We start from the raw sequence: 144,179 nt of genomic DNA, 5'->3' as shown, positions 1-144,179 counted from the left end.
GTCAAAATTGCTCATGTAATGTCACTTCTGCAATATTGAAGGTAGCAATTTTATATTTCAAATGCGTGTGTATCTCAATGAGCTGCACATTTTGAGTGGTGAAGGGTCAAGGTCAAGGCCATCCTTCAAGGTCAAACGTCATATAGGGGGACATTGTGTTTCACAAACACATCTTGTTAAATAATGTATTTATACTACATATTTTGTGTGCATTTTAATTCCGAATAGTTTGACAGTTGTTTTGATATGATAATTTTTCATATTTTGTGTGTGCATTGACTTCTATATTTTAACTGTGAGAAAGATTAAGTGTCAGATGTTTGGTAATTAAAATGAAGATCAATGTTGAATGTCTAGTAGATATTCTCATACTCATTTACTTCCTTACAACTGACTTTGATATATGATAACAATTCAACATATTGTATTCAATTATGCAAAAACTATTTCATAAACACTCAATATATTGAATAAATACAGTTGTTTTCGGTATCTAAAGCTGTTCTTGCAAAAACCAGTTGTAACTTGTCATCCCGTAAAACATCTAAAGATGCTGAGATGCTCATCTCGTGATCTCAAAGCTTGACTACAATTTGTGAAAAAAAAGTATTCCTATCTTCTTTTGCTGATTATGCTAATTTTAAAATTTCTGTCCTCATATCACTTTTATCCAAAATACACCTTTGTCACAATGGGAAACAAATGTCTATTTAAAAAAAACATAAACAAACACAAAAACCCTACTTAAAACACATGTATTTATATGTCTGCCAAAACAACCAACCCTTTCTTTTGACAAAACAACATTAACAAGCCTTGCATATCTTGACCTCTACATAGGTAAGCGACCGAGGGCCACCATGACCCTCTTGTATACAAAATTTAGAAAAGTACCAACATACCTTAGTCATTTAAACCACACTGCCAACTGCTTTGATATTTGGTATAAGACATCAGATAGTGGTACTATACAAAGATCTTTTAAATCATGCTCCTGGGGTCAATACACTATTTTTATGCGAATTTGCAACACTATTTTTCATTTTTGTCATATCAATCAGTATATTATGGGTCACATTTAAGTAATGTCCATATAGCCAGATTAAATTTTTATATCATAGACACTGAATAAACAAGATTTATTTACAACTCTTTTGAAAGGTAGACATTGATGCATAAACAACTGTTATTTTAACTTTAAAAAATCATATGATCTGTGTTACAGGAATTAATCTGGAAAAATACTGGAAGCCATATCTTCAAAAAGCCACTATCCTGAATTTGTTTAGTCAACTGATAAGTGGATTGAAATATCTCCATGGAAATGGCTACCGACATCTGGATATAAAACGTAAGTGGTTTGTGTTGCTGTCCTATTTTTAAATTCTGGTTAAATAAATTATTGGGCATATTGTGGGAAAACCTGTGGCGGGCAGGCCATTGGGCTTTTTGGCGGGTAATGCCTGGAGGAACTACATATGCTCAATAACTAAAACTGTTTAAATCCGATCATTATGAAACTTGGTAATGATGTTTATGGGCATAATATATTTGCCAAAGTAGATAACCAACCAGATCACATCAAGCACATTTCAATTTATTATGACCATTTAACTATAAAAAAAATGGCCAAACTCACATTGAAACTTCATAGTAATGTTTGAGTGCATATAATCTCTACTAAGTTTGATAACAAGCCAAATTGCATGAAGCACTTCACAATGATAGCCCTTTAAATATCCCAATATTCAAATTGTCTGTTTCTTGTAGGTGGTTTTCAGTCAATAACTTCAGTTTATATAAAACAATCTTACTGCCACTTTCAATTTAGCAAGTTTAAATGGAGATCTTGCGTGGGATTGTATATGGGTCAAGATCACTGTTACTAGAAATAAATCAATAAGTTCCTCACAATTCTAGATTGGAAGAAGGCTATGCACACGGAAATAGTGTTTATTTAGCAGACATGCATAATTTAGCTTGTAATTGCATTTGGTGCTAGCCAGGTTAAGTCAAGATCACTGTTAAAAATGAGAAAACAGTTTGGGCCAGATAACTTGAGTTTTAATGGAGGTATTGCTATGATATTGTGTAGTTGCTATAGACTAACATTTGGATTGCATTTTAAGCTACTTGGATAAAGGTCAATCTCTATGTTGCTTAAAATAGAAAAACATGGTTTCTGCTCAAATACTTGAGTTTGGATGGAGGTATTATTCTGAAAGTTTGTGTGTAGTTACCTGCTTACATGCAGACCTAACATGATATTGCACATTATTTTAATTTTATTAGATTAATATGCTGAACATTGAAGAACTGGTTTTTATAAAATTTAAATGATTTTTGTATTGATTATTATGCCCCCCTTCGAAGAAGAGGGGGTATATTGCTTTGCTCATGTCGGTCCGTCCACCAGGTGGTTGTCATACGATAACTCAAGAACGCTTGGGCCTAGGATCATGAAACTTCATAGGTACATTGATCATGACTCGCAGATGACCCCTATTGATTTTGAGGTCACTAGGTCAAAGGTCAAGGTCACGGTGACTCGAAATAGAAAAATGGTTTTTTGAATGATAATTTAAGAATGCATACGCGGCCAACAGGGCACACTCTGAAAAATGTTACTGAAGCAACTGGTCTGTAATCCTAAATCTATAATTATCAGTCCAATGAAACATCATCCTTTTAGTAAAATACAGTGGATCAGTAAAAATATTATCAGAATATGAGATTTTTTGTATATTTTGCATATTAAATATTACTACTACTACTACTACTACTACTACTACTACTACTTCTACTACTACTACTACTATTTCTTCTGCTACCACCACCACCACCTACTACTACTACTACTCTACTACTACTACTACTACTACTACTACTACTACTACTACTACTACTACTACTACTACTACTACTACTACTACTACTACTATTTCTTCTTCTTCTGCCACCACCACCACCACCACCACCACCACCACCACCACCACCACCACCACCACCACCACCACGTATTCACACAATGGCTGCTACTACAACTTATAGCCCATATAGGGGGGCATGCATGTTTTACAAACAGCCCTTGTTTACTATAGCCATCAATTTGGTTTGCATATCAATATAACCCAAAACTTGAAATGGGCATATTTGATGACAAGTTGGCACTCTAGTTTAAATTAAGTTATTATGTATGTACAACATTGTAAAATGCCATTAACAAAATACAGCATTTATAAATGATACAAATTCTTGCCCCTAGTTCTTCTTAATGTTTATGATATTTTAACTGAGTTATTTACATTGTCTTTTTTTGAGGCCATTTGCAGATTTCTCAATAAAGCTGTCACAATGGTTTAGTCTATGTGTGTATGTGTGTGCATGAAAACAGAATGCATGTGTTAGTCACAAGTGCAACGTTTGCCCATCTGAGCTTGTCCAGAATAAAAATCATCACCCATCTTGCAATTTTAAATAAATTGCCACAAATGTGCTCCACAAGGAGATGGCGAGTGGGGTGTAACACATGTCTCCCAGATCAAGGTCACATTTTCATGTCAAACATCATATTTGAGCATGCTAAAATTTGTCCTGACTGTAATATGATCATTCATCACAAAATTTCAAAATTACTCACAATGAGTGTGTCGCCTGTAAGACCTATATCCCTGGCACAAAGGTCAAGGTCACACGTAGAGGGCATTGGGCGAGTAAAAACTGTACCTACATAATTCATCGTGCAATTTTTACAAAAAATGACTTACCAAGCGTGCTTACCATTATAGAAGGCAGCAGTTGTAAGACCAGGGCCCGGTTGCTCAAAACTTTAACGGCCAGTTAAGGTAACAGTCTGTTAACTTCAGAACCAAATAAAATTAATTTTAAAAGCAATGCTATTATCAAACATTTTCAAATTATTCGAGCAAGCAAATATGTTTACAATTAACATAATATATTTAAGGGTTAACAGTTAAGTCACATAAATAACTTGATCCAAAAATTAACGCCTGTAAATTGCTTAACTGGCCGTTAAAGTTTTGAGCAACCGGGCCCTGTTTTCCCACCCTCAAAGGTCAAGTTCACATGAAGAGGCCAAAGGTCAAAGTTGGACAGTATTCTGTTTGTCCAGACTGCAAATTCATTATTGATTATGCAATTGTAAATAACTTGCCAGATATGTTGACATTGTAAAGACAGCATGTCATCTGTAAGGCCTTTGGTACCTCAAAAATCAAGGTCACACTTTGATGTCAAAAGTCAAATTTTAGCATAATACAGCTTTTCCAAACTGCAACTTATTCATCATGTAATTGAAACCCCTCATGGATGTTCACCATGTGGAGATAGAAATTCACCTGTAAGACCTGTCTCCCATGGTTTCGTTTTCCAGGCATCTTATTGTCAAGTTATTTTGAACAAAAGCAGTAGTGTGAGTATGACTGTTGTCTGTCAGATACCAGGCAGTAATAAAATATATTTTTTCTGCTCCATAACTTAGATTATTTAACCTAAATGTTGCAGCAGAATGCACAAATTAACATGTGTAAAAGTGGTATATGTGAGGACATAATTTTTTTCTAACATTCATCGCATGCCTAGTATATTCTGTCAATAATAATTATTTAGGGGAGATATTGTATAAAATCTTATTGTTAATAACTGTTAAACTATGTTTCACTGAAAGAAACAATGTTCATGTTTTGGGCCAGTAATTACTTGGCACAAGCACCCATTATCAATGAATATTGATGATAGTTATCACAGTTGTTCGCATATTTTTCCTATATTTTTTAGTAGTCAAATGCATATTTTGTAAAAAACAACAACATTGAGAAATGCAGTAAATTTTCTGATTTACAGCCATTTCATAAATGTTAGCTATCATTAACATTGATAACTTATTTCGGAATTTGTTTTCTTCATATAAGTGGATTTGGGTCATTGATAAAACACAAAATTGTAAACGTAGCTTATGAACTTTTGTAGCTGGCAACTTGTGTGTGAGTACTGGTACAGATGGTAGCGTTTTACTCAAGATCATTGATTTTGGGTCGGCCAAAATGAAATTGGAAGCAAACGACTTCAAAGGCATGACAAGATTATACCTAGCGCCTGAAATTCGGAGATATTTTGTTGAAATGTGAGTAATTAAATAAGTATCTTTTAAGTCCCTGTCTGCCAAAAATAATTTAATGCTTGCTAAATGGCAACAATTGTTACAAGAATGATATTTATTAGTCCCCTACCTGTGAAACCGGAGAGGGACTTATGGTTTGCGCTCTGTCTGTCAGTCCGTCACAGTTTTCTGGATCCTGCAATAACTTTAAAAGTTCTTCATATTTTTTCATGAAACTTGAAACATGGACAGATGGCAATATGGTGATTATGCACGTCATTTCATTTTGTTCCTACGTCAAGAATTCTGATTGCTATGGCAACAAATATATATACACAAAATCTAAAAATGGTGGAGTTTCACCGGTAGGGACTTTTATTGCTTGGCGATGGTCTTGTTTCAAAATGAGCTATTTGTATAACTTGCCGCAGTTTTGTGTTTCAAGATTTTGAGATAAAAATGTAGAGAAAATATAAATATATAATCATAGTCATATTATGTTTGAAAACATTGTTGCAACAATTCAATTTAAATAAGATATTTCCAATATTGACAAAATGCCACAACATGTGCATAATTTTTGTCCCCTACCGGTGAAACCGGAGGGGACTTATGGTTTGCGCTCTGTCAGTCTGTCTGTCAGACAGTCACACTTTTCTGGATTCTGCGATAACTTTAAAAGTTCTTCATATTTATTCATGAAACTTGAAGCATGAATAGATGGCAATATGGAGATTATGCACGTCATTTCATTTTAATCCTACGTCAAGAACTCTGGTTGCTATGGCGACAAATATATATAAAAAACAACAACTGACAATGGTGGAGTTTTACAGGTAGGGGACCGTATTGCTTGGCAATCTCTTGTTAATAACAGACACACCTAGATTATTCAAAATGATGTTCAATTTGGTATTCATAAGGTCCAGGAAGAACGAAAAGATTTCTGAATTAGCCGACATGTTCTCAGCTGGACTTGTGTTGATGTATATGCTTACTGGAAAGCATGTCCTAAAAGAAGATGGAATGTATGGATGGCAAATGCAGCTAAGTGGAAAGGTAATTTACAGTCTTATTATACAGGATAAAGACCAGTTGACGAGTGACGTCACGCTCACCTGCAAATATTAGACTCCGCCCAATGGTTGGCAAAAAGAGGTGAAATTCATATAAGCGCATATAGAGAAGGTTGAAATAATCATCGTTTTTATTGATAATCATGCACTATATCAAATATAATTTTACTAACTATGTCTGAATAAAACATAAGCTTGCAAGGAAATGCATTTTTGGAATAAAATATTGTTGTTATTATTATGCCCCCCTTCGAAGAAGAGGGGGTATATTGCTTTGCACATGTCGGTCTGTCGGTCGGTCGGTCGGTCCGTCTACCAGGTGGTTTCCGGATGATAACTCAAAAACGCTTGGGCCTAGGATCAAGAAACTTCATAGGTACATTGATCATGACTCGCAGATGACCCCTATTGATTTTGAGGTCACTAGGTCAAAGGTCAAGGTCATGGTGACCCGAAATAGTAAAATGGTTTTTGGATGATAACTCAAGAATGCATACGCGGCCAACAGGGCGAACTCTGAACAATATAACTGAAGCAACTGGTCTGTAATCCTAAATCTATAATTATCAGTCCAATGAAACATCATCATTTAAGTTAAATAAAGTGGATCAGTAAAAATATTATCAGAAAATGAGATATTTTGTATATTTTGTATATTAAATATTGTGTTAATGTTTAATTTTGTTGATTAATATAAATATAAGCAGGACAGGGGAGGTAATACACTATTATATCTTTCTTATATACAGGGGAAACAAATGCAATAAGTCTAAATTTCATGTTTAATAAATAGAGGATATTTGTTCATGTTAGTGTGAGATCATTTGTTATTTTTTATGATCACATTTTATTATTATATTGAGAAAACAACACTTACCTGAATACCACAATGGATTCCAACAAAAACAATACCCCACGCCCCTACCAGAATCTCTTCCCCCCCCCCCAACCTCACCCCCCTTTTTTAAACATCATCTAATAAATTACCCCACCCCACATTATAACCCCCTCTCACCCACCACCCTCCTACCCCCCAACCCCCCCCCCATTTTTTTTTTTAAAACATTACTAAATTACCACTTCCCACATAATACCCCACTCTCACTCCCCCCTACCCCCCGAACTTCACACACCCCCCCCAATTTTTTTTTTAAAACATCTAATAAATTACCACAACCCCACATTATACCCTCCTCTCATGCCCCACCCCCTTACCCCCCCCACCCCCCCAAATTTTATTTTTATTTTATTTTAAACATTAATAAATTACAAAACCCCACATTATACCCCCCTCTCACCCCCACCCCCCCCCCCTACACCCCCCACCCCCAAATTTTTTTTTCTAAACATGTAATAAATTGCCACACCCCACATTGCACCCCCCTCTCACCCCCATCCCCTTAACCCCCCCCCACCCCCCCCTAAAATTTTTTACCCCCCTCTCACCCCCACCCCCTCTACACCCCCCACCCCCCAAATTTTTTATCTCCCGCCAGAGACGGAGGGATATTGTTTTGGCGTTGTCCGTCCGTCCATCCGGCTGTCCGTCCGGCACTTTTGTGTCCGGAGCCATATCTTGGAAGTGCTTTGGCGGATTTCATTGAAACTTCGTATGAGTATATATATGCATAAGAGGATGATGCACGCCAAATGGCATTGTACACCATCTGTTAAAAACAGAGTTATGGCCCTTTGTATCTTGAAAAAATGCTTTTTACTATAGGCACTTTTGTGTCCGGAGCCATATCTTGGAAGTGCTTTGGCGGATTTCATTGAAACTTGGTATGAGTATATATATGCATAAGAGGATGATTACTTCTAAATGGCATTGTACACCATCTGTTAAAAAAAGAGTTATGGCCCTTTGTATCTTGAAAAAATGCTTTTTACTATAGGCACTTTTGTGTCCAGAGCCATATCTTGGAAGTGCTTTGGAGGATTTCATTGAAACTTGGTATGAGTATATATATGCATAAGAGGATGATGCATGCCAAATGTTATTGTATACCATCTGTTAAAAAAAGAGTTATGGCCCTTTGTATCTTGAAAAAATGCTTTTTACTATAGAAACTTTTGTGTCCGGAGCCATATCTTGGAAGTGCTTTGGTGGATTTAATTGAAACTTGGTATGAGTAAATATCCCCTGCCAGAGGCGGAGGGATATTGTTTTGGCGCTGTCCGTCCATCCGTCACTTTTGTGTTCGGAGCCATATCTTGGAAGTGCTTTGGCATATTTCATTGAAACTTCGTATGAGTATATATAAGCATAAGAGGATGATTCACGCCAAATGGCATTGTACACCATCTGTTAAAACCAGAGTTATGGCCCTTTGTATCTTGAAAAAATGCTTTTTACTATAGGCACTTTTGTGTCCGGAGCAATATCTTTTTTAACATAACAGATGTTGTGTTCACTCTGCAACACTCTGAAAATTGAGTGTATATAAACATTGAATGTTTTTGTGGAAAACGCACGACTTATTAATTCACCTAAATAAATTTTGAAGGCTCAAGAACCGTCCTCTGTCTTAGTTTTGAGTTATTGTCCTCCGTCCGTCCATCTGTCAGTATGTTCATCCGTCCGATTTGCACCCATCCTCAAACAAAGCATATGTTGCGGGGGATATCAAATCTACAAATTTGCTTGTTTTTTCTCAACATCTATTAAATTACCACACCCCACATTATACCCCCCTCTCACCCCCCCCCCCCACCCCCCCAAATTTTTTATTTTTTGAAACATCTAATAAATTACCACACCCCACATTATACCCCCCTCTCACTCCCCCCTACCCCCAACCCCCCCCCCCCCCATCCCCCCAAAAAAAAAGGATTTTTTTTAAATATCTAATAACTTACCACACCCCACATTATACCCCCCTCTCACCCCCACCCCCCCTACCCCCCCCCCCACCCACCCCCCAATTTTTTTTTTAAAACATCTTATAAATTACCACACCCCACATTATACCCCCCTCTCACCCCCACCCCCCTACAACCCCCTATCAATTTTTTATATTTTTTATTTAAACATCTAATAAATTACCACACCCCACATTATACTCCCCTCTTACTCCCCTCAACCCCCCCCCCCAATTTTTTTTTTAAAACATCTAATAAATAACCACACCCCACATTATACCCCCCTCTCAACCCCCTACCCCCCCCCCCCCCCCCCCCCAAAAAAAAAAAACTTTTTTTTTTCCTTTTTTTATTTTTGAAAGATCGTCTAATAAATTATTTAATATGAACAAGTTCCCCATGATGGCTTATGTTATACTGTCAAGCACTCAAATAGTCGAGCGCGCTGTCCTCTGACAGCTCTTGTTTGTTTTTGCTATAAACGAACTCGGGAGTGGACCACAATATATGAGCACGGTATGTGGTTACCATAAAAATCTCTACTTGGCACATCTTCGCGACCATTTTTTAAATAAAAAATTCTCAGATATTGAAATTTTTTCAGAATAAATCAAATTTAATGAACGAACACAAATAAGGATGTAAACAAACAGCAAATAGATCGACTTTATGTACGCAACATATAGCATGGACTCTAGATGAGAATATACGCTCCGTGCATATAGTAACTGGTTTGAACATTTATGCCTGTAAAAACTTACCTTGTTACACATTAAATAAATTTTCTTGATAAATGTAATTCTTTTTATTTAATTATTCACACCAATTTCGACACTCTATGTTTCAGCGTTTTTAACCCGGTGTTTTATTGCACCTTTGTTCATCATAAACCGATTTTTTTTTTATCTCGTTATGATCGGATACTGTCCAAATAATTACAAAGAACACATGGTGTCATAAATCCAGGGACCTATTCTTGGGTCCCTGCATAAACCACATGTGGCATACAAGTGTCTGGTCATTAAACAAAATTTATGATACCTCCATGTCATCTCTTGGCATATTGAGCGATCATCTAAGCAAAATTGTAAAGCCAAAATACGAAACAGTTGCTTTTATAAATATTTAAACATATTTAAAAAAAATGAAGATATTTGTCCGAAATAGATTAACAGGAACTAGTGTATATATATACTAGCCAGTTTAATCATAATAATACAATGTTTAATAACTATAAATTAAAAATATTGTGCAATTTCACTGCTACACAATTAATGTTTTTAACAAGTACCAGCAAATGTCGGCTATTAAGATACGTGTTAAGATTGTATGTTACTGTAGTGTACGAAACGACATCATGAAAACAAGCAAACAACAAAAGGGTAAAAAATACTTGTGTAAAATAAATTAATATATAGATTTATTTATCATAAAATGCTAGATTGTTATCACTCCTTATCACCAGTAAAGAGAGTGCACGCAAAGACAGTTCAATTTGCATAATATGCAGTTCTTGTATTTCATATGTATGCTAAACTTTATGATATTGTCATTCGATGGAAACGAAACGATAATTCATTCAATGGAAAATAAAATTACTACAATGTTTAAAATTTGTAATGTATTCCGCTTTTAGGGCTTCGTTTTATAATTGATTAAATGCACCTCTTACACTTTCGTTAGCTTATGAACAATAACAATATCTACATCACTTATAATTATTATCAAATTAATGTATGTGTTATTATCTTTGAAATATAATTTATCAAAATCTTCGATCACACAGAATACGCAAGTATAATTGTTGTTTTGTTTTGTGGGATTTCCAGTTTTTAGTTAATAACTAATTCGTATTTTCATACAGAGGAAATTATATTTATGAATATACATTTATTGGTACTAAATGTTATATATTTGCACTATTATTTAAGAGTTTTAATGTTTATTTAGGATTTTTGTAGCGTATTATTGACTAAACACGTTACTGTAACCAGTGTTTTTTGCCAACCAGTCAGTGCGCATGAGCAGAAAATCCCGAATGTAAACAATAACATTCAACTGGTCTATAACTTAATTTTCAGATCTGAATTTTAATCTTTATCTGAAACTTAAGATTTATGAAAAAAGTCATTTTCTTATGAAGTAAATGGGTTTACTTCGATTATTAATCCAATTATTCATGACATACTTCTCACATGTTTGTCATCATTGATGTTGGCATCAACGCCATGCTCATGTAAACATTTGTATGTAACATCTCCATATCACTGTTTTTTTATTAAAACTTTAAACATGTGGTAAGGATAGTTGGGTTATGTCAATGACAAAGTTCAACAATTCTGAACAGCAGAATTATGCCCCAAAGAGACCAGGGCTGAAAGGCAATTCAGCAGAATTATTACTCTTTGAACCAAAGAAATGAGGTAATTGGTTACGTGAAACAATTCCATATTACTATATTTAATCCATATATTCACTTACATGTTGTTCTTACTAAGAGGGCTTTAGTGAAACCTAATGAGCGCTTTTCAAGTCACAATTTAGTTCAATGTCCATGATATTCATATCTCAGCTGAGTTCCAAAATGGTTTCGGTATTGAAAAACATGGTGGCTCAAATACTGTTTCTATTGCTAAAGTTAGATATTGTGAACACTCTAGAAACCACATGTTTAGTCCAATATTCATGAAACATTGTCGGATAATTTGTTAAAATGATATCTTGGCTGTGTTAAAATATTGTTAAAATCCATTAAATCAAAGTACTTACAGTACTGGTGTGACGATGCTTTTGAAGAGGATGGATATATAAGCATCCATTTAAGTTAATCTTCATCACCACAATTGTGTAATTTTTAACCAGGTTTTCCGAAGAAAAAAAACTGGTTATTAGATTGGCGAATGCGGGCGGGCTGGCGGGCGGGCGGAACAAGCTTGTCCGGGCCATAACTATGTCGTTCATTGCCAGATTTTAAAATCATTTGGCACATTTGTTCACCATCAATTGACGGTGTGTCGCGCGAAATAATTACGTCGATATCTCCAAGGTCAAGGTCACACTTTGAGTTCAAAGGTCAAAAATGGCCATAAATGAGCTTGTCCTGGCCATAACTATGTCATTCATTGTGAGATTTTAAAATCATTTGGCACATTTGTTCACCATCATGGGACGGTGTGTCCCACGAAAGAATCACGTCAATATCTCCAATGTCAAGGTCGCCATGACTAAAAATAGATTTTTTTTAAAAACAAACTTACAAAGGGGGTTAATTTTGTTTGTTCATTTCAAAAGTTCAGTTTGAGTTTTCTCCCTTTATCAGATTTTTTTTCACAATGAAAACCTGGTTTTGTGACAATTTTGTCCCTTGTTATTGCTTGTCATTTATCCGCAAGTCAATAGTTTAATGGTTGTGGTGCAATAGTTTTCGTTTTTGAACACTGAACTCTCCTTCAATGAGATTTATTTACCTGAAAGTTGCATATTTGAACCTACAATTATTCTTTTGGGAGTAATGGTCTAGACAACCAATGGATAAAACATCAACAATATGCTAACCCATAATTTTTCTAGGAACATAATAATTCAGGATGCGACGCTAAGAGAATTCCTGTGCTAGCCCCGAATAACAGTATGTTGGGGTATAATAATAGTCAATTTTGTTTTTCTTCTCAAAACATTGTCATAGATTATAAGCTGAGGAATATATCATCCAACACTACTACTTTTAGAAAGCCATTTTTTTCATTTATTTTTATTGATAAACAAGGTTTTGTAACAAACTATACTATACATAGATGGCTTTAACAGCCCAATGTGGCTCACCTGAAACTAATTGTTTCCTGATGATGTTAACTAATTTTTCATGAAGATCTGGAAAAAAAAATGGCATTGTGAGTATGAACAAACTATTTGCTTCGATCCGATCTTGTTGAGCCTTGTTACAGAGTTCCTACTTTTATTTATTTGAACATTCTGATGAACTGTCATGAAGATCAGGCAAAAAAAGAAGTGTTAACATAGATTTTTAATAATTTTAGTTATTGATCAAATGCTTGGCAGCATATGACCCACTTTGGAACGTGACCTGTTTATCACTGAAACTAGACCTTGTGACCTAGATTTTGAATATGCCACTTTCAAGCTTGACTTTGAAATCATTAAAAATAATGTTCTAACCAATTTACAAGTAGAGCAGAGAATGTGACCACTAAAGTTTTAACAGACCTTTTCTTATATTTGACCTAGTGCCCTAATTTTCGACAGAATATGAAACCCAAAATTACATCAAGGTGACTAAGTTTCATAAGAATCTGGCAAAGAGGTGACACCCGAATGTAAATATTGTAAAATTATATCATCTTATGTGTTCACAATAAACTTTGGATAAAATACAACAGACAAAGAGTGATAACAAAAGCTCACCTCGTCACGTCGTGACAAGTGAGCAAAATAAACAAAACTATGACATCATAAAATTGCTCAGTAACTTCCAATAACAATAAAATGTTACTTTTGAAACAAATACAATACTTTCCCTTTCTTACTACAGGCTGTTCTAAAACAAGAAAGCCCTGTATCGCTCACCCAAAACTCCTTCTAGAGTGTCAAAAACTTGTGTAACAGTATGATTTGACTAAGTTGTAACCTAGCTTTAGCCTGCACATGACCATCTTCCAAACTCAGCTTTTGATTTGATTAAGATGGACATTGTAACCAATTTTCATGAAAATAAGGAAGATAATGTGACCTGTAGAAAGCTAAAAAAAATTTTCTATAATTTGACCTAATGACCTAGTTGTTGACAAACTACCAACTTTCAAACTTAACCTTTATTTCATCAAGATAACATTCTGTCCAATTTTCATGAAGATCTGGAAGAAAATGTGACCTCTGGAGTGTTCACCAACCTTTTCTGTGATTTGGTCTGTTTGGACTACATATGACCTACTTTCAAACTTAACCTAGAATTGACCGAGATGAACATTTACCAACATAAGACAAACAAGAGCACCGCATAACGGGTGCAACGCTCAGCTGCGAAAGCTTGTCAGATTATTTTTTTTAGAGGTCCTAGTGACCTTGACCTTTACCCTAATGACCCAACAAGAAATGTGTTCGTCAGAAACACAATGCCCCCTACTGCGCAGCTTTGAAATAAAATTTCTATTTATCATTTGGCAGGTATAGAAATCATCTTCCTTTAAAGCTTATTACTTCCCTTGGATTTTGTCCAATCCAACCATGGGGAGGGGGGGGGGGGGGTCTGTAGACAGTCAAAAATGACCAAGTCAGACATCACTGACAACCAAGGCCTGTGGTTTATCAAATAGCTCATAGCCAGAGTTCATCATGTATCTATGGACATAAGTCCACTGGTATTTAATGAAAACTAGCATTCACAAATTATACCTCAGGTCGGACCTCAAAGAGGTCAGTAGGACCTGTAAATAAACTCTGATACACACACACAAATTAGAACAGGTAAGAAATGATAATAATATTATTTAAAAAAAATCACAAATCAATCATTTGAGTTATAAATAATCAAAATAATAAATCTGTACAGTAACTGTGAAAAGAACTTAAATTCTTGGTAAGGAAAAATATAATATGAGATTTATAATTATATAAATTACTTCCCTTTAAAGTAATTGTTTCTAACAAATCTCAATTTTAAGTAGCAAATAATTAAAAGCCACTACCGTGACTGTAGATTCACCACTCAAAATGTGCAGCTCCATGAGATACACATGCATGCCAAATATCAAGTTGCTATGTTCAATATTGAATAATTATCTCCCTTTAAAGATTATTACTTCCCTTCCATTTGTATTTTTGACCTTAGACCTTAAAGGATGACCTTTACCTTGACCTTTTACCACGATGTGTTTGTCAGAAACACAATGCCGCCTACTGCGCCGCTTTGATTTATTTAACAAATATATATACGTTGGCAGGTCAGATAATTATGTCCATTGAAAGCTTATTACTTCCCTTGGATTTGTTTTTTCGACCCTAGACCATGAAGGATGATGTTCAACTTGAAATTTTATTACTCAAAATGTGCAGCTCCATGAGTTACACATGCATGCCAAATATCAAGTTGCTATCTTCAATATTTAAAAAGTTATGGCCAATGTTAAGGTTTTAGCACGATGCCTACAGCGGACGACGAGCTGGCTTTGACAATAGCTCAGGTTTTCTCCGAAAACAGCCGAGCTAAAAATGAGACCTCTACAGAATAACAGGTGCCACTCTTGGCTGCGGGTGCAGTTTTGAATAAATAAAAGCTTGTCTTTTTTTAGAGGTCACAGTGACCCTGACCTGTGATTTGATTTATATGATTTGACCTAGTGACCTAGTTTTTGACTGCACCATGACCTTGACCTTTGACCTATTGACCTGAAAATAAGAAGGGGTTATCTGCCAGTCATGATCAATGTACCTATGAAGTTTCATGATCCTAGGCCTAAGCATTCTTGAGTTATCATCTGGAAACCATTTTACTGTTTCGAGTCACTGTGACCTTGACCTTTGACCTAGTGACTTGAAAATCACTAGGGGTTATCTTCCAGTCATGATCAATGTACCTTATAAGTTTAATGATCCTAGGCGTAAGCATTCTTGAGTAATTATCCAGAAACCATTTTACTGTTCGAGTCACTGTGACCTTGACCTTTGACCTAGTGACCAAAAGTCAATAGGGGACATCTGCCAGTCATGATCAATGTACCTATGAAGTTTCATGATCCTAGGCGTAAGCATTCTTGAGTTATAATTCAGAAATCATACTGTTTCGAGTCACTGTGACCTTGACCTTTGACCTAGTGACCTGAAAATCAATAGGGTTCATCTGCCATTCATGATCAATGTACCTATGAAGCTTCATGATCCTAGGCCTAAGCATTCTTGAGTTATCATCCGGAAACAGTTTGGTGGACGAACCGATCGACGGACTGACCGACATGTGCAAAACAATATTTGAAGGGGGGCATAAAAATGTGAATCAGACTTTTCATATTTTTAGATTGGTAAGCATTATGTGGCTGTACATGTTGCAATTTTCAAGACATGAACAGCATCAACATTCTTCATTTTATTGTCATTAATCACAAAATGTGAAACATTTGTTCCACAAAGTTTAAAAGTGTAATGAATGTGCTTAATGTGCCAATGATAGTGCATTATTTGTTTCCAGTTGGATAAACTACCCTGTAACAAGGGTAGCTAAAGAAACTTCAGAGTACAGTTTATATAGTATTGACAGACCTGTCGCGCCAGTCAAAAATCATAAAAAGCGACATTTAAAGTTATGGTAGCCAGAACTATAACAAGGGCTGTTTGTCAACCATGAATGCCTCCCATATGGGCTGTCAGTTGTAGTGGTAGCCATCGTGTGAATACGTTTTTTGTCACTGTGAACTTGATCTTTGACCTAGTGACCTGAAAATCAATGGGGGTCATCTGCCGGTCATGATCAATCTACCAATGAAGTTTCATGATCCCAGACCTTAGCGGTCTTGAGTTATCATCCGGAAACCATTTTACGTTTTCGAGTCACCTTGACCTTTGACCTAGTGACCTGAAAATCAATAGGGGTCATCTGCCAGTCATGATCAATCTACCTATGAAGTTTCATGATCCTAGGCCTAAGCGTTCTTGAGTTATCATCCGGAAACCATTTTACTATTTCGAGTCACTGTGACCTTGACCTTTGACCTAGTGACCTGAAAATCAATAGGGGTCATCTGCCAATCATGACCAATCTATCTATGAAGTTTCATGATTCTAGGCCTAAGCATTCTTGAGTTATCATCCGGAAACCATCTGGTGGACGGACCGACCGACGGACGGACCAACCGACTGACCAACATGAGCAAAACAATTTACCCCCTCTTCTTCGAAGGGGGGCATAAAAAGTCTATGGAAATCAAGCAAGTCAGGGAATTATTTTCACATGGCTGTGAAAGTGAAATTTCCATGTGAAAAGGATGTCTATTTTTTTCTGAAGTACTTTATTCAACCATTGCATATAATGAACTGTTCTGCATATAATTTGCCATTTTGAAAGGAGATGACCAGGGTGACAGAGAATAGGGATATACATTTGAGATCTGGTCAGGGCTCCATATAAAAGTGGTAAAAATGTTAAAATACCGCTTGACTAAGGTTCTTTATTCATCTAGTATGGACATTTGAACTATATCTTTTTAAAACTAACAAATAATATTTGATGTACAACTTTAATCTACCAATGTGTACAGATAATACTTAACATATATTTGACTGTATTGAATGTAGGAACTAGCTAACATATCCATTAGAAAAAGAGATAAGGAGATGAATTATTCATTGCCTGAAGCACCGACCCTGGAGCTATGTTTATATATCTTTAAACACACTGATTAAAGAAGTAAAACAATACATTGATAAAACAGAGGATAAATCATCCCCTCTAAACAATATGATACACAATCATGTATCATATTTTTTTATCTGGATCTGGATAGGTACACAGCAGGATATTTAGGGGTGCGCGCTGCGGGAGAGATATGGGAGTGACTTATATTTTAGATTTAATTTAATTCACTGAAATTCATTACTGAAGTTACAGTATGATCTCATTTGATATAGATGTACATGATTGTATCAAGCAACATATATTAAATAATTTATCAGTATTAATTCAATGTCATGATTTCAGTATCATTTCAATGATTTCATTCTAGTCTATCAGTATCATTCATATGCATCAATTTTGTAAATATCAATTTAAGTTCATTGTATACTAGATGCAAACATATTTGAAATAATACAGTTTGATATGCTGTATATAATGTAACTACACATCCAAGCAGTGAGTCCATCAAACCATTGCAACCGAAACAGATGGTGTGCCAAGGCACCAGCAGAAAAGTCAAATGCCTTCTGACTTAGTGCATTTTACTATTTATAACATCTACATTAGTTACAGATACATGTTTACATTTGTATGTGTTTGAAAAAAATGTATAATCTTAAATGACATCTTCTGACCATGCATTTCCTAGATTTCAAAATCAAGGCCCTGGTCTGACACATTGGTAACATTAACGTTAAACTGTTACCAGGCTTCTGAATTTAATTTTTATTGAACTATGCAAGGAAATCTTAATTGGGGTGTAGCATATCTGGATTTAGTTGATCTTCAATGGTACATTTCCACTTTAGCTCTGTCACAAGAGTTCTGGTAAAGTCAAGTCACATATTTTAATCTAGGCAATGTCAAACTCAAAGTGTCAAAGACAAATGAAAGATGCGTTCATTAATTATTGTCCCATTGTTTACTACTGCTGTAAGGTTTTATATAATATAACTGATGACTATCATGTGAGAGAAAATTTACATTATCTTAGTATATTAGGTTAAGCAGCCATTTAGATAACAAAGTTGGCTAGTTTTCAATGTCGCTTCTGGGGATCAAACCCGCAGCGTAACCTCCTGCAATCAAAGTCGACACTGTACCACTAGGCTTTTAGGAAGATTCTGAAACTGTTCGATCCCTTGAGAGCAACCATACCAAAAATTAAGTCAAATATTGCCGACTGGGTTTTAATGAGTTGGTTCATGAAAGATAATTGAAGGTGCAACATCTCTCACGCCCCATATCATCGCCTTAAGTAATATTAAATTCTCAACACGAAAGTGCTGGAGTCATTGATCCCGAGGGACCAGATCTAATCAGTATCCAATTAAACTATTTGTTATTGTCAGAAAACCGCTCTTAAGCAAACAGCTTTCAAGCAACTGCAGGCTGATCTGGATCCAAACTGGCCAAAATCGCCTAAATGTCTCTTTTACTGTGATACAGTTCATTAAACTTTAACATGATATCTACTCCTATAAATATGAGGTCGATATACATGGACTAAACGGTAGATAACGTCTAATTATTTGGACTAACATGATATCAAGTACTTAAAAAGAAAGAAGAAAGAATACAAACCAGTAATTTGAGTAAAGTGTTTGTAATCACTGTTGAATTTCAGGACAACTTGGTGATCTGCAAATCCCATATGATATGTTGATATCGGGTATCATAGCCATTCAATAAGTCGCAAAATGCTCGAACAAAATTTATAAAGCAAAATGTGACTTAAATTGATAACTAAAAATACCAGTGTCATCAGTATGCCAGTTTTGCCTTGTCAAGCTGTCAAGATCCAGAAAGTGCTTCATTCACATCGAATATATCCTTCAAATTCCATCCATTGTTGCATTAGCGGAGATTTAGTGAATAAATAACTTATATATCCTAAATGACAGTTTCTAAATAACGAAACAAGCCGATTTATGCTGTAAGAAAGTTGCGACACGAGTGTCATTATTCTCTCATGGGCGCGGCTATTGTTGTAGAAAGCACTTCATTCACATCGAATATACAGGGATTTCAATAGCTTTTATAAACCAGGAGTCAATGACCCCTGGACTGACATTTTGAGGAGTCACATTGAAAAATGCTGGGGTCAATTTTGAAGCGCGTTGTGTTTTTGTCTGTATTATTCAATTTTTAGATAAAATATGCTTTAAGAGCAACACAATATCTTAAAACGTTATACTGCTTTATTAAATAACAATACCATGATACATAACACAACATATTTATAATTCAATGAATTGGTACATTAAAATCTACTTCCTTATAACACATTTAAGTCTTTTAACACATTTAAGTAATTTAAGATATGTACCGGAAGCACCTTTTCATCACATATTTATCGTCATGATATTATCATCATCTCTATGATAGCTCTTCTAACAAAACACAATCTAAATGCATGGAACATCTATATCTATAATTGTTTATCCGAATTCTATACATGTCCGAAATATGTACACTTAAGAATGCCTTACCTATAGTAGTTTTACTTTAATAATCCAAATTTTTCTTGTTATCTGGTATAACAAACCTTATCAAATGTTTGTTAAATCCAGTTGATGCTTTCTCCATTATTGAATCACCATTACTTGAAATTTGAATCGCCAGCTTTGAATTGAACGCGGGTTGAATGTTGCGTTCCATCCATTGTTGTCATTAGCGGAGATTTAGTGAATAAATAACTCATTTATCCTAAATGACAGCTTCTAAATAGCGAAACAAGCCGATTTAGGCTGTAAGAAAGTTTTGAAACAAGAGTCATCATTCTCTCATGGACGCGGCCATCTTTGTATGTTGAAACACGAACGACAACTCTGCTAGGAGAATGTTATCAACGAAAATCAGCGAGGTCGAAGTATTCCGATTAGAAAAACTGCGTTATCTCAATTGGACTGGCTCGGTCTTTTACATAGGTTGCCATTGTGAAGATTTTTTTGATGGTATAATACCTTAGATGATGCTGAAGCAGCATCGTCAAAAACATGGTTTAGGGGGAGGGGGGCAGGGGGAGGGGGTCTTGAGTGACCACCTAAGGACAGTTTTTAGTTTTAAGAAGCAAAAATACTTCTACCTTTTCTAGAAGAAATTGTATGCATGATATGTTCTAATTTTGTATAAAAGACAGAATATTAGTGAGGTGTTCAAAATACTTATTTACTTTATACATTCATTAATGATAGTATATTAGTTTGTAATTTTTGGCATAATTCTATGTAGATGTTATTTTCTTTTGTGCTGGTGCTAACAACAATGGTTTATGTTGTATCCATTTCATATGTGCCAGATCGTCCTTGGAAGTTCCATCGAAGAGCAGTTTCGAGAGTTAATTACTAAGCTGCGTCAAAATCTCTTGAAGGATGATCCATCTAAAAGATGGACTTCGTCGCAGGCGTGGGATGCGCTACAAGATTATGGTATTGCATATCAATTTGTTATTTAAGGACAAGAAAATATCAATGTTAGAGGTTAATATAAAGAGGTGTTAGACCTAAGTCATGCTTGTCCATTATTATTTACATTTTCTATATGTGTTTATAATGCTTGTGCAGTCATTTAGCTTGTACTGGTGTATTGATATTTGAGTAGATTTAGGGTCTTAAAAGAAAGTTATTTCAAAATGCAAATTATGTACACACAATTTTTTTTTTTTTTATTATTTGCTTTTAACACTCATTTAACTTAAACACTTTATTATGCCCCCCTTCGAAGAAGAGGGGGTGTATTGTTTTGCAAATGTCGGTCCGACGGTCCGTCAACCAGATGGTTTCCGGATGATAACTCAAGAACGCTTAAGCCTAGAATCATGAAACTTCATAGGTACATTGATCATGACTGGCAGATGACCCCTGGTGATTTTCAGGTCACTAGTTCAAAGGTCAAGGTCACAGTGACTCGAAATAGTAAAATGGTTTCCGGATGATAACTCAACAATGCTTAGGCCTAGGATCATGAAACTTCATAGGTACATTGATCATGACTGGCAGATGACCCCTATTGATTTTTAGGTCACTAGGTTAAATGTCAAGGTCACAGTGACTCGAAACAGTAAAATGGTTTCCGGATGATAGCTCAAGAATGCTTACGCCTAGGATCATGAAACTTCATAGGAACATTGATCATGACTGGCAGATGACCCCTATTGATTTTCAGGTCACTAGGTTAAAGGTCAAGGTCACAGTGACTTGAAACAGTTAAATGGTTTCCAGATGATAACTCAAGAATGCTTTGGCCTAGGATCATGAAACTTCATAGGTACATTGATAATGACTGGCAGATGACCCCTATTGATTTTCAGGTCACTAGGTCAAAGGTCAAGGTCACAGTGACTTAAAATAGTTACCGGATGATCACTCAAGAATGCTAACACCTAGGATCATGAAACTTCATAGGTACATTGATCATGACTGGCAGATGACCCCTAATAATTTTCAGGTCACTAGGTCAAAGGTCAAGGTCACAGTGACTCGAAACAGTAAAATGGTTTCCTGATGATAACTCAATAATAATAAGGCCTAGGATCATGACACTTCATAGGTACTTTGATCATGACTGGCAGATGACCCTTATTGATTTTCACTAGGTCAAAGGTCAAGGTCACAGTGACAAAAACGTATTCACACAATGGCTGCCACTACAACTGACAGCCCATATGGGGGGCATGCATCTTTTACAAACAGCCCTTGTTTCAGACTGTATTATGATGCTATGTTGTATTAATTTATGAAGATGCTAAAAATGCAGTTAGAAGCCCAGAACACTGTGAAGGGATTCAAGAAGGGTTTCTTAAAAGAAAAGCTGAGAATCAAACAGCCAGCAGAACATCCACAGATAGCAGTGTTGCTATGGATACAGCTATTGGCATCAAGGTATGACAACAAAGCATTTCTGCTGTTTCTTTCTTTTCTTTTTGTTTTTTTCGCTATTGGTATCTGATGCTTAACATATGTAACAATATATCAGTCATATCACATTATTACATGTCAAATTTGAAAATTGCACAGTTAAAACCATGTCTTTATGCATAGTAACTGAAAATTTCCCTTTGAAATACGCATTTGTCTAATGCCCAAAATATGTTATATAGCCATGTTTCTATTCAAACTGAAGATCCCCATATTGAAAGTTCTGGGCTGTACAGACTATAATACTGGGCTCAGGTTACTTTGTTGTCAAAAAACGTTTTCAGCAAAAGTCCGCCAAACTCAGAAAAGCCAGAAAATTGCATGGGGTCCAGAATTCCTGACTGATACAATTTAAGGCCAAGAACTGCAGTGCACTTGACTGGAAAGTTAATGAGAAGTTGAGCCAGTAGTAGTTACCCGGCCAACTACCAGACATTTTGACTAGTAATATTTTGCAGACTGCAGCAACTTAATAAACATTCAAATTGACTGATTATGACCATTTGAACGGATCTGTGGCATTGTGCAGAGTGTAGAAAATTAAATATTTCATTTAGTTTTGTTGGAGGTTTTGCTCTGAAAGTTTGCATGAAAGTAGCTCACATGCAGACCTTGATTTAGGTATCATTTGGGTAGATTGTACAATTTTGAAAACCTGATTTCTTGGCATTTGTTTACTTGTAGAAGAAAATCAGTCCAAGAGGCAAGGCTGCCACCAACTTTGAAGAATGTGACACAGTACCCTGTTTCAAGAAGCCCAGACTGGACCCAGAGAATAGAACAAAAAGGTCAATGGGCAAGGTAAGATCATGTTATAAAGTGCTATCTATAATTTATTAACTGTAGAGTACGGTTAGTTATTTAACATGTGAAAATTTCAGTTAAAGCTTGCTGCGTGACAATGTAGTCATTTAGAGTGTTTACTCCCTTATATGTATTGTATTCTAAGCTCAGAGATCTCAACTATCTTTAAAGATTTTCTGATATACTATTTATCTTTATTGTGAGTATGATTTAACTTATTTCAAACTCATAACCACTTTTTAAACAGTCATAACTAGATTTACCTCCTGTTATACTTACTTTCAAGGAACAAAATTCCCATTTAAAATTTAATCAAAACAGTTAAAACGCTTTTTGAATTGTGAAGATTCATTTCAACCAAATTCATATCTATAAATATTTAAGTTTTATTGGTTAAGAAATTGGTGTTTTTTCAAACATAAACATTTATTGCTTGATATCTTTCTTCTACTGTTTTCATAGGTTGCCAATGCTGAAGGCTGGAAACCGACCAACAAGGTGGTGATACCCAGTCATAAAGCTCAGGTCATGGATGATGAACCAGCGGTGTTGGACCAGGACCAAGCAGGGGATCAACATGCAGGACAAGAAAGGCATGAACGTGGTCTATCATCTGGAGATACATCGGGTGTTACAGATGAAGGAGAAGTACATCAACCTACCACAGATGCTAACATAGCAGCCGATGCTGCTAGAGATTGGAGTATGGGGGACCCACCTGATGATCACCACAAAAATCAACAAAACGTTCTGCTAAGGAAAATGAATAATTTAACAGTATGAAAAAAAAGTAATTTTGAATATGCCTGAACTTAAAATAGTTGAGATCAAAAGTATGAACTTCTTAGCACGCAAGCATTCTGTATGCTTACTGTCATTGATATTTATCAAAATGTCATTTCTGTTTTGGAATAGATATGCATCAATCTTTGTCTGGAATTTTCACTTTTTTAAAAACAATTCTTAATTAAATCATCTGCAAGTGATGTTTCTACAGTGCAACAATTTTATTTGAAGTCAAAGTTATTAAAATATAATTATACATACTTGTCACTAATGGCAGTGTTCAGATGTATATGTATGGCTATTGGCACAACAAGTGTTATCTTTTGTGTAGAAATTTTATTTGAATTGTAATGAAATATGTTCAATTCTGTAACATTTTTTCAACTAAAATATATCTCTGGTGCCATTCTGAAAAAAATTATGTTTCATTACCAGGATCAATTTTATGACATATAAACAAGAGCAGACAACTCTATCAAGCATTTTGTCTTAATTATTGCCCCTTTTATACTTAGAATATGCATATTATTGATAAATCTATGTTAAAGTTTGCGTACTACCCCAAATATTTCCTATATCCTTTGACATATTGCTTTAATATGTTGCATACTTGTTTACCAACATGACCCCAACCTTGAAACAAGAGCAGACCACTGTATCAAGCATTTTGACATAATTATGGCCCCTTTTACACTTAGATAATTGAACATTTTGCTTTAATTGCCATACTTTTTTATGTATGATCACATTTTATTATAACTTTGACAAAACAACACTTACCTGAATACCACAATGGATTCCACCCAAACAATACCCCACACCCCTACCCAGACTCCCTTACCCCCCAACCTCCCCCCCCCCCCCATTTTTTTTAATTATTAATTATTGAATATGAACAATTTTCCCATGATGGCTTACGTTATACTGTCGAGCACTCCAATAGTCGAGCGCGCTGTCCTCGGACAGCTCTTGTTTATTTTGACTTAAATTGAACATCTAGCATTTTTTGTATACACATGGTTACATTGTGATTTTGAGTTGTTATTTGAGATGTTTGTCTACCGATTGTGGTTGGGACTTTAAGTTGTTATTTTAGCGTTTTGTATAGGCAGTGTGGTTTAGACATTAACTTGTTGTATACATAATTCATTTCGATTATTCTTGTTCATCCTGGTACGAAGGTCTGAATAAACTCCAAATTGCACAGAACAAGATGATCAGATTTATCAAAGGTTACTCTCCAAGACATTCTATTACATGGCAGGACTATGTTCATCTGAATATGTTAAAAGTTAGCTATAGAGTGAAACAACTAAGGCTAAATTGCATGCATAAAGTCTATAATTAAACATGTTCTTCATTCCTTAGGGTAAACTTTGTGAATAGCTCTAGAGCAATCAAGCCATTTAATTTTATTTTAGCTAGCGTCCACAATACTTCTTGTAAACAGACTTTCTTATATACTGGACCAAGAGACTGGAACTCTCTCCCTGACACTGTTAAAGGTGTAAAAAATATTGCTAGGTTCAAACAATTAATGAACAAGCACCTTCTTGAACAACAAGTATCTGAAAGTAAATGTGACTTTTTATTTTACTAATACTATGTTGCAACAACCATCTGTGATAACCATGCTAAATTGTGATATTGTGCATAATAAGATGAATGCATACTCTTAATAATCCCGTTTGGTTTTGTACCAAAATCTTAATTGTTAATTGTAAATGTTTGTTTGGCCATATGATAATGTATCTTTGAATCACTTTGCTTTTTCAGTGTGTGTTTTATGGACCCCATTGGAAATAAGCTTTCAGCTTAATGGGTTATCCATAGGTCCTCAGCATTCATGCTCATATGAACATACTGCAGTATTGTTAAAAGTATGCTTACAGTAATGTTCAGCGTTTTATTTGATGCTCTTAAATTATGATAATTTTTTTAGCTCACCTGTCACGAAGTGACATGATGAGCTTATGTGACCGTGTGATGTCCAGCGTCCGTATGTGCGTGTGTGCGTGCGTGTGTGTGTGTGCGTGCGTCCGTCAACAATTTGCTTGTGTAGACAGTAGAGGTCACAGTTTTCATCCAATCTTTATGAAATTCGGTCAGAATGTTTATCTTGATGAAATCTGGGTTGGGATTGTATTTGGGTCATCTGGGGTCAAAAACTAGGTCACTAGGTCAAATAATAGAAAAACCTTGTGTAGACAATAGAGGTCACAGTTTCCATCCAATCTTTATGAAATGTGGTCAGAATGTTTATCTTGATGAAATCTGTGTTGGGAATGTATTTGGGTCATCTGGGGTGAAAAACTAGGTCACTAGGTCAAATAATAGAAAAACCTTGTAAAAACCTTGTGTAGACAATAGAGGTCACAGTTTTCATCCAATCTTTTTGAAATTTGGTCAGAATATTTATCTTGATGAAATCTGGGTTGGGATTGTATTTGGGTCATCTGGGGTCAAAAACTAGGTCACTAGGTCAAATCATAGAAAAACTTTGTGAAGACAATAGAGGTCATAGTTTTCATATGATCTTAATGAAATATGGGCAGAATGTTTATCTTGATAATATCTGATTATGGATCGTATATGGGTTACTGGGGTCAAAAATTAGGTCACGGGGCCAATTCTAGTAAAACCTTGTGTAGATGAAAGAGGTCACAGTTTTCATCACGTCTTAATGAAATTCTGTCAGAATGTATTAATTAATGAAATTTGGCTTGGGATTGTATATGGGTCTTATAAAATTTAAGTTCATGAAGCAAGGTTAGTCAGGTGAGCGATTCAGGGCCATCATGGCCCTCTTGTTTTAATCAGCATAGTCTTAATTCCTTGAAATCTGTGATATACTCTATGTCTTATGTGTTATATATGTGTATGTGCTATTGACCTTAAATGTAAATTATTGCATAAACTCTACCTATAATGCCCTCTGGCGGGGTGCAGAAGGAGGGCTTTAACGGGAGAAATCATGTATTAACAAGACGATTCACGTGCCGTTCAAGCCCTGTTATTTGTTTTTCATATCCATAAACATCCACGCGCAGTTACTTCCCATTTGCATTGGATTCAATGAAGTTTTTATGAACTTTGTTAATAACTCCAGCCTTCAACCACTTTTCCAAGCATAAATGGGGAACTGAATAAGCACCAGTTTCCTCATGCATGTGGGGATAAACTTCATAAAGGCAATAAATGTTTCAATCCCCTTTTCAAATTATACCATCTGCACTCTTTTGACAACAGCTTTATTTATTGGCCTTCGTCAATGAAGTTAATCATTTATTTACTCAACACTTTAAACAGACTATGATGTAAATGTAAGTGCTAATGAACCTTCAACGTTCCTGCTGCATGCTTGAAAAACTTCAGTGACATTATGTTGGCAGCATTTATTTTTAGAAAATTTAGTTGGAACAAAAGACCTGTAGGCTGTACGAAAGAAACATCTATGAAAACATTGACTTACCCTGACGATATATTTATCCGTCACGACCAATAAACTCCAAAATAATTCCTCATTTCATACTGTGCGCAGCTGCATGTCAACTTTGCACTAATCCACTGTTTAAACACATTTTAAATCGAAAATTGCCTATCCCAAGGTCAAGCCTAGTCATTTCTGGTGATGACCGAGTGAGGCACATGTAAAACACATTCTTGAACAGTATGACGTCATATAAAAATAATCAAATTATTTTGTCGATGTCGAATGAACAAGACATTGTTTTCAATGTAATTTTAATTTATTTTGGTATGTGTGATTTGTTTATGCAATAATATCGAAAATACATATTTTTTTGGAGATGATCATCTGCGGGCGCTCTCAAAATCCGTTTTCTGCCCTTGTGAGCGCCGGCAGATGATCATGTCCTCGAAAACGTGTATTATCCCTATATAAATAAATAAGTAAAAGTTGTAGTCATTCGGTAATATATAACACATATAGATTTGTAACAAAAAGCTACCATGTATATTCTAATTAAAAATGTTTCACATGTATGCATGTATGTCTTCTTTCTATAAATAATATGCACATACGAAAGAATCATTAATTGCTGAATTGCATAATGTATACATGTATTACAATCATTTTGCAGACTAAGTAAAATACAGATGTGATAAACAATTTTTATATTAGGTGTTTGGGTTAATAAAGTTGTAAGGAATGTCTGAAAAGTGACCAATTTTTCAATTCTTCTTCCGTTTCTAATGTAGTTTTGTATAATTCAAAGGTTTGCTTCATGATTTTTTGAAGGACTTCTTTTTTTCTTCTGATAAAATATATCGTTCAATTTCAGGCACACACTGTTTATATCAATCATATTTGAATGTGTAATTCACAGTATAAGAACCTGACATATATTTGTTGAAATATTTGTTGATAATAACATGGTTTTGTTTGGACACTACAGGAACTACAGGAACCCTATAATACCTAGTGTCCGACTTGAAATTGATTAGAAATGATTTATATACAATGAATGGGAAAGTGTATATGAATTGATAATTGTAAATGAATTGTATACAACGGTTCTCTTACGGTAGGAAGCTATATATGGACATTGTGATGGGGAATGTATGCATAGAATCTGATAAGAAATATATGTATGGTTGCTGCAATCGGGAATTTATCAAATATGTGTAAAAAAGTGTCCATTTATGATTGGGATGAATGCATGAACGCTGATTGGAAGTGTGTATATTTTAATTTCAACCATATTATTATGCCCCCCTTCGAAGAAGAGGGGGTATATTGCTTTGTTGGATGTCGTTCTGTCGGTAGATCAGTTTCCAATCAATAACTCATCAACAAATCGACCGATGGGCTTGATACTTAACATGTGCATTTGCGTTTGAAGTAGATGACCCCAATTGAAATTGGGGTCACTAGGTCAAAGGTCAAGGTCACTGTCACAATAAGTGTGAAAATTGTTTCCGATCAATAACTCACCAACGAATTGACCGATTTTCTTGATACTTCACATGTGCATTGGTCTTGGACAGTAGATGACCCCTTTTGAAATTGGGGTAACTTGGTCAAAGGTCAAGGTCACTGTAACAGTAAGTGAAAACCGTTTCCGATCAATAAGTCATTAACGAATTGACCGATATGCTTGATACTTAACATGTGCATTGAACAGTAGATTAGAATTTGGGTTCATTAGGTCGAAGGTCAAGGTCAGTGTCATAATAAGTGAAAATTGTTTCCGTTTAATAACTCGCCAAGAAATTGACCTATTGGCTTGATACTTTCCATGTGCACTGGACTTGGCAAGTAGATGACACCTATTGAAATTGGGTTCACTAGGTCAAAGGTCATGGTCACTGTCACAATGAGTGGGAAAATCTTTCTGATCAATAACTCATCAACGAATCAACCGATTGGCTTGATACTTCCCATTTGCATTGACCTTGGGCAGTAGATGAACCCTATTGAAATTGGGGGTCACTAGGTCAAAAGTGAAGGTCAATGTCACAATAAGTATGAAAATTGTTTCCGATCAATAACTCATCAACAAATTGAACGATTTGCTTGATACTCTACATGTGCATTGGCCTTAGACAGTAATGACCCTTATTGAAATTTGGGTCACTAGTTCAATGCCTTGTTTGAAGGACATATGTCTCCGACTGCAAAACTCTTGTTATAAGTTGAATCCAATAGACAAATGTTTGCAATTTTTACATCAACATATTTTTATCCAGGTATTTTTAAACTGCTTATTTACTGTAAAACAACTATTTTAATGCAGTTGCAGTTAACCACATACTTTTTAATTTCTGTATTTGCTGTTAACCAGGTATTATAGTGCTGATGTTTTTTTTTTTTTGCTGTTTACCAAATATTCTATACCTGTAGCTGTTTATTGTCTCGTAACTAAATACCGGTGTTGTATATCTGTTTATTGAGTGTTAATTTGATTGGAAGCCACCTGAATCATGTGTTTTCATCGTTAACTGATTGATTGATCTTGTAATTTTCTCCGAAGGAAAATCCTTCGCCAGACATGAAATAGTATATTTTATGGTTTTACGATTAAAACTTTATTGAAGATCTAATATTCAGAAAGTATTGAATAAACTTTTAATTTTCATTCTTGTTGAAGAAAATTATTTAAAAATCATGTTGATATCTTAATATGAAATACTAAAGAACTACTGTACTGAAATTGTAAGAATATGATTTTGGTAAGGGATTTGATACCATGTACCGGTATGTATAAATTGTTATTGTATGAGCATTGTGTGAGTGTGAAATAAAATGTCTTTGGAACTTTCACTTCTACTGTTAGTTTTACTTTGGATTTGTAAGGCTTTACAAGGCAAATATTGGATTGCGCATATCTAATAACTTACAACATTTGTTTAATCTCGGACTTGTGTTAAAAGGAAAATTAAAATCATTAAATTAATTATTTTGAAAAAGACTAAGCATTCAGACTAATTGTTTTTACTGAACAACTGAAAGAGCAGGTGTTAGACTCATTGTATCCAATACAACTTGAACACTAAAAATTGAACTTATTCTATTTAATATACATCTTAAAGACTCATGATTGGATTTATTGTTTTCAATACAAACTTAAAGACTAAAGTTAAATATATTGTATCCAATAAACATCTTAAAGACAAAGTGTTTGATGTATTCTTCTCAATATAAAATTTAAAGACTTCAAGTTGGAGTGATTGTATTCAATAAACAACTTAAAGACCAAGAAATAGACTTACCGTATCACATGTAAAAACTCCCAATAAAAAGAATCGGACTTATCGTACAGAATTATCATCTTGAAAAGAAATCATTCGACTTCGCAAATCAAATAAGCAAATTAAAGACTAAGTTTTGTTATGACTGTTTTCAATTTACAACTTGAAGACTAGTTATTGACACATTGTTTCCAATAAATAACTTACATATTAGGCATACCACTTATTATTGTACTTCATAAAAAACTTTGGAATAATTGTATACAATAAACAATAATAACACAAATCATTTGACTTTTTGTATGTGATACACTACGTATTGGACATACTGCATTCCATGAACAACAAAGATATTAAGTATTGAAGCTATTGTGTCAAAAACCACTTATAAAGACTAGGCATTTTGGCTTTCACGTCAAAATAACATCAGAAACACTTAGCAAGACCAGATACGTAGATATCTACGTCTTTGGCAAGACTAATTACACTTGCAATACCAATCTTTTATGTATACCACCGATGCATTTTTTAAACTGCAACATCATATTATACAATTTTATACCCGATACACGTGAGCATGTTGATATTATTAATCAACGTAATGGCATAGTAATATATTTCAAGTAAATACATGTGTTATAAATGTGTGTATTGTGTTGTGAAGGTACTTAACAATTAAGTGAGAAATAGTGTTTCGATATGCTATGCATATACATATATATATATGATGCAAGTGTATTGATTTGCTATCAGAAAATAAAACGCTGCAATACAAACCAATCTTCGACTTCACTGTAGAGCCTATTAGGATGTTGCCTTCAAAGAGTCGTTCAATCATTCTGTATTTTAGTTCACTCATGCATGGGCCATATGTCCCTAGTGGCACTGCAGTATCAAGTTTCAAAATATACATAATTTACAGAATATTTTTAATTTATTTCGAGAACATAGCGATTTTTCAATATAATTCAAAGACTATTTAAGAACTTTATTGGCAAATTTCATTATAAAGACAATTCAGTATGATACTTTATTGTCCGTGCAAACACGCAACACCATCATTGGCGATGACATGCAAATATATGACGTATCATTTGGGTCAAAAGTCAATAAGACCTACTAGGTGAAAAGAGAAATGTACGTAGACGTACAATATGAACGTCGACGTACATTATTTTGTACGTCGACGTACAATTTTTACCGACCCTTGAGTGTAAGCCAATCAGAAGACGCATTACATCTGATCCGTTTGTGAAACATTCACTGCGGAATTGTAAACAAATGGCGGTCTCCATAATATAAATAGGTTCTGGAAAAACAACTGTTTGCTAACAATTATAGTCCAATAAACTAATGTCAGTCAAAGAGAACATGAGCAATTATTCTATATATCGGGCTCCTTTACTTATCGGTAATGTCATAGTGGGTTTCAATTGAAATAATGCTATATTTAACGAAATTCCCCTTCGTCCAAAAATTCCCTATCCGAAATCGTATACTCGAGTACTGTAAAGTCAGATGTGTAATAGGGACCTTCTATGATGACGAACGTTACATAATGATCATACTTTGTAATTATTGTATCCTCGATTACCGTAAATTCGCGACCTTAACATTTAATGTCGATATTTCAACAATAACAAATAAATAACAACGAAAACAAACACTAACCTTTTAAAATACATTCATCCCTCGCCGATCTGTTCCATAATAAATTCCATACCATGTTTTTAAATGCATTGAATGTCAATATTGCTGAGACAAGTGTCAAGCGTCAGCCATTTTGTTTTACTACCATTGATTCGCGGGTATGACGTCATACAACAATTCATTGCATTGTAGAGTAATTAGGCCGAGCAAACTTATTTTGAACAGTTTAAATTGGTTTCTGGTGCAAATGAAACTTAAAAAAAAAGTCAAACACGAAATAACAATAAAATATTAACATATGGACAGTGTAAATTGCATTGAAAAATCCACTACTCTTCAATACAATGTGGGCAGAAGAATTTCTCCTGTCTCCTGACCACTCTGACATTGGAACAGTAGCTTAAATGGGTCCGATGCAGACATGATCTCCCATTTCGTACACCATCACACTGAGCCCATTTAGTAAAGATGAGTGAAGTTGCACCGGACACCTCCTGTGGTGTAAACAAATTGCACACGCAGCATTTTTCCTCATCATCAGAGCTGCAGACTCCAGTTTCGCGAGAGGGGCCAGCTAGAGGTTCTTGGTTTGTTTTCTTCATATTTGTTTTGGGTGTTTTTAGTTTTTTTCCTTTTCCACTTGAGTGTTTAGACTTTGATTGCTCATTTTCATACGCAGTTAATTTGTCATATACAACTGAGTCAGTGACATCCTTACCTGCAATGATTTTACTGATGTCTCTTCTGTTTGCTTTCTTATTTAAAGATTTAGTTTTGATTTCTTTTAATTCTTTTTCTTTGCAGGCAAACATGTCACAAGCTTCTGCCAGTGTGCGTAACCCACCTTCAATAGTTGCATCACTGTCACTGTCCATGCAGTCATATAGTTCAGCGGGAATGAAATTCTCTTTTGGAATTATGTCCCGGTTGAGAGGGTAAATTCCAGCTCGCTTGAATCCAGCCTGGAGATTGTCAGCTCTTAGAGCCTGATAGTAAACCTTGCAGGTCAATCCACAAATGTTATGCTTTGTAATTACAGCAGCAGTTTGGCGCATTAGTTTATGACATGCCGAATTATACAGACGCTGAAAAGGTCCATAACATAATAAGTCAAGGGGCTGCAGAATATGACTTGTATGGGCTGGAAGAATGAAAATCACAATGTTGTTTGCTTTTTCCCAGTCAACTAGACCCACTGATACATGTGAGCGGTGTCCATCGAGAATTAGGAGAACCTTCTCCTCAGAGCGACCAGGTATATACTTAATGAAATGGTTTTCCAAAAAGTCCTTGAAGACCAATGCATTAGACCAACCAGTTTCAGTCATGATATCAGCCGTACCAGGTGAACAACCCACCAACAACTCTGGCATGAGCCGTTTTCCAGGGAAAACAAAATATGGTGGTAGAGCCTGGCCCGCAGCGCTTCCGCAACCGATAAGTGTCACCGTTTTGCCTTTACCGGAGGTCACTGCAGATGGACAATGGTCAGCGCTTGCGATAATACTTGGCGGTTTGTGTTCACAAGTGATGCCCTTTTCATCCACGTTAAACACTAAATGTGGTTTGTCGAGAAGGTTGTGCTTGGAAAGGCACGACTCCAGGTTACCAAAATAGTCCATAACAACTGACTCTTTTGTCATCTTTGCTCGGGCCAACTCCAAAGACCTGGGGTTAAATTTCTTTATTTCAGGCCATCTGCTTCTGAAACCCTCTAACCAATGAAAGGACAATGGCTTGTCTGGGATTCTCTTACCAATACTAATAGCATACTCAGTAGCTACATCGATGCTTTCCTGACATGAATAGCCATACCCGTAGTTGGCCATGGTTTGAAAATGTTTTACCAAGTTGGCCTCTTCAAGTTGTGAGAAAATGGGAGCAGCTCCCATAACAACTGTGTCTGGGTGGATTTTCCCCAAGACATCCCAAATGTCATATTCGCTATATTCCAGTAACCCATAATTCATTTCGGCATAACCAACTGGTGACTTCCGGTTAAACGTAAACATTTATTCTTCTTTCGCAATAACGAAAATAATCAACTTTGGTGAATACAGTATGTAGCAAAATGTCTTTTTTGTCAGATAATGTAGGATATGTTACCTAAATTATATTGAATTTGGTGTATATGCACTCAAGTAATTGTCTTTCGATGGGTTGTCAGAAAAATTTGATTTTTTAGTGGTACAGTAGTGGGTGGGGTTGAAATAACACATTTTCATTATTCGTTTAACATTTCAGAACAACGATTGATGCACAAATGTTTTGTTTCAGATTCCATTTTGGCATCCTTCAAATATGCCTAATTGTCATGGACGAATAGCACGATGGTCCTGTTAACCAAGACTTTGTGTGTGCCTGAAATATATAAATGTCCAAGGCAAGTGTATACCTAAACTAAATCCAGCAATTAATCTGAACACCTTATTATAAGATTCTAGAACGTATACCTCTATACTGATAATCAATAAAATTAACCAAATACTACATTTTGGAATACTGAATTCAGTGTGCATTGTTCAAAATAATTTATTTTGAACTGAACCAGGGACATAATTATTATGTTGTATATGTCCCTGACTGAACATAAAATATAAACCCAATGATGCTTGTTTGTGGTCTTTTAATTTAAGTTTCTTTAGTTTCCAATAACATGCTCACATGGGGTTCTTTAATATATCAAAATAAACACTACATAAATAATTTCATTACATAATAGTAAGCATACACATTTCACATGTTAAATACAATAGTAATTCAGTATCAACTTCATAAAGAAGTACAGCAGTATTCACAAAGTAAGTTTAACTTGTCAATTTTTGAATTTGCAAATCTTGCTTTACATACATATAAAAGCATCAATTAACCCTTAACAAGTTATCATACAAATGTCTTTAATTTGGGGTTTACTATGCCAAAAAAACATATTAAATTGTACTACCGGTAATACATGAATAAATTTCAAATGAAACCTGAATATCTGAAAATACTTAAAGATGCTTAATGAAAATACTCAACAGCCTCAGTCATAAAAGGGGGAGCCCTGCAAGATCTTATTACCACTGCACCAAGTAATAAACATGACATGTTGTTCGATTTGTTGAATTGTCAAAATGTTTGATGATATTTTTATTTTTTTATTCAATCTTTACTTTGATTTTTTTCTTTCACTGCAATACTTGAACAATCATGTAATTCCACAGAACAGTAGCACATGTAGCCAGTTAAGGCAATTGATAAAACGCTTTAACATTGTCATTGAGTGTGAGCGAGGTGAAGTGTTTTTAGATGTAGTTTGTCAAGGCTGGTCCATTAAAAAGAGTTAAAAGAACATTACAACAACATTTTCTATTTCTGTAAACTGTTGATTTTATATCAAGATATCACTTCAAGTCTGCTTTCAGATACTTTCATCTCCTCCCTGAAAATAAAAAAATATAGATAGTAAATTATATGCAGGCAAAACATTTAAATAATATTAATAAGTAAATACACATAACACACACCACATTAATACTGACAACCAAGTAAGTCATTTTTTTAATTGAAAAATCATGTACATAGTTACAACTATAAAATTATTTGATGAAAAATAACTCATTTTCAATTTGAATGACTTGAATACTATGTCTGGTTTTAAATGGTTTTGCTTGTTGCACAGATAATTTGCATGATCACATATATATTAAAATAGAATTTGTTAAAAAAATATATGATTATGAATTTATGATAGAGATGAACATGTGTATACAAACAAATAGAGAAAATGAGCAAGTACCTCAAACAAAATATGCTGAGCAGCCTCGCAAACTAAGCTTTGGAAGGAAAGGCGCAGTCATTCTAAGCTTGCATATCACATCATATAAAATTATGTCCAGCAAACGATGTTTTCTAGGCTACGCATCTCTTCGAAGTAAATGTAAATTCGCTGTTCTATGTTGTGGTGCGCAAGAGAATGTCTGTCTGATTTGTTGAATCTTCTTAGATGTAATAGTAGTTTGCACACATCCATGGTCCATGTGGCATCCGATATCTTAAAATAGACAATATATTATATATTAAAATAAAAATCAAGTATTATGGTTAAGTCATATGAATTTTAATATTTGGTATTATAATTTTACTACACAAGTGTCCTTAAGTAAATAGAAATAACATGTTAAGCTGCACAGTGACAATAATAACATTTTATTTCCAGTAGCTATATGTCAACTGTTGTTTACCATACAATATATTATAACCAAGAATGTTAAATGTAATAAAAAAATCATCAGATACGTATTTATGTGTTTTACAGCCGTATTGCTGAAGTGGTTATAGTGGTTAAATTCTCCACACAGTTCTATTATTCAATAAATCAACAATAATATACTTTACCTCACCCAACATAAACATCTATTATTGTGTATTCAAACAAGTTATATATACGGCTAACAACACATCAAAATCAATATTATACATACTAAAAATAGTTATCAAACACATCCAACGATTATTTCTAGTTTTATTTTAAATGATAATTGATTTTGTTACCTAAAACGATGGATTGACAATTTGCTTTTACAACGGCAGTAACGGAATATCCGAATTACGTTGAAACCGGAAGTCACCAGTCTACAACGGCATTTTGGTCTATTGGAAAGTGGAGAATAGGCTATGCAGTTTCTAAGGTATGTTGATGGAGCTAAGCCTGGTAAAGCACTTCCAAGAAATTGATTTGCCAAGAAGTTGCTATCTTCAATATTGCAAAAGGTATTGCAAAAGTTTAACCAATACTACAGTTTTCCTGAGAATTTTTGTCTTTTACCTTGACGGATGACCTAGATCTTTCACCACTCGAAATATGCCGGTCCATGAGATACACATGCATGCCGAATATCAAGTTGCTATCTTCAATATTGCAACCCAAGGTTACAGTTTTCCACAGACAGACAGACAGACAGGCCAAAAGCAATTTACCCCGGATTATTTAATCCAGGGGCATAGCAAGTTTGTGCTTTTAAAAAATATGTTGAGCATGTGAAATTTTTTTAAGTAACCGGCCCAACTGGCATGTATCTTTTTTTAAGCAAATTTTGAAGACTGATGAATGCATGAAATTCTTACTTTTGTATTGAAACATAACAAACTGTTACAAATTAAGACCACATAATGTATGAATTTACGGGTGTCAATCTTTTGATGTGTACCAAAAAAATTACACTTCACCGATGTAATTTAAATTGAAATATTATTAGTGAATAGTGAAATAGTTAAAATCAAATATGCAAATATTTCCTTGGTGAAGTGAACATTTGAATATTTCATTGGTGATCGAAGTGTACATTTTTTGTGAAGATCGAAAAGTTGGCATAACTTCATAAAATATGTGGACTCAATTTTTTGCAGTTTCTTGTTTTTAATTAAAAAGTAACATTTTCATGCATTCATGCATCATTTAGCAGTTTTATAAAGCTGTCACACAGATCCAGATGGGTAAGGGAGAATACGGTCAAAACCCCTCACGGACAAACAACCTCCCTTTATTTTCATAGGGGGCGGACAAAAACCCTCCCATGAAAAAACTGGGTAGGACAAAAACCCTCCCGCGAAGTCAATTAAACACAGACACATTTAATTGTTTCAAACAGTGTGCATTCATTAATCCTAAAACCCATTGTGTTGTGTGTATTTAGCTGTGTGAAATTTTTTCTTGAGAGGGTTTTTGTCCGGTCCCTTTACAACTCATGGGATGGTTTTTGTCCAGAAGGTTTTTTGTCCGGCATGTAATTTTATATGTATACCATGAGATAAAAGTAGTGTACTGGAACTTGGCACCAAATAAGGAGTCTGACAGTCAAAATCGGTTATATAAGATACCCAACAGGGGTCATTATCCTCATACACAGGGAGCGGAATCAGAATGCCAAGTTTTTAAACAAAAGTCTAGATAATTATAAAGATGGTGCAGATGAAATTGTGAAAAGAGATTCTGATTGAATATTGTATTGTAGAGGGCAAATCAAATATTGCAGAAGAGGTCCGAGCAATATGTCACAAGGTAGGTTTTGTATTTAAACGGGAGACTCATTCGGCCTCCTCTTTTTCGTAAAGGGGGGATGGGGGGTCTTATTATTTAGGGGAAGGCGATATGTGGTTATCATTCCACATTTCTGAATGGAATTCACCCATGTATCAAAATGTTCATCTCTATGATCTCAAGGTCAAGTTTGATTCTGGGTTATATGGGGTCAAAAACAAGGTCACTAAGTCAAATGATAGAAAAGGCTTGTAAACACTCACATATCAATGCCAAAACACTCATTGCTGTGACTTTGCATTTTACAAATGCAGTCTTGTTGAATAAAGCACCCAGTCATTACATTTTCGGTTTTATATTGTCTGAAAAATATTAAATTTGACTTACAGACCGTGACCAATTTTATTTTGTAAATAGTTTAGTTGCATGTACATATGATAACTCAGTTTTCTAGCAGTTTTTTCAGTCTGTGGATCAATAGCTTTCAAGCAATACATAACCTTTTTAATTACAGGATATGATGAATTGATCGAAAATAGGTGCCTTGAAATGCTTGCTGTGTCACCAACAGAACAAATGGATTACCATTGCATTTTGACAATTTTATTATGGGGTAAGTGTGATGGTGTTAGTTAGCTCTTTATAAATGCTGCTGGCAAGCTGAAATCATTTGCATACTTAAGGCCTCATCAAAGTTTCAGCATAGTAACATAATTTTTGTTTTATTACATCATCGTAGTTAGTCTGGGCAAATTTGCTAAACCTATTTTATTGCTATGATAATTGTTGGTCGCTGGTATGCAGCCTGACAGCATCGGGTCCTGCTGTTGATTACCTAGACGGTTCCTTCATGTCAGCAATTGGTGGATTTAAGAACAAAAGAGACTGTGAAAATTAGTGTTACTTTAGCTGATGAAATGTCGGCAAGGTTGTTCCCTGATCATCATGAACATTTTTCAGAATGTTTATCTCAATGAAATGTAGGTCGAGTTTGAAAGTGGGTCATATTCTGTCAAAAAAATAGGTCACCATGTCAAATCATAGAAAAGGCCTGTTAACACTCTGGAGGTTGACGTTAGTCCACCATCTACATTTCTCAGTGTCTTAAGGATGTTCGATCGTTTCCACTTTACGTTAATTGATTCACTATATCGTAACAATTAAAAACCTTTATATATTTTCACGGTTTTAAAAGATAAGGTTTAAATAAACGAGTGAAAATTATACGGGCAAAAGCCCGCGAAGCGGGCGTTGACCGTTCATACATATGGGAATTTAGACATAAAATTACATAATAATACCACATATGGATACGTCTCAAAAAAAATTTGCCACGCGACATATATTTTCGCGATGCTATTTATGACCTTGAACAAATCAACAACACTTTGACATATGCTAAATCACATGTAAATACATACCTCAGGAAAAGTTATATCAATGACATCATAATTGTGTAGCGAATCGCACTAAATATTCTCGCATTATTTGTTTTTCTTCGCAACCGTTCCAGAATTAAGTCATTACTCAATTATCTCCCCTGAATGCTCTTCTTCAGTGGGTATAAGCCGAAGACTGGTTCACTACATATAGTGACAGTCTTTACCAAACACGATTTAAGTGAACATAACCCGTCTTTAATATATTGCCGAATCTCAGATTTCTGTCGAATTTATTTGCTTTGATCTTTTCGATATCTTATTGTTATTATTATCCTGACAAATCACAAACGCTTGTTAAAAAATTATTTGTTTTAAACATTATAGTTGGCATCTCTATTCTTCCAGTATTCTCGCGGTATTTCAATAACGACACCCTACTGTTTATTTGTAAGAATATGTGACGCATTTTCCATTCGCTCTCAGAAAGCATTCTATACATAGATGGTGACGTCACTTCGTTATTGTCAGTAAGACCGGTGTGTACACAATGTCTCAGAAAGAAATTGTACGTGTGATCATGAGCAATATTCTGGTAAGTTGTCGTTGTTATCCACCAGGAACACATTTATTCACAAAATTTAAAGATATTCCGATCTAACTTTTTAGTCTTTTAGCTTTTACTTTTAACGTATTTACACCTCGTCTGCTCGCACTTTACCGATATCCCGAAAGGTTACATATCACTATAATTAGTTTAGGCCTAAAACCACAAAATCCGATACCGTTGGATTTTCGTACCACAATCTTACGTAAAAAATCTTCCAGATTCGAAATCAACAAAAAAACAAGACATTTATAAATTGTCTGCATTAATGCCATTATTGACCAAATTTTAAGATATTTGTTGGTTTTCCGTTTTTAGAAGCTGTTCTGCGAAGGCAAGAGCTGGGCATCATACAAGCCATTCTATCAATCAAAACTGACAGTTTTGGTTTACAGAAATCAACAAAGGGGGATTCATGAACTATCAAATTTCCAAGCTATACACACAGTTATTATCTGTGGTGATCTTTATTGGTTCTGTTTGTTTACTTGGATGGAACATGTGTGAACTTTTATAGAACTTTGAAAAGTCTATATATGTCTATCTATAAACAAAAATCAGCTATTCTATAATAAGATCAGATGTGCAAACAATGTCAAAGGGTTGTTAAATTAACAATTTGAAGGCAATTATGCTGAAAAAATATGAAAGTTCCCATGCAAATTTTGTCTGTATATCACCAAGTGTCTGCCGATAATTGTCAAACAACTAGTAATACAAAACTTACCACAAGTATGTAAAAGCACTAAGTACCTGTGATAATTTTTAGTAAGATAGTGTAATTCTAAACAGTAGCAAATAGCTTGTTTAGTAAATGCATAATGCAATTAATATGATTTCCGTTCTATTGTGTAATTAATAAATTGGTTGTTACTTGTTAATCCATGATAAATGTTTTATGGCTAGTACAAAACCAGCAATGTTAATTTTGTAAAAGGTAATACAATAACACCACTTTGTAATTTCATATACGTAAATATTCTTGAAATGTAGGTTGATGACAGTGTTTTAGTTTTACTTATTTTGTAACTATTTTTTTATGTGCAAATAAATGATGTGAAGTGTTTTGTATCTCCACACAATACCACATACCTTTTTATATATGTTCTGTGTTATGTGTTATTTGAATGTTTAAATAAAAAAATATGGATGATATAACATGATGCATTCTAATATTTGCATTCAAATTGTAACTATAGAGTTAAGTGTATGCAGTTTAGACTGTGATTTTAGAATTGCTACAAAATGGCTAGTTTTTTAGTGGCGACAAAATTTAAACTATTCAACAATAGTTTGCAAAAGAAAATTAGAAACCTGCAAGATACCTGTATTTATTAAATATTTTAATTGCGAATCAAGTATGTTGTTATGCTGTTACACATAATTATACATTGATAATAAATAAGAAGACAATTAGTGGTGTTAACGTTTCCCAACAGTAGAAATCATTCTTCTGATGAAGTCAGTGATATACAGACGAAAGCTCCAGGTATGTCTTTCAATACGTAGTGTGTGTTATTTGACAGTCTAAAACTTATTGGATTAAAAAAAAATCCTGTCAAATTTGTCAATCAAAATTGATTTGACACATCACATGATTTTGATTATGTTAAATCAATGTACTGTATGCTAAATGCAACTGCTTTAGCAAGCTGTCAAGTTGAATTGAGACATTTGATGAAGCAAACTGTTTCCTGGGTAGGGCCAGTATTTAGTGTCTATATGACGTACCATGACGTCGAAAGTCTACAAGACCTACTAAGTAGAACGAGAAATGTACTTCGACGTACAATTTTCACCGACCCTTGAGTATTAGCCAATCAGAAGACACCTTACGTCTGTTGCTTTTAGAGATTTTTGATATTGAACATTATTATTATTATTATTTATACTGAATTATGCGATTATCGACCGCTTTTTCATAGATATTGTGCGTATTTATTAAACATTATTATTATTATAATTTATACCAAATTATGCGACTATCGACCGCTAGCTCATAGATATTGTGCGTATTTATTGACCTGGCGTGACGGAATTAACCTCTGACTTATGCAAGTTATGGTTATCACAAAATACGACCAACGGGGAGTTTATAATACATTATTTATCCCATTAATGCTTGGTAACTGGTTACCGTTAAGAATTTCCTACACAGTAATGCGCTGGACGGTCGTGATACTCCGCCCCGCATGATCATTTCATACACACAATATCCTAAATAATTTTAATTTTAAAAAGGTAACAATTGAATCTTCTTCAAATTTGTATATAATCTATTTCAATGCAATAAATACTTGAAACTTCTATGTGTTGTTTTTTTGCCATTCTGATATTTTTATTCATTTTGTCCTCAACTAAAAAAGAGATTTTAAACATTTATTATGAATAAATCTAAAGGAAAAGCGGCTCAAGAGACTAGTGTTTTGATTGGCTGTTCAGAAAATGTGTACGTAGAAGTACAAACATGTATGTCAAAGTACAAATTGTACGTTGACGTACAAATATATTCTTCGAAGTGTATTTTATATTCATGTCGACGTACAATTATTGTACTTCGACGTACATTTCTCTTTTTAACGTGTAGGTCTTCTTGACTTTCAACCCAAATGGTACGCCATAGTATGTCTTTAGGGTTATCTAAAGAATGCTTCCACTTTAAGGATCAATACAGAGACCTCCCAGTGACTAAGCCAGTTAGCAGACACCCCATCCACTATACCACAGACACCGAACCAGCTATAAATTCCTGTGGCTAGAAAACAAACAAAAAATAAGATGCTAGATCTTTAAGCTTGGAACATGTAACTCGTTTTAAGATTGATTTTTTGGATGCATTACTTAATTATTGCAACAATTATCATATTTTGAACACAATCATATATCCGTATATTTATTAAAAATACATGGTTATCAAAAAAACTTAAAAAGCTTTTGCCCGTAAATTAGGTAGCACCTATAATCATATTAGTTTGACTGTTCTGATTATGCGCCTATACAATTTCGGCATTTACAAATTTTCGAGATTTACTGCAATGAAACCAAGCATTCGATTGCTTGACGTCACTTTGTGATCTACATCGATGAAACGCTTGCTACAGCATTCTATACATAGATGGTGACGTCACTACGTTATTGTCAGTAAGACCGGTGTGACACAATGCTTGCTACAGCTTGAGGTTACAATATACTAAATACTCGTTTCACGTAGGGCTGTACTCTCTAAGACACTGTTACATTCTACATTTAATAATCTTGTTTAAATGATTGTGGTTGTCCTTAGTTTTATTTGAAAGTGACATACGTTCATTTTCTTCTTGCAGCCCTGTTTATTAATAATATATATGAAATTTTACAAACCATTAATTTTCTCAATTTATCTTATATGTATTGTTTTTGAAAATAAAGGGCTTTAGCTATTTGTGTGTGTGTAGATCCCTAGGCCTTTTTAACATTTATGTTCATTTTTGTAGATGGAATAGTATAATGAATTAATTGTTTTTTTTATAAATAATTGTTATTTAATTTTTTTTTTTATGTGTTCTAATTGTGTCCCTTATATTCCACTTCACTTCACTCATCATACAACATAATTAACGCTAGTAAACCTCCAGAAATTTCATTGTTTTTATGTTCATTTAAATGAAATTAATCTTTTTAGCCATGGTTCATGCTGGTGTCGGGGTCAGACAAATAAACAGTATTTTGTCTACCATAAACATACCCGCTGTCAACCACACCATGCTCATTAGAAGGTATGTCTATTTGATGAATATCTAAATTTTATGATCAATGCTTATTATTTCACAAATAATACTGCTTGTTTTCTAAATTAAAATATTTACACAATTTTTTTGTTTAAATTTGCTTTGTGTGTCAGCTAATGCAAGTTGAACATGCATTTCTCTTTATTGTTACCATTAGACAAAACGAGGCTGGACAAGCTGTCGAAGAGGTGGCAAAGTCAAGTGCCGATACATTCTTGCAAGAAGAAGTGCATTTGAATGTTGGTTTGTATCATGTTCACTTTAAAATTTCATTTAACTTCTACATGTATCTATTATTTAATTTGTAAGTTAAGTTATGTACTTAAGAAGTGAAACACTCTTTTTTTCGCTTCATTGATCATGTATGAAGGGAAGGTTTTTGCATTTTATTTGCATAAAGCGGAAGGCTTTATGAATAAATTAGATGCCAACAACTTATGGAATTAATTCGCGTATGAATTTAGTAAGCGCCTCCTTTTTCAATACGCAATATCCATCATGTACATGTCTTACATGGCATAATATATCCAAGTAGTCCCACGCTCGGTTTCCTCGTGCGCCTCGTGGAGGCAACTCGCTTCATCGAAAAACAAACCCCAGTCAGGTGATATACTCTAGCCAATCAGAATAATGTAATCTAGTGAAACCAACGGCAATTGTAATTATATTATGCAAATTACTTTTACTGTTTTTAATTTAGATGAATGAAGATGAACAGCTGTCAGTAATGTTTGTATGACTCACTGTTTAACACTTTACTGTGTAAATGTTTGGTTTGGAAATTTGTATTATGATTTTAATATATCTTCACAGGCCTAACAATGAGATTGATGTCAGTGTGGATGCAGGATGGCAGAAAAGAGGCAGTGGAAGGGCGTATGATAGTTTATCAGGTGAAAAATATTTTAACAAACTGCTAACATGTACATGTACTAACCATACTTCTTGTTTGTTTAATTATAATGTAAGGCTATATAAAACAATTAAATACATGTACAATTGAACTGCATGAAATCAATTTTATAAATTTATGGTGACATTATTAACTACTGTTGTGTAATGACCAAAATGTTAATATTATCTGCATTAAATAAATATTAAATAATTGAAGACTGACATACTTTCATGATAAGTAAATGTTTGTATCTCTATGAATAGAATGCTTCGAGATGCCCATATTGTTAGCTTATATCATTCAAGGACACTGCTCAATGGTCGGCACGAAGACTGGCAAGGTCTTTGCATATGCAGTCCGTACCAAAACCTGCAGAGTATGCAGTCAGCATAAGAAAAAAGGTAATGACCCATGCAAGCTACACGATTGTAGAATAAATTGGAGTGGTTCAGCAAAGGCCATGGAACCAGACATGGTCACTGAAATGATCATTGAAACTGCCAAAAAAGGTGTTAAGGCTACAGGGATAGTGGGTGATGATGACACCACAACAGCAGCAAGACTGAAAACCAATGTTCCCCATATGGTAGAGAAAAGATCTGACAAAAATCATGTGAAAAAAAATCTGGCCAATTGTCTGTATGGCATGCAAAAGAACTTTCCAACTTTAAGCACAAAAAATATCAACTATTTACTTAAATTATTCAACTACAATATATCACAGAATAAACAAAACCCTGTCGGCATTTCACGTGGTATGGATGCTGTTGTTGGACACGCGTTTGATGATCATTCTTTCTGTGATGACACATGGTGCAGGTTTATTCATAACAGCTCTGCTAAATATTCCTCCTTTCCCTATGGAAGACCACTGACCAAACCTTCACTGAAGGCGGCATTGTTTGATGTTTTTGGTGCTTATAAAAAAATAGCCCCCAAATTGAGCATGTTGAGCAGTACTCAAGCCAACGAGAGTCTAAACAAGTCCATAGCCAGCAAAGCTCCCAAACAGCTTCATCTTTCTGGGTCAGCTAATTTGAATTTTAGGATTGCTGCTGGTGTAGCACAGAAAAACCTTGGAAGCTGTTATCTCACAAATGTAATATAATATATATATTTTGGATGTTATATTATACTTTACAAGTTCTGCATGCTGTCATGAAATGACATTTGATTTGTTTTTAGCTTGACTACTATATATGAAATATATATAGTGGAGCTAGCCTACTCACCCCGGCGTCGGCAAGAGCGTTGGAATGTTAAAGTTTGCGTACCACCTCAAATATTTTCTTTGTTCCTTGACATATTGCTTTCAAATTTTGCAAACTTCTTTACCAACATGACCCTAATCTATAAACAAGAGCAGACAACTGTACCAAGCATTTTATAAGAATTATGACCCTTTTTATGTCCCCCACCACTATAGTGGGGGACAAATTGTGTTTGCCCTGTCTGTTGGTTTGTTTGTTTGTGTGTTTATGTAAAACTTTAACATTTGCCATAACTTTTGCAATATTGAAGATAGCAACTTCATATTTGACATGCATGTGTATCTCATGGAGCTTCACATTTTGAATGGTGGAAGGTCAAGGTCATCCTTTAAAGTCTAAGGTCAAATATATGGGTCAAGATCGCTTATTAAATGTACACTTTTGCAACATTGAAGATAGCAACTTGATATTTGGCATGCATGTGTATCTCATGGAGCTGCACACTTTAAGTGGTGAAAGGTGAAGGTCAAGGTCATCCTTCAAGGTCAAATGTCAAATATATGGGACATAGTGTTTCACATACATATCGCTTGTTCTACTTAGTATATGCATATTATTGATAAATCTATGTTAATATTTGTGTACCACCTCAAGTATTTTCTATGTCCCTTGACATATTGCTTGCATATTTTTTATACTTCTTTAGCAACATGACCCAATCTATAAACAAGAGCAGACAGCTGAATCAAGCATTTTATAAGAATTATGTTCCCTTTTTATACTTAGAAAATTAAAAATTAAGTTAAGTTTTGTATTAAGGTCCACTTTATTCCTTAAGTATCAAAGCTATTGCTTTCATACTTGCAACACTTACTTACCATAATAAGGGGACTGTGCAGGCAAAGTTATGTAACTCTGACTGGCATTTTGACAGAATTATGGCCCTATTATATTTAGAAAATTGAAAATTTGGTGTTTTGGTCCACTTTACACCTAAAGTATCATAGCTATTGCTTTAAGAATTGGAACACTCCCTAACTATCATAAGGGGACAGTACAGGAACAGTTGTACAGTTGTGTATTCTGGTTTGCAAATTTATGGGATTATGGTCCTTTTTTGACTAAGTAACTTTAATATTTTGTTAAATTTTGTGTTTAGATCCACTATACTTCTAAAGTAGCAAGGCTATTGCTTTCAAACTTCAAATACTTTCTTATTATCATGAGGGTACTGTACCTGGCAAGTTGAATTTGACATTGACCTTTGAAATACCTTGACTCTCAAGGTCAAATTATTAAATTGTGCTAAAATTGCCATAACTTCTTTATTTGTGATCAGATTTGAAGGACTTTACCAAAATCATAACTAACTAAAGGGGTCATATATTGATCGGACCGTCCGTCCGTCTGTCTCTCCGTCACACTTTGCGTTTAGGTTACGAAAAAAGGCTCATAACTTCTATGCCACTTCAGATGTAACCTTCATATTTGGTATGCATGTATGTGTATATGGACAAGGCCTTTCCATACACACACAAATGTGGACCCCTTTGACATTGACCTTGAACTTAGGGTCCTCGTTTAGGTTTCGAAATGTGCCTTTAGGTTTCGAAAAATGCAAATAACTTCTACGTCGCTCCAGATGTAACCTTCATATTTGGTATGCATGTGTATATGGACAAGGCCTTTCCATACGCACAAAAATGTGTATAGTTTAGCTTGTTTAAACATGTAATTTTTACAAGAATTATCACCTTAACTGACTCCTTTATTTTGCGTAAGTTATACATTGTGATTATGAATTAAAATTCCTTTTTTTCTTTTTATTAGTTATTGTGATTATACAATCAAATAATTGTTACAAATTTTACAAAATTATCACCTGTTGCAATTTGGGAATAATATTTAAGTGCATATTAATATTGCAATAGGTAAACTGATAATGGTATAGTCATTACAAGAAAGATCTGTTTCGCTAGCTATACAATTTTTATACGCCCGTTTTTAAAAACGGGACATATTATAGTTTCACCCTTGGCGGGCGGGCGGCGTCCACAGCAGTGTCCGCTCTCTAATTCAAATAGTTTTCATCAAATTTTCACCAAACTTGGTCAGAAGTTGTGTCTAGACAATATCTAGGTCAAGTTCGAATATGGGTCATGCTTGATCAAAAACTAGGTCACGGGGTCACTTAGTGCATTTCAAATTAAGCATGGTGTCCGCTCTCTAATTGAAGTAGTTTTCACCCGATCTTCACCAAATTTGGTCAGAAGTTGTGTCTAGATGATATGTAGATCAAGTTTAAATATGGGTCATGCCGGGTCAAAAACTAGGTCACGAGGTCACTTAGTGCATTTCAAGCATTTAGCATGGTGTCCGCTCTCTAATTGAAGTAGTTTTCATCCGATCTTCACCTAATTTGGTCAGAAGTTGTGTCTAGATGATATGTAGGTCAAGTTCAAATATGGGTCATGCAGGGTCAAAAACCAGGTCATGAGGTCACTTAGTGCATTTCAAGCATTTAGCATGGTGTTCGCTCTCTAATTGAAGTAGTTTTCATCCGATCTTCACCTAATTTGGTCAGAAGTTGTGTCTAGATGATATGTAGGTCAAGTTCGAATATGGGTCATGCAGGGTCAAAAACGAAGTCACGAGTTTACTTAGTGCATTTCAAGCATTTAGCATGGTGTACGCTCTCTAATTGAAGTAGTTTTCACCCGATCTTCAACTAATTTGGTCAGAAGTTGTGTCTAGATGATATGTAGGTCAAGTTCAAATATGGATCATGCAGGGTCAAAAACGAGGTCACGAGGTCACTTAGTGCATTTCAAGCATTTAGCATGGTGTCCGCTCTCTAATTGAAGTTTTTTTCATCCGATCTTCACCTAATTTTGGTCAGAAGTTGTGTCTATATGATATGTAGGTCAAGTGAAAATATGGTTCATGCCGGGTCAAAAACGAGGTCAGGATGTCATTTAGTGCTTTTCAAGCATTTAGCATGGTGTCCGCTCTCTAATTGAAGTAGTTTTCTTCTGGTCTTCACCGAATTTAGTCTGATGTTACGTCTAAATGATATCTAGGTCAAGCTCAAATATGGGTCATGCCGGGTCGATAACTAGGTCTCGAGGTCACTTAGTGCATTTCAAGCATTGAGCATGGTGTCCAAAACCTTCGAACGGGCGTATCTTGTGACAGTTTGGAAGTCTTGTTAAAAAATGAGAAGTTTCTGTCTTATTACTTAATGTGATTAATATTGTGTCTTATTACTTATTATTAATGCATTGTGATAATTATACAGTCATATACATATATTTGTCCATTGTTGCAATTTTAATATACATAGTTAATTATGTAAACATAACATTATTTATAAATATTAAGTTATATATATATAGTCTTAAATAATGACGACCGACTGTTGGTGACTCAAGTTATATTTCTTTTTTTGTATTTTGATTATTTAGAATGCAAAAAATATAATGCTATATATCATATAGTTGACTGACTCTGTTACATATTTACTCATGTTTGTCACATATTCAGTGCAAATGTGTAGTACATGCACAATGTTGATATGTAAATTTTACATTAATTATAGCTTGAAAGCAATGTATTTGTATTGTATTTATCTTATGGTGTAAAATGTAATGTGTGTACATGGCTCTTAGTCGAATTTGATAACAGCTCAGTTATGTACACAAGCGATGGTTTGTGTTAATCATACCGTTGTTTAATGAAGTATTGTATTATTCCATAGTTTTATATTGTAATTACAAGGTGATCATTATACAACCATTCACTTTTATCTGTTACAGGTTTACACACATTTGTTATACATTATGAAACTAATGAATAAACCCCATTGATTCTATGTCAATCTTATATTTGAAACCTTACTTATGATAAAAGTGTGTCTCCTATATCAAACACGTATGCAATAGTCAACAGTAATTTGAATGCTATCCCAATTTCAATTTATCCGAATACTAGTACAGTTTACCATCATTAATCGCGTGTGTGTGATCTCATTTAAAATATTTTTGTGATAAAGTAATTTAATATCATAAAACCAGAATAAAAAATGATTAAGGGACCTTTTTAGCACTTAAACTGGTAATAGAAGTATTTCGAAACTGTTGCTATGGCAACCAAACACAATTACACAATACAAAAAACGTACCATCACGCGGCACGTCCACCCAAAATTTTCTGACACTTCAGACATTTACCTAAAAATTGATATATAAATTAGCTTTCACTCTTTTTTGCACACGGGAGGTGCCCACGGACTGTACTTAACATGGGTAACAGGTGGGTGGGGTTATTGAAGATGTTTATTTGAACATCAACATGTTTTTTTCATGTGTTACATCTGAAATATTTCCATAAGTATGTATATAATAAATATTTCTACGTGTATCAAATTTCAGTTGATAATTTTATTTGTTATGGAGCAGATATTATATAGATTTGTTTTAATTACTATTACAATGTGAGTAATTATATTTTTGAAATTAAGTCCATATTAAAAGGTCTGTAGCCAAAAAAATCCACGGTGACCTATCAATTTCTTTACTTCATTTTTATGCTAAGCTAGTTTACTTTAATTATTGAGAACTTCAAATGAATATGAAAATTACATCAACAGAAATTTGTATCTGTATTGTATGTCATCGATTTTTTAACTGTGCAATAAAAAGTTCAAAACAAACAAAAAACTAGTCATACTTATGTCTCATTACTTTTTACGATTTCCAATATTTTTGGTTTTAAATGTGTTCAGTATGATAATACATAGGTTACAGTTGCTGATGTAATACAATCTCAATATTACTAGTCCATTTAAAATGTTTTACACACAAACGTTTTACCGTACCCCCAATTTTATGCCCCGCAAAAATGACCTTTTCTCAAACGCACATGGCATTTAAAAACCGTCAATATCTCAAAATTATTCACGGTGACCCTCCTTTTTTATTTGATATTTATTTCAGATACATATCCATTAATCACCCTACAAAAAATTATAGTATTCTGGATATTTTTTTAAAAAATCACGAAACAATCGAACATCCTTAATATAACCATATTTTATGGCAGTTCTTATTATAAGAAAGGACGAGGCTGTCCAGTTACCTGGGATTGTTGGCTGCATTGCACCCCCTCTCTTCCCCTTTGACACCCCACCCTTTCCCCTTCAAACTCGAAGAGGCATGTCGGACTTGAGTGCACGGTGCAGGGACTTATACCTTGCAAAACCCTTATTTAGCCCTATTCAGGGTAATACCAATTCCTTGGTATTATTGTAGGTTTTGTTAATATTGCTATTTTTCCATCATAGCAATTTTTAGCTCATCTATTTTTGGAAAAAAAAAAGAGCTATTGTCATCACCTTGGCGTCTGCGTTGGCGTCCAGTTAAGTTTTGAGTTTAGGTCCACTTTTCTCAGAAAGTATCAATGCTTTAGCATGCAAACTTGGTATACTTACTTACTATCATGAGGGGACTGGGCAGGCAAAGTTAGATAACTCTGGCGTGCATTTTGACAGCATTATGTTCCCTTTTTATACTTAGAAAATTGAAAAGTTTGGTAAAGTTTTGTGTTTAGGTCCATTTTATTCTTTAAGTATCAAAGCTATTGCTTTCATACTTGCAACACTTACTAACTATCATAAGGTGACTGTGCAGGCAAAGTTATGTAATTCTGACTGGCATTTTGACAGAATTATGTGCCCTTTTTATACTTAGAAAATTGAAAATATGGTTAAGTTTTGTGTTTAGGTCCACTTTATTCCTACAGTATCAAAGCTATTGCTTTCATACTTGCAACACTTATTAACTATCATAAGGGGACTGTGCAGGCAAAGTTATGTAACTCTGACTGGCATTTGGACGGAATTATGGGCCCTTAATACTTAAAAAATTGAAAATTTGGTTAAGTTTTGTGTTTTGGTCCACTTTACCCCTAAAGTAACATAGATTGCTTTCATACTTGGAACACTCGCAAACTAGCATAAGGGTACAGTAAAAGGACAAGTTGTCATTTTTACGTTATTATGGCCCTTTTTGACTTAGTAACTTTGAATATATGGTTAAATTTTGTGTTAAGATCCACTTTACTTCTAAAGTATCAAGGCTATTGCTTTCAAACTTCAAATACTTTCATGCTATCATGAGGTTACTGTACCTGGCAAGTTGAATTTTACCTTGACCTTTGAATGACCTTGACTCTCAAGATCAACTTATTAAATTTTGCTTAAATTGCCATAACTTCATTATTTATGATTAGATTTGATTGATACTTTGACAAAACTACTCTTACATGACATACCACAATAGACTCCACCCAAACCATCCCCCGTGCCATCCCCCCCACCCCACTCCCACCCAACCCCCACCCACCCCCCCCCCCCCATTTTTTTTGAAACGGTTAAAAAACACAAATATTTATTTTTATTATTTTATTTTTGAAATACCGTCCAACCATCGCATCCAAGAATCCCCCACCCCCACCCCCCCATTTTTTTTTTGCATTTTTTTCCCGCATTTTTGGAAGATAATGTAATAAATGTCCACACCCCCACACTATACACCCCTCTTCACTCCACCCCTCCCTCGGATCCTTTGTGATTGAAATTGAGAGTCCCTTCACCTTTAAAAAGAAAATAGATGAGCGGTCTGCACCCGCAAGGCGGTGCTCTTGTTGTACCTTGTAATACATTAAATCTTGTTAAAATTGCTATTTTGTATAGCAAATTTCCTTATTTTTGTGTGAAACTGCTATTTTATATAGAAAATTGCTTTTACATTTTCTTTATATTGCTATTTCTACATCATAGCACTTTAACTTTGTACCTTGTATTACATTTATTCTTGTTAAAATTGCTATTTTATAAAGCAAATTCCTTATTTTATATTAAATTGCTAATTTTAAGTAGCAAATTGCCTCGGTTCTGTGTTTAATTGCTATTTTACATAGCAGATAAGGTTCTTCAATACTATTTCTTCTATTGTTATCCCCAATTTATAAATATTGGTTGGATAAGAGCTTTGTGTGGGTTTTTTCCTGCATTTATGTAATATCTGGTCTTTTTACCAATTTTATATCACGCTTTTTTTATTTCCTTCAATTGTATTCAAACTATTTTTCATTTACCGTGCACTCCCTCGGGTCCTGGGAAAACAACTGTTGTAGACCCCATCCCCACAATTACCTTCTTAAGTTCAACCTAGGGGCATCGCCCCTGCTGGCTATTCCCCTATTCACTCCAGCCTACACTTCCAAATCTCTTCTTCTTTCAACCCTCCAGGGTGGCAACTTGTATTTTTTATATATATATAAATGCATATAGTACTGTACATATTGTAAATAATGTACTTTTTGTACAAATTTAGTTGTTTTGTCTCCTTTTTAACTGTAAAGCACATTGTTTTACTCATGATTCATATGTGGCCCTATAAAGGTGACCAGTTGGCGACACGTAAGTTATTACCCTTATTATATAAGGGTTTTTACAAATTTCACTTTTAAATATTGTTTTAACGCCACTCTGGGGGGACTTTCTTCTCCATAGCCCAATCCTCTTTAAGTTCCATACAGACAGGGTCTTATGTTGGAGCATTACGGATATATTCCCTGTCTGCAAGTGTTTAATATTGAGCCACATACATAATCATATACACAATTACAATTACAATTTTCCATATAACTGCATGACTACATGCAAATTCTCTTTTCATATGAGAGCTATTCAACCAGGCTCTAACTTTCCTACTAATTGATGTTGTAAATAGTCACATTTTCCCACTGCCTAGATCTTGTTGTATGACATTAAATTTAAACCTTAAATATACACCTAATTTTGATACTTTATTATTTATGTAAATACATAGTGGCAATGTTAAACCACTTTGTGATCTGAAAAATCCTTAAATATTATTATTTGTTTTTGTTTTACAAACATATTACACATCCGTGTATTCCTTTTCTTTTCTATAAACATTATATAAAAAGTAATCCTATTTGGATTTTGACATTTAAAACACAGATCACAAAGTTTCAAGACTCAAACAACCCATTGCAGTAAATACCGAACAATGGGTCTAGTAATGATGATACCACATATAATAAATAGTATGTGTTTTCACCATCAATACTTATAAAAATTGGGCTATTCCTCTCCTTGTCTCTCTTTTCAACTCAAACAACATACATAATATAGTAATAATAATAATAACAATAATATTAATATAACATCTTCATAGTGGTTTTATAATATATACCAATCATATTAAATTCAAATCGATTCAAGTATTAATGGATGTAATTATTCCTTCTTGTTTCATAAATTTCTTAATGAAATTCTGCTTTGTTTACATTTTAAAAGTGCAAAAGAGCAGACGCCATACAATATGATTGGTTGTCTCTTTTACGTCCGTGCATGAGCGGACGCCATTTCAATGCGTTCTTTGTAAGAATTTTACATCTCAAAACGGATTGACCTACTTGCTTTTGCGCGGACGTGAAAGAGATAACCAATCAGAGCCAGGCTTTTAAATACTTTCAACCAATGAAAACGCCGCTTTTGAACGGCTTTGGACAAGACATTGTCCATTAAGTTGATCGAATACGGCGTTTTTAACGCTTTTTTAAATAGAAAAGTACAGATATTTTTAAACCAATAGATTTTTATTGAAGCTGCGCATCAACACTGCAATCTATTGTTGTATTATAAATGGTACAGCCCAGTAAAGTCAGGCTGACCATATTATAGCCGTGTTCGGATTCTTAAACGTAGAGTTTTATGTTAAGCAGTGTGCTCGGGCAATGGTTTCTAACCGAAGTCCTGAGGGTAAACAACCCAAACTCTGGAGGTATCATTTTCTTTCTGATCTTCATGAAAATAGAACAGAATGTTCTTCTGAATGAAATCTTGGGCAAGTTTGAAAGTTGGCCATGTGAGGTAACAAACTAGGTCACAAGGTCAAAACATAGAAAAAGTCTGTTAACACTATAGAGGTCACATTTTCTTTCTGATCTTCATGAACATTGTTCAGAATGTTCATCACTATGAATATAAGGCTAAGTTAGAAAGTGGGTCATATGCAATTTAAAACAAGGTCAACAGGACACATCACAGGAACAAATAAGTTTACACTCTAGGGGTCACACTTTCGTCCTGATCTTCATGAAAATTGGTCAGAATGTTCTTCTCAGTGAAATCTAGATAGAGTTTGAAAGAATGTGATAGGTTATCAAAAACTAGGTCTCTAGGTCCAATAATACAAAAAGTCTGTTGACTGTCTAGAAGGTCAACTTGGAACAATGAATTTTAGGTGAGCGATACAGGGTCCTCTTTTTTAGCTCACATGTCAAGCAGTGACACGATAAGCTTTAAGGTATCCAGACAATCGCTCCCACAGACAATCGCTCCTATGCTAATTTTGACACGGCGGACGTTCGCTCCTATGCTGTTTTGTAAACCTGGACAGTTGCATTATTTTTACAAACCCGGCAATCGTTCATACAATATTTTATTATTTTGACTACCCGGACAGTCACTCATACATTATTTTGACAACCTGGACAGTCGTTCCCACAGTATTTTAACGCCACGGCAATTGGTTCATACAATTAGATCCGAGTGTTGGGCATCGAATTTGTCTTGGCACTAGGATGCGTGGTGAATAATCATTATTGACTTGTACACATCCAGCTGTGTGTATAAATAAACATCAGTGTTTCTTTTCATTGTTATGTGTTTTGTTTTTCATATTGCATTGTGGATAAATGTATATAAATGTAAATATGTGCATATCTCCTTTCTGTACATCAGTGTGCATGTTATCGCATACAAGTGTAGGGTTTAACACCGTATAAAAAGATATATTTCTGTGACTGATCGAAATTAGGTGGTTCTTGAAAAAAGTGGTGGGGTATACATTTTATATCATATTCATGTCGCTAAGTCAATGAGTATGGTAAATGAAAGTGCAATTTCATATAAAATGCTCTATAACTTCAGTCTCTAAATACAGTTAAAAAGTGACCAGTATGCAGGAGCTTACATTTCATTTTCAAAATTGTCTATTGGTAGGACCTCCAAAGCCCCCGATACCATGAGGAACTTCCCCTCCCGCACATACCCCCTTCGCCACTTTGTTACTCAATACCAATCGTCGATGACAAAAATTCGCACCCCCTTTTCAAAATCCTGGCTACGGGCCTGAACTTTAATTTAAGAAAGATTGTCCCTGATAGGAATTACATAGGAACAATTGTCCAGATTGTCAAAATAATGTAGGAGCGATTGTCCGATTGTCAAAATAATATAGGAGGGAATGTCCATCTTGTTAAAATAATGTTGGAGCTATTGTCCAGGTTGTCAAAAAATGTAGGAGCGATTGTCCGCGTTGTCAAATTAGCGTAGGATTTAATGTCTGTGGGAGCGATTGTCCGCGTTGTCAAATTAGCATAGGATTTATTGTCCGTGGGAGCGATTGTCTGCGTTGTCAAATTAGCGTAGGATTTATTGTCCATGAGAGCGATTGTCCGCGTTTTCAAATTAGCGTAGGATTTATTGTCCATGAGAGCGATTGTCCGCGTTGTCAAATTAGCGTAGGATTTATTGTCCATGAGAGCGATTGTCCGCGTTGTCAAATTAGCGTAGGATTTATTGTCCGTGGGAGGGATTGTCTGGGATTCAAGCTTTAAGGATCCTGCGGCTTTCGTCATCAACAATTTCTTTTAAACAACATCTCCTCACATACTACTGGGTGGATTTTGATAAAACTTTACCAGAATGGACCTTGGGTGGTTCTCTACAAAAATTATATAAATCATTCTGGCCATTCATGCATAAGAAGTTAACAGCTGCAGCTAAAAATAGATTTTCATAGTAAAAACTTCAAAATCTTCTTGTCAGAATCTATATAAGTCCCAGAGCTTAGATATTTGGTATGTAGCATTGGCTAGTTGTCCTCTACAAAAGTTATATAAATAATGCCCCTGGGGTCCAAAAAGGCCCCGGCCCGGGGTCACTGTTTCTCTTACAAAGACTTATATAGGAAAAAATTAAAAAATATGCTTTTCAGTGAAAAATTTCCATAATTTCACTTTAGGTGTAGTATATATTCAAATGTTGCAAAATCATAATGAAGTGCTTATATATAATGGTAAACATTAACTTTATGAGCTCAAGTTTATCTGTTAATAATTCATATATATAATTGAGAAAGAAATTGTTTTTTTTATTTATTAAGCATTTTGTGCCAAAATTACTGTTTGTTTTCAGTAACCTTGGATGCTTAAATTAAAATAAAAAGGAAGCAAAATCTTTTTGGAATATATTGGTATGAATGGGAACCTTTGAACAATTCATGTTTTTTTGTGTGATGATATGCATGGAATAAGGGGTAAAGTGTCAGAGTTTGAAGAGGCACTAATTATCAATATAATAAGGGCAATATTAACAAATGTTCAACAATGATTTTTCCATGTGTTGCTTTAATGCATATCTTAAATATTGTTAATGCTTATATGCTTTTGAAGATTTTTTAATGTCACTTTGACCTGATCATGTATTAGCACCTTTGAAATGTGCTAGATTCTAAGCAAAAAGGGTTTCCAAACATGAAATGTTTTGATAACATGAGTTTGTGTTTTGTGTCAACACTTTCCTGTGTACTGCAACTGTCACACATGCAAAGGTCCTTCTTGGGTGTTGACAGATTCAATTTGGTCTTGTATATTGTCAAAGGAACCCATTTAGTGGTGAATATATTATGAAAAGTCATTCTATTGGTCCAAATTACTCACAAACTTTATTTCAATGGTTCTAATTGGCTGAAGTATTGCTTAAATTATTATGTGTGAACGGGAAAGGTCATTCAAACAGAAAACAGAAATAAGTTTTGATTGTTAATATTTTTTGTTTTCATTTTGTGCATTACTAATTGCACAACTTTTTATGTCGGAGGAGATGCAACTTTAATTTAATATGTATATATATTCTTTCTTGATTTGTAAAATGGATATGAGACCAATTATAGTGATCGTAGCTATGAATTACATACTGTATTTATATCATACATCCATATAAATTGTAAGATATTATTATGCTAGGTAGCTTATAAATGTATTTTTTGTTAATCTACTTTCTTTTCAAAGTGACTTCAGCTAGATTTCACAACCCCTCTGTTTTATCGTTATAATAATTATAATGTCTTTAAATTAAATAAAAATGTAATTACTTCATTTCTATGAATATTTGTTGATATGTGAGCAAATGTTTCTGATGCTAATTTATCCCTTAAAAATGAGTTGATTTATTTAATAGTGATGGTTTTATGATTTCTTAAAATATTAAATACGTTCATTTGGAGATAATTGACCTTTTTGCCATTCCATAAATCGTACACTAAATGCCTTTTCACTGTCCGTATATTTACACAACGGTTGGCAAAAAGTATGATTTATATCTGATAATAAAGCTAATTAACATAAACATCTGTTGCAATTAATTTTATTATTGTTTTCGGAATGTCAGACACTTCGACCCCTTGACACTTAGACCCCTTTGGTTCTATAAAAAAAAATAACAATTCAACCCCTTTTAGACACATAGACCCCTATTTTTGAGACACTTGGACCCCTGTTGTGTTTTTTAGACACTTTGACCCCTGCTTAATTTTTTATATATTTAACATAATTATTCTTATTTGAGTTGATTTGTGTGATGAATAAAGGATATGCATTATGTGATCATATGAAAATACTTTTTCAAATGAGAGAGAATAGGTATGAAATATTACCGTTATTTACTTATTATGATCATTAATTGAGAAAATTACCAAAACAAAAACAATTTCTTAAAAGAATCTATAAGTAGACAGTAAACCTGAAATCTGGTATCAAAGAAATAAAGATGTCTAAAAAGTCGTTTGTTTGTCTCTTGCTGCTTATCTTATTAGGGTTCCACTAAGAAGCACAAAGTAATTAATATAACTATACATTGCAAATTTTAGTGTTGATAAATATCTAATTTCTCATGTACTTTCTAAGTTCATGTATTGCTGAATTTAAAAAAGAATAATCACAGCCCAAAAGTACAAAATTAATTGCTAATGTAGTGTTTGGATTCAGGGTCCAAGAGTCTTGATTAAAATAAACAGGAGTCTATGTGTCTTCAACAAAAATATTGAAAATAGGGGTAGAAGTGTCAAGGGGTCGAAGAGTCTTCTAAAATGGGTAGGGGTCAAAGTGTCAAGGGGTTGAAGTGTCTTGCTACCTTGTTTATCAACTAAACTGACACCAAAAATAAAATGAAATCATGATTACAATTTATTAATTTCATATTTTTATTTCAAGCATGTACAATTTTAGATAATCAGAAGCGCTACAATCAATGAACATGTTGGGAGTGTACCTGTTGGTTAATGCTTTATAGGTTTTTGAATAGACATTTCATATGAATGAACCTTTATGATAATTCTGGGTATTTATATGAAAATGAAAAGTTTAAGATTTTAGTGCACATTCATAATCAATTTAATGTATAGATACTAATTTAAAAGGAACCCCTCAGAAGAACTTTTATATAACATCTTATTGTAATCTTCAATTTGATGTTTTCAAAATATGTCTCACTTTAAAAAATATAGATCTACAATCATGAGTTAGCAGTTTTAGAGATAACTAACATTGAACATAATTATGATTATCATTTTTACCAAATTATGAGAATATTGACTGCTAACACATAGATATTGTGCGTATTTATTGACCTGGTGTGGTGGTATTAACCTCTGGCTTATGCAAATAATAATTATCACAAAATACAACAAAACTCACCAAATATATGGGCATAAGAAGTTGTATTGATGTCATATGTTTTCTAATAATTATTATGTTTTGAAAAAGTGATTTTTCAAATTTGGAAAAAATAATATTTTAACATTATACCGGGTATTTTACAGATCATGTCAGAGACTACACAGAATGTTACAGACAACGCCACAGAGCAAGTCCGGGATGTCCTAACAGATACAGCAGCCGGTTAGTAATCCAAATAATTTGAATTCTATAGACTTGAGCACGAAAATAGATTATTAACTAACCTGGCTTTATATTCCGCCGCAGCATCTGCGATGCGGTGGCATATAGTGTTTGTCTTGTGTGTCCATCTGTTTGTTTGTCCGTCCCACATTAAAAAAAATCTTTTCAAAAACCACTTCGCCAATGTAAACCAAACTTGACAGGAATTTTCCTTGTGTGGCCCTCTACCAAAATTGTCCAAATAAATCCAATCTGATGACCAAGATGGCAACCAGAGCTAAAAATAAAAAAAACTTTGTAAATACTTCTGTGATCATTGTTTCAATCTTCAGGATATTTGGTCACAATGTTTATTTTGATGATCTTAAGGTCAAGTTAGAATCTTGGTCATGTTGGGTTAAAAACATGGTCACTTGATCAAATAATAGAAAAACCTTGTTCACACTCTAGTTGCCATATTTTGGCTTAAATCAACATGTTCTTTGGCCAACATGTTTATATGGGTGATCTGAAGGTCAACTGTGAATTTGGGTCATTAGGTCAAATAATTGGAAAACCTTATAAAGACCCTTGTGGCCACAGTTTTGCTTCAATCTCCATGATCTCTATGATATTGGGTAAAAAAATAAATTTCTAAGTAAAGTTCGAACATTGGGTCAATAACTAGGTCATATGTCAAATACTAAATAAATGTTGTGAACATTATAGTGGCTGTATTTTTGCTTCAATCTTCATGATCTTTGGTCGAATTGTTTATCCCTCACATTTCAATGCCAAATAAATGCAGTCTTGTTGAAACTGAAACAAGGTTGGCTATTAAGTGCATTGTATGCTGTCTGTGCATGTGTCAGCATTTTGATGTAAGCTTTCTGCAAGGCACAATTTTTGTAAAACTAGGTATATAAGTTAAATTGTACAAATACGTTGTAAACACTAAATAGGTATATATTTTTAGCTTATCTAGTTGGAGAATACGAAGGGCTACTGTACTTGTGTGCCGTTGGCATTACACTCAGGTGTAGCGCAACTTTTTCAAGTATACCTTATATCTTCAATACTGCTTAATATATTGTGTTGACAATTTTTGTCAACCGTTTTCCCTGATTATATGAAAGTTAGTCAGAATGTTTATCTCAGTGAAATGTAGGTCAAATTTGAAAGTGGGTCATGTTCTGTCAAAAAACTTGGTCACCAGGTCATTTTCTCAAATCCTAGAAAAAAGTCTGTTGATGTAGGAGCATAAATTTTCTGAGCATGTCTTCATACTTGGAAGTTTGTTTGGCAAATTTTTAATATCTAAGACATAATAATATTAGTGTGTTTTTTTCAATATTGCTGATTTATCTAAGACACTATTTGGAAAATTGTGACTGTCCAGTTTTTTTTCCTTCTTTGTGACCCGCCGAAAATCGGCCCTTTCCCCTCGGATTTTTTCCCTTCAGCTGGTAAATTTTCCTCTAGATTGCATTTTCCCCTCACAATTTTTTTTATTTTTTAACCTCAAAATATATAAGTTTACCTGATTCAGTGTAGACAATAGGAAAAATATTGTATACTGAAATTATCTGTTGCCTTGTATTTGTTTTAAAAACAGAAAAATATGTTAAATTGACTTTCCTTATTTTCCCATAACTCCGGCGTTTCGCGCAATTAGTTTCCCCAAAATCCGGCGTTTCGCAAGGTTTTTTTCCCCTCAAAAAAGGCCAGGCACTTTCCCCAAAATTAGATAAAAAAACATACTTTTAGTAAAATTGATTAAAATAGGGTATGTAAATTGTATTTAAAGTGATACTATGGACACTTTTAGCTCGACTATTATATAAGAAATAAATATAGTGGACCTATCCTACTCACCCCGGCGTCGGCGTTAGCGTGCACTTGTTAAAGTTTGCGTACTACCCCAAAAATTTGTATGTCCATTGACATTTTGCTTAAATATTTTGCATACTTGTTAACCAACATGACCCCAACCTATAAACAAGACTGACAAGCATTTTGACAGAATTATTGCCCCTTTTTACTTAGAATATGCGTATTGATTAATCTATGTTAAAGTTTGCGTACTACCCCAAATATTACCTATGTCCTTTGACATATTGCTTTTATATTTTGCACACTTGTTAACCAACATGACCTCAACCTATAAACTAGAGCAGACAACATTTTGCTTACATTGCCATAACTGCTTTATTTATGATCAGATATTATTAATACTTTGACAAAACAACACTTACCTGAATACCACAATGGATCCCACCCAAACAATTTCCCACGCCCCAACCCAGAGTCCCTGCTCCCCCCCCTCCTCCCACCTCCCCCCTCCCATTTTTTTATATATTTTTTTATTTTTGATAGATCATCTATTAAATGACCACACCCCACATTATACCCCCGTTTCACCCCCCTACCCCCCAAAAATATTTTTTTCCTTTTTTTTTTTGAAAGATCGTCTAATAAATGACCACACCCCCCATTATATTCCCTTCATAACCCCCTACACCCACTTTTTTCTTTTTTTTTGAAAGATCGTCTAATAAATTATTAAATATTAACAATTTCCCCATGATGGCTTACGTTATACTGTCAAGTACTTGAATAGTCGAGCGCGCTGTCCTCTGACAGCTCTTGCTCCCTGTTGAATTTGGCTAAAAAGAATCGACCGGTGAAAATAGTTAGTTAAAATGTGCTTACTGACCAATTATCTGCAACTCATCTTGCTACCAGTTGTTTGTAAAAAATATATATAATATTTGATATTTTACATGCCTGGTGAGTCATCTAAGCCGAAATGATCCGTAAAACAAAATAGTGTATTTGTGTCGTATGAACAAATCTGCACTAAAATTACATTTTGATTCACATTGTGTATCATATAATTTCTGTCGTCAGTTTTCAAAACGAAAGTACGGTTGATATTCAAATGCATTATTTTCATCTTTACAGGATATTGCTTTAGTAGTTAACTATTGTTTAGTAGGTTGAAGCTGCGTGAACAAATATAAGTGTATAGGTAGTGAAATCACTAAAAATAAACAACGGTTGCGATTGGCACCTATTAACTGTTATATGCCCATAATATCACTTTAAACACAGTGTAACTTCATTACAACACTGTATAAGGGAACATGTATATCGCATGAAATAAAGTGAATGTGTAATAAAGTCACAGGAGAGATGAACATTTAATCGGTGACCCCTTTTTTTCTTCTGATGTATAAGTATTTACGCATCTCAATTAATATTTAAAAAATTTGAAAAGTTTCATTGGAAGAAACATTTTTTGTGTTTTTTACCTCACCTGTCACGTAGCCACAAGGTGGGCTTTTAATCCCTTGTGTCCGTCGTCCGTCGTCATCAACAATTTCTCCTCCTAAACTAAATACACGGCCCAAAGCTTAGATATTTTGTGTGAAGTATTTCCTAGTAGTCCCTTACAAACCTCTTTAAGAAGGTGAGGGCTTGAAAGATCTATGGTCAGTCCTATTAAAGGACTCATGGCTTTTGCTATTTTTGACAATTAAGAATATACAAAAAAAATCTTTTAGGTACTTTCAATACTTGTTTGTTCATATATTAGTTTAATTAAGGAATTGTTCCTATAATTTCTAGTAATTTATATTTCAGCCGATCTGTTCAGAAGACACCTGAGTACCGCCATGAGTCAGGTGTCTGACTTCAGCCGTCAGACCTTGGTTCAGCATGGACAAGAGCTGATATCTGCGCTTCCCACAATAGCGAGACCTCAAAGATATGTGACACCCGCACGGCCAAGGAGGGCCCCGATCCGCCGACAACCCACAGGTGACAGACGAAGATCCACCATCGTAAGGTTCAAGACCTGTGCGCTCGACCACCCGCTCTACACATCAACAACAACAGTGAATCACACAGAGTTGTTAACCAAAGGTCTGGGTCGGCGACCAGACACCACCTTCTCCCTTCCGTCTACTGGGACACAGTCTGACCTGAGAAACAAGATCATTGAGTTGTATCCTTTTCTCCACACTATACCTTTTGATTGATGGTGGGTCAGGCACGATGCAAGTTGGAGTTGATTCCAAGGGAAAAGTCTCTTCAAGAGCTGAAAGCAGATACCAAATCGTGTGGCTTTGTGAGACTCTGGGTCCTACCAGACTACTGTATTGGTCCCCAGATAACTGCTCCTACATCATCCGCCTCAATGCCAACCGTAAAGCTTACACCAGCCATCCTGTCAACACCAGCAGTCAGGACTACGCCAGCCATCCCGTAAACGCCAGCCATCATGACTACGCCAGACATCCCATCAATGCCAGCTGTCACGACTATGCCAGACATCCTGTCAACACCAGCCGACACGACTTCGCAAGCCATCCCGTCAATGCCAGCCATCATGTCAACGCCAGCCATCCTGTCAACGCCAGCCCTCACGACTACACCAGCTGTTGAGATTGACTATGATTTACAGATTGACGTTCCAGAAATTCAGGTTAGTTTGAAGCACAAACTGATCCAAGCTAACATCTGGCGTAATAATAATAAATATTACACTAGAGGTTACATTTACTTCCTGATTTTAATGAAAATTGGTCGTTTATCAATCAATTCTAGGCTGATTTTGTAAATGGATCATATTTGATTAAAAAATAAATAAATTAGGTCACTAGGTCCAATCATATCAGTCACTAGTTCAGATCATAAAAGTCTGTTTGCATTTTGCTCATATCTTCCTTTGATCCTGTTTGATAGTTGTTTTAGGATAGCGATGCAATGCCTTCGTTATCTATGAATGCTGCTTTGATAATCTCTTGCATTTAGTGTAAAATAGGCATGATTGTGTATAACAACAACAAAACTATGGCTTACACATCATCAATATATTCCTTCTTTGCACAATTATATGAATAACAGGGGGCCATAAATCAGCATAGTACCAAGCACTGTTTAAGTAAAGCGTATCGTTGATGGCACTGCACATGTGTTAACAAAAATTGATATCTCCATACAAAATCTGTAAATTTACAAATAAGTTGCACAAAAATAAGATGGGGTATAATATAAGAAATAGGATACACCACTTCAGACCTAGCCCTTTAAGTGACCTCCCAGTCAGCCCAAACATATAGCAGACCTGAGTGTTTTGGATTGGTCCCTTATAAGTATGGGCAGACTGGTCCGTCACTATAAGGTCATAACACTTTAAGTATAGAGTATTTCTTAACAAACATATTTCTTTTACAGAATGCACAGAGTGATTCCCTATATGAGCCTGCTGGGACACCCACGGTTCTCTTTCGACGTCAACAGACTGTCTTTGACATAGCCAGGTAAGTGATCAGTACTAAAGTGTTTTGAAAAGTGGCTCATTTGTTTATAAAGATCCTTTTTCTTAAGTTACAATTACAGTTACTGTAAGTTACGCATTGGTCATTAGGTAATAATGTTTAATAACCAACAGTGGTCAGATGGCATGTGATCTTACTCTTTGCTTTTATGTCAAGAATCAGCATCACAAGCTTCCATGTAATACTTTAAGTATTAAAAAATTGACCTTTCCCTTACAGAGACAAGGACCAGCCTGATGACCAGACAGCCAACCAGTCATCAGCCGTTCTGAATGAGTTCATCCCTGCTGTTCAAACAGCACAAGCCATTCTGTAAGAGCATATGAGTTTTGATGTGCATGATATATTATGCATTATATCTTAAATAATCTTTCTGTTTGAAATGAAGTGTTTTGATAAAAGACATTGTTTTAAAATTCATGATTTTTCTATGAGGCTTCTGCTTTTTTTCATATCCTTGTGGTAGAATAAACACTAGGCGGCAATCAATTTTAAAAGAAAGCAGATTAATTATATTTATGTACGAGCTGCTACGCAAATGGACAAAACAAGCCAGAATTTAAACTAGGGATGGCAAAATTATACCATTATTCTAATATGCGATTGAATGGTCAGTATTCTAATAACAGAACTGATATGAGCATATTCGCAATTAGGTCAAACGTTATTGCCCTAATATGTAATGACCTGCAAGCGGCTTACTAATTGGCAACCTAAAAGATTTGGGATTAACGTGTTTGCTGTGAAGTTCTTCGTGTCAAACTGATAACACGGCCCGTATCAGCATTGGTTGCACAATGCAATATACACACACTAAGAAAGGCCCCGAATTGTTGTTTGTTAATTGGGTGCCAATTAACGGCTTTAATTGACTGGTGAATAATAATTAAATTTTTGTGATCACAGTATGAACAGCCATTAAAATGTGTGAATTACTCAAATTACGCAATGCATTACACTCTTACTCTAAGAAAGGGCACAAACTGTTGTTTGTCAATTAGGTGCCAATTGAGGGTTTCAATTTACTAGCGAATAATATTTTAGCATCTATGATAACAGATTGAACAGACATTAAAATATGTCAATTACTCGAATTTCTCAAATGATATAATTTTTTGTTAGAAAACTTCAGAACAATTATTTTGTGATAAGGGTTATAATTTAAGTCTGAAAATGCCACCAGCCGGTTCGGAAGTATGGAAATACTTTACACGGTCTGTCGATAAGAAGACCGCCACTTGTTATGTGTGTACAGTTAGTTTTACATATCCCCTGTCTACTACACATCTGTGGAACCATGTCACTGTTAATCCTTCTATTCTTGCCCATTTACAGTATCGTTCATAGCCGATAGCGAAACAATTATTTGATAGCAGCGTGAATAAACAGATGGGGGCAGTTTCATTAATGGTCAATCGATTGAATATCTGATTTGTTGTATTTTGAAATTTACCAGATCCTTGTAAAAATAGAAATTGCTATTTTGATTAAAATGTAACGTTATTTGAGAATTTGAATATTATTTAAGTAAAAAGTATGTTTCTGCAGACCTAGCGGTATAACAGATAATGCTAGAGAGCGGCTCCAACAACTAGCCAGTACGTGCATCACCGGTCCCATTACAATCCCTATGCTCCTGGAGGTAAGACGAAACCATGTCATGAAAGACGCCCTAGGCACCATACGGTACTCACAAGATGACCTCAGCAGCAAACTCCAGATCAAGTTCATCGGTGAGGCGGGTGTTGATCTCGGTGGTCTCCGTCGCGAATTCTTTTCCCTCCTTGTATACCAGTTCAGCCATTCAGCGCTGACATCAGGTAAAGCTTATCATCTAGATTAGGAACCTTATAGTGTCTGCCAAATGAACAAGTAATTTTTATTGTAGTATTCTTTGTATATATCCTATAGACGAGTTTTGTTGTTGGCATGTAAATAATGCATAAAATATCAAGCTGTCATTGAAAGTCAAAAGTTAAAAATCCATAAAAGTGTAATGCAAGAAATACTGAACTCAAATTCAGTTTACAAATTAAAGTTTGTGTCACATTATTAATGAAATTATATTGCTTGGCCTGTTGATTTAGTTGGTTTTTTTTCAGGTCATATGGAATTAAATAATGTACACATTATTGTTAATGTAGAATAGCTTGTAAACCGGTGCTTACGGGCGTGAGTGGTGATGCATTCTCCATAACCACACATGAACAGACCCAATCGAACTGGGTCTGTTATTAATTCTATTTCTTGGATGCATTTTGTGCTACCAAAGGGGACATTTTCAGAAATTATAGATAACTATGATGAGTAAATGCCCTTATTTGTATTCAAATTTATTATTCGTTTTTGGTGTTTCAGGTTCTCCTGGGCGCCTCACATTCAGGAAGAACTATGTGGAGCGTGAGAAAAACACCTTGTTCCACCTTGGCCAGCTGGTGGCTCTGTCCATTCTCCAAGATGGTCCAGGTCTGCCTGTGTTTGCTGACTGTGTGGTCAAGAAGATCCTCGACATCAGAACCAATGGTGTGAATCCAAATGACCTCAATCCAGAGATGGTAGAAACACTTGAAAAGGTAAATATTATAATATGTGTTAAAGACCTATGATTCTTGCATATCTGACTGAGAATTCCACTGCCTTCATTCATGCTGGGAAAACCTGTCTGGCACAGGGGGATGGAGGTTGACTCGTAAGCAATTAAAACATTTAAATTACATCAGAACATTGTTCTCGACATTAATGTCATGGTGTTTTGTCACTTTCTATTAATGATGTCATAATACCACGCTTCTAAGAATATGTGTCCATAATAAAAGCTATTTAAAATATTCCATTTCAGCTGTAAATCATTCCATTTTACTACTTGTTAAATATTAATGCAAGAAAAAATATCATTAGTTGTAGGCTCAGACAAGAATTTCCAGGCCTCGAGTATCTGTTTTGGCGGGAACTCAGCAAGCATTTGTACCGACCAAAACAAATACTTTCTGGAAATTCTGATTCTGAACTACAGCCAGTTACAGAAATGTATTAAATGTAATGAAAAACCCTGAGCAATGTTACACAGTTTACTTACCTCACACACCCTAGCCAAATAGCAAATATTATTTGCATGAGTAAAAGCAATATAGCTGAACATAATTTGATAAATAGAGGATAACAATTTGAAGTAGTCAATTCTTGATGCAAATTTATTTGTTTGAGCTGAAATGAGTTAAATGCAGTCCATCTGAGTCAAGATATTTGTAAAATAGATCATATAATAAAGACGTATAATTTAAGATGATACATGCCTCATCAGACAGAGAGTTACAAGAGCTGTATTTCAGCATTTACGACCAGCGAGAGGCAGCAGGCTTCATCCTCCCGTGTAACTCATTAAAAAAAGACCACATCCCCCTCCTGCAGTCCGCCCTTGTGAGCAACATGGTCCTGGATTGCAGAGATGAACTGGACCAGTTCATTGAAGGTAATGAGATATAATTATTATATTAAGTAATAAAGCTCCTCCAAATGTAATAAGCCCTTTTGTAAGCTGGCTAGTCAATAGATGATTGATTTTAATTCAAATTAAACACACATTTGTACAAGTGAATTTCAATTAAACATAAAAAATACTGAAATTGGTGCTGGTAAAAACCTAAAAGCTTTCATGTATTAATCAAACATTTTTAATCAAACATTTTGATTAAACTGCCTTTAGTGCCAATATATAAGATGTGTGGTTGATTGATTTAATAAATTGCATAATATTCATTACTGGGTCGTTTTAAAGTACATGCTTTTTATGAATCAACTGCATATGTCTAGACACTATGTGTTATAAAACTGTGATATGTAACTGTGTGATTGACAGCTCTATAAAATGACTGTTAGTAGCATTAAATCAATTTGATATTATCATTCAAGGTCTACAAACTCACAATGTGATGACATTGGTGAGGGAGGAGAAGCTGTGCTGTCTCTTCAGCGTTGGGAAGCCTCCAGTCACCGTTGTTGATGTCAGAGGTTTGCTTAACTTCAAGTACCGTCAGGATATAAACCGGGAGGCTGACCGTGAAACTGGCCTGCAGTTTGTAAGATTTATTCAGGCGACGAAGGGTGATTGGGGCCACCGTCAACGGGATTACCCTGAAGCCACATGATGTCCTCATGTGGATGACGGGATCATCAGAAATCCCGGCTGTGGGTTTCCACAAGCTCATTGACATAGAGTTTGGGTTGGAGGAAAGGGTTAACACATGTGCACTTTGTGTAACTCTCAAGCATCCGACGCCGATGGTTGAGGACCCTGTGTTGTATTTCACTGAGCGTGTAATTAACTCATCATTATTTGGTGCTATGTGACATGTCTATATGTTATGGAGACTGTCAACTGTGTTGTATTTTTAGCTATCCTAAAAAGGAGAGTTCGAAACTGGGTCATGCCGGGTCAAAAACTTGGTCTCAAGGTCAAAGAAAAGAAAACCTTGTTAACACTGTAGAAGTCACATTTGATTCCCAATCATCGTGTAACTTTGTGAAATTGTTTGTCTAGTGATATGTTGGTTGAATTCAAAAATGGTCCCAGTCCCTTGAAAATATGGCGGCCAGGGGGCGGGGCAGTATTCCTAATATGGCTATTGAGAAACCTTGTGGACACTCTTGAAGTCACATTTTTTACCTAATCATCATGAAACTTGGTCAAAAATTGGTTTCATTGATATCTTGAACGAGATCAAAAATGGTCTAGATCAGTAAAAAAACATGGCTGCCATGGGGCGGGGCAGTTTTTTCTATATGTATACAGTGAAAACATGTTAACACTGTAGAAGTCTTTATTTGGTCCAATCTAGATGCAATTTGGTCAGAACATTTGTAACGACGGTTGTGTTCGAAAAAAGTTCAGATCAGTAAAAAAACATGGCCACTGGGGGGGGGGGGGTCCTTATATTTATATATTTAAAAAAGTAGTGAACACTCTTGAAGACACATTTTTGTCTAATCATCATGAAATTTTGTCTAAACATAGATTAAAAAAGTTGTTTCAAATACGCGCAAGAATTACGTTGATATCTCCAACATCAAGGTCACACTGTGAGTTCAAAGGTCAATAATGGCCATAAATGATCTTGTCCGGGCAATATAACTATGACATTCCTTGTGAGATTTTAAAATTACTCGGAACATTTGTTCTCAATCGTTGGACCGTGTGTCATGCTCAAGAATAGCGTCGATATCTCCAAAGTCACGGTCACACTTGCAGTTCCAAAGTCACAAATGGCCATATATGAGTTTGTGCATGCCATAACTATGTCATTCATTGTGATATTTTTAAATAACTCTGTACATAAATATTTATCACAGTAAATGGACGGCGTGTCATGCCAAAGAAATCAAGAGTTCAAAGGTCAAAATGGCCATAAATGATAATTGATTAATAATTCTTAAAAATCGCCATAAATAAGCTTTTATTGTTTTGTGAAGACAGCATGAAACATATTCTGTGTCAAAGCCGCATGTGGGGTTATACGTCACGTCTGTGACAAAGCTCTCTAGTTATAATAATTTTTTGAAAACCCGGTTTTGTGACAATTTTGTCCATTGTTTTTTTTTTTTTTTTTTTTTTTTTTTTTACTGGAGCATTTGGGATCCAATTTTTACATTTATCAATATAAACCATTTAATGGCAAACTTCAATACATGCCAAAATCTGTAAACAGGCCCCCATTCTATTTATTGTGTTAGACAGAAATACAAATATGTTTGTGTGTATATTTTTATTTGTTATGCAAAAACTTTATATAAACGGGAGGAAATAATATCTACCCTTATTTTTTATTATTTTGTAATAATTATTTAGTTATGTTAACTGGAGCTTAAAAAATCTTCTGTTAAAGCTTAAGACTTCTCAGCCATCATTTATCAATATGTTTTAAAAGTTACTATTTTCCTCAAATGTTTAGTATTTAAAAGTGATGTAATAAATTGTATTGAACTTTTTTAATGGAATATGGTAATACATACATGCATTGCCCCAAAAATGTGCAAGTTATTTTAAAAAATATTTTTTTTTAGATCATATGCCTTAACAAATTGTTAGGTTACTTATTTCAACACTAGGATTTTCGGGTCACCGGCTACAATAGTAGCTGCGACAAAAGTCACAAATATGGATAACTTCTCCATCATCTGTGTGTATGTTTCTGTCCATCAAACTGACCGAAGCATACATTTAAAGATATCAACTTCATACAAACATATATCATTTTGTTTGAAAGAACTATAGTATTAAGTGTGAAATGTTTAACGGACAGACAACATGTTTAAGAAGAGTTTCTTTTTACAATTATATATTTGATTATGTTTTCATTTTAAAAGGTTTAACACTTTCTGTGTTGAAAATTTCAGATTAATCGGCCGACTTGCTTGGAAATTAGGAAACTTAAAAGTTGCCAAAACTTGCAAAAATGCCATTTTTGTGTGACATTTATTTTTTGGTAAATAAGAAGTGCTTGTAAAAAAAAGTATAGTATCATATTAAATTATGTTTGTATTTATACTGTAGCAAGACTATCTGTCTTTCTCAGAAAGTCATTTTCAAGAGAAAAAATTGCTTATTTTAGGTGTTTTTAGCTCACCTGAGCACAACGTGCTCATGGTGAGCTTTTGTGATCGCCTTTTGTCCGTCGTGCGTCGGCAACATTTTGCCTTGTGAACACTCTAGAGGCCACATTTATTGTCTGATCATCATAAAATTCGGTCAGAACATTTGTCCCATTCATACCTTGACTGAGTTCGAAACTGGGTCATGCTGGGTAAAAAATTAGATCACTAGGTAAAAAAAAAAGAAAAACCTTGTGAACTCTGTAAAAGTCACATCTGATGCCCAATATTCATGTAACTTTGTCAAAATGTTTGTCAAAATGATATGTTGGTTGAGTTTAAAAATGGTTCCGGTCCATTGAAAAACATGGCCGCCAGGGGGCGGGGCAGTATTCCTTATATGGCTATAGAGAAAACTTGTGAACACTCTAGAAGTCACAATTTTTCCCAATCATCATGAAACTTTGTCAAAACATTGGTTTCAATGATATCTCGGATGAGTTCGAAAATGGTCCAGATCGGTGATTAAAAAACATGGCCGCCAGGGGGCGGGGCAGTTTTCCTTATATGTCTATAGTAAAACCTTGTTAACACTCAAGAGGCCACATTTATTGTCCAATCTTCATGAAATTTGGTCAGAAGATTGGTCTCAATGATATCTTGGATGAGTTTGAAAATACTTACGTTTTCTTGAAAAACATGGCTGCCAAGGGGCGGGGCATTTTTCCTAATATGGCTATATAGGGCTATAGTAAAACATTGTGAACACTTTAGAGGCCACATTTATTTCCAATCTTCATGAAATTTGGTCAGAAGATTGGTCTTAATGATATCTTGTATGAGTTTGAAAATGGTTACGTTTGCTTGAAAAACATGGCTGCCAAGGGGCGGGGCATTTTTCCTTATATGGCTCTATATGTCTATAGTAAAATCTTGTTAACACTCTAGAGGCCACATCTATTGTCCGATCTTCATGAAACTTGGTCAGAAGATTCCTTCCAATAATATCATGGACAAGTTCAAAAATGATGCTTGTTGGTTGAAAAACATGGCCGCCAGGGGGCGGGGCATTTTTCCTTAAATCGCTATAGTCAAACCTTGTTAACACTCTAGAGGCCACATTTATTTTCCTATCTTCATGAAACTTGGTCAGAAGATTTGTCCTAATGATATCTTGGATGAGTTCGAAAATGGTTTCGGTTGCTTAAAAAACATGGCCACCAGGGGACAGGGCATTTTTGCTAAAATGGCTATATATCATGCTTTAGTAAAACCTTGTTAACACTCTAGAGGCCACAGTTATTGTCCGATCATCATGAAACTTGGTCAGATGATTTGTCCCAATGATATCTTGGATGAGTTCGAAAATGGTTCCGGTTGGTGGAAAAACATGGCCGCCAAGGGGGCGTGGCATTTTTCCTTATATGGCTATAGTAAAACCCTGTTAACACTATAGAAGCAATATTTATTGTACGATCGTCATGAAACTTTGTCAGAAGATTTGTCCCAATGATATTTTGAAGTTCGAAATTGGTTCCAGTTGCTTGAAAACCATGACCACCAGTGAGCGGGGCATTTTTCCTGATATGGACTTATGAATCTTCATGAAACTTTGTCAGTATATTTGTTGAAATGATATCTCGGATGTGTATGAAAATGGTTCTGGTCTGTTGAAAAACGTGGCTGCCAGGATGTTCACTAGTCAAGAAAGTTGATAAGAACATGTTCTAATGACATATTGGGCTTCACAGAACAGGTCAGTTCCTTTTAATCTCAGGTGAGCGACTTTGGGCCTTTCAGGTCCTCTTTTTTAAAATGTACTCAATTGAGTCTTAAAGAGCATTTTCATACCTTCATTACATATTGCATGAAATTAACAATAAGGGCGGTCTTAAAATGTATGTAACCTATCTATTTCACTAGACGTTAAGCACCATTGTCTTACACAGTCACAGCTTGATGGTGTGTCTCTTCTAATTCTCACTGTTTGATGATATCAGATTTGTATGAAAAGCTATCTTCACTTATTCTCAAGACCCTAGCACAGGTATACATTTTTTAGTCAAATATGCTGACAAGTAACAACTGTACATTGCATGGAATATGTGTCCCAGCAGTCACGGTTTTTGTCCCAACAGTGACGGCTGTTTAAAGTGCCTCTTTGTCTGCTTTAACATCACCCTAAACATAAGTATGCATGACATTGTGTTCATTGAACAGCCATTGAGAGAATAAGACTGGTCTTTGACCTTTCAGGTTTATAAATTCATCATACTAACTCTAGAAACTTTTTGTCGCAACAGTCACGGCTGATGTACTATACACAGATCACAAACTTTTAGTGGGTCCAAAAATTATTACTTTGTGGTCCAAATAATTCCCAAACCTCTGTTATTTTAATTTTATAACATTGTAGTGTAAAATATGCATAAATACACACAAAATGATGGTCTTAATGCAATTGAACATGTCCCAACAGTCACATTTATGTATTTATTAATTCTTAACAATATCTACAATAAACTGTTAAATATTTCAACTGAAATTATTTTTCTTCCTACTTTGGTTTTCATCGTGCATAAAATAATGAAAAATATAGATCTACTAGGTACTTTTGAGTAAAAAATACTGAATTATCAAATGGCAATACATTATGTAGAAAGTGCAACATAATATTACGTTTTTATACTAAGTCTTAGTTTTCAGAATGTAATGTACAAGATTACTGTCATTTCCTGCCATATAGAACAGTATATATGATGCTATAAAAGATAAGAATTCCATTACACTAATAAATGATACTTCATATGTAACTTTGTCCCACCAGTCACAGTTTTAGTGATTAAATTCAGGACATCATATCTCAAAAACTATGCAAGATAAGTTGGTCAAACTTTGAACATTGATTTTAAAGCCATGGTATGCATTGACAAACATGTTTGTGTACATACATATAATCGTCCTTGAATCTTCTTAAAATAAAACTGACCATGTTCGAGACTCTTTACGCTACCTTTTGACACTTACTTTATCAATTATTTTCATAAAAGGATGTTTAATATGCATACATGTATCTATATCCCAACTAACTCATAAAATGGACAGATAATTATATCTAGTTCTCTTTTATTCCTATATTTTGTTATATTTTTTTGTACATTTTTTTACATTTTTAACAAATTTTCTGTCAGCCATGGTTATTTTTTTTCCTACTGATTGATAAGATTTCCTTGAAACATAAACTATTTCAAAAATGTGAAGTTTCGGGAAATAGACACATCTATATAATTTCCACTTTTAAGAACTTTAATTTTGTACAAAATTTTAAGCTTATTATGAAAGTTATTTTGCTTTAGGCCACGATAGCTGAAACACGACATGAGTATATAAACATCTTTATCTGACATGCATGTACACAGTTTCATGTTTATCATATCTTGGTCACAACACAGAATTTCAGAAGTCCACACATGCCAAGAAACAATCCACACCCTGGTGATCACTTTCAATGTTCACAGTTTGTTCTAGTCTTGTGAAGCCCTGCTCGTTCAGAGGACAGTCTACATTTGACACATTGATGATCATGTCTTCTCGGGGAGCTACCTCGACCTCATCGTCAATGCCATATTCGTCATGGTCTTGGATGGCCTCCTCCGGAGCACGGAACACCATGTCGTCGATGCCCTTATGACCCTGTCCAGCTTGGCGCATCATGCCCTCAATGTAGAGCTGTGTGAGGGTTCTACCTCTTTCACCACTCAACCTTTGAAAGTTCCAGCCCTCACGAAATATGTCTAATGCTCGCTGGACACGAGGCACAAACACGTGATGAAGGCACCACATGTGCACTGGATTTGCCAAATCATCCAACTGTCCAGACTCCTCAAGATACGTAAACAAGCTGTGAAACACGCTTGTTGCACTGGCAAACAGGTCACGCCAAATGCGTTCAATCCGCTGATTGTGAAAGCTCCTTCCTGTGATGAAAGAACCCCGACGAGGTCCACGATGCGCTATCATAAACGTCCCAACCCCGGTATTCTCCAGTCCATGATCGCTCCGGACTCTTGATGGGACACCATAGCGCTGGGTGCCTGTCATGAAGGTTTTTGTCATCGTGGTAGCCTTGTTGTTGGTCGTAGCGTGGAGGAAAACACACATCCGCGGGGAGCCATCGATGCCTCCGTGTATGAAAAAACCCCATCTGAAAAAAAGGAATACAAATTGTACATACTCGTATAGATATTACAATGCACATGTACTAAAACAGCAAAGTATTTTGTTTAATTTGGTGTGAGTATATATGGCCATGCACATTATGGGCAAATAAAGCAATATTTAAATGCCCCCCCCCCCCCTCCCTAAATCTACAAACAACACCAAAATTGCACAAAATATGTTTTAGATAACGTTTAAAATGCACTCTGTACACAGTTAACTACTGCAGTACAAAATAGAAACGCTTAAACAAGACTGTATTTGTAAAATGCTATGCCATAGGAATAAGTGTTTTGGCATAGAAATGTGAGGGTTTACAAGCTTTTCAATCCTTGGACCTAGTGAACTAATGTTTGTTCCAACATGACCCAAATTCAAACTTGACCACATAAATAAAAATAAAAATTGTAAAAACCAATTGTGATGAAGATTGAAGCAAAATTGTGGCCTCTTGAGTGTTTAAAATGTTTTTTTTCCATTATTTGACCAACTGACATAGCTATTGACCCCACATGACTCAGATTTGAACTTGACAATATCATTAAGATAAATATTTTGACAAAAGATAATGAAGATTAAAGCAAAAAAAGCGGCAACTGTAATCTTTACAAGGTTTTTCTATCATTTGACCTAGCAGACTAAGTAATTTTGTACCTTATCAATTTGTGGTTTCCATCTATGTGCCACAATGAGTTTGGACCAGCAACATTGTACACCCACCGTCGAATCGAGTTACACCATCGCATGGCTACGGCTGCTTCGTCGACCCGGATCACACTGTCAGCAACACGTTGTCTTTGAACCCGATGTCCTAGACTCTGAAGTTGTCCCTGAACCATTCGTTGCCCAAGTGTCTGATTGCCATTTGTTATCTCTCGGACCAGATTGTCAAGTTCCTCGTCGGAGATGCTCGAGTACCTTCCCCTGATGATACCATATGTCCTGAAAATATATAATAGAGAATATATGTTTATTTTGAGGGGATATGAAAAATATTTATCTCACTGAGAAGGGAGAAAATATGTTTTTTCAGGTATGTTTGTGCCTTTGCAGCAATCAAGATGCGGTGTTGCTCCCATTGAAGTGCAATCTGACTGTAGTACTCGATCTTCCCTTCGTCCAGATCTGGAGTTGAGATTGTTTCTATTTTAAACAATCAGAGTTACCGAATCGATATAATCATTTAAATACATGTAACATGTCTCATCTTCACGTCGGTAAGATAAGCACTTAAGTCTGAAAAATAAAAGTTTTTTTCCACGTTAAATATACTGTTAGATTCAAATCATTTACACAGGATTCATTAACAAAGGCACTGATTGGCAGAGATGGACTTGTTCAGCGTGTCATCGGATCCTCACAGCGTAGAGATGGACTTGTTCAGCGCGTCATCGGATCCTCATAGCGTAGAGGTTTTGAGGATATGATTTTAATCACATTGACTGCCAGGGCCCTCTTTTGCAGCCAGGGGAAGCCACCCACATCCCTCATGAGGGGGAATTTTGCATCGTTTTGGGCGAAAAGGGGAATTTTAGAAGATCTTTTCACCAACCATTCAACACTAAAATGGCTTTATTATAATGTGATTTACATAAATATACATTTAAACAAAGGTTAGCAACATGATACCAGCTGGCAACATAGATATAAAAGTAAAAAAATAAAAAAAAATTTTTAGCTGCAAAAGTATGTTTTTCATGGGGGAAGCCGCCGATATTCGGTTGTAAAAAGTGCAAAACGAGGGCCCTGACAATATGGTCACCTATGTCATTCAAACTGTCAAGGATAGGCCCGAAATGTTAACCAGACATAGAAATGTCCTGTGGATTAAAAGCACTTTTGGGAATGTCTGTTGTTCAATATGAATTTAGGTTGATTTTAATTTGTAAAAGAAGTACTAAATGACTCATTTTACAAAAAATGAAACCACTATCTACAAATTGCCACTAAAGGTAACAAACCAATACCCATTTGAAATTCAATAATAATGTGTTAAAAGGGCATACCTGTGCCTATTTTAGTTAAGAAAAAATAAACATTTTACAGTGGCTTTGTTTTTTGGGACACCCTGTATACACACTGTTATTCAATTGACTGGATAACATACCTGAGGCCAATCTCCACGCAGAGTTGTCGTTCCTTGCTCTCACATACAACTCTGCATAAGGCTCAGCACGCCATTTTGTCTACCAAATAGCTAAAACCGAACAAACGCATAAAATGTATAGTTGTGTGGATATTTAGGATCGCATGCATTTAATTAAGAAATATGACTTTTAAATGTTCGATTAATCGTGCAAAAGCTTGTGAGTTTTAATGCAACTCTTTGGAACTATTTTATTGCCCATCTACACAGATGTAATCATTCCACGCACTTCACAAATGTAACCAATTGTACATATTTTTTATTGAGTGACGTTAGGCATTGTTTCGACGTATTTATGTATGTTGGTTTCTTAACATAAAAAGCATATCAATTTTAAAATAATTAATTAAGACTGATATAAGATATCATGGTATGAGATGGTTTTCTTTAATGCAGTTAATGCAATGTAACCGTCGTGCAAGAGATTGTTTAGTATACTGTAACCTCAATGATGAACGCTTAAAATGATCATGACATGAATGAGACGCTTTCATAACAATAGTCCGTTCTGAGCCCAACACAGAGGTGAATGTAATGTGACCGTCGTGCAAGAGATTGACCTGAGGCGGCGCTTAATAACCGAATCTGGCACATGAAGCCGACTAACAGTAGCTCGTCGTTTGAAGCCCGCTTCAACAAGATACTCCAGCTGCTCTCGACTAATGACGTAAAGTGGTCTGCCTCGGGTTGTTGTCTGTTTTGCGGCGAAGAAACCAACGAGAGGCTGCAGCGTTCTGAAAAGATTAAATCAACAAAAGTTATCACACAAATCAAATTATAGTAATATCAAGAGCACCACCTCCGAAAATTTCAATACGTTTCTCGTTAATGTCCAGAGGTGGGTAATCATTATTGGCTTATCAAGTCTGGACAAGTGTTTTATAGGCAATAATATCACCTGTAAATAATATCCGAAAGGGGAGTTAGAAAGTATGTATAGATAGATAGGCTTTTTATAGGTATATAGCAGTCTGCCCGTCCTGTGTTTAGTCAATGGCCTTGAATGTGTCTCATTGTTATTTGCCAGTGCCAGTGGGTAACCATGTAAGGGCGGGGAGGTGACATTTCTAAACTGAACAGTATATACTCTAAGTCGGCCAATATAAACAAATGGTCCGCAAGTAATGGGATCGAAAATTATTTAAATGGTCAGGGAAAATACTAACCTCTTCGATCTTCAATTGTTGACATCAACGAGTCGAGAATCTCACACAACCTATCTATATATTATATAATATCATATACGATTTTTTTGTCCCTATGACACAGCCGTTCAAAAATGGGAAAACGGGTACACATACGTCGTGCATTCCGGCTTAACGCTGTCAAAGTGTTCAGACTAGCTTCACATATATTTGCATCTGTATCTTGCGTCATTAAACTTCTACATAAAGAGTGAACAAATCGAGTTGCTTCTTCTCGAAAACCTTCGACGACCGCCATATTTTTCAGAAACCGGAAATGGACTAGACCGGTCTCAGCAGTTACTAGATAATATTCATTACATAAAACGATTTTAGAATAAATACCGTCAAGTAGATACTTATTTTTAATTATTTTCTGTTTCAAATTGAATGCAATTTTTTCCTCAATTTAAAAAGAGATTTTGAAAATTTATTATGAATAAATCTGAAGGAAAAGCGGTTCAAGACACGAGTGATTTGATTGACTGCTCAGAAAAATTGTACGTTGACGTACAAAATTGTACGTCGACGTACAAGTTGTACGTCGACGTACAAATATATACGTCGAAGTGTATTTCATATGTGTACGTCGACGTACAATTTTTGTACGTCGACGTACATATTGTACGTCGACGTACATTTCTCTTTTCACCTAGTAGGTCTTGTTGACTTTCGATCCAAATCGTACGCCATACAAATAACACCGACATCTTGTTCAATGTTTGGTTAGGAGAATCCTTAGTACGTTCGACGGTAAAACGACGAAATTCGTGATAATAATGTAAAAAGAAAAGGAATAATAGCCGATGACCAACATCTACATTTGCGGTAGGCATGTTTATTGCGTTTAACTGCGTTGGCAACTTCTACATCCTGTTTGTCTTATGCAAGATGATCCAATCGGTTTTTAAGGCATGTTCGAAATTCGGATATATATTTTTATGCTTTGTTATCTTTAAAAACAAATGTTGGCATACTATATCACATTAACACAAGTCGTCTTGCTGCTAGTAAAATTTGATAGAAAATTCGCTTTTGTACAAGAAGAATATTAATCTACACCAAACCATGTTGACATTTAGATTAACACATTTAAAGGCTGATACTATTATTTTGTGAGTTCTATGTTTAAGGTACCTTTATATTAGAATCTGGAGGGCTGTGTTTCCTTACCACTTGCACTATTAAACTCGTACAAGTGCATGTCCGACCACTCTTTTCCAATTAATTGTTAATTGTTTTTCAAAACAGTGTATACTTTTTTAAATATTTTTTGTTTTGGATAACCCGACCAAAAACCTAAATTTGTACAATCCAAAAGTATTGAGAAGTTTGGATAACAAACTTTGATGAGCGCAGTGCACATGACACATTATTACGGTTACACTCAAGGGCAATTTTCTCAATAACACTATTTAAAGATAACATTAGCTCCTCTTAAACCAGCTGTCAAAAACCTTTTTTCCGCTCTGATTGTAGTTGCTTCTCAAAGTATAAGGGTCGCTGGTATTTGGATGGGTTCACCCTTTACACATATTTTTATTGTTATCAAAATATACATTATATATCAATCTAGATGCGGAAAAATCATTCACCTGCCTACCTACTCACCTGCTACGGATTTCGTTATTCCAAATTATGTTTCAGGATGTAATAGTAAGCATATTCTCTATTTTAGACTAACAATAATACTGTATTTGTTTGTGGTGCGTTATTCCAAACAATCTAAATTTCTGCCATATTGTTATCGCATGTTAGCACGTTTGACGTTCACCAATACAACAGCACTCCATCCAGAACAATAAATCTTCCCACAGAAACAACAAATTAGATCACCTTTTATTGTAACGTTATCTTGTTTGTACGCGAGAACATCAAATCAAAAGCGCTAAGAAGACAAGTTTGTACCCATCAAAAAGGAAACACTCATTCTTACACCTAACACACTGGAACAAAACAAGAGAAATACGCCACCATGGGTTTCATTTTTTACAGTGACACAAGCACTTTAAGTAATCTTTAGCAGGGGACTTAAATCCATACTGGACATAACGCCCCAGTTATTCACAAATGTTACTGACTCGCAGTGTTGAAATAAAGTGTATTGAAGAAAATATAAATGTGTTATAACAAGTTGTGAAGAAAATTGCTTGAAATCTGCTAGAATTGAATGCAGTGAACGTCTATTTTATTTTCAGGGCAACTTCTTCACTGTTAGAGGTATCATACAGAAGTGCAATCACGAAAATGACTTGCAATCTGTTAGAATTAAATGCAGTTAAAATCTATTTTACTTTCATTGCAACTTCTTAATTGATAGAGGTATCCTCCAGAAGTGCAATGGGGACACAGTCTTCATTAACAATTGTCTTGTATGCGTGAAAAATTATTCAAACAATCTATAACAACTCAATATCTTCAATGATCCTGAGGGTGTCGGCTGTATTTAAGATTATATGAATGATTAGCATAATTTCTGGTGTTTAATAGGTCGATAATTGCGCCAATAATAATGAATCTTGACGTCATAACAATTAATCGCGATGTTATATGAGACGCACTAGAAATACTTATATAATTAACAACAGCGTTAACAATCATAAAAGTAACAACAGCAGCAGCAACTAACACTATTTCTATTTAAAAAAAATAATAAAAATAATTATAGAGAACTTTATAATTGGGCGATAAAATATGTACGTATTTATTTATATTTGAAAACATAAATTGTTGAAACATGACTGAGTAAAAATTAAAAGGAATCTATTATATTGAAGTTTTTTTTCTAGAAGATGCAACAGTCTTTGCCAGTTCTTTCTACAGCATTATATTTTCTGGTAGGTACACTATTCGTTTCTTTTTTAATCTAACCCTTCCATGAGCGTTTGAAGAAATAGGCATTCAAAGACAAGATCTATTTCTTCCATGCCATGTTGCTTTCTGTGAGCGTTACTTCAGCCGCATGCACTGTTGCCCAACGGATGTCTCTACACACATGTGGCCTGGGGCACAGGTACAGGCGGGGAAGGCAGGACTCTGTGGACAGAAAATGCTATTTAGCCCGTGAACAACCATGTCAAGTGAAAGTTCTTACGCTTCAAAGTATTTGCTTATATTATATGATCTATCAGATAAGATAGGTCGTAAACTTGTGTACAAATGTTATTTGAAAGAACGGCAAAGACCTAGTTTTCAAAGTCGCTTTACTTTTTGCTTAAGAAACCTGTATGTTTCCTGGGGTTTATATTTTATATGTTACCTTGGTCACCCATATAAAATAAAAAACACAAATATGATAAAATAAAAAAAACGAATGTCAAGTTATTATTTCTATTCAATCACGTTCGTTTGAACTTGCATTTTAAAGTCCTAATAGCCTGACAGAATCATTAACAAGTTGTTTAAATGATTATCATAATAATATCTTTACTGACCATTAATGCAATTCTCCGTCAGATGCGACATATGACTGGTTTTGAGCCTTATGGTAATAAACCTTATGTTATTATAAGGGTAACTTGAACTATAGCGTGTCACAGAAGCAACGAATAATCTCCGACGCTGGTTGAATGTGGCAAAAGAAGAAATCGGTAGCAATAAAAATGAGACCCCGTAGGAGTGCCAGTTTCGACCCCAGGGGCCTTATTAGAACACGTTTTGCAGAGGATCACAATACACGTTTTAAACAAATAATAATGAACGACCCTTTTGGCCTTGCGGTTTCTGGGGAAAAGATTACTAGTTTGCTATATATATTCTATAACAACTCTAAGACCTTAAAGGCGGTCAGTTATGACCTTATAGTAACAATTTAATTAAACGTGGTGAACCACTATTCGATGTTAAATGATAAATCTAGTAGTCTAGTACCTTGTAGGTACATATATGTAAAACATGTTATTTGCTAATTACGTCTTCAAAACTTTTACTCATAATCATATTTAACAAGTTTGATTGTGAAAAAGGGGCTTTACTTTCGTATTTCTTATCGTAGGATGATATAAAGTTGAAGAACTTCATATTGCAAGAAACAAAGTATGCACGTTTAAATATTGCAGTTTAAAGGTGTAAATGAACTTAGCTTGTTTGGCGCATAATGACAGATGGACAATGAGACTTACTCACGAATAGATTAGTAAGAACTTCGTTATTTAGCCTAACTCCATTATAGTATCTTTGATACACTTTTTTAGCCTCTCAAAAGATTTGTTTTCTTTAAAATGCATAATTATGTGACAGTTTGAGACACCTATGTATCTTTTTTTCAGACATACGGACATAAGACAAAATGGCAGAGAGATATAACGACGGACAGTAATTCTAGTATATTTATTGTAACAAGTTTCGCTTAAAAGCATAAACATGAAGCAGAATTGTCGAATCCAATACACATAAAGTGAAACATCAGCTGCACCAGCAGGAGATGAAACGCTTATTATACGCTGCAGTCCTATATTAATGGCCAGGGACTTACTGCCGAGCAGACCCAAACAAAATGCACTAGATAACACACACACACACGCACATAACAAACGCACAAACATAAACACAACTGGGTCCCCTTCTTGGAATGTACAATTAAAAAGCACTGGGTGTTTAAACCGGTGTAAAGGATGTACAAGTTTTACATGGTTATATATCGACCAGAGCACAAGAACAGTAACTCTTTGGAGCACTATTAAATGAAATCAAAACGAGTCTGACCAGAGCAATTGACCAGTAGCTCTTTAGGGCGCTATGAAATAAAATCAAAACAAGTATCAACTACATGTGGCCTTTATAAAAAAAACTCAAGAGACGTTGCATCATATAGTTTTTACATTCAAATCATCGTGATTCAATACAGGAAGAAGCCGCAATAACGTTGTCAAAGGCCAAATCACAAAGCTTGGTTGTGCATGTCTATCTCTACCAGCATAAAATAGGTCCAGTAAAATACATTTAGTTTCAAACAGATCAATAAAATTGCATTATTGCTACTAGATTAAACGTATTGGTTATTGAGATTTGTATAAATGAAATATGATTGCATATGGCCATATAAGGTAACATATCTCAACGTATTGGTTACATATTTGAAATGAGTCGAATACAAATAAAGTATTTTTCTTTTTCGGAATATAAGATGAAACAACATTATGTATTTTGAAATGTAATGCTTCTATGACCTTTCTTTGTTTACCATTTGACTATTGGTAACTTCTCAAAAGGGTATTAAACAACAAGTTATATTATCTTTAATGGTTGAGACTTATTACGATTATTATTAGTGCAACATTTCTCAAAGCTATTGACTTAATATTATTACCATTTAATGTGTAGATCTATTTTCATTCCAATTTAAAATGTATATGGGTCTAATACAATTGTAAACGTTTCTATTCTGATGGATTGAAAACCGGTATTACATAACACGAGACAAAACAAATGTCGTTTTCAGGTATTATAAGAAAAGTTTCAACTGCTTTTAAATTATAATATGCGTATTTTGAAATGAACTGTATTCCCAAAAAAGCAACTTTGACATACATTTTAATCATGAGCATTAATTGAAGGAATTCCAGCTCTTATTAAAATATAAAAACTACTTACAAAGTCTGTCATGGACACTATCTGCCTGGTCCCTGCCCCCGGCGTTGGGAGGGTCTGTGTGTACAGCTGACAAAGAGACGTGTTTTCGTCGTACTGCATGAACGTGCACCTGATCATAGGAACATATGGAAATATAACCGGAGTAATTTATAGACTCGCGTAACTTAATTATTCTGCGACTATTCTTTACAAATTCAGCAAATCATGAAATATTATGAATGTGAATTATTTTTAATTTAAATGCTGACTTTTTGGACGCTGCTAACTATGATATTCAGGTACATGACAACCAAAGAAATAAAGAAAAACAAAAGACATGGTTAAACTATTTTGATAAGACAAAAGAAGTCCACTTACATCGCCACAAAAATAGGGTTGGTAGTTCATTTTCGTAATAACTCTTACGATTCTCAATTTACCATTTTGTTGTTGGTTATTTTGGGTTAAATCAAAGTTGATTGTTATCACGTACTTCATCGTTTTTAAAGTAATGCAGCAAGTATGATTTAGCACTTAAAATGAAATACCCAATTCAAGTCAACGACTGGCAACAAATATAAGAATCGGTCGGATTAGTTCAAACAAACAACTATTGAAAGAAAAAACAAAACGAATAAAATATTTTACACACTACAAATTAAAAATCCTACAGAAAACTCCAAAATCCAAAATAAATGGCAAGTCCTTTTTGGAGAACATGAACTTAATTGGAAACACATATTTACCATGCCATATAAAGCAACTATTGAAAGCACACTGAGAAATTTTCAATATAAATACATCCATAGAACTATAGCTACAAATAAATATCTCTTTAAATGTAAATTATCTAACTCAAATCAGTGTGACTTCTGCAGTGAAAACATTGAAACTATAGAACATCTTTTTTGGGAGTGCAAACACATCCAGCCTATTTGGAATCAATTAATATCTTTTCTTGAACAACAGCAACTAAACGTTAAGCTATCTTTCTTAAATGTAAGTTTCGGAATTAACTCATTGAAATCAATATACTGTAATAATATTGTGAATTTTATTGTTATATTGATGAAATATTTTATCTTTAACATGAAGTACAAAAAACAAGTACCAAATTTTAATTGTTTTGTCCATAGTCTTAAACTAAAAATCCAGATTGAGAAAGAGATAGCCCTCAGTAATGACACATTACAAATCTTTGAACAAAAATGGAATCGGATTAAATTCTCATAATGTTTTGTCCACTTATATACATTTCACTCTAGTGTCAGTTTATCTTTCTAAAATAATTTTGTTTATTTTTTTATTTTTTTTTCAATCTGACAAGATCATTGTGGATATACAATAAAACACACAATTCCAGTATGCTTTCTTTCGACTTTATACAACTCATCTTCATAACTTTAGTTTTTTATAACTATTACTCTGTTGTTCTTTTCTTTTCTCTCTAAAAAAATATATATTAGCATATCTTGTATAACATGTCTGAACTTTATTGCTTTGTACAATCACTATGCTGTATGATCATATACATGTTTACATTGTATGTATGGTATTGAATAAAAAAAAAATAAAAAAATAAAACTTTTGTTTACGCTCATTTTTATTCGTGTATGCTTATTATTTTAGCGATTTGGTCACATGCCATAGTAAAGGACATATGTCGCCTTGAAACATGATGGGAAAGTTCGAGTTTGAAAAGTGATTATACATGAAGTTTACGATGCCTTGTACGACATTTTACAAAGAATAAATTTAACGTTAAACGTTTTAAGCGCATGAACAAATTGTAATGCCGCAATACAAAGACGGATATTTTAGTCGCAGCGTCTGAGAACAAATAAATAATTACCAATAAAAATAAAAATAACCAAGAACACAGCATGCGACAAAATAAAAATAAAAACGCATGTGTACAAATATGAAGACAACACATGTCTTTATTAAACTTTCATGTGTGAATAAAGAAATAAAGAAGCTGATAACCAAGGAAACTTGCTTACGATGAGGTTCTCCAACACCGTTCAATACATTGAGCGTGCGGTAGAGTAATCGTATGCTGAAATTGTGAAAAATAGTAACATATTTTTTTATCTGCTCACCTGCATAAAATCATAAGAATCATGAATCAAAATTAACCGATTTCATGTACTGCTTGCTGGTTGCACAGAAATTTATTGGTATTTGTTGAATACAATTTGTTTAAATCATAAAACCATTTTGGTATAGAAACTTTTAATTTACACCGCCTTACACGAATCGATGTTACACAATCACTGTTGATATTTTATATCAATTCATTCTTGTTAATTGATGTTAATTTAAAAGTGATTTTAAAAGTACTTACAAAGGGTACAGTAGTGTTCGCTATTAAACCCCTCGTTGATTTAACATTTGTATGAACCTTCTGACAAATTGCTAGCACTCCCGACACTGACCAGATCCCAAACAGAAAGGACAAGGCAAATCTCGCAACTCCAGACATCTTGCACAATATTTCTTTTATTTTTTTAAATACGGTCAACGGTCTTTGAGATTTTCGAAATTATTTTCAGTCCGATATTATCTTACGTGCGAAACGTATATGAGTAAATCTACCTTATGAAGCCACCTATTGGTAAAACAGAATTTATAAAGCGATCTATTGATGCGATGCCATGTTTTATTATTCATGACAAACGACAAACGGTTTCGATTGATTCTCAGTGCATTCAGTGTTCCGTTTTGTGGCTTCTGAAACACGAATAGTTTGTCTCGCTAGAACTGTTAGTTGAATATAACTATTGAATAAAATATTAACTACGGTCTTTGTTAACTTGTGAAACGAGGTTATGGCTGTGTTTGTACAGAACTTCAGAATAAATCGTTAATACCGAGAGGATTATTCCATTGATTCATCTAGATTAAAGTTACAATTGTTTTAGAAATGTTTCACCATACAAACGTAAAAAAAAACAAAAACTTAACAACGAAGTAGTCGCTAATGTGTATTGCGCATTTTAAAATTGCTGATGTCATTATTATGAAAAGCTTCAATCTATGTTACCATCTTATGCAATTGTATTTTTGCAATTATTTGATACTTAAAATAATTGACTGTTAAGATCAATGTACAAATAATTATATTTTTTATGCTTAATGACATTTACATAATAACTCAGTTATTGAGTTTTGAAACCATGCACTTTATAGTAAAAACGTTTTAGTCCATTTCGTGACTGTATATATTAATAGAAAAAATAATTGAATTAATAAATGGATATATGCAATAAAAAGAATTCTACTATTTGGTGTATTTAAGAAATACTAAAACTTATTGAGTAAACGTTTCAAACTCACGACATGGAAGCGTCGCCACCATTTTTTCTATCAATGTTAGGGAGTGGTCCTAGTTGATCAAACCTTGCTGTGTTTGACTGAACAATTAACAATGAGAAAATCGGCATGTATATTGTATACCTTTACATCAATATATAATGCAAACTTCTATACGATCTGCTGATCATGTAAGCACCGGCAAGTTAGGAATATTTGTCATTTATGCGTTACAATATTTACTTATATTAATCGATCAAATTGATTATAGATAATTATACATATCACGCGTCAACATGGTAATTTTCGCAACAAATAGTTTGAATGATTGAGGAGTCAACTCGACTTCGTTTTCGACATCTCACTCTCATTGCAAAATCCAAAACAGATTTTATAGATGCCACACTGTCACTAGTATTGATAAGTAGGGTCCTCCCAAACACTACGATGCATGAATACTACTACCACATTTAAACTCAATATTGGTTTAAAATGGTTCTTTTCGTTTATTAATCTTTTACGAAAACGACAACCACCGGCATGTTTTCTAATGTTATTGTGTATGACGTTGTTGCTTCCAATGGTATTCAAAACTCAGATGCACATACCGGTATGTTTTTAACAAGTAATAAAAAATAAATAAATAAAATAAATAAATGAAATGTGATATTGCTTTGGCTAAAACCTCAAAGCGGTTTGAACCGCAATTAATTGCATTGCCCGTTCAAAGGCGGTGATCCATGTCATAATCATTGTTTATAGGTAATGTTCTGTTTTTAAAGACGTGGATAAAAAAGTTCTTTTTTGATAGTTTTTAGAGTTTAGTTGTTCGCTATTTTAATTAACTATTGGCGTCCATGCTAACTAGTTACTTGTCAATTCACTTGCGTCGCAGAAATGATGAGTTGCTGAGGTTATGTGAATTTGTGGCTAACAAGATTAAATCTACAAAATATACTGTTATTAATATATAATTGTTGGATACAAGGATAAAAGCAACACAATTAAATCAGTAATACAGGCAAAATTTCTCGAAGAAAACAATGTATTACCTATATCTTGATTACAAGTACTTTTTGCGAAAACGTAAAATGTGAAGAACAGTATCAAATGTTCAGTTTACTTAAAGATAAAATCATGTTCTCTGTTTTAACGATGCTATTTTGTGTTAATTAAACACATTCTTTGTCGAAGGGTCGCTATTATTTTAGGTTTCAGCTTCCAGGAGCCTGCTTCGTTAGCCTTAAAGTAGCAAAATTGCTTCCAAGTGACCTGTTTGAATACCAACACCGAATGATCTCGAGATAAAGTAATGTAAATTCTCTAAATAGTGTATTAAAATAAAATGTATACGTGTTATCCCACACGAGCCAATGTCTGAGTACGCCAAACGATATAATTATTTAACGAGTCTTTGAGGAAATGCCGCATAAGGCTGAATAGTGAAGTCAATCATTAATTTCGTTTCATTGCCAGAGAGAATTAATCAATATACAATGGGTATTGCTATAAAATAGGTCTAACTCTCGTCGCTGTTTTTCTAAATCATTGTTAAAAAGCATATGGTACACATTTTCACAATTAATTATTGCACGACACTTGATATTGTGTATGATGTTTATGCAAATAGGTACCTACCCCAACCTTTCATTTGTCTCTGAAGTTTCGATCATCATGTATAATGTATACATTTATAACGAATCAATAACCATAGTAAACTATGTCAATATTTAAGTATTGCATTAAGTTATTTGAAAGAAAATATAATTATGTTTCCCTGAACTATAATGATAATGATGACATTATACTGAAGAAATGTATAGGTAGCTATGTTGAATATCAATATATATGCATTATTTGTACCTCCAAGTAAACCATATGATGCCTTATGCTCATACATAGGAATATATTAATGCAGCGATGCACTTAAATTTATATCTGGTATAATAATTAAAATGAGCTTCTATGGCAAATGGTTCAAGTTTTCATGGTGCTTAAATAACTTCCTTTTACTCGACACTTTCCTTATCGGTTATTCAATTTCTCCCATTTTTGAGCTATTAACTGTTAACATTAAAAGAGTCTATGCTTGATAAAGCTTGATAACGTAACTGCGTTTTGTTGTGAACCAACCTATTTAAAAAAAGCGTTCGTTCTCCATTTTCACAAAAACTCATATTTAATATTTGTCATAAATATCCACTTTCTAAACCTGAGATAAAAACATAGAGACACACACCAAATAGATACCTATTCAACTTGCGAAAAGTATTATATCGATAAAAATCGTTATTATTATACAAGTTTTAGTATTAAGTATACTAAGAAGGATACTAAGTAGTAGCAGAAGAAGAAGTTGTAGTAGGAAAAGGTAATGGATGATGAGGACGAAAATGAAGAGCAGTTGTAGGAGCAGCAGTGGGAGAAGGTAATGGAGGATGAGGAAGAGTTGTAGTAGGAGAAGGTAATGGAGGACGAGGAAGAGAATGAAGAGCATTTGTAGTAGCAGCAGTAATAGCAATGTAGTAGACATTGATTTTTTTTCAACAGATGTCAATATTGCTCGCAAAAGAAAAAGGTCTGTTCTGCTTATTGCAGTTTTGAAACACATTGAGTTGCCTCCATTAAATCCATTAAAAACCGATTCAATGAAAACAAGTCAGCGGAAATTCCAATACAAACATATGCAAACAATAACTTTCGTTTTCCGTTCTTTTGTTTTTTTCGGACGACAGAAACGAAAGTTCTGGTTTGAAATAAATTGTTGTTATTTATATTTAAATGAAAACAGATATTTCTATGTAAATACTTTAATGGTGAAATTTAATACAAATGTCTTCTCGTCGTCATCATAGAAATTGCGAGTTATTACTTATACTCGTGATAAGTATGTACGGCAATGCTGGTCATTGCAAATTTGGACATTAGTTTACTATCAATATATGGGTTTTGATATGTTTAGATAAGAACGCATGTTATACATAAACATACTTTATCTTATTTTTAACAGCGTGTAACTGATTATTGCACATAAAACAAATTGCACAATGATGAAACAAATTAAGTTGATGTCATTATTATAATGATTATAAAAGGGTATTTTATTATTAGAAATATCTAACAGATTTCACGAATATGCTACCTCAGTTTAACCGATGAAAAGTGTGTTTTAGACCGCGAACGTGGAGCTTTTCTTCATTGCAATAAATATAATGAAAGACGATTTAGATACTTATCCTGTTCGTATTAAACCTGTAACTTGATACGTGATTTTTTTAATTTAATGGGTTCAATTGACACAGCAACAATAAAATATTTAACTATCTAGCTATTAGCTATCGGTGGTGAAAATAATTATAACAACTTTAGTGTCGTTTTTATGCGTGGATATTTAACATTATTGTTGACTCCAAATCGTTACTCTTTAACCGTTTTACAAATTAAAGTAGATCATACGTCTTAAATACATGCCATGATTGAAAATAAACATTGCTAAATGGTTTTGTTTGACGTTACTGAAGCCGAAAAAAATATTGAAACCATTAATATAAAATATATGTTTTGTTTATGAAGCTTTGGTTAGTAGGTCTATACTTCTAAATACACGTGTTTTGTATTCTCTGTACTTTGTATTGAAAAGTTGTGGTGTACACTATTTAAGAAATTATCCGTATTCAAATATAAATGTTTTAGTATGGTAGTAAATTCCTCAATAAAACCAAGTAGAACACATTTACGCAATTATTAAAATTTAGATGGCTATTTGCAAATATTTGTTTATTTGTTAATATCATATTAAAACCTACAAATAAGTTAAGTTGAAAAATTCGTATTGTTTTTACTCAATTTAAATACATCGGACTTGTGTTACTGTTTAAACCTTCACAATGCTTATTTTTAACACTGTGCCTTAACAATAAATTCATTCAGAATACGTAATCAACTTTCATTTTCACTGAACAGCGATGAGAACATTCTTCGAATTCCCACTCAACTGAAATACTTCCGCGTTGACTATTTTGAACGAAGGCAATGCAATTAAGGTACTTTTTAAAATATAATTTATGTTATTGAATAAATGTAGCTTTTATTTACCTGTTCATATTGTTAAACCGCCATTATCACCATTATAAAATAATTAAAATTATTTAACAGCGGTTTGAACTGCAATTCATTGTTCAATGATACTATAATGCGTCCGTAATGTTTTATTTGTATTGTATTAAAGAAGATATCACATGGCAATGCACACTTACTATAGAATATGTATATAAAAGCAAAAAAAAAGCTTAAAATAACATTTAAATGGTTTCATTTAAAATGTGTCAAGCATTAACAGCGTCTGTCACTACACACAAAAAACAATGCAATCACAATTAGATTGAAAGTGGCTGGACATTATGTGAGTAGAAAAACAACAGTTTTAGAGAAATTATAAAGAAATCACTAATGTCATTTCAAAAATAGTTTCTTTATGTTAAAGACGGAACTGAATGAACAGTTAATGTCAATTTGTATTTAATCCTCTTAAATTCGATTTCAAAAATAAACGATGTATTTATCGTATCGTATCGGATCGTATTTGTATTTTAAAAATCATAACAAAAATATATTGTTGCAGACATATAAGTTATACTGTGTTTTCATTGATTTTGTCAAGGAATTTGATAGAGTAATCACGAAGAAAAAAGCATTACAATTGATTGATTCTGTCAAAATGATAACTATGATAAAAATTATAAAAGCAAATTATTAATCATGTATATAAACACTTAGGATACGTCATATTCCGACTTTTTGATGTTTCCTTTGGTGTAAGACGACTGTTATCTGGCTTATAAATAATATTAGGCATGCTATAAATGTTAGTAATATTTTTAAACTTACATTTGCTATTGGTTTGTATGCTATAATTTGCGAATTATATATGGTTTATTTATTACTTAATCAGTAAGTCGTACGAATAAACTCAACGAAATAAACCTATAAACTTTTAATTTGGCATCTTAAAATAATTTTTAATAAAACGAGATATGGATGTTTGAAACAGCTGTAGCATTTAATCATTGTCAGTAAATAAAGAGCGTATTTAAACGGTCAATTCTTTTGAGTACCTGAGAGTAAAATTCCACGACATTAGATATATTTCCAATACTGTTCAAGTAATAAAGGCACACGCATTAAGAGAAAACAATAACCTCTCATAACTTTTTAGCCGTGTCAAAAATGATGTCGAAACCGACAAGCTATATTTGATTGTTAAGTAACGCCAGATATGCTGTATGGTCCTTAAGTATCGAGCACTGATAACAACCCTAAAATCGATACATCACATGATAACTTCTGTAAAAAAAACTTATTTTGTGTAAAACGGTCCAGTTCTAACTATGTTGTTCAAGTTGAATTGGTAAGCTACCCTTGAATGTCAGCTGTACATAACCTTAGGCCTAATTTTCATGGACATTAATGCATTATAAATAAGTTTTTATGGAACAGATTAATATATTAAAAAATTTAAATGGCGCGTACAATTGTCCATGGTGCAAATCGTTAAAATTTACTTTAGACAGTATTGGTTTTGGTAGGATGCATAATACAACAGATATCACAGGTAACATTACACTCATGTTAAACCAAATACCAAGCCGGGTATGCGGATATTTTGATTACGGATGGCACTTCGATAACAGAGAACAACAAACGCCACGCGCGAGGGGTGAGTTCTTTAGCTTTTTTGAATTTATGTTCCGTTCATTTGGTTTTCAGACATGGATCATTGTTGGTCGGTTAATGGTATAGCACGTCGTATTGCGAAGAAAAGATTTCGCGGAAAAACGGTATATAATATAGATATCGATACAAGTCCATAGAAAATCAACATGAATCGGATTATCGGTACATAGTTTAACAAAATAATATCACTTGCAAATAAATCAAGAACGTGCTTACTATTCGAAATAAAATATCAATATGTCCTTTAATATCACAATATGAGGCATTTTGGTTTTACTATCGTTTTCGAGGAAATTTATATGTTTAAAAAGTCGGATGTCTAATTTTCATGGACAGGATCATGGACATGATAATCTCAATTACAATGACATTTCTATTCCCGATTACTCGACACTTTTTACCAGATAAAACACCCTCTTTTTAGTAAATCTTAAATGCAGATTTCGCTGTGGAAAACTGTAATATTGGCGTCGCATTGAAGTGCGGCGACTAGTATGTAATACGTTTTTTTCGCTTATGGGAGGAGAAGTTATTTTACGGATCAATGTATATATTTTTGTTGTCAGATTATTTTGCATAGTGGTGATTTTTTTGTGTAAATTAGTGTGAATAAGTACTGCATTTGCGCCTATTACATTTACTACAACATTTATTGCCAATAATGCAAAGCTATTTCTTTTAATTAATAACTGATCACAGGGACTGGGCAATAATAAAAGATCACAGGGACTGGGCAAATACGCGAACCGGTGAAACTTTCTGGTTTTGTATAAAAACAAAACTTCTTTGTCCCACTATCCTAGCAACCACCTAGTTACTAATAAAGGCGCTATAGAGCGCGAAGCGCGACACGTATTATTAATTGTAATAATGAGACTTGATAAAGGAAGCAGCCGCTTATCAATGAGGATCACCATCACAGCACCCCAGTCTCATTACTATCAAGTCTTCCTACAGGTTTTTTTAAGAACCACAAATAGAAGGCCGCAGGCCTGACCCGTATCTTGCCAGTGATATGGACCCTTTGGTATGGACCTCTAACCCCGCTCACTATCCAGCGTTTAAACTTCCGGGTTTACATTTAAACCGACTATTAATAGCTTATTAATATCTTAGTTAGAAGGTGATTTTTTAAGCGGTTCCGTAGTGAAGTGGTTACACGCTCGCTTCACAAGTGAGAGGCCCAAGGTTCGAGCCCCAGTAGAATCAAATTATTTTATTTGTGTTCTATGTTAACTTTTTGTTTTGATGTAGACATTTTAGTTTAAATAAATATGCTGTTTTATTGTAACCATTTTTTGTTTTTATTATGCCCATGAAATATATGTGTGAGAGGGTGGGTGGTTCGTAAACACATTAAAACTTTTACAGTGTTTTCATATCAATGAGTACTCAACCCCTATCGTTAATGAGCAACGTAAGAATAAGTTCAGAATCATCTCCCCTTGAAGTTGAGAAAAATATGAAATATCGCTTACAAGATGAAGCAGATTTTTTAAAATCTACACAGTTCTGTTCCATTAATGAAAACTGCACACGGATGCCAGTAAAAAAGGAAACCAATGTAAATAAAATGAACTATGAAATATTTGAGGGCTACAACACAAAATCATAGATAATGGTTATTTGGGGGTTATGACACAACATCACAGATAATGGTTATTTGGGAGTTATAACACAAAATCATAGATAATGGTTATGCCAGTATCTTTTTCTATTTTGTTTAAAATAATTGGCCAATATATGAATATTTACAATAGGAAAAAAATCGTTCCATGAAACTTCATTGAGTGCCTTTTACACTGAAATTCCCGACCCCCTTTGATGCTTTGCATCAATACTTATATTGTAGTAATCAGGCAATAAATAAAAATGTATGTACTGACGTTAATTAGAAACGGTGTAACTTAGTCCGATGGGGTTACAATTCATACACAAGTCCGATGAAATGTTCATTGATATTTTATTCTATTAATTACCAAGTTTACACAATTTTCTTATTAATAAGATACATTCAGTAACTTTTGAGAACGTAAAATATAATTAAAATGAATCCGATGTATATGATAGTTTTACTCGAGCTGGACTCTTTTTGTACATACAACATTTCTATCTTTTATATAAAAAAAACATAACAACAACAAACCTACAAAATAATACAATTCAGAACATTAAAAAAAGTCCAATTTAATACTGTTAAATAATACTAACTATAAGATTCTATTGAATTTTCATACAATGTTTCGAAATAATATAATTTTGAAGTCCTAAACAACAATTGTCAGTTTCAATTTTATGAATTCGGTAGTAAGTCTAAATGTTCTGCTACAAGCTAATTTTCAAAATGAGCTGAACTAAAATATATCAGAAAAGGCCTTATTTATATTCAAAACCACAAACCTACGTTGCTATTTAATATAATACATTGGGATTATTATTATAACATGAAATGTGTCGCCACTTGTTAATGACGCAATGTTTCGGTGGCTTTAACAGATGGTTTTAACATTTGATCAATAAATGTAATTCTGTTATTTAATCAAAGTCAAAACCAACACAACTGTGACGTTATATATCTACCATGAGAGGCTTATGTATACAACATTGAAGGCTTGTTGTTGTAGGTCTTGTGCAGTTGCATTTCCCAATGAAAGCGTTCTGCTGACTTTAACATATGGATATTCGATACTGTCCTACATATCTTAAATTCCTATTAGTACGTTACAACGGATAACCGAAACATGTTTTTATCCCTTTGGAATAGGATTTTGATTTTGTATAAATGTATGTCATGTTTAATACGTCAGTATTTTCATGTATGACATCTCCGTGTTTTCATGTATGACATATCAGTGTTGGCATGTATGACACGTCAGTGTTGTCATATATGACACGTTATTTTTGTCATGTATGACATGTCAGTGATGTTATTTGTGAAAAGTCAGTGTTGTCAGTTATGCCATGTCCATGTTGTCATGTATAACATATCAGTCTTGTCATGTATGGCATGTCAGTGTTGCCATGTATGACCTGTGAGTGTTATTATTCGTGACATGTCAGTGTTGTTATTTGTTACACGTAAGTGCTGCCTTGTATGACATGGAAGAGTTGTCATGTTTGACAAATTAGTGTTGTCAAGTTTGACATGTCAGTTATGTCATGTATGAGCTGTTATTGTTACTATGCGACGAGTCAGTGTTGTCATGTATGACATGTCAGTGTTGTTATATATGACATGTCAGTGATTTCATGCATGACAAGTCAGTGCTGCAGTCATTTATGACAAAACAGTGTTGCCATGTATGGCAAATTAGTGCTGTCATGCATGATCTGTCAGTTTTGTCATGTTGGACAATATGGTGATATCATGACATGTAAGTGTTGTCATGTATGACATTTCAGTTTTGTTATGTGTTACATGTCAGTGTTGTTATGTGTGACATGTCAGTGTTGCCATTAATGATATGTCGTTGTTGTCATGTATGACAAGTCAGTGATGCCATGCATGACATATCATTGTTGTCATGTGTGACATGTCTGTGTTATCATGTTTGACAAGTCAATGTTGTCATGTATGACATGTCAGTGTTGTCATGTATTACCTGTCAGTGTTGTCATGTATCACTTATCAGTGTTGTCATGTGGCATGTCCGTGTTGTTCTGTATGACATATGGGGTATTTTATTATGAAATATAAGTGTTGTCAAGTATGACATGTCAGTGTTGTCATGTGTGACAAGTCAGTGCTTAAGGTATGTTTATATATTGGTGCATGAGATACTCGATGATTTCAATGTCAAATCATATGTTTTGCATGATTTAAACATTTTTTATGCACGGAACGCATGTTGATCTATCAGTTTCCTTTTACAACCGACGTAATTAATACGTTTCTTTGACCGTTGATTGGCTGTCATTATAAGATTCATATTATTTTCAAGCATTATTCACAATTATGAATTCTTTGATTTTAACAAGTTGTTGCACTTTAAAAGCCTACAAACTATTAAATAACTCCCCAATATCCCCGTGTGAATTATAAAATGGTTATTTTCCAGGGTGAGCGAACGAGTTTTATTTCACTAATAATTTCAACTTTCACAACAAATCATGTAAAGTTAAACATGAAAGAACTTGAACGCTTTTACGTGCAATTTTATCTATGTTAATAAAGATAGACACATGCCAAAAACTCGTGAATGTAATTTTATAATCGCCAGCAAGCCAGCCAGATCTTATCATTCCTCGAGCAAACTTTTCAATTTCCAGGAAAACACGTAAGTAAACAGCTGCCGTTTCGATAAGAAATGAAGAAACATTTCATTATGTAATCTCTGTTTGCTGGCTTAATGTTCTAGGAATACTTGAAAATGTGAAAAGCAGCGCAATTGATAGTGTTGGTGAGTACTTGTAGTTATTGTTCGAAATATTACATGCTTTTGAACAACAAATAAACATAAAATACGAAATCAGAAAAGTATGCAATTTACAAATACATGTTATTCGCTGATATTTAATAATTTAAATTGTATAGCTTATCTTTTTTGAAATACGATTTGAAACAATATAAGAGAAAACAACAGTAACCTATTTGGATGAGTTTGTCGTTTACAACAACGACTCGCTTTTGTTTTTCGTGAACCTTTTAAGTTAAACGCTGAATAAAACAGTAATTGACATGAGATGTTTTATATATGGCTGATAAATATCTTGCTGTGCACCTCGCCAAATGGAGGATTCCTTTGAAAGAGTATTATAATATATATTTTAAACACAAAATGTAACACAAACAGCAAAAAACATGTTTTACAAATATTAAGCGCGCGTGCTCATGACGTAAATATGAACACGTCAAACGACAATAGTCATATTCTTTCCCGGTAAAACTGCAGCGTTTTAGCGATATTTTTCAGTATTTCTTTAAAATCGGGGACGCTGAGGTATGTTAAACAGAAAAACAGGTTACTGCCTGATCTTCTTTTATAATATATCAGGCTTGGCACGAATAAAATAATATATTATTCAAAGCTTCGCCTGATATTTTATAAAAACATCAGGCAGTGACCTGTTATTTTCTATGTGTCAGAGGCTTTGAGGATCACACACTATATAAACAATAAGCTGGATGTCTTTAAAAATCGGTGTCATAAAGGAATAGCTCCAATCTGCGTAACAGATACTATTACATTAAGTATATTTTAGAAAGTACTAGTCGCATTATAACAGTTGCTTAAGTTATTTTTACAATTTTTATCACACAGGTGATGAAAAGGAGTACTGTGTTTTAGGCTCTGGTATTGGGTAAGGGGCAATCAGCAATTGACGATGTGTTCCGACAAGTTAAGGAGAAAAATGACGGTAAAATATATGCAGGTACACAATCATATAAATTATAAACACAAACATATTGTTCATTTAAGTAGTATTGGACAATTTGTCAATAATTTACATGATTGTTATAGATTTTGAACTGCGATCACATGTACTATTTCCTTTTAAATGTATCTACTTGTTCTTGTCATATCAACTTTTTGTATATGAATAATTGCAATAGTTATGGTCTTAAACTTTGTAAAATAAATAAATACTATTGATAAATGTTCACTAATATCAATATGTTGATGATGCGACTGAAATATTAAGACCCGCTAGCAACATACACAGTGTTATTAGTACACTGATTGATAACACAAATATACTCATCACAGTTTCTGTAATTTCCCATAATACATTACGATTAATGTGAAAATGAAAACAGAAATGAATGGGAACATTTCATCATTAAAATACAAAAATAATACCTCGAATCCTTGTAAATAATTAATATTGTTTTAAAATCAAGCAGTTTATGTTCTAACGCGCTTAGAAATGAAATGTAAGGCTGGAGTTTATTACCGATGCACTACCTTCAGTGCTTGGCCTATCTTTATGAAAATGTGCACAGATGGTCATTGAGCGGTTGTCTACCAAACGAGTGAACACCGTTCAGCATACTATAGCTGCAATAGCTGAAAACAGAAATATGTATTGATTCAATTTCTTTCTTAATAAACATTTCAAAATTTAGTATGATAGTCCCTGGCAAAAATACATCACAATTCCTGCCCTTAACACAAAATTTAAGCTAAAGCTAAAACCGAAGTTGGGTAACACATACTTTTCTGCAAAATATTCAAATAATTTTATCCATATGTTCATGATGTCAACCTCTGCAAATAAATTGGTTCTTCTGAACAAGATGATTGTATAAGCTTAAGACACTATTCGTTCCTTTCATAAACTAAATATATCAAACTCCCATTCTGTATTCTGATTAGAAACATACACATCCGACTTTTATTCGATTGTCTTATTGTTCTCCTGTTTTGTTACCTTACCTTAAGTTACCTTAAGTCTGCAATTGTCTTAAATAGATCTTAAGACATTTGTAAATATGCCATGCTTTGCTTCAGCCTAACTGGTTAAAGAGGCGATACGAATTGATATTTCATTACAAACAATATTTTAAAATGGTACTATATATTCACAGACAAGATAAAGAGTGAATCATCTAGGAATCAAGCAAATCGTCATTCAGGTGTATTGAAGTCAGGTAACACGATATAAAAATGATTTTCCCTTTTTAAATGCCCCGTAACTTTATATTCTAAAGTTTGCGGACACTTAACTAGAATAGCGAGTAGTTGATTAATGATACGGTTTTAAGCGATCTTACTTGTTCTGGATGAATACAGGGAACACTTATGTTTGTGATTAATGATCAAATCAGTGTGAGATTATGATAGCCTTTAAATCTTTAAACACCACATGTTGCTCATTCGCCGCTCCAAAGCAATGACTCCAGCTTTATCATCGTTATAGGTCGTGTTGTGTTTTACACGTGTATATTGTCGTGTATTGTTTAGGCAATAGCCAATTTGCCGTAAACAAAACACTATCGGGTAGTAACAATACTTTCTCTTCTGCTTATGTTTCCGGAATTTTCTTATTTCAATACTAGCATTTTATGGTTGTGTAAGCGAATTTTCATTTTAGACTAGTGTCAGTATAAAATGAAGGGCAGCAACAGAACGCTGGTTCAGCTGCATTACGATATGGTGATTGACGAGAGAACATACAAGGATGGTTTCAGGTAACCTATCGAGTTTTCTATTAGAAAACAGAAACACTTGGTTTGATTAAATGCACGATTAAGCAAATCATTATTTATTATTTTTTGGTTGTTTAACTATTTTGTTAGAAAGGATGTCAAGCACAAGGGTGTATCCTGCGAGACACATAGCGTTGTAAGTCAGACTGCAAATCGTCGAAGAAGAATCGCATCAAAAAGTGAGGATAACCGCTGGCCCCTCGAAATACCGTATCAGACAGACACAGGATTTGGCAAGTAGTTATTGAAAGTTATTAGATAATGCAATGTTTCATACGTTTGATTTAATTTAAACCTAATTATGCATCGAACGTCTAAGTTTTATTAAAAAGCTCTCGTGTCCGTTTCCTGTGTAGAAGCGATACTTGATGTCTTTCATTGAGATCTAAACTGGCAGATATGCATTGAACAACATTCCACGAAATAAACCTTATTGTTTATGTTGTAATGACACTGATTTAGAAGACAAGTATCGTTTCATATGTTTATGCCAAGGTCGCCGTGGTGAACATTTTGTATTAACCCATCTGTGTATAAATTCCACAAATTATTAGTTTCTTGTCAAAGTTAAGTAATTTCCAATGTATGCAAATAAATAAAAATAAGCTCTAGTTATACGAAGTACGATCCTAAATCATACTGTTTATAAGATCATTTTTAGTATATGTTGTCATTCTCATGGTATTGCACAAGCTATTCTAGGACGACACTTTACGCGCATACATTAAGCCCAGTTTTCCCAGAGCGAGGATAATTTATGCCTATAACTTCGCCTATTTTTTCCACCAAGGAGCTGCGAGTCGTTTGTAGGGAGATTGAAAGGTCCCCAATACATCTTCCTGCATAAGAGAAATTGTATGACGGTAAATATCGATTTAATTGGCGTCACTTTTGCAGTTAAGTGCTTATTGTAAGCCAGGTACCTGATCTAGAGGTCGCATACTACCAATATTTGTTCCTTCAAAATGACTGGTCTGCCTTGGGACACATTCACGTATAACAATGCATTTCTTCATTCATTTTTGTAGCTTTCGTGTTTGTTTTACTGTTCTCATTATCGGAAATAAACGTCTAACGGAAGCGAACACGGTAAATATATGATTGTTGTATACTTAATGTTTATGGGGAATGGCAACTGAATCTGCAACCGTGCGTAAATTTTAATGCAGCTGCAAAAAATTAAATCATATATATTTATACTGCTTGTGTGTTGTCCCCTACCACATACAGTTTTGCTTATATTTAATACGATATATGAATATGTATTGAACTAAGCATAAATATAATATTTTTACACTCAATTGCCCATTTCGAACACGAAAATAACGTATATATTGCATTCATCATAATGTTTTGGAATGCAGTTTCACATTTATTTACCAGATATTTGCATCATCTAATGCCAATATGAGATACACGCTAATCATTTCACACCGTAATTGCTATGCGAAATAAAAACGTCAGTTTCAGATTGATGCATCCAATAATGCTCTAAGACATTTGATAAGCAAATGGACTCAATTATTTTCTCATTAATGAGCTGACATTTCACATTGCAGTTGCCGATCATTTTACACGAGATTGTGCACGCCATTGTGGTCTATACCATGAGCACATGAGGGAAGACCGGGACAATTACCTCACTGTAAATTATAAAAACATTAACCGGGCATGCTACGACCAATTTAATACATTTGCAGCGGACCAATATCTCGATTTCAACAAGACATATGACTATCACAGCATAATGCATTACGGCAAACGTGTACATGTATGTATCCACTTTAGATAGAAAATCAACTGCATCTTCTTCAGTTTAAACCTTTTTATTTTAGCTGGATTGCATCGAAAGCCTAAGGCTTATTGAAACGCTATCGAGTCCGTTTCCTGGGCCTAAAACCAGTAGTTTGTGTCTTTGGGGAGATCTAAAGAACGCTCCTACAGTTGGGGTCGAACCCGTGATCTCCCTGTCGCTAAGCGGACACCATAACCATTGCATAACGGCGATTTTACTTCTTTTTTCGTCCGACGTGTTCAAGTGTGTGCTTTTCCGTTCTAACAATGTTTATCGAACGTCGTTTTCTTCACAAATTATTTAAAGAACATCTCTGAACTATTTGGCATATTTTAAACAAACAAAGCACGAATTACCCTGTAACAAATATCCTCCAATATTTTGAATATCACATGAACATTATAAACATCATCGTAGCATTAACCAATGGTTATATTTTAAAATATTTTCACACCAATTTACATTGAATGAACAACGTACACTTGTTTAAACATTAATCAGCAGGAATATGCTGTCGATGATTCTTGATTTTCGTTGATTTCATGAAGAAAATATACACATATTATCAGGTCTTTGACGAAAGCTTATTCATGAAATATATTTACAGCAGATCTATTTTTTCAGTTTTTCGCCGACCCAAGCAATGCTATTTCAATGGAACCGACTTACAAATATTACTCGGATATAATTGGAGAAGCACAACACCTCAGCTTCCATGATGTACACACTGTGAACGCCATGTATAAATGCTCAGGTTTGACTTAATTATCTTCACGAGGAAATTTAGCTCCTAGCATTTCCAAGGAAGTCGTGTTTGTAATCATGACTCATGACCCTACTTAGATAACTTTTTATATGAAGGTTAGATCAATTGGCCATTACAAACGAACCTCTGAGCTCTAAATAGACATGTAAATGATCGGTTCATATAATCCATATTGACATATATATATTAGAAATTGCATTTTTAAGTAAATATGCTTACCTTTCCAGAAGTGTTTTTAGTTAAAAACGAAAAACAACTCCATTTGATAATACAGAGTGCATGCTACATATTCATTATAATTATTGTAAGCAAAATTAGCAGCACCATAATTTAATATTTCATTCATTTCGTATTATAATAATACTTTATGAATAATGTTTACACCGTGTATTAAACCAATGGAACGTCGAACAACGTTGTATGAAATTTCCTGACATTCTGTGTATACCTTCTATTGTAGAAAAGTGTGCTCACGTAGAATGCCCGAAGGGTGCATTTGTGGGGAAAACCTGCGAATGCTTCTGTCAAGGACCTCTAAAAGATCCTGTCGAACGATGTAACAACTCAAACGGGAGGGGCTTACCAGTCAAAAACATATACATAAATTGACAAAAAATCGCAGTTAACAACCTTAGTTGACAATTCTTTTGATTTTCAAAGATTGTGAGTTACTGAAATAAATTTGAAATCTTCTCCATTCCCATCAGTAAATACATAACTATCAAATTAATCTGTAAATATTAGTAAATGGCTTCATTAACATTTGTTCATTTGCCAATTTTTCCCTATGCATGTTAACTGTGAGACAGATGTGTGGTGTTGGCAGCAACAATTAAGTGTTGAGCAAGTGTAAATAATCCAAACTTCACATACCTATGAGAAACCCATTCTACACATAGCCACAGAGTGAGTGTTAAGTTGATATTTTCTTTAAAGATTATTAATATAAATAACATTGTTTACAAAATATTCTTTCCAGGACGCTCGCATTGTGGCTAAAACCTTACATTAATTGTGTAAAAGTGTACACCCGTGTTGTTTTTATCTTACAAACGACACGTTTGTAGCCTTTGATCACATGTAAATATGTTACGGTTTACATATTTGTTTGTTTCTCTCTTGGAAATGCCATCAGTGTTCCGTGAAGCCCCGGATATTGATTAGTCCAAAATCTGGGTTTACGCAATCGAAAAGGTAAAACTTGGGTATGTGCCTGGTACTCGGTACCCGGACGGAACTGTTCTCAAAGTGGAGAATCCCCGTTGCTCCGAAAATGGGACCGGCACATATACCTGTCAAAGCGGCCAATGGGTTGTGAATGTTAACTGCAAACCAGGTAATGCCCGATTAAGAGAATCTTCGCGCTGAATACTGCACAGGTTAACAACCAAAATAAAGTAATTACAAAATATGATACGTATGGGAAGAATAATTATATATAAATGACCGTAGCAGGCCGTCGTTCATACTATATTAGTTGAAGGTAAACGTATGTTAGACAGGCACATAACGTCAGGTGACGATGGCTGACATGGGCTTGTTTATTTAAAAGCACGTTAATCATTAGGAAATAATGTATGGCGAGAAGATGAAACGAACTATGTGCAGTACTGATGCTCCCGCACTGTACTCGCACGATCATGAGGTCAAGTTTTTCTGCCGACTTGCTTAAGTACCAATGTGTTTAAATAAGCACACGTTCTGTTTCTATCTAGATCGCTGTGTGTACAACACGTCCCGTTAGGACTTCAAACCGAACATTACTGCGAACGGAAAAGACCAAACCACGGATTACGTAAACTCGGGAACATTCGTAAGCGTTACGTCGGTGTTCGAGTTTTTCCGAACCCCCATTGAGTACCTATGATCCAGTACCTACACAAATTTAGAGTCCCAAACAGATTTTGTTGAGTACCAATGTTTGGATTCAGATATATTCTAATTTATTTAAGTAATTTAAACATTTCTATACGCAATATAATTATTCATTTTATGAAATAAATATCAATAGTCATTTTGACAATAAATGTAATCACTTCATGTTAACTGTGTTAATCACTTAAATAAAATGACAAGTTCAACTGTTATATACCATAATTAGATGCTAAAATGTTATCACTTACATGTCTCCATTTCTATTTCTCTTTTCTTGGACATAATACTTGCTGCTTCAAGAAAAATCGCATGTTGATATAGCAGTTTTAGCCGCGTTTCATGGCCGCAACAAGTCATGCTTGTGTGCGTCCCTAGCAAAATGATTGCGGACATATATATCTTTATATACTTCAATAGAGGAACTTACGTTGTGTGTAACGTTATTGCTTAATATCAGAAACCATGTATTTCTGAATATATACAAGTTAGCTCGACATGCATAGCATACGTATTGATAAGGAAAACGTGTGCATTTGGAGGGCCCATCCATATATATATATATATATATTTGATATCAACTTGTTAAAAATCTTCACAAATGCAATTGGGGCAGATTTCACAAATGATACATTAATGAAGTGTCATATTGACTTGCGTTAAGACCTATATAGTAAGTGAACAGGAATCGCCTAATCACCTTTTCATTTTCCTTTCCTAGGTGCACGTAGAGTGCATTGCACCAAAAGGTTTCCCAGGTTATGTTCCTAATGCACAGATGCCATTTGGGTTCCAGAATTGCCGAATTGCGACAAAGGTAAAGAAATGAAGTCATGTCAGTAAAAATATCAAGTAACATCATCCATGTATTTTCAATAATCATTCCGCCACAATATAAAGAAGTGAAACTCCAGTTGCTGGAGCAGTATTGAATTATTATCATAAACAATCAGTTGGTATTTTATTTAAGGCAAGTGACCAATTGCCCAAACAGTACAAAACAGCACAATACAAAACAACATAAACACAAATAAGAATAAAGCTGGGGTAACCACCTTGAAACGGTCAATGCAAAGCATTGGGGGTTTAAACCGGTTTTAGAGCGCTCAACCTCACACTTGGCCCAGCAATATTCATGTCCACTATAGGTTGTAGATTGTAGAATAGCAAATACCAACAAAAATAAGTAAAAAAAAAATCAACGATATATTTGTGCCATTCACAATAAAGGGTACCAACAGAAATGATAATGCCTATGTAATCCAAACTTTTTTTCAGTTTTGGATTGAAGCCCACCAAACGTATTCCCCTTAATAATTACCTGGCTAATCTAAACCTTTTTTCAGCGGACGATTGAACGTTTGAGTAGTGACTAAAAAAGATCAGTAATAGCTACTATCTGCAAGGACCAAACATTTTTTAAAGCGGAAGATTAAATAATGCCCAAACATAAACAAATAACTATATGACTGAAATCTAAATTTCCAATTTTGTGGAATTTTGAACGATTGAGATTTTTTAATTCCTAGTAAAAAGTTCTACAGTCTTAACCTTTTAAGCGACAAAAAGTTAGATTGAGAACTTGCCACAACATGGACAATCTTTTCAAAGCAAGGGTTAACTCGGACGGTGATGTTGTAAACATGATCTGGCATTCAGTATGTTAAAGATATTATTAAAGACAATGGGCATTCTTTGTCACTTCATTATCAGTCATATTCATCAGTTAAAACTTTCGAGGTGGGTTTGTTTTTTAAACTAAGGAATCCATTATAGTCATTATCTAATCTTATAGGTATGGTTTGTTTAGAAAAATCATAAGAATTTGGAAAAAAATATAAATATCACTAACTTGCAGATAACGCAATAATGAAACCTCCCTCTTACAATAAATGATCTCGTCGATAACGACTACAACAAAAAACAACAACTGAGGAAGCGCCTTGTAATTGTCAATGTATTCCAGGTTATTCCAAAATTGGCTTACAATTATGCATTTCTTCATATTCAGACTGTGGGGAAGACATGTTCGAATGCGAAGGCGGAGAATGTCATAATAAGACAATGCTGTGACACTTTTATCCCGACTGTCTCGATGGTAATGACGAGGCGGCCGAAACAATCCTATTGCATCATATTTAAACTTTATCATATTTCAGAACAATACTAACAGTGTCGGGACATTGTCACCAAATACATTCTTTTTATCACTCAAATATCATTTTTGGGATGCTTGAGGCCGATTTACCTCGGCTAACTTTTTTTAACGTCCTAATGCCGGGCTAAGCCTTTATTTGTCAGTCAGCATTCCGCCGAAACATGACTGGCATGTATGTGCCCCGTGCCGGGATCGAACCCAGGACCGCTGGATTTCAACGCAAGCGCCTTATCCACTGAGCTGCGGAGGCTTAAAACCCGAAACCAGAACAATTATTAATCGGTAAAAACGACACAAAACATAAACAAGAGGACCATATTTGGCGTGAAACGCTTACCTGAGTTTAAGGTACTGCAATTGTCGAATACCTGACAGTTCGTGTCTGATTCTAACTTGGCTAAAGGGTTTTCAAGTTAAACATTCCGAAACCCTTTGATAAGATTAAGTAATAAATGTTGTCTCCATAATGTTAATACGTTTTTTCTAAAAGTTTACCAAGTGATGTAGTTTCTAACATGTGAAGATCGAACCGAGTCTAGATATTGACATGTTTACTTATTTATTCCAATATTATGTATATTATGATAAACATTCTTACAAACTTCCATAAAGATTGAATCATACGTCTTTTCTATAGAGAGATTGGATCAAACATATGGCCTATAGAGTAATAAAAAGCTTAATGTTGATGACGTACACCGCCGTAGGATGCACTAGTAGGGACGCCTGCCATAGGGTGACTTCAATTGCTAACTTTGAGCAGTAAGTGCTTGGGTGAGTTAAACATGAAAACAAAAGGAGTAACCATCGAACGGTCAATGCAAACCATAAGATATCTAACCGGTTTGACACGAGCCAAATCTCAGTCAGCCAATGATTACTCACACAAATACAAATAAAAAAGTATTTTTAGACAGATTAACCTCAAGCATTATTTCTCTAATTCTTGCTCTGAAGTAAACGCCATGAATTAAAAGTTATTGTTTATCTTCTCGCGTGGTCAGGTAGCTCTGAACAGCTTACATATAAAAAATGTTGTTGATTTTCTCCATAAAACAAGTGTATTTTTTGGCGAAAAATAAAACAGGCACGTGTATAACGAACTGATTTGTTTTATCTCGCATAATATACTGCAGAATTTGAGTTCCGATGTGACAGTGGAGCTTGCATTAAAGGGCAGAGGATTTGACTTGTTAACGTCTGTCTAACAAATAGTAAACTCACGATGCTCTGTCAGGAAAGAAATTCGTATATCTATTCACCATTTGTATAAGAGAACTACAGTTATAAACATACAATGAATGAATCTGGGATCATCAACCCGGAACTGAAAAGTGTAAGCAGTGTGTATTACACTCACTCACACTTAGCCCTGAATTAATCACAAAACAACGGCACTTTTAAAACGATTTGCAGTTTAGATTGTTTTATATTAAATAAAATGTGTTGAAATGAGCCATTACTGTCATTGATGATGAACCTTTCAATCGTAACAAAAAAACATTAACCAATAGATGAATGGCGTCTCTTTCGTTAATCCCAAAGAAGGAACAATAATTCATTATTGGCAATAGCAAGTTGTCCTCTTAAAGGACATAGTAAAACAGGTTCACCTCATCACCTGAACCTGAATCTCAACAAGAACCTCAACCTCAACCTAAACCTGAACCGTGTAAGTAATCGAACGAGTTCAACTGCAGTGACTCAGGTACACGTTTGTAAACTTCCTGGCAAAGGTGTGAAGTTTTCCGAAAATTGCCTGATATGTTTGCAAACATTTCACTTGTTCGAAGCTTGGTAAACCTCTAAAAAGTGATTTGATCAGTTGCGGGATAACCTTTTAATTCGGATGTGTATTTAGATGGCCACAAAATCATGTACAAAACAAATCAGTGCTACGATATAAATCGCGACGGTCCTCTTATTTCTGTATCATTAAGACAGTTGTATGCAGTTTTATTATCGATGTTGTTGGCCTTGTTTATGGTTGACTGAATTGTTATTAGAACGTTTTTATTATGCAGTATTGCTATTTTGCATGAACCTTCCACATCCGGCAATACTAAAAATAGACATGTCTTCTTGAGTATTGGCAAAACTGGGCATTCCATTTCTTCAACAGCCTGTGTTGTTTGGTGCCCAGAAGGATACTGCTTGGACCAGTCCGAGGTTTGCGATGGATTTAGAGACTTTGATAACGGGGTTGATGAACTGAACTGCCCTCACCACGGTATGAGCTGATCGTATGTGTATTTCAACGTTTCAATCAACTTTGTGAGTCAAGATTATTGGAAAGTTGAAATATGCATATAAAGTGTCGTATTATACCAGCATATGCAATCGTGCTGAAAAGGTATACACCGGTGATACAAATAAAACTACCTCAAATGGTGTAATGTTTTAAAATAAGGTAAATGGTTTCAAAGTTAGTATATAAGGTATTATATGACACGTATTAAAATAATTAATAAAAGGTTATTATTGGCGATGAAATATTTTTCACGAAAATGACTTACTTTGGAAATTTGATAGAGCCTTTCCAACAAACCATACACTGAGTCAATTTATTTCAGTTTAAACAAGTTGATATCATTTGCAAGCACATGTTTTGATCAGTGAATTGTAGCTATAACACTATTTTGTATAACAAACAGAATGCGCACCAGACGAATTTAAATGCGGAACTGGAGATTGCATTGTTATTAGTTTGGTATGCGACGGACGACCAAACTGCGCTGATACGACTGATGAATCTAACTGTCCACCAGGTAGGTTAAAGTTATCGTAAAATCTAAGGTATATACCTATTATTATAAAAGGTTATGGGTAAGACTTTATATGAGATATGCTCAATATTAGAAAAAATAACAACATCATATATATATATTGGGTACATACGCAGCTGAATATTTCAATTAACACAATATTTCGACAAAATCGCCCAGATGTAACTGTTTCGAACTTACCACATTGCCAAACGATTGTCTTAAAGCAACCATAATAAATAAAACATTTATCAAATACAATGATATGGAAATGAAGCTATTTACCAGAATGTTAACTCAATTTAATTACAGCTTAAGTACAAATGTAAATGACGATGTGTGACCACTAGCTAGACTGTCTCAAAAGTTACGACGAAGCCGCCTATACGTCCGGTAAATGTATCTTTTATAGCTGAATATGCGTTTTAACGTATATTGTTTCTAAGACAGCCAAAACGTTAGAGTATCGTAAGTGCAACGACGGATGATGTAAAGAAATGAACTTGATTTATGTTTTCGTTTTTTTACATGTGTTATTTGCAAGTAAAAGGCATTTATTATACTTTGATGTTACATATTTTTATGGAATGTATTTCGGCGTTTGATATATTCTATGCATTTGTTATACGTTCCAGTAACCCAGACCACAACCACAACAAAACCTACAGGTAAGTGTTGACATTTTTTGGACTAGAGACTGTTAACTTAGTGAACGTTATGAAAGCAGTGTAAAGTTGTCGTAGCCTCCTGCTTAGATGTCTTCTCCATATTTAAGATTCTTCATCAATTAATTAAGATTTTTAAATGCCATTTGACCATTTAGAAAATGTAGTAAACCCAATATATTTTGAATCAGTCTATGCGCCCATACCCAAATATTGTGTTTTTGTGTGTCATGTTTCTACCAATAAAATCGTGAATCCAGTAAGGATTTAAGTTTTACCACATACGCCCACCGTTCGGTTCTGTTCTGATGGCTTTAATGTTATAGTGTTTAAAATATAAACCCATGAAATAATAATATTTGATACGATGCCCTCAATATTAACACATCATTCATCTCTCCTCTCAACTTTCTACTTATATATTAATGTAAAATAGGTAAAGCCACACATATTGGCAACATTCGCAAACAAAATGCAAACTCTAGTGCGTAAATAAAATACAAGATCTCACGTTACATCTGTATAAAGAGTATTCATTAAGATGAAGTTTTTCTGAAGTTGCTATCATTATATAACATCATACTTAAATTCATGTCTATTTTATGCACCATTAAAATACGTTCTCATGCAAAGGTGCAGCCTCAGTTGATAATGCATATAAAGCACATAATGCATATCCAGAAGACACAAGTAATCATGGTCAAATATATCATTTTTGAATGAAGCAAAGCTCAGAAGATTATGCTGACTCAGAACAAATATTGGCTCAAAAGTAAAACAATACATGCAAGTAGAACCATACACGCAAGATAATGCATTTTCAGAAAGTTGAAGTTATGAAAGGCTCTTAGGATACGGAATGGCTCATGCAACAATGCGAAAGACTGCAATTCATATCTTTAAGATTTCCAGAGGATATTGTTAACGAAATGCTAACTAAATACCGCTACTTTCATAAGGCAAATCATGCCCAGACGATAATGCGTGACTTGAAGACATTTTATGTTTTAAACGACTAGTATAGTTTTGAATATTATTTAGTGTTCGAAGAAATTATATGACTCAATTAATGGCTCATAACAGAGTGCAGGTCTCAGAAGATCATCAATGACTCAGAATATGATAAATGACTTGCATGATGTGAAGGATCAGAAATAATATCATGGCTTACAAGCCAATACACCGCTTGAACTGCAATGCATGACTAACAAGATAATACATGGCTCAGAATAGATTTCATGGCTAACACGATAATGAATGACCTAGAGAATAATTCATGGCTAACAAGATAACTCATAAATAAGAAGATACTGGATTGTCCAGAAAATAATGCATGGCTAAGTAAATAATGCATGTCTCAGAAAATAATGAATCGTTCACAAAATTATTCATTTCTATCAACATAATGAATGACCCAGACGTAAATATATGTTTCAGGAAATAATTCGTGACTGATAAAATAGATCGGATGATACCGCTTGGTTACAATATTGTTGACGTATCGGAAGGTAATCTATAGCTCAGAAGATACTGAAAGGCTAAAAAGAAACTATTTGACTCAGAAAAAAATGTAGAAGATAATGCCTTTTCAAAAGGTAATGACGCAGAAAATATGGCATTTCTCAGATGATAATGCAAAATTTAATGCGTAGCATAGAATCAAATTAAGCATACAGTAGATACTACTAGACACAGAAAATACTGTTAACTTACAAGGTAATGCACATTAAAAAGTGCATGTTTATACTTTGTCAACTAGCAGCAGTGATTGTTGTGTAACGACTTATATTTTATTGCATGGTAACGTTTTACATGTTAACGAAATTATTGAGGTATATCTGACCTAATATAATATAAACATGTATCAGACAGTTTGCCCATCCAATATGAAAAGATAGGACTTTACAACAAATTTAAAATACAGACGTGATGATCTAAAGGAAGTCATTATGGCGACGTTCGTGCCGAAGGAGGTATTTTTCGCCGTTTTATACCCTTTATTACCTTCATTCAATGACTAAATGCCGCTCACTTTCTAGTCATAGCAGTAAGTAAGTTATTAGCGTTTATTTCGTAGTTATGTTCGCTCTATATCTCGACTTTACCCTCCGCAAAATTTCTAAGCGGGAGCCTTCGACGTGTAATTTGTGATCTTTGCTGGGTTTCACTTATAAAATTACTCTCCTGCATAAAACACAGAACTATTTGTATTTAAAATTCATATATGTGTATTTTTTTCATGTTTCCTTCTGTGTTTGGTAAAACAATAGATGTGTGCGAATGGTTTTTAAGTAGTAAGAACTTAAAAAGTTTTACGATCTAAATGGGTCCCGCTTTTGAGATGATCACAACGGAATCCCGATTTCAACCGAAAAAAACAACGTAAGCTCCTTTAATGCTTTTCTGATGCAAACTTTAAATTGAAAGAAGTATTTTGACTAGATACATATTAACAAGGACGAAACTAGCAACTTTAATCAACCAAAACCAAACATGACTTCTGAATGCCGCTCCCAATCATTTCGTGTTTTTATTTTTCGGGAAATCGTGTGACCGATCCCACAAGAATCAAAACCGCAAGGGATTAAATTATGAATTAGTTACAGATTGTTCTTGCCTGTAATTTATTAAGCACTAGTATAAATACACGTGTTACTTACACAAATACAATTTATTATAAGCACTAATTATATTTTCATATGCATTGTCCGATGCAAGGCGTTACCTTATAAACATTTTACTTTATTTATCATCTGAAACCTACACAAAGTTCCAATTAATGAAGTTCTTTGAATTGTCATTTGAGAACTGAACATTTAAAAGATAATACTTTTACGCACATGAGCTACAGTCTCAGTCTATAACTTTTACGAACAGCTCTTAGTACGAATTGATTTTTCACATAGCAATATTTTTACAATCGTGTATACTGCAGTAGCATCATTAAGAAGAGCATATATAAAGTATGCTATAAATGTATGTCGCCATGAGCGATAGTTAATTTACCAATAAATACTTTTTGGTCTTAAATACGTTAAAACGAAACGGTCTGTGGTAAGTTAATTCAAATTAAAGCAATACATGGACATCATTTTTAAATCTTTGGCCTTATACGCTTTTACCCATGAACTTTGGCATACACAAATCTTAATTTTAATACAAATATTTTTTTTTCAAACTATGCTACAAAAGAAGTGGCTAATAAGAGTACAATTTAAAATCATGGTTCAATGGCAAATTAATAAAATTACATTAACATTACATTTGTCACCTTGTTGTTGGGAAACAATTATGCAATTAAATATGCGAGATTATTGCGACAAATCTGTATTACAATAAATGCCATAAACATTCCCCTGTATGAGATGACTGAGTAGTTGTTTACCTGATTTGAGATCAACATTGCAATTAGTTCCGACGATGGTAAAGAAGAAGAGTCACGTTCACAAAAGAAATTCATATCTGCAAGAACTTTGTTTTCACCTCCCAAGAAAGAAAATACCACGATTAAACGACAAAAAAAAAATAACACGTACAACATGCGGTAAAGAGTTAGAAGAGTTATCCCTAGAATGACATGAAAAAAGGACTTGTTGAAATTAGTAATATATCCATATACATACAAGGAATCATCTTGCTATCAGCCGGTGTAAGTTATATATCAATAAAACATTAAACAACATATAAGAGGTCGATTAATAAAGCAGCAGTTAACATAAAGTAAGATAGAAACATAAACATATTTTCAGGGCATATGTGTTTAGTGCTGTTGATTGTGTGTGCCTATATAAATGTGTGGCGTGTCTGTATGCTTTACCGGATAATGCAGGCATGCGCTGAACGACCCTCGAAAAGACTACTAGTCATGTGATATTGGAGGCCTTGTTCGGACGTATACATTAAGCAACACGTGTCGCACATTAAGTTACATGGATTCTTGTTGTGTACAACAGCCATGTGCTTTGTCACCTGTTTGGGGTTTTGCAAACAGTTTCCCACACTGGAATCATGCAGAGACCGCGAATATGATTTCTTCTTTAAAGAAAAGAATGTTAAATGTTACTTGTTAGCAGTTGTCAGATTTTCAACAACTCGAGCTTATTTAGCTTGTGCGCTAGCTGTATACAATTGTGACAACGTATGAATTGAAAACACTAACTGTTTTGAAATATGAATATAGAGCTCAAACGGTTATTGCCATTTAACAACGAAACAACATTATGGATATTTATGATATAACATATTCACAAGAAGTACAGGTAAAAGTAGTAATAGAGTTGGAAGCAACTTGTCTAATGTATAACAAGGGACCAAGACACTTTACACACATGCATTAAACCCCATCTTCACAGGGCAATATATGTAAGTGTGTTATTTCTTTTCTGTCTTTACAGCTCCGGATGACGAGATTATTTACGGTCGTCCAATTATTCAACTCTATTCAATGGGCTTAGGTAAAGCGACATAGAAGTTTTATTTTTGTAGCACCCCATAAACACCCTGTATTCTTAATGTCATAACGTTGTTTTTTAAATATCTCATATATCAAATAATAAGTAAGTTTTACATTTTCAAATATATCATAAAGAGATTAATAGGTGGTGTGTGTTGAATGCAATTAAGTTTAATATACCAATCACCATTTTGATAATAAAGCAGCAAACTTCTTAATAGTATCCCTTGTTCTCATTAGAGGCATGCTGAGAATGGAGGTCAGACCATCAGGCGACGAGGCTTAAGATTACGACACGATCGTAAGATAGAGTTTGAGTATAATGGATACTATTTCGTGTCGACCAAACTCGCGTTCACCGCCAGCGATCAGGGAATTATCCGGGCGCAATTTACTGTCATGGTCAAAGAAGAAACAGACAATAACTATAAGCCATTTTGTGAACAAAACGAAACGCTGTCCAACCAATTTGGGGGTAGGTACGTTAGCGATTGTAACGTTGTACACTTTTTTACACGCGGAAGCCTTATATACGTACACCTTGATCACGTTGAAGGGATGCAGAAAATGACGGAAACATTATGATATTCTTTCTTAGCTTTTAGTCTCGCCGGTGGGGGGTCAACAGTGGCATAAATTGAAGTGACAACATGCGTTTATACCGTGAGTTGTTTTTTGTACAGCTACGTTCAATGTTATATGCACTGTATACGAACACAAGGCCTGTGGGACCTGCAATAAGGTGTTGATGTATGCAATACAAATATTATCCTGTTTGATTGGTCTCTGGGGGTCAAACATTGTGTGTGAGGAAGGAGCAGGCAAAACACTAGCCAGTGTACATGCACAACACAGTTACTGTTTGGTTTCTTAAGCGGTAACATGTTTCACCATGTTGCCATGGCCACTGACCGGCAAAATTAAAGTGGAAACTTTAATACTTGGATTTACTTATATTCAAAATTGTCGGTATGTTTATACATATGTTGAAGTTAATATTTGACGTGAACAATCTCATATGTGTATCAAAGACGTGATTGTTTGTAAATATGTAATATATACTATCATAGTATGCTTAGTCGAAGAAGAATTAATGGAAAATTGTATATATGTCAAGTTTCATTTATATAAATATATTATATTATTGAATTAATTATTATAATATTCTTATATATTTGAAATGAAATGATAAGTAAGTAGTAATTTCCTTTTACAAATGTCAAATTTTGTTTGCTCATTATTTCAGTTGAAAGGATGACAAATTATAAATTGAAGAAAAACAAAATAAAGCATTTTATTTTTAGCTCGGCGTTTTCGGAGAAAACACGAGGCATTGTCCTAGCCAGCTCGTCGTCCGCCGTCCGCCGTCCGACGTCCGCCGTCCGCCTTCCGCCGTAGGCGTCGTGCTAAAACCTTAACATTGGCTCTAAAATCAAAGTGCTTCCACCTACAACTTTGAAATTTCATATGTAAGTGCACCTTGATGAGTTCTACATGTACACGCCACACCCATTTTTGGGTCACTAGGTCAAAGGTCAAGGTCACTGTGACCTCTGATATAGAACGTTAACATAGGCTCTAAAATCAAAGTGCTTCAACCTACAACTTCGAAACTTGATATGTATATGCACCTTGATGAGTTCTACACGCCACACCCATTTTTGGGTCACTAGGTCAAACGTCAAGGTCACTGTGACCTCTACTATAAAACTTAAACATTGGCTCTAAAATCAAAGTGATTCCACCTACAACTTTGAAACTTCATATGTAGTTGCACCTTGATGAGTTCTACACGCCACACCCATTTTGGGGGCACTAGGTCAAAGGTCAAGGTCATTGTGACCTCAAAATTTTTTTTAAAAAATTCTGTCAAGCACCCGTAGCCGAGCGTGGCACCCGTTATGCGGTGCTCTTGTTATTTTTCATTTTGTTAATTCAAATAGTGATTGACCAATATTGATGCTAGAAATTTAATAGATTATGCTCTTAAATGCAGTTGCTCAAAACATACACATACTATTTGTACTTATCATTTTTTTTTAATCAAGTCAGTTGTAAATTTGCTCGAATGAAGATGTACACGTATACAACTTTTCCTTTAAACACTCGCTCACCAGTCAGTTTGTTTTAAATATTAAGGAAAACGTCCAGATCTCGTCATTAAGTGCATGTTAAAATGTTTTATACTGTTTATTTTACAGTTAATTTAGACAATAAGGGCTTAAAATGAATAATGTATATCTGTATATGTAAATGTTAACAATGAAACTAAGCAAGTGGGGAAAATATTGTAATGATTGTATGTACTGTTTACGGCAGTGAATTTTGTTGCATAATCTTCAATGTATAATGTTATACAACATAATACTATTTCGTCATCACCAAATATGTTTTAGCTAAACAAGCGAAGAAGGCTGTCTTTAGCATATTTAATTTGAGTAAACATTTTGGGTACTTTAAACCCAAAGAAGCATTTAAACTTTTTGGTTCAATGGTTGTTCCTATTTTATGTTACTCAGCGGAGATATTGGGGTTCGAGTCCTCGGATATTACTGAGAGAGTGCATGTTGACTTTTGTAAATATACACGTGGGTTAAATAAAAATGTTTCAAATGTGTTCGCTTTATGTGAATGTGGTCGACTGCCAATGTTGGTAAACTATATGATGAAATGTATACAATATTGGATTCGACAGACCCGAATGGACCAAAATCGCTACCCAAAACAGCTGTATGAAATGCTTAGAAGACAGGACGATGCTGGTAGATCAAACTGGGCGACAAATGTCAAACGTATGCTATTTAACTACGGATTTGGATTTGCGTGGCTAGCCAATGGAGTTGGAAATAGTAGTGATTTTCTTTCACAATTCAAGAACAGACTGAAAGACTGTGCTCTACAGGAACTTCAATCAAAGATCAATAACTCACCTAAAGGAATATTGAGAGATATTTATTGTTAGATCTCCCATTCCTTCTTAAACGGACGATGTCAAATTTCCGGTGCTCTGGGCATGCGCTGATGATTGAGAAAGGGCGACACTTAAATATAGATAGGAGATTGAGATTATGTGCATTTTGTGTAACTCATGATGTCTTCACTATTGAAGATGAATTTCATTTTCTTGTTCTCTGCCCTTTGTATGAACCTCTCAGGTTAGAACACTTTGATAGAAACTGCTGTGAAATAGTCCGAATAATTGCATTGTTTTATAGAATGATGTCTGAAAATATATGGTCCGTAGCTAAATTTTTGCATAAAGCAACTTTGCTTAGAAAAACGTTTATCAGCGGAAGTAGAGATTCAATTACCGCGTGAATTACTTTACCGAAACGGAAACAATAATGCATATGTATATACACACATTTTGTTACCATTTGATTATTTTGTATTATATGTGTTGCTTTATTTCTTAATCTCATTTGTAGTATCATATGTAAATACACGATGTTTTGTGTATAGTTATAATATCACTGTTACATGTATATGCTGAATCTGTGTATTCTGGTCTGGAGGCCCTATAATACGAATATACTATATTGTATTGAATTATATTTAAGAAAGAGTGTTTGTGTCTGCATTGTAGACGCATATTCATTATTAGACATATATCATAAGTGTGTAGATTTCGAATAATTTATTTATTATTGACCAAGCTTTTATGTTGGTCATAAAATCAAGCGCATATGCTGTTAACATAATAGTATATATATATATATATATATATATATATATATATATATATATATATATATATATATATATATATATATATATATATTGCGAAAATACATGTTGACTAAATTGATAATAGCAAATTACATTACTTTTATTAAACATTATTGACATGTATTATCATTATATTTATTATATAATTATATTTATAATAACATATTTATAATTATATTTATATTTAATATAAACAAGTGCAAGCTGTATGTATCTTTAATCACTATAAAGTGGAAATACAGAGTATATGAGCCGTGCTCTGTGTGGGTTGAACGCATGTGCGTAAAGTGTCGTCCCAGATAAGCCTGTGAATTTCGCACAGGCAAACAAGGGACGAAACTTTTCGCTTAAACTGGATGTTTGCTAAGAAGAGACTATTTTTAAACAAAAATAACATTTAAGCGAATGTGTCGTCCCGGATTAGCTTGTGCGGATTGCACAGACTAATCTGGGACGACATTTTACGCACATGCATTAAATCCCCTTTTGACAGAGCACGGCTCATATATAGTATGGTTATAATTTGGTTAAGATTGCTCAATATATTATCTTTAGACAATGATCAAACTTTTCCACTGGGTGCTAAAATATATATAATTTGTAATAAAAAAATGAGAAACATTAGCACAATACAAATCTGAGACAAATCTGAGACATTTCGCGTCAGCTTTTGTGTTTATCGTAGTGGCCATGTTTTTTATGAACGAATGCTCGTGCACATGTATGCTTTGCTTCTTTGTGCTATGTAATTGGATATTATAAAAACACAACTTTATCCTATTACCAGATGAAAATCGATAGAATGACAACGATGGTAAGTTTTATACTTTCGCTATTTTTAGATCAGGGTATTTTCCGATTGCTTTTTATAGACTGAACTACTTTTATTTACCTTATTAATAAAGTTTATGTGAAACTAATATTTTCAACGATCTCAAAGGCATAACAAATACATGGATTTATGATTATTATCAAATCAGAATGTTATTAAATTATATAAAATAAAGAAATAAATAATTAAACAAAACGTTTGTTTTCTTGTTGTATATTTATTTTTATTTAATTATGCTGTAAATATTCTGCACCAAAATGGCTGTCTGCAACAGAACACAAAAATGTCTGATCATAGTGAATATCCAAATTTTAATTTAATGCTAGAGGATAGTGACTTTGAAACTGAACTCAATGAGTAAATTGCAAATACACAAGATGTTGTTGAAATTTCATATGAAGTCTTTCAGGCAAAGTTTGGGTTTTATGCCAGAGTGTTGTTTGATTTCGACAATGAACTGGAACAACCTGCTACTGACAATCAAGCATCTGAGAACATTCTAAATATGATAGTCATACTGTCAGAGTCACAAATGATTTACAGGGGTTTCGCTGTCTATCGCCAGAGTCCATTAATTGTCAACAAATTTGACAAAATTGTGGAAGTGTCAACACTGTTTGAATTCAAATTTGAAGAATACATACAAATTTATTTACAAATATTATCACAATAGTAGTATAATGGTAGCTTAAAGAACTCCAGCGAACAGTTGATACAGGGCTTCTTTTTCCTGCTGTGAGAATGGCTGCAAATTTTGGAAATGTGCGACTCAAATAATCACAATTTCAAGAAGTTCACGACTCAAATTTTAGAAAGTTCGTGACTCATTTTTTTTACAATGTTGAACAGAACGCAACTCATTTTTTTTTTCAAAATTTTGAACAGTTTGTAACTCATTTTTACACAAAATGGGGGGGGGAGGGGCCAAGGCCACTTCACATAAACAGGAAAAAAAAGCCCTTTGATATAGTACAGACAGACCTGTTTAAAGGCGCGCCATTAAAAATAATAAATAAAAACATTTTCAGTTATGGAAGCCATAACTAATTAAATTGCATTGTTTTATCATTTGTGTGTGTATTTTTGTGTATTTTCTATATATTTTTGATGTAAAAAAAGCAATAATAGAAAAGAAATCTTCACCAAAAAAACAACAAAACAACAACAACATAGCAAACCTTATATTTAGATGAGGAGATGTGATGCTGCGAACCACTGCCGAGGGTGAAGACAGTCAAGAATTCTTAGAGTTTCATGAGAGGCAGACAAAAACACCCACTGATGAGAATCTTGGCGACTACATGAAGGTCAACCCAAAGATGTTTGGGGTACATTCTCCTGGTGACCCAATCGCCACGTACAATGCTCATTCGACAAAGCGAACAGGTGGATTCTCCAACGATGATGATCCAAGCGCCCCACACCAAAGAGTGTTGCTCAAATCAGCGGTTTTTGACACAACGCCTTGGAGAGGTCAAATTAAGACCATGGCGGTGGCAGCAAATCTTCCTGAGGGCAAACGTTACACTAACCACTCTGCGCGAAAACATATTTTCTAGAAGCTGCTAGGCCATGATGTTCCTCCTACAGAAATTATGGCTATTACTGGTCATTCCATCTTGAACTATTCTTCAGTAACTGAAAAGCAACTTCAAAGATGTTCAGCCATATTGTAAACTTCCACAAAAGCACAGTCGAGTTCTGAACACACCATCAGAAAAACAAACTCAACATGTACAGCAACACTAACCTCACAAACAAATCCCGTGTCTGTCACAATTCCTGAACATATCCTTCTTTCCTATTTTTTCATCCATTCCTATAGATTCCTCAACCCCTGTATATATGAAATACAAATTAGGATTTATAAAATTTACGTAATTATCCGAATTGGGGCAGTTTTGGCACAAACAATGTCTTTTGTTGTCGGAATAATGGGGAAATTCATCGGCAAGCCTCGCGCTACCATGATGCTAAGCCTCGCATAATAAACTTGATTTTTATCCAAAACTCACATAATATTCTATATATATCATTGATTATAACGCGAATATATTCGAAAGATACACTCGACTAACACCTCATGTGCCGCGCTCTGGAAAAACGGGATTTATTGCATATGCGTCAAGTGACGACCCAGATTAGCATGTGCTGTCCATAGAGGCTAATCAGGTACGCCACTTTCCGCTTTAATTCCATTATTAGTTTAAAGGCTTTATCTTCTTTAAAAAACAGTTTTGGCGTCGTCGTCCCAGATTAACCTGTGCGGACTTCACGTGGTAATTTAGGACGACACGTTACGCTTATGCATTCAGCCCGAGGCTTGTGTGAAGAGGAAAACATTAAAGTTGTGGGCTGGCATTTAAAACGTATTTAGACCACAAGTTTATTTACATCAACTAACAACTAGCATAATATGAAAACATCCCACTTAGTTAACATTCGTATGCCGTTGTAGCGAGCTGCTCACATATTAATGCCATAAACTTAAAATCCTAATGTATTTATTGGCATGTTCTTTTACAAATATGTATTTATACATGCATAAACTGTTTGCATCAAAACTACATCACGATCAAATAGATACATTTTAAGTAAGGTTAGTGCTGATATTAGTTGGTTGTGTATTTTCTTTTTCAGATTTCATAAGTTCTAATTTATATATTCATGCGTTTTGCTATTGTTTGTTTTATTATGTGTCACACAACTCTATACATATCTACAAACTATGTCTTACAGTTAAAAACACACACTCGTTACTTGTTAAACAATTGGTGTATGTGTCACGATTAAAAGTAAAACTTTAAACATAAAATCGTGTATGTTGTAACTTCAACAAAAGAGTCGCTGTTTGGAGTTGTATGTTCGCCAATTATTATTTATTTATTACTTATGTTAAAGTAAACACAAAAAGAAAACACACATAAGTTAACATTAAATCTCTTCCCCTTTTATAATGTATTCGAATTCTACCCGAGAGGTTTTAACTACTTAACCCATCCATGTGTCGCATAGTTTTTTAAGCATATATAGTTAAATAACAACCGTTTATTTTGATGCGATATGGCCCGAGAGTATTAATAATTGGAATATTTCATTGAATAATCACTCTCTAGAAAACTTTTAAATAAAGTTTAACTTACGTGTAAATGACACAACTGCTTTTTCGCAGATGTTTCAGCAGTTAATATATAGTAAGTCTTAAATCTATCATCACAAATATAGAAATCTTTAATTTTCAAATGTATGACTTCTCGGTGGGGTCGGGTAAGAGATTGTCACTCATATGTTTAGGATATTTTACATAAACTTCTTCATTTCTACACCGATTTACTGTAAATTGATACTGAACATCTCTTATGACAAAACGGTCAATCTCAACTATGCATGGCCCCATTACCAACCCTGGGGCGCTCCGCCCGCATAGATCACGCCCACCAAATTTTTGTTATAATATAACTTTTTGATTTATTCACCAATTGACTTCAAATTAATACTGAATATCTCTTATGACAACACGGTCTACCTCGACCATCCATGTGCACATTACCCCCACAGGGTTATTGATAAAGGTAAAGGCAGCTTGGTTCCCGTTCTCTTTCAAATTTATCGAAAGGTCCACGGGTATTACTTCCCCGTATCCCAATATTTTTTCGTAGCCAAAATGTAACCATTTTTTTTTCTACCCAATTTTTTTCTTAATGAAATTGTTTTTTCCTATCCCAATTTCCTGTACCCCCATATTTATTTTTGTACCCAAAAGTTTCGTACCCATTTTTTTTTCGTACCCAATATTCTTTTTGTACCCAATTTTTTGTTCGTATCGAAAAAATGTTCTATCCAATTTTTTTTGGTACCCACATTTTTGTTCGTACCCAAGTTTTTTTTCGTACCCAAATTGTTTTGTACCCAATTAATTTTGTTCGTACCCCATTATTTTTATTCGTACCCAAATTGTTTTTCGTACCAAATTGTTTTTCGTACCCAGTTTTTTTGTCGAACACACTTTTTTCGTACCCAAACTTTTGTTTGTATCCCAAATTTTTTTTCGTACCCCAATTGTTTTTTCGTAGTACCCACATTTTTATGTCGTACTAATTTTTTGTTTCATACCCACCTACCCCAATTTTGTTTTGGCATACTTTTTTCGTACCATATTACTAACCCTGGGGCGTCCCGCCCACATCGACCACGCTCACCCAAAAGTGTGTTTTAACATAACTTTTTCATTTATTCACCAATGGACTTCAAATTAATACTGACCATCTCTTATGACAACACTGTCTATCTCGAACATCCATGTCCATATTACCCACCCCAGGGCCACAACAACATAGGCCTTGCCAACCCAAAATTGCCTTTTAATATAACATCTATGCGGCGTGGGGATATGCGTCGGCCTCTGCTGCGCCATTTCTAGTTTAATATTACACTAGTCAAACACACATAAATAATTTATTCAATAAATAGTTTTAATGTAAAACATAAAACAATGATAAGGCATATTAAATAGACATGGTGTTTTGCTTTATTTATAGTTACTTTTTTCAATACGTGACTACTCAGTGTCTCATGAACCGTGTGTTCAAGCTAAACACCTGATAGCATAGGTGACAACCTTTGATACCAATGAAATAGAGCTTAATGTAAGAAAAGTCAACACACATTAATAGTTCTAAAAACGTTAGCTTTAGTAAATATGGGAATGTCTGGTCACTGACAACACATTTGATAAGAAGGATAGCAATACTCTCAACATGATTTCTTTTATTTTCTCTTTGTCACGATGCTCTGATAACACAAAATTAATGCGTATTTATTGTACGTAATTAACACTAGAATTGAAACCTACTGACTCAGACTCAAACGAGCATGAAAGGCTGCATCGGACTACCACTGCGCTGATTGCTTGTCTCAACGTCTGCGTGATTGTTATCGGGATGTTGTTGGCCGCCGTTTTCGTGTGTATGGTCAGAAACAAACGGCATTTGTTAAACCTGCTGCGTGTAATATAGCTTTGAAGAATTGATCGATAATAGCAATTTGTATTAGCTACTTACATGTATGTAAGTATTGCATTTCTACGGTTTTCATTTTAGACCTTGTTGTACATAAATGTCAGCATGTATACAAGCATTTTGTCACATAATAACTGCAACATTGAGCCCTCTCCAGAAGCATATTAAACAATAATCTGAAACGCTGTAATGTTCTTTCACGAGAAGTGTATATTTATCTTATATATCTTACCATCACACTTAGAATATTAACACAAAATCGATTTAAAGATATTGTATAATCTATATAAATGTGTTGTTATGAATACCGGCTCTTTTGTAACACTATCTTTATTTCTGATTTTTATTTGGGAAGGACTCAACGCTGCAACTGTTTGTAATGCTAAAGACCAATGCTTTACTATACAGATCGATACATAACATGCATGGGTAAGCACTTGTTTTTATTTCTGTTTGTGTTGTTGAAGCGAAACTCTTGTATCGCAAGTTTAAGCATCGTTGAAATCACCCATAGCAAAACAATAATAGCTTATAATATTACATTTATTGATCACTAAGAATGTTAACATGTACCTTTGATATATCTGCAAAAAATATATAAATTTATTACAAAATGCTTACCCATGCATGTTATGTATGGTTCTGTATTGTATAGAATTGTATAGCATTGGTATTTTGCCTTAACAACAATACTGGTATGTACTAACAAGTATTTGTATACTGACATTGCTGTTAGCTCTCCATATTCCTCTATATTTTATACAAGCTTATGACTTGTATTAAATAACTGTATTTGCATGCATTCAACAACTGATTTCAACAATTACAATCTGTAAATATAGAGGTTAACCACAAATGATATTACTCCTAGTGTACGGGGAAAAAAACGACATATGCTTTTTTGGTAAATTTCATTTATTCTTAGATGGTTTGGGAATATATCTTTGCAAATCAAAGCCACCTCAATACAGCTGTGACTTCAGTTTGACGAATGCTGTTTGTTGCCTGATTTGATTTGTATTTTTGTCTCGTGTTTTTGGCTTTGTTATATTATGTTAGAATGAATCGCTGATTGTAAATACCGCGATATAGTTTTTTCCTACTATCGCACCTACAGAGAATACTAGGTCGGTGCTGAATAAAGCAAGGTTTAATTTGCGAGGCTTAGAAAATCTGAATCACGAGCCTTGGCGAGTGGCTCAGATTTTCGTGCCGAGCAAGATAAACTTTGCTTTATTCGGCACCGACCTAGTATTCGATTTATACCATCAATGTTCTTAGTCGTAAATTATTTCTTAAAACATAGAATAGGAAAATCAAACTAGACGGTAAATCCCAAAGATATTTTAAGCAAACATTGTTTCATTATTTTAATCTTGTCGAGCCTTATACATTACAAAAAGATCAGAAACTAACCTGTTTTTCTGTTTATCATATCTCTACGTCCCCGATTTTAAAGAAATAATGAAAAAAAAGACACTAAATAACTGCATCTTTAGCGTGAAACAACATGCATTGTGTCGTATGACGTGTTAATAATGACGTCACGAGTACACGCTTAATATTTATAAATAATGTTTATTTGCTTTTTGAGTTGCATTATGTGTTAAAAATATATTACATCTTGGTATCAAATTGTTTGTTTTGTTGAATCTGATTCGATTTTACTAAAAATGATAACTTTATAGTTGATTCCGAGTAATATGAACATTCTTCGCCGAGGGTGAAAGCTATATTTCAGCACTGCTGAAATAGAGGAAAATTTATTCCACAGTGTTTTATTTCGACAATGCACGTCTGATGATAGGATAAAAGGTGTCACATTACTTAAAATTAACCGTTAATGCAGTGCAAATCATTATTAAAATCACGATTCAATGCGCAATACTTCCGGTTTGACCGGTTGATTTATGTCAAAATTGTATTAAGCCGACTTTTTTGTTATAAATACACTATTAGCTCATATTCATTGATGTGCTATTCATAAAGAGTGGTAGTGAACTGTTCCTATTGAAAATCCCAAATGTGTAATACAATGAACAAGAAACAACCCGAATGAAACTGATTTTTAAATTTAGTCTATATTAAATACGTATATTGTGTACATGTATGTTTCATTGAAAAACATACAAGATTTAATACCAACACATAATTATCAATACAGAAGTTTATCTTAATTTGGCCTTTAATATGCCAAACTATTCAATACCAACAGGGTCTTGTTCGGTGATTTACGTATTAATTTTACTGCATTGCCTACCCTACCCTGCGTGAATGAAACGTTCCGATAGAAAGAGAATATATGGTTGGTGATTTAGTATATTAGGTGATTATTAAGAAAAGGCGACGCTTGCCTAGACTTTCCATTTGCGAGCCTAATATCAAATACTATCAAAAATAAAAATCCATTCGTTTAATGTTTTTGCACAATTTTTCAATTGTTTTAAGATATAATACTGTTTAAATTTGAACAAAAACAAGAACAATTCAGCGATTTAAGAATTGTTTCATTTGCAAATGAGCCTAATACGTCTGGATTGATCGATGTGTATTAAACATTGCAAACACATAATTCTACAATAGGATAACCTTAGATTGTTAGATGTAAATGTTTTTGTACTGTAGATAGGCATTATCATAACAAAAACATAAGTAAGGAAGAACACAAAAGCAAGTTTAAACATATTCGTGCTCGATCAAATGTCCTTTAGATGTTCGCCATAACACCTCTGCTATGCGGGTCGTTATATGCTTGAACGCTTTGGTTCTTTACAAAAACTGATGTATTGCAAAAGTTGTACGAAACTTATTGCTGCATTTGAAACACCGTTAAAAGTATTGTTTATTACAATAAGATTTTTTCCCTCTGTTGAAAACACAACAACAAAACCGTAGCTAGCCCATACTGATCCATACTGATTTGCAAAATTGCGTCTGCATTATTTCTGAGCTTCGCTCACAAATAAAAACGTTATCAATTTTATGTTACATTTAGACTGTTATGCATTCGTATATTCACCATCTAATGCCATTTGCGGACGGGCAGGGTGGTATGAAGAAGATACACTGGCCGCATTTGACATACGACCTATTATCGCATAACTTTGCACAATTTATTTAAAGAAGTGAAACTCCAGCTGCTGGATCAGTATTGAATTCTCATTATAAACAATTAGTTGGTCCTTTATTTAAGGCAAGTGACCGATTGCCCAAACAGTACAAAACATCACAATACAGCACAATACAAATCAACATAAACACAAAATATGAATAAAGCTGGGGTCACCGCCTTGGAACGGTCAATGCAAAGCATTGGGAGTTTAAACCGGTTATAGAGCGCTCAACCTCACACCTGGCCAAGCAATATTCATAATACATTTAAGTGTAAATAATATTTGACGTTATAGCATTGTAATTAAACAATAATGAAAGGGAATTAAAACGCATTCAATTTAATTACAATTTAATTACTCAATGGTATTGAAGATACCAGAGCAACAGAGTATCAACTTTTTGACGAACGATCAAATGAAGCTACAAACAAGTTTCAACTACATTCCTTCTTTATAGAAAAATATTTAATAATATAGCGTCATTAAGTAAAAATAAACTACCGCGAATCTTTAATATCAGGTTTTTAGCTTATAGGTTTACATCTTAGCTTGGCCTTGATATACCGTTAAATATATTGCAGAAAATCTTGCTTAGGTCTAGATCCCTTGATACGAATTGTCACCTTATTATTTGGTGGAAAATGTAAATACAACACTCTGTTACATTTATGTATTTTAATATGTCTTAAAATAAAACAAAATATACCAAAATGACTGATTAAGGAGATACATACTAGCAAACCTCCAGAGTTCGTTTGATAAATGCCTAATATCACTGAAGTTGAATTGATAATTTTAAGTGATAATTAGGAACTCACACTGCCGCAAAACATAATCTTATTCATGCATTGCTATATTGGTTCACATCTTAGGTGTCGTATATATTGCTTGTGATTGTATGTCATTTGTCGGGGCTAAGTCGTCTTGATATGAATAGGGATATTCAGATTATGTTGACAATACAATATTTACACAATACACTGTTAAATGTATGATTTATTATTCTGCCTTCATACAAAGGCCTTGAAATAGATGACGTCAAACAATCAAACGAATTTAATGAAAGTGTGTGCCTTGGTACACGAAAAACATATAATAACATTTATGTCTTTGAGTATATATCAGATCACATATCGATGCTCGTCATGTGACATTTGTAAAGACATATATTATATTTACTAAAACACGACGATTCTTGTATTACACATTTTTCATGGTTGCAGGTTAAATACATAATGTTTTTTATATGTTCATTATTCTTCTTGAATGTACGTTACTTATGTATCCTAAATAAGTTATACATTAAACAAGAATTATAATTCGAACAGTCATTTTGAACAATATTTAAATAAACAAGTTTGTCATTTGTTCAATGGTTAAAGTTCGTTTTTTTCTCTTGATTATACGCCAGAAGATCTGAAATTGATTATCTCATATAAGGTGATTTAACATTTGGTATACATAATGACATCTGTTATGTACTAAGAGAACTGCATATCAACGATGACTAAACGAAGAGGATTGGACAAATCGCAAGAAGGAAGTAAATTATACAAACACAGGATATCGGTCAGAAATTCGATTCCAATATCGTCCGCAGATCTTTTTGTGAACACATGAATAGCTGTGAAAGCCATCCATTAATATGTTTTTTATGTTTCATAGAATAAAATAACATTCTTACATTCAAAAGCGTAGACGACGTCAGTAAATATAAACGGATGTAATGTTATCTTACTTGTATTTATACCTGCATATCGAAGTTTGTTTAGTCAAATCCTTCTTTGTTATAGATACCCGGAAGAACAGTATTGGTTTTTCGTTTGCCGTATATGAATAGCCTCAGTGAACGCCATTCGAATAGTGTGATTAATTTAAGAGTGCACTTTTACACTTTTATGCTCTCTCTGCCTGAAATGATATTATATTGGTTATTATATCAGTTAATGTGCGACAAGACAACGGTTATTTAAGTTGAGAAATTCAAAAAGACACCAGGGGATATAAGGAGAATGGGACTAATGCGGCTCGTTCGTTTTTTGCTGTGTTTTCTTGCCATTGAATATACTGGTACGATTTGATTAGACATTGGTTTATATAATTATTTAATATATCACAAGTTAAATGTACGTTTTCTATTACAATACGCATGTCGTAATGAAAAATTGACATTAACTAAGTGATATTTGTTTACGTTCTCCAATTACTTTTCACAGATGCTGACCTTGATCCTTGTTTGAATCACAAGCCACTTGGAAATCTCTGATCAAGGAATGAAATATGCAATCCAGGCGATATCAATCTGTATGATCTTTTGTGTGATAGCTACCTACCGACAGATTGGTACATATCGGAGAACGCAGTGATGCTTAATCATGAACCGAAGACAGGAAGTTGTGGCGTGGCCGTCCCACTTTGGTTGCAAGGTATATGTTCTGAAGCATGTCTTATACTAAAACAAATAATCGAGTGTTATTTCAAATCAGTTTAATGAATTATCGACGCTTATTTGTTGAAACTTATTCATAAGTGTGCTGTCGCAACTGTTGCTAATTTTGATAGCAAACTGACACTTGTAATGTAAGTATATTGGTTATTGCATTATTGTAATTGTCTATTTGATTGTTATAAATGCCTATATAGCAATGTTCTATTATATGGACAGATTCATTCCCCAAACTATCAGACGGAATAATGGATAGGATGGTCTGTGTCAAGACAGACGATAACGCTTGTAAGGAAACAATCACGATTCAGATCAAGAACTGTACCTCCTCCTACGTTTACAAGCTTAAACAGTTACCAGATCATCTTGGATGTCCTGCTGCCAACTGTTTTGGTAAGACTGGGTATACACTACTTAAACTCTGGATTGTATTATATTTAAACCCAAACTCTCACACAATATGTGCGATGCATACGTCTCAATGTAACACTACATTAGTTTAGATCATTTAGTTTTCACAACACTCATTATATATATAAATAATGGTGATCATTTTTAATTGCTGTAATACCATTTCATTTGAGTAGTATATATACCAGAATCCAATAATTTGTGTCGTTCACCGAAAACTCTCACCACTACAACGACGACCTCCATGACTACCCCTCGCCCTATCTCCATAACGACCTCTCACCCTATCTCCAACAGCGACGGATACGAAAAGACAGGTGCGTACATTTTGATTAAATCTTGGTAGTATGTAAGGTGTTATGTCTGTCAAACTAAGCAAACAAATATGACGCATTTAGTAGATTGGCAATCTCCACGCAGAGTTGTCGTTCCTTGCTCTCACATACAACTCTGCGAAATGCTCAGCTTGCCATTTTGCCTATAAAATAGGTAAAACCGAACAAACGCATTCAATGTATATTTGATTGGATATTTAAGATCGCATGCATTAAATTAAGAAATATGACTTTTAAATGTACGATAAATCGTGCAAAAACTTACGAGTTTTAATGCAACTCTTTGGAACTATTTTATTGCCCATTTACGCAGATGAAATAATTCCACGCACTTCACAAATGTAAACAATTGAACATAATTTCTATTGAGTGACATTAGGAATTGCTTCGACGTGTGTATGCATGTTGGTTTCTTAACATCAAAAAACCATATACATTTTATAATGATGAATTAAGACTGATATAAGATATCATGGTATGAGATTGTTTTCTTTAATGCAGTGAATACAATGTAACCGTCGTGCAAGAGATTGTTTAGTATACCGTAACCTCAATGATGAACGCTTGGAGTGATCATGACATGAATGAGACGCTTTCATAACAATAGTCCGTTCTGAGCCCAACACAGAGGTGAATGTAATGTAACCGTCGTGCAAGAGATTGGTAGATTGAATGTTTACGATCAAATAAAGCACACACGCGTTAAATATACGATCTGTGACCCATTCGTTCAACAACCGTATATTTAAATGATCGTAAAGTTGTTGAGACAAATAATTGGCTTAGGATAAAGTATATCATGACTTTTAACATATTAAAACCTTAAATGTTTGAAATGACAGTTCCGATTGTGAGGCTCATTATGGTGATGCAAAGTGCAATATTGTAAGAAAATATAGTACTAGCCTTATATATCAGTGTAATGGATTGTTTTGATAATTGTTCTTCTGATAATGTATTCAAGATTCATTAGTAATACATTTTTGAACAGTTAGAGTTACAAAATGTTATAAAAACATTTTCCTTTTTAAAGAATATTTATGTAAATATTACGCAATATGTGCAGCTTATTCATTTCTTGTTATCGGAGAAGAATTATATGAGAGAACCACCGAATCAGACATTAAGATAGACGACCACGAGTATCATACTACAAGTGCGCTGATTGCTTGTCTCATCATCAGTGTGTGTGTCATTGCGATGCTGGAAGTCGTAATTGTTGTGCTTGTTCTAAGGCGAAAGAGGTATGGTATTGTCTCACATAATGTTTATACATTTCTATTAGTTGTATATGATATAATATGAATTATTTTTAGGTTATATTCATATGGTATCTATATTTCAAACATAGCCATTTCGTTCAGTCGTAACACGTTTGACCTTATTAATAATTTTCAGTACCTTTACTTGCTTTACTTAAGACATTTCGGTATAGGAGCTGCTGAAATGCGACATGTGAAGCCAAAACGCTGCGGCCAGGAATCTCCTCCTCCGATTTACGAGCTTGATTCATAGAGATATGTGAAATGTTAATAAACGTCAAGATCTATGCACTTGATGTGTAATCGTTTATTTATTCAAAACTGATATAACTGTAATTACGTATTTGTTTGTTATTTTATGATTTTGCTTTGATGCACCGTGTGTTTTATATATACAGTTTTTCTCCATTTCACACAATGAATGCATAGCTTCGATGCCTAAATAATATAATTAAGCTTCCATCAACATTGTTCTAACATGAGTACTACAATGACTTCTTTTGTTTTTTCATAATACAACATTGATGACAGGTAAACAGCGATTGTTATCCCAATTAATAAGGTTTTCATGTTGTAGTCTTCATGGTGTTAAGCTGCGATGTATGGTGTTTAGCTGCAAGCTGGTTGTCACATATTTATATTTAAAACGAGTTTATTTCGCGCTCACTTAAGATTGTGTGAAAAGTATAGCTTCCAAAGCAGTTTTATGCTATTTATTTAAGAGTGTACTTGATGATCATGTTTTTACCCCTCATTGACCCAGATTTAAACTTGACCTATTTACTGTGTATTATGGAAAATCTTAATTGTGTAATCAATTCGACTCTTCGTGTGATAGAGAGGTGTTAATACAATTTGATTTGTTTGACCCTGATTAAATATTCTGGATGGAACATATTGTTTTAATGTTTAAACTGGTAGCTCAGTTTTTGTTCAAGTTAATCAATATATTCAGTTTTATATATAACAAAATATACATTGTGAACGAGTTTTGTTTAAAAATTGAATCATACACCTGACGCTTACTAGTGTTTAATCCTTTGACATAATGGCCAATTTTAAGAGACAAGTAACCCAGATTAAAGTGTTGTTAGTCTAAGTGTTGTGTAATTTATTCTGAGCAAATGTAAGGCTAGTAATACATCGAATTAGTTGCACGTTACCCTTCCAAAACAGTGACATCCGCTTTAATAATAATTTACAGTTTAATTCTGTATTGTGTGTATTGTATTTAATATATTGAATTGTAAAACTAATTTGTCATTTTCCTTTACAATAATACGGACTTACAAGAATTACTCTACTTATAATATTTCTGGGGTGTTATATCTTATTATGGATATGCATTTTAAATGCAATAAAGGTGTCATTTGTCGAATTGAGTTTTGGTTTATCCCCTTCTTTAACACATAACAACAGTTTGTTGTATGACACAAAGTACTGACAAACACGACCCTGGGAACCATATGGAGAAGACAACAGATGTTAATTCCCAAACACGTTCATGATTGTGTATGAATTTAATAATGCTTAACAAATTCGTTTATTCAAATAAAGTCATAATTGTATTCGAGATAAGTGGAATTATTCAAATGTAAGTAAATGTGTAAGTACAAACACTTAGGCGGAAAGTACACTATGATATCGAACGCATTCATTGAGGCGTCAGATATAGAATAATCGCAACTAAATAATGAATGAAGCACTATGCAATATGTTTAGGATACTTTTAAAACAAAGGGCCACTATGACCTTAATTTTCACACCTTAGGACCCGAAGAAATGTGCTGTTTGAGAAGAGTGTTATGATGTTGAGGCTTTACTTGATTACACATGTATGTAAAAGCCTATCTTTACTAGTTTGGTAGGCAACCAACGTACAGGAAACGACTTCTTCGTTAACATAACCGTTTACCAATATACATTTGAAGCAAATTGTCTGTGTTCTATAGCGTTAAGTAAAACGTAAATGCATAAGTTGTCACAAGATTGTAATTCAATTTACACTTAGTGGCCTCTAAAACCAGTAATCTTAATATATATAGTATGATCATACTTCATTTCTTAGCCTAATTGCAAAATCCCATATATCGATTCCGGCATAGTGTTAATAGTATAATTGTATATGAGGTTGGAACATAATATATCCCGAACGGGCTGATATTTAAATGTATCCCGCTCTTCGTGTGTTGAAATATTTTTCATGCAAGTGCCTTTGATATTTATATAACATATCAATAAACAATATTACTCATGTCGTAACACAGAGATACACATTTAAAGATGTTTTAAATTTATTTGACAGATGATGAGAATGACATTCAGATTGAAATATTCTCCATCCGTTTAGTGAGGTGAAAATCGAAGCGAAGACGAAATTTGTGACACCTATGGGCGACATATTAAGATTATTAAACATATTTGCTCAAAATAATAAGTGCAAAATTCATCGCTTATGGTAATGGCGTTTTTGGTGGTACATGGAAACCGGCGGTGGTTAGTTCGAAGCTGAAATGCCGGGACCACTAACCGAATGAGAAATCCATATAACCTAGTCGTGATTAAAAAAAATTAAATTGTATGCATAAAAGCGTATTATATTCAAAATGACGACACACAATGCCTCTACCACGTCACATTACATCATCTTAAAGTGAATTATATTCATTTACCGACATTTTGACATCTCTAAATAAGTGTTGCTTTTTGAAAAGCAAACTGCACGCTTAGTCTGAATAATGTAACGCTATATTTGATCTGTAAAATTTTAAAAACCACAGACACAATCTACTTCTTGTTCACTTTAAAAATTGTAATGTTTTTTTTTCTGTTTTCAGGAAGTAAAATTTAAAACGTATAATAAAAACGCTTTACAACCGATCATTGTTAAGTGAAATACGAGTTGTTACAGCATTGAAAACACTTTCTGTTCGGACGAAATACCTTCGATTTTTACCGTTAATTGTGGTTGTTTTTTGCAAGGCAGATCCATTAGTTCCGTTTAATTTTGTTCATGCGTTATCGAACAGTAGTGTTAATATGTTAGTGTATACCCTTTGTATAAAACGTGATATTTAATACGTGTGAGCACTTAATGCTTGAATAAAATCTGAGCTATGTAACCATAAGACTGAACTATTATATATAAAAAAGTATACTACATGAATTAATTATTTGAATAAGTAACAGGGTTCATTTAAGTTAGTTGCGTACTTGAAAAGGTTTCGGAATATGTAAAGTTTTTAAGAACCATGCCTTCGTTTGAAACAAAACACTTTCTCGCGTTATATATATATATGTATATATGTGTGTGTTTTAAAGCCATTTTACAAACGTTTCTCAACTTGTAAATGATTAATAAAACATTATACTATGACGATTAGAATACAGTAGCATTTGTGAATTAGATAACGTTCAGGTTTATAATTTATCACTGAATACATGTTAGCCTCATCTAACCACATGTATCGGTCATGTTAAAGTGTTTTTCTTGTAATCACAATTATCTCTTCTTATTTTATTATAACCGTAACTTTATAAGTTTAACACTTTATTATCAATTAAGAGTTAAACATACACATTTCTTAATGAGTATAAACGAAGTCTTTAGATATAATATAAAATAAAAAAATAAATGATTTCGATCATTAAATTAATGATATTGGAACGTATTGTCTTGTATAATATGCGTGTCATGAAAGTGTTTTTACCTTGTCCCATATTTAGTTCAGGTCGTTTAAGTGAATAAACCAGGTAGTGTCACAGGTGGTTAGCGTGTGGCTATGATATTAATTAGCGAAAACATCATTTTGAATGATAAATAATCATATTATAACGAAAAATTAACTTTTCTGGAAAAAAAATTTCACTATCAAATATATATATAACAAGGTATGCAACTCAAAATCAGCCCAAAACGGGGTGCATCGCTTAGAACAGCCATATATTCATCAATTGTGCAGCGATTTTCACGATCTCGGTCTTATTCAACGCAGAAATGAATTTCCTTTCTGGAAATGTATATGTCTTGCAATATTTTTACAAATGCTGGGTCAACTTTTAAGAAATAACACGATACACAACACGCATGACCCAGTTGACAGTGATCATGCATTCTTTATGAATGAAATCTCCAGTTGTAAAGACACACCTCCGCATTGGACCAATGAAATCACTCGTATGTTTAAAATGTCAGTTAGTTGAAATGTATGTAAACAAAGGTTTCAAACGGCGCTGGACAGTTAGTCTTGATGCATAATGTAACGACAACAACGGTAATAATGTTTTTTCATACGTTTTATTGGATTATGGTATCGAACTACATGAACTTTGTAGGGAAGTTGCCCTTTACTCCGTGAAGATTTCAGTCTTAAAGACAGCATGATCACTGTCAACTGGGTCATGCGTGTTGTGTATCGTGTTATTTCTTAAAAGTTGACCCAGCATTTGTAAAAATATTGCAAGACATATACATTTCCAGAAAGGAAATTCATTTCTGCGTTGAATAAGACCGAGATCGTGAAAATCGCTGCACAATTGATGAAGATATGGCTGTTCAAAGCGATGCACCCCGTTTTGGGCTGATTTTCAGTTGCATACCTTGTTATATATATATTTGATAGTGAATTTTTTTTCCAGAAAAGTTAATTTTACGTTAAAATATGATTATTTATCATTCAAAATGATGTTTTCACTAATTAATATCATAGCCACACGCTAACCACCTGTGGGTAGTGTGGGAGAATGAAATCAACAATAATCTTGTGTGTATTAACGCTTGCAATCCATTATTAATCCTGTCGAATTAAAAAATCAGAGTTTTTTTATTCGATATTATAATAATAATCATGACGTTACTGCCGATTATTTAATACCCAATACTATATTTTATTATAATACCATATTGAGATTCAACTCTAGATTCATTCCATATTTCTAATTTAATCAAAAGTCTTCGCACACGTTAAAATATATATGATAAATTTCTGTATATGCATTTTATTAAAGTTCCGTGAAACTTTTGAAACTGATGAATAATTAAATTGCTGTTCAAAATTAACGCTTTTGGTTGCATTACGATCGATTTCAATTATGACGTTCTGATGGTCATTTGATTTGTTTGAATGGTGTACATGGGTATACATGTATATAAATGCCGTAAAATCTGTATCTTAGTGATACCAGGATTGGTGCTTCTGATGTTTCAGTGTGATGTATTGCAGTTAAACATTTGTGTTGCATCGTACATGACTTTTCGGCTGTTAAATTCGTTTTCTTTTATGTGTGTATCACAATAATTCTTTTATGTTTTAAACTCAAAAACATATAAACAAAGTGAAATGTATTTTACTTGAGCAGCATGTATATGTCATTAAATAAAACAATAGCCCAACAAATAATTTCATCACAGAATCGCGCAATGGCGCCACTCGTGAAAATATATTTTCTATGATCACGAGTGAAATAACAAACGATCTTACACTGACATGAACAAATATCCTCTATTTGTTCAATGTGTAAATAGCTTGACATAAAAATGAATTAACTTAACCGATGGCGCTTGAATCATATAAATACATTTCTATTAAAATTCACTGACATATCAAATGAATAAGACTCGACGTGTCATTAAAAATATGTACAATACACGAGGGTTTTTTAAATATTTAATCTATTTTTCCTGATAAGTTTTCAATGATTCTGATTTGTCACTTACATAAAACGGATATGATTTGCACTCACCCTTCTTATTCCAATAATTTAACCCTCAATTCCAAGTATTCCGTGTAAGTATTCCAAGTATGAGTTACCGAGGCGTTTACATAATAGTGTTGCACTAACACTCACCTTTCTTATTCCAATAATTTAACCCTCAATTCCAAGTATTCCGTGTAAGTATTCCAAGTATGAGTTACCGAGGCGTTTACATAATAGTGTTGCACTAACATTCACCTTTCTTATTCCAATAATTTAACCCTCAATTCCAAGTATTCCGTGTAAGTATTCCAAGTATGAGTTACCGAGGCGTTTACATAATAGTGTTGCACTAACATTCACCCTTCTTATTCCAATAATTTAACCCTCAATTCCAAGTATTCCGTGTAAGCATTCCAAGTATGAGTTACCGAGGCGTTTACATAATAGTGTTGCACTAACATTCACCTTTCTTATTCCAATAATTTAACCCTCAATTCCAAGTATTCCGTGTAAGTATTCCAAGTATGAGTTACCGAGGCGTTTACATAATAGTGTTGCACTAACATTCACCCTTCTTATTCCAATAATTTAACCCTCAATTCCAAGTATTCCGTGTAAGTATTCCAAGTATGAGTTACCGAGGCGTTTACATAATAGTGTTGCACTAACATTCACCCTTCTTATTCCAATAATTTAACCCTCAATTCCAAGTATTCCGTGTAAGTATTCCAAGGATTACTTAACGAGGCGTTTACATAATAGTGTTGCACTAACACTTTCGTCGCGGTTAATAATAGCTTTTTTTATTTAAATGTTCCGAATATTTATCTTGTTGAAAAGTGGCCTATATCGAATATACAACGTATTGTGAAATTCAAAAGACATATATTTAGCATTTACCCCAACGGTCTAGCAGGAAGAATCACTTCGAATGCCGATTGGCTCTTTAGTCCACAAGGAAGATATCAAAATTTCCATATTATTAATTAAATTGATTCCAATTAAATGTTATACAAACCTTTGATTTCCGTTGGTTTCTGTTGAAAAAAAAGTTTTACCAACAGAAATCGGCTCTTGTATATTCCTATATAAAGTAGTTTTATGAATTTGGATATCCATTCTTTAAAGTTGTAGAGCCTTGTAGTTGTATACTGGTTGTTGCTGCTTGTGTATTATGTTCAAGGTAATTATTTATTATTTAATTAAGTAATATTATGAACAAAAACTAACACCATCAAAACAAGTTTATATAAGCATGGTACTTAATATGTGTGTTACCGCAATAATTCTACTGAAAATATGCATTAATTAATTTTCAAGTTGAAACATATTAAAATGTAATAAATAAGACGCAATGCTACTACGTTTTTATTTAGAAATCACTTGTTTTGAAAGTATGTTTGTTTTTTGGTTTTAAATATATTTCTGTAGTTACAGTGTTTCTTTTTTATTTCTGAAAGCTTATGGCGACTGTTCTAATGGAACAACGTTACACTCTTTAACACAACGAAAGGTTGGATATGTGTTGAAACCTGGAGAGTCACCGGTTTCAGATTACTACTTACGGAAAAAAGGGTACAGTCTACCAAATCACTGTCTTGCGTTAAACAGTTCCGATTCGTGCGGCGTTATGAGTCACTGGTTTTTACAAAGTAACAAATGGTTTTCCATTACTGACGTATTTAATTATTTGTTTTGTTAAGCCTATATTTTTAGACAATTTATTTTGCGCATAACGTATTAACCCTATATACTGCCTTCACTATAGAATATAAATAATGGCCAATATCAATCGTGTAATTTTATCATCATTAATGTTCACTGCCATACTGATATACCTATTTTAATCGGTCTTGTTAACAAATGTGTTGGTTGGAATGTGTTAAAAATAAATTGTGCATGTAAAATGCTGCGCTATATGCATGTAATAAATACATGTACATATATATCCATTTAATTGTTCTGGCGGTTGTATTTCAGACCGCACAATGCCGGGTGTAGGCCAAACAATTAATGCTACTATCTGCATTGAGGACGGCTACACATGTAAAGAGGATCCTAGAAAAATCATCCAAATAATGCTCTGCGGGCCAGATGACTACTTATTCTTGCTACCACCCACCGACGCTTCGGATTGAGGGATACTGCATAGGTTTGCATGCATTTTATAGCTTGCGCTTGACACATACATTGCATTATTTTATGTATATTATTTCATCAGCATTTAATTTTGAGTTTATAGTCCATGCCATTCGGCTGAGCTCGAAATGGGCCTCTAAATGAATACAATCAATAAAATTTGCTTTCTTTTACAATTCTTTGCCGTCAGGCATGATATCAATCGATGTCGAACTGTTTTTAATGTCAAAATCGTTAAAGGATTGGGCAATGTATAACAGGATGTAAAATGTAAATCTGTTTTGAACATAATATAGTGGTAAAATAACATATTGCACACTTTATCATTAATCTTTTAATAAGTACTATATTTACTATCGTGACTCATAAGTAAGAACATGTAGATACGTAACTGTATGTTTACATATGCTGAGTCGTTTATTCAGGTGTGTTGATTAAAATACACTTTGTGTCGTTACGTCGTAGGAACAAAATTGCACAGTTTGTCAGGAGTTTTAAGGGTTTAAGATAATTTGTACTTGAACGTTCATTTGCGATTAAACAACACTGTCAAAATTATTCATTAAATACACGTTTGATGTGGATTATATCAAATAAGTGTTTTATGCATATACTTCTTTGCTAAGTGGTGGGAGCATTTGAAATGAGTCCTTGAAAACAACTGGTTCCTTAGTTACATTGCGATGCTAGGAATGCTGTACCAGTGATGCAAAGTAAAGATAACTTGAATATAAGAAGACATTAAGCTTCTACAATCGAGTAATTATAAACTTAATAAATCGAATCAGCATTCTGTTGTATTGCCTTTGTATTTGACTTACAATGCTTTGGGATTAATGTACGGCTTATTGTAAGGTGTAAGATCCGATCACCTCCGTATCTTTGCGTTTACCGTTTGAATAAGGTGATCCTCAGCTTAAATACGATTGTATGTTATCGTGTTTGTAATATCTTTTGTTTTTATAGTCGATTGGTCATTTGACTTAATTAACGGTTAAGCGAACACCAATTTAAATGCGTATGGTGTTTGTGGAGTGTCATTATCTTTATATGTTGAACATAGATAGGTTTGATGCTGATATTTGTGTTACTTGTGACAGATATGTTTCTCTGGTCATTTTGGTTTATATTGTTATTTGCCAGTGGTTGTTTCGTTGCATATTTTGGAGAAGTGGCACTGCATGCATGATAATGACTGCGCTAACAAATGTCGCGTTAGTTTAGTGCGTGTTGACATTGGATCCATAGGAGTGATAACACGCAAATATAAAACATATCCATGCGATACTTTGTGATTCAGCTTCCCGTTCATCAAAAACTCAACTCAGTACGAAAACATAAATAGTACAAAAATAGGGCAGCCAAATATATAAAGTTACACAGACATAAGTGTTTCGTTCTCTAGTGCTAAGACCCGAATGTTTGGAATAACATTTCCAAAGCATTAATCCAAGTTATGATCGAACTATATGTTTAATTTGGTGTTTTATGTACCCTGTATATCATAGATATCGGATCCCAGAATTAGATAGTATGAGTATAGGAACTTCACTCCTTATGCTGTTTCTGTAGATGAGCGATTTATTAATGTGATATAAATGATGGTTCAATATCATTAGACGATAAATTGAGCATTGTTCTGGGCTTAATGCATGTGCGTAAAGTGTCAACCCAGATTAGCCTGTGCATGAAAAGGTGTTTCATGAATGTGCATTAAGCGTCGTCCCAGATTAGCTTGTGCAGTCCATACAGGCTAATCAGGGACGACAATTTCCGCCTAAACTTGATTTTCGGTAAGAAGGGACTTCCTTGAAACTAAAATTACCATTAAAGCGAAAAGTGTCGTTCCTGATTAGCCTGTCCGGACTGCACAGGCTAATCCGGGACGACACTTTACGCACAAGCAGTATGCCCAGTTTTCTCAGAACGCGACTCAATTGTTCACAAGGCCTTATACTGACCCTTCTGCTTGTTTCAGGGATTCAAATACAGTAAGGGATCGATTACAGCTTTTGTGATTAGTATTTGTATAATCGCCCTGTATGAAAGTTGTGTATAATAAATAATAACAGATTTAATGTGTGTCTTGAGAATAGTTATGTTAATTTAGAAGAATACAATATAATCGAATAAGTTCGCGTATGCAGATTTATGCTGCGTTTATTAATAATACGGTCCAATAAGTCAAAGCAGGATATTTCTTAATATCTCCATTAACGATTTTTTCTTAATCATGTATTACACCATCTGTACCATTTATATTTAACCCATAAGCAGTTACAACAAAATGCATACTTAATTTAATTGCACTATGATGTGTCACACAATTTGTACTTTTCGCACTTACTAACCAATATAAGCGGTAGGATTTAATTTACAAAAGTAAACACACTTATTTGTGTATAAATAAGTTAAACGTTCATACATAAGTGTTTTTATGATAACATGGACACTTAACCTTATTTTCATGTTTCAGTTCCGACTAGCGAATCAACTATAGGTATGTTATCTAACACGTTAAGAATTTATTCCATGTAAAAACTGTATAATGTTGTGTAATGACGCGCTCAAAATTAAATAGTCTTTAAACATTGACCATTTAGAACAATGTTTGTTGAACGTTCATCATACAATATTGCTAATCAAGTATAATTTAACGTGAGTTGAAGTGTTTTATATATTACTAGTACACACATATTTAAATTACAGTGTCCAGTTATATGTATCCTTGCTCCACATTATTACAGAATTTCCGGCGCCTCTCTTAAGAGTTTGATGTTATTCTAGCACTTAGAAAACTGTTTTCCCACGATTTCTTTGACACATATACACTACCGCCGATAAAGGTAAGACATACAGTTTATATGAAAGAATCAATTATTTAAGAATTCATTTACAATGACGAAAGCACCGTTATTTTTGTGTTTGTTCATAATATCATAATCACCCGTTAATACCAACATCATACATTTCAGGTGCATTCAATTGTGAGCGTGGATCAGTTAGCAGGAAAGTATTGTTATGCTCATAGTGATCCGCATACCAAGCCGTTCGATCAAAGGTATGACGGTGTTAAATGTTTTATTTTTGTAAATGTACTTGTAAGACGGTTTTATTAATATACTTGTCTTCAAATGTGACGTATTACATATGCACTTGTGGTAATCTAAAAATGGCATTGTACACACTCTTAATCATTTATGACTTAAATAAAACGAATCGATAAGAGC

General features: G+C 34.2%; 3 protein-coding genes and 5 long non-coding RNA genes across 17 annotated transcripts in view; 7 read left to right on the top strand and 1 right to left on the bottom strand.

Moving 5' to 3' along the window:
- The window catches only part of LOC127840149 (serine/threonine-protein kinase PLK4-like), a 79,103-nt gene extending 48,850 nt beyond the window's left edge, over positions 1-30,253 (top strand). For 2 of the 3 annotated variants that reach the window (XM_052368629.1, XM_052368628.1), the window contains exons 10-16: positions 1,226-1,351; positions 4,990-5,143; positions 6,043-6,178; positions 20,760-20,889; positions 22,202-22,341; positions 23,062-23,178; positions 23,644-30,253. In XM_052368629.1, coding sequence (XP_052224589.1) covers positions 1,226-1,351; positions 4,990-5,143; positions 6,043-6,178; positions 20,760-20,889; positions 22,202-22,341; positions 23,062-23,178; positions 23,644-23,964 — 1,124 coding nt within the window. In that variant the 3' untranslated portion in view covers positions 23,965-30,253. The remainder of the gene's footprint in view (positions 1-1,225; positions 1,352-4,989; positions 5,144-6,042; positions 6,179-20,759; positions 20,890-22,201; positions 22,342-23,061; positions 23,179-23,643) is intronic. The other variant, XM_052368630.1, reaches the window with a different exon arrangement.
- A 5,688-nt stretch (positions 30,254-35,941) lies between these two features.
- On the top strand, positions 35,942-41,438 carry LOC127838623 (uncharacterized). The gene is made up of 3 exons (XR_008029886.1): positions 35,942-37,004; positions 38,868-38,966; positions 40,658-41,438. It is a non-coding gene; the product is annotated as an uncharacterized LOC127838623 (long non-coding RNA).
- A 2,499-nt stretch (positions 41,439-43,937) lies between these two features.
- Positions 43,938-64,292, top strand: LOC127838944 (uncharacterized). Of its 3 annotated transcripts, XM_052367078.1 has the most exons (6): positions 43,938-44,094; positions 44,264-44,349; positions 44,920-44,999; positions 45,307-45,402; positions 60,189-60,267; positions 63,892-64,292. In XM_052367078.1, exons 1-6 carry the CDS (start codon positions 43,982-43,984, stop codon positions 64,287-64,289), a joined length of 852 nt encoding a protein of 283 aa, XP_052223038.1. In that variant the 5' UTR covers positions 43,938-43,981; the 3' UTR covers positions 64,290-64,292. The 3 variants fall into 3 exon arrangements, 2 of the variants coding, with proteins under 2 accessions (XP_052223038.1, XP_052223037.1); XR_008030081.1 differs by lacking the exons at positions 60,189-60,267; positions 63,892-64,292 and adding an exon at positions 48,978-51,046 and having other exon boundaries at positions 44,264-44,345; positions 45,307-48,663; XM_052367077.1 differs by lacking the exons at positions 60,189-60,267; positions 63,892-64,292 and having other exon boundaries at positions 44,264-44,345; positions 45,307-51,046.
- An 11-nt stretch (positions 64,293-64,303) lies between these two features.
- On the top strand, positions 64,304-74,702 carry LOC127838943 (uncharacterized). The gene is made up of 7 exons (XM_052367076.1): positions 64,304-64,735; positions 65,488-65,573; positions 65,811-65,903; positions 67,140-67,411; positions 67,950-68,164; positions 68,874-69,060; positions 69,501-74,702. Exons 1-7 carry the CDS (start codon positions 64,532-64,534, stop codon positions 69,734-69,736), a joined length of 1,293 nt encoding a protein of 430 aa, XP_052223036.1. The 5' UTR covers positions 64,304-64,531; the 3' UTR covers positions 69,737-74,702.
- Positions 74,703-82,473: 7,771 nt separating this feature from the next.
- LOC127837417 (uncharacterized) lies at positions 82,474-87,340 on the bottom strand. The gene is made up of 3 exons (XR_008029277.1): positions 87,299-87,340; positions 85,317-85,425; positions 82,474-82,760 (listed from the first exon to the last, which is right to left on the bottom strand). It is a non-coding gene; the product is annotated as an uncharacterized LOC127837417 (long non-coding RNA).
- An 11,279-nt stretch (positions 87,341-98,619) lies between these two features.
- Positions 98,620-104,951, top strand: LOC127838778 (uncharacterized). Of its 6 annotated transcripts, XR_008029955.1 has the most exons (8): positions 98,620-98,743; positions 99,605-99,716; positions 101,379-101,475; positions 101,584-101,730; positions 102,284-102,356; positions 103,053-103,264; positions 103,913-104,042; positions 104,515-104,951. It is a non-coding gene; the product is annotated as an uncharacterized LOC127838778 (long non-coding RNA). The 6 variants fall into 6 exon arrangements; XR_008029953.1 differs by having other exon boundaries at positions 99,605-99,701; positions 101,584-102,356; XR_008029954.1 differs by having other exon boundaries at positions 101,588-102,356.
- Positions 104,952-105,166: 215 nt separating this feature from the next.
- On the top strand, positions 105,167-108,391 carry LOC127837193 (uncharacterized). Its single transcript, XR_008029168.1, has 4 exons — positions 105,167-105,390; positions 105,770-105,867; positions 106,648-106,743; positions 107,938-108,391. It is a non-coding gene; the product is annotated as an uncharacterized LOC127837193 (long non-coding RNA).
- A 1,279-nt stretch (positions 108,392-109,670) lies between these two features.
- On the top strand, positions 109,671-111,652 carry LOC127837442 (uncharacterized). Its single transcript, XR_008029288.1, has 4 exons — positions 109,671-110,314; positions 110,739-110,852; positions 111,162-111,242; positions 111,485-111,652. It is a non-coding gene; the product is annotated as an uncharacterized LOC127837442 (long non-coding RNA).
- The last annotated feature ends 32,527 nt before the right edge of the window (positions 111,653-144,179 follow it).

Source organism: Dreissena polymorpha, chromosome 7 (assembly GCF_020536995.1).
Source record: "Dreissena polymorpha isolate Duluth1 chromosome 7, UMN_Dpol_1.0, whole genome shotgun sequence".
Lineage (NCBI taxonomy): Eukaryota > Metazoa > Mollusca > Bivalvia > Myida > Dreissenidae > Dreissena > Dreissena polymorpha.
This window is presented reverse-complemented; position numbering and strand designations above follow the sequence as displayed.

Excerpts from the sequence above, each read along its gene's own strand:
- LOC127838944 (XM_052367077.1), top strand. Across the intron at positions 45,000-45,306 it reads GGCGTATGATAGTTTATCAG|GACACTGCTCAATGGTCGGC; the intron begins GTGAAAAATATT and ends ATATCATTCAAG.
- LOC127838943 (XM_052367076.1), top strand. The coding sequence starts at position 64,532 with ATGACTACGCCAGACATCCCATCAATGCCAGCTGTCACGACTATGCCA. Across the intron at positions 64,736-65,487 it reads TTGACGTTCCAGAAATTCAG|AATGCACAGAGTGATTCCCT; the intron begins GTTAGTTTGAAG and ends TTTCTTTTACAG. Across the intron at positions 65,904-67,139 it reads CAAACAGCACAAGCCATTCT|ACCTAGCGGTATAACAGATA; the intron begins GTAAGAGCATAT and ends ATGTTTCTGCAG.